The 119,044-nt window shown below is 43.6% G+C and overlaps 1 protein-coding gene across 3 annotated transcripts; it reads right to left on the bottom strand.

Moving 5' to 3' along the window:
• Positions 1-23,110: 23,110 nt before the first annotated feature.
• LOC113960809 (secretory carrier-associated membrane protein 1-like) lies at positions 23,111-99,883 on the bottom strand. Of its 3 annotated transcripts, XM_027670562.1 has the most exons (10): positions 99,824-99,883; positions 95,091-95,168; positions 94,092-94,094; positions 54,233-54,331; positions 53,856-53,967; positions 48,910-49,038; positions 36,844-37,003; positions 33,310-33,411; positions 30,726-30,843; positions 23,111-23,593 (listed from the first exon to the last, which is right to left on the bottom strand). In XM_027670562.1, the coding sequence occupies exons 1-10, from the start codon at positions 99,878-99,880 to the stop codon at positions 23,435-23,437; spliced, it is 1,017 nt and encodes a 338-aa protein (XP_027526363.1). In that variant the 5' UTR covers positions 99,881-99,883; the 3' UTR covers positions 23,111-23,434. The 3 variants fall into 3 exon arrangements, with proteins under 3 accessions (XP_027526363.1, XP_027526365.1, XP_027526366.1); XM_027670564.1 differs by lacking the exon at positions 94,092-94,094 and having other exon boundaries at positions 23,435-23,593; positions 99,824-99,880; XM_027670565.1 differs by lacking the exons at positions 94,092-94,094; positions 95,091-95,168 and having other exon boundaries at positions 23,435-23,593; positions 99,824-99,880.
• Between the last annotated feature and the right edge of the window lie 19,161 nt (positions 99,884-119,044).

Raw genomic sequence — 119,044 nt, 5'->3', positions numbered from 1 at the left:
GCCCCGGGTCGCCCCCCCGCCCCGCATGGGAGCGTGGAGGCGTCCAGAGAGCCCGGGGTTACTCCCCTGTCTCAACCACCGCTGGAGAAGGGGAGAATGGGGGAGCCTTGCAGGCCGGAGCTGCACCCCCATGGAGGAGAGGACAGCTTCGGAGCACACTCAGGTTTGCCGTTCCAGGTTTGGGGGGGAGGGCTTTGATGGGGGGAGGGGGAGGCGAGGTGGGAGGATGGGGGTTCAGGGGAAGGGGGAGGAGGAGAGGGGAGGGGTATCGAGCAGGCCGTGGGGGTCCTCCGACTTGCAGGAGGTAGAGCGGGGCAGTCCTGTATCAAGTGTCACAGGTAAGCAGTGCACCTGATGATATGTGGTAACACAGTGAAGGAAGGATATGGTCAGGCTGGATAGTGGGGTTCCTTTACAGTGATGGGGGTCCCGGCCAGGCTGGGGCCTTGATAGGCACCCCAGCCTTGGATGAGTGGGGAGGTTGGTTGGTTGCTTTGTTTGTCTGTTTGGTTTTGGCTCACCTGTGGCTTCTGCACAGCTGCGGCATGTTCTAGATGTGTCTGCTTTGCTCTGTTGCGTCCTGAAGGGGTGGACAGGGTGGGGGTTGTTCCTGGGTGTCTCCTGGAGATTGTGTATAGTTAGGTGATAGTGGGGTGGGAAGTGAGGGACTTGCCCAGATCGCTCTGACAGGCACAGACCATGTGTGCCCCTATGTGGTTGCGAGCTATGCTGGCCATGGTACATGCCATCGGTAGGGTCACCCATGCCAGACAGGTCAAAACCGTAGGGTCAGATACATTACATTCTTGGGCAGGATGAGCTCGTTAGCCTTCTGGCAATCATCCTAGGAGAAGGACAACTCTAATCTCAAACCCGGGCAGATGGAGCTCGCTTAGCCCTGTAAGGCCATCCATCTAAGAGAAAGTCACTCTAATCAAACCTACGTCCTGAAGACCTCGCTGCCACCGTCCAAGCTCGCTTGGCCCTGGCAGATGAACCTCAGGATTAAAGGGTGGGTTCAGTTCCGCGCATACTGCATCTCACCTAAAAAATCCATTGCGCAGGCTTGAAGGCTTTACCCACATGCAAAAAGTCCTGCAGCGACGGGCGAGGGTCGAAACGGCAGGTGAAAGATGCACTGGGAGCCGCAGACTCAACCCTGCATGCAGGCGGTTCAGGATATTGGTCATTTGAGACTGACGGAGATGACAGTCTCTTGGGGCAGCACCCTGAACGACCAAGCAGCCTTTTCAAGGACAGCACTGCTTGCTCCACTCGGAGAGGGGCCTAGAAAAGGTGGCCTAAACAAAGCTCATCTCCACCTTCACCCGGTTGGTTAACCGCAGACCAACGGGCATCTTCTTCCAATGCGGTCGCACAAAGAGCAAAAGACAAAGGCACACACCTGCCTTCAAAGGTGTACCTAAACTAACTCCAGCATGTTGGAACATCAGAACCATGCTCGATTCTGTGAATAGCGGACGTCCTGAGCGACGTTCTGCCCTAATTGCCCATGAACTGGCTGGTCTCAACATCGACATTGCTGCTCTCAGTGAAGTTCACCTTCACGAGGAAGGCAGCCTCAGAGAACATGGTGCCGGTTACACACTCGTTTGGTCAGGTAAGCCCAGAACCGAAAAACATCTCTCAGGTGTCGGTTTCATGATCAAAAACTCTATTGTCCCTAAACTCGAAAATCTGCCGACAGGTCACTCTGACCGCATTATCTCCCTACGCCTTCCACTAAACAACAAGCATCACGTTGTCATCTTTAGTATATATGCCCCAACTCTCCAAGCTGACCCTGCTGAAAAAGATAAATTCTACACTGACCTGCGTTGCCTTACCCAAAAGGTGCCTGCAGATGATAAGATCATTATCCTTGGTGATTTCAACGCCAGAGTAGGTAAGAATTTTGAAGCCTGGAAAGGAGTATTAGGCAAGCATGGTGTTGGAAACTGCAATGATAATGGTCGACTTCTGCTAGAATTCTGTGCAGAGCAACAGTTTACCATAACTAATACTATCTTTCAGCAGAAAAATAGTCTGAAGACAACCTGGATGCACCCCAGGTCTAAGCATTGGCACCTCATTGATTATGTCTTGGTGCGTCGGAGAGATGTCCGCGATGTCCTCCACACCCGCATGATGCCCAGCGCAGAATGCCAAACAGACCATCGGCTTGTGCGCTGTAAACTCAACTTCATTCTCAAATTCAAGCCCAAAAGGGGCAGTATCCCAAGGAGAAGACTTCAAGTTAACGATCTCCAATCAGCCACAGTAAGAGAAAGATTCCAGACAAATCTTCAAACCAGGCTCGAAAACCATCCCACAAATCCTGCAGATTCCTCTCCTGAAACAATTTGGCATCATATTAAAAGCTGCATCCTGCAATCCTCTGAAGAATCCTTAGGGTCCTCCCTCGAGAAGAACAAGGACTGGTTTGATGAAAACAATCAAGAAATCCAGGACTTGTTGAGGAAGAAGAGAACTGCCCACCAAGCACACCTTGCACTGCCATCCTGTCACACAAGAAAAATAGCCTTTCGTCTTGCATGCAGCAAGCTTCAGCAGAAACTCCGTGACATCCAGAACAAGTGGTGGACCGATCTAGCTGCAAAAACTCAACTATGTGCAGATACAGGGGATCACAAAGGTTTCTATGAGGCCCTGAAAACAGCATATGGGCCTACGTACCAAGTCCAAAGCCCACTACTCAACGCTGATGGTCAAACGCTTCTGACAGATAAAACCTCCATTCTGAATCGATGGTCTGAACACTTTCAGACTCTTTTCAGCACCAACCGTGTAGTACAAGACTCAGCAATTCAGTCCATCACACAACAACCGGTGAAATTCGAATTGGATACTGCCCCCACTTTAGGAGAAACCCTCAAGGCCATAGAGCAGGTGAAAATCGGTAAGGCAGCTGGGGTTGATGGAATTCCACCCGAAGTCTGGAAACATGGGGGCCTTGCACTCCATGCTAAATTTCATGAGCTTGTGGTGCGCTGTTGGGAACTAGGCAAACTACCTTCAGACCTTCGTGATGCAGTCATCATCACCTTGTATAAGAAGAAAGGTACTAAATCTGACTGCTCAAATTACCGTGGCATTACTCTGCTCTCCATTGCTGGCAAAATCTTGGCAAGAATACTCCTGAACAGACTAATACCCGCTATAGCAGAAGAAATTCTACCTGAAAGTCAGTGTGGCTTCAGAGCCAACAGGAGCACCACAGACATGATATTTGTTCTCAGACAACTGCAAGAGAAGTGTAGGGAACAGAACAAAGGTCTCTATGTAACCTTTGTCGACCTCACCAAGGCTTTCGATACTGTGAGCAGAAAAGGTCTTTGGCAGATTTTGGAACGTTTAGGTTGTCCCCCCAAGTTCCTTAAAATGATCATCTCACTTCATGAGGATCAGCATGGCCAAGTCAGATATGGCAACACACTTTCTGAGCCCTTTCTAATATAGAATGGTGTGAAACAAGGCTGCGTTCTCGCTCCTACCCTATTCACAATCTTTTTCAGCATGGTGCTCCAAAGGGCCACGGCAGACCTCGATGATCAGGACGGTATCTACATTCGATATCGTACTGATGGAAGCCTATTCAACCCAAGGCGACTGAAGGCCCACACCAAGACCCTAAACCATCTTGTCCGGGAGCTGCTTTACGCTGATGACGCTGCCCTTGTTGCCCACACAGAAGCAGCTCTGCAGCGTTTAACATCCTGCTTTGCAGATGCTGCTGAGCTCTTTGGGCTGGAAGTCAGCTTAAAGAAGACTGAAGTTCTCCATCAACCTGCACCTCAGGAAGTCCTCCATCATCCCCACATCACCATCGGCCAGTCAGAACTCAAATCAGTCCAACAGTTTAATTACTTAGGCAGCCTCATCTCCTCAGATGGTAAGATCGACGGGGAGATAGATAATAGGTTAGCGAAGGCATATAGTGCCTTTGGAAAACTCCATAAAAGAGTATGGCGTAATAAACACTTGAAGAAAAGTACCAAGATCAGTGTTTACAGAGCCATAGTGCTGTCTACTCTCTTATACGGATCTGAATCATGGGTCATCTACTGCCACCACCTGTGTCTCCTAGAACGCTTCCATCAACGCTGCCTACGTACAATCCTGAACATCCACTGGTCAGATTATGTGACCAATACATCTGTTCTTGAACAGGCAGCAATCACAAGTATTGAGGCCATGTTACTGAGAACACAGCTGTGACGGGCAGGGCACGTCTCCAGGATGAAGGACCACCGCCTCCCTAAGATCCTGCTTTATGGTGAACTTGCCTCCGGCTGCCGCAAGAGAGGAGCTCCGAAGAAAAGATACAAGGACTCCCTGAAGCAACAACTCAGCCTCGGGCATATTGATCACCATAACTGGTCTACTCTGGCCTCCAATCGGGAGGCCTGGAGACAGACCATTTATAACGCTGCTGATGCTTTTGAGAAGGCACGCAGGATCACTCTTGAGGAGAAAAGGCAACGCAGAAAGAATCGAGCCTTGCAGAATATACCATCTAAGGAGTCTTTCTGCTGTGTCTTTTGCAACCGGACGTGTCTATCTCGTATTGGCCTTTTTAGCCACCAACGCGCTTGCATGAAAAATGGGTAGAGCCCTTCCCAAATCTTCGTTCGCGAAGCCTAGCCATGAGTGTGAAGAGATGATATCAGACCTATAATAGTCTGCAAAACCAGTTATTTCCATTTTGAGCCAATCTGAACTGACAAAGTAAGTTTAAGTACTTTGTGCTTTATAGTTATGTCACCTGCTATTAGATGCCCTGATGTTTAATATTTCACAATATATTATATACTAAGATACCACAATCTATTCAGTCATGACTCATGTTGCTTCTGTGTGTCAAAAGTGAGGATTATTTTAAAGTGCAGTTTAAAAAAGCTAGAACTGTGAAGGAAAACTGCTGTTAAATCCTAGAAGTTACTTTAAAAAGAAAAAAAATCTGTTGCTTGTAGTACATTTAAATATATCTATATATTATGTCAACATGTATCTATTGTAATGTAATCAACAGTTAAAAAGCAGCAACTGGAGTTGCTTGTACATTCAAGATTGTTTTTTCCGTCTGCACTCCTGTTCGCTGCATATTAAACTTCTGAAGCAGTCTCTGTCTGTAAAAGATTCCTTGGCAGGCAGAGGAAGCAGGGACTCATCCAGTGATTCCTTGGGTGCCTTTCTCTTGCCTCATTTGAGGCATTCTGTTGCAATTGCAAATTAGTTAATTGCAAGCACAATCTTTACAAAGCCTCATGACATTTACACTTAAAACAGAATTGCCCTAATAGACAGGCATGACTTGTAGACTCATTGAAAATTACTGAGTTTTGGAGGTTGAGTATTGTAGACTGAGTTTTGCCCTGGTTCTGCTGAAATAAAGATAAAAGCTTATGCTCTTTCATAAAGTTGTAAAGTTAATCAGGTCAATATTTTGGCAAGTCCACAATTGTGCAATTGAATGTGATACAGACATCTGCAAGCCAACACTTGGCCAAGCTCATATATCTGCACAGCAGCACTATGCAAAGAAGTCCCATCACCTTGCTGCCATGTCGGTGCCAAAGCCAAAGATGCCGACCCTCTCATCCAGACTTTTTAGCCTCCTAGTAGCCTTACACTGCTATGCTTAGTACTGGAACTGGCATAGTTGGCACAGTCCTCTGTTGGAAAGGCATACTCTCATCCTACTTAAAGGGCAGTGCTGAAACGTCATAAATGTTTGTCTTTCCTGGATTGAATTAATTAAGGAGAAATTATCAAGAAAGATAATCCACTAAAGGTTGGAGGCTAATTGTTAAAAAACCCCTTCCTCTCAACACAAAAATTACTCTCAATTCTGTGTCGATAAGGGGTTTTTTTCCCTACTGTCCTTAATTTCATCTACTGAAACACTAGTATGCCATCAGGAAAAGAAAACTATGTACAGCCATTTCAGTCTTACCTTTGATTTTTTTAATCTTTTTTTCCTGTACCCACTACCTTTGTTAATGTAATGGGTCAGCATTTATTCACTTTTTAAAGTCAAATAGAACTATGGTTGCAATCTACTGGCAGAATTTAGTGCTATTTAGTATATTAGCAAGATACTTTAAAAAAAATTTGAACAATCTTATGAGGCAATGAAAGTAATAAAAATATATATTAGGTGCAATCAATATATTTTGTACTCATGTTTTTCATTTTACAAAAAAAAATAATTATCACTTTCCTTGTGTTAGCATGGAGTTCAAGGCAGAAGCAAGGTTAATCACAGGGTGCTGTAAGGTTTGTAATTTGGCATCTTACAACATTTCTGGGCTGTGCAAAACAAGTAGGATTTTCTTTAATTTTGTAAATCTAGGTAAGGAAACCCAGGCCAGTGAAAAGTCTGTCAGAAAATGGAGCCCACAAAACTGAAGAACTGTAAATATTAACCTTTTTTCCTGCTTTGTTCAGGGTATTCTAGAGTGCTTAGATGTTGAAGAAATTGTGGTTGGAGATGGAGGATTTGTCTTTGCTCTTGAAAAGAGGGGATATGTAAAATCTGGGCCTGAAGCAACAGTAGAACACCCCAAAGCAGGTCAGTTTTACCAGGAAATGGTAATTCTGTAGTGAAGGTAAACATGGTTGGATAAATAATATATAGGAACTTCTAGTGCATTGCTCAATGATGTCAAATTGCACACTGTTAATAACCTAAGAATCCACAGACCAAATGCTTATCTTACCCCTTATTCTTGCTCTAACACCAGTCAAAAGCAGTTGGCTGGGGAAGAAAATGAGTAGCGCAAACATAGTGATACGTCTCCAGAATGCTCTTCCAGTCTTTGATAATTTGTAAAACAGGGACTTTTTGACCCAGATATGGTATCTTTGTATTTAATAACATTCAGAGATTTCTCTCTCATGGACTTATCCAGTCTGTCCTTGAATTGATATAAAGTTTATCATTCACAACAACTTGTGAGAAAGAATTCTGCAATGAACTATCTGTTTTGTTGTGTTCTGACCATTATAAATGAATATAGTTTGTTTATTAATTTTTTCAGGGCAACAGCTGGTTTTCATAAACAATGGAAGAGGGGTATTTAATGTATCTGGCTCCACTGTGAAATGTGGAATGATAAACCCCATAAAAACCTAAGAATTGCAATAAAACTGCATCAGTTGCAGTGCCAAGGGTATTACCTCAGCTTCTGCCTATCACATTTAATGGAGTGACTCTCTACAGCAGTGGGACAAAATGAGAATTCATTCTATGCCTTACAGCATAAAGATTATAGTGTTTAGCATAAATAGTGCAAAAGCAGGTGCTATTATCTATTTATATATGCTTTATTACAATAAAAAAGAAAAAAAAAGTGTGAGTTGAAGGCTATTATCTCTGTTACAAGAGAGGAGAAGTTTTACCAGACCGATAAGTTTAGAAATGAGGTCTAAATATTTCTTCTGAGCCAGATCAGGTGTCTGAACTACTGCTCTGTACTGAGCAATATGATTATGCACGTACTGCTCCCATCTCCTGTTAGCTTAAGTCTGTGTCTTTTTTGAAATGTCCATCTCATGGTGGATTGAAATGAAAACTAAGTTTTTTATGTCTGACTCCTAAAGTGCATCAAATTGTTAATAATCGTTTAGCCTCATATGTGGCCATTATCCTCATTTCTCAAATAGTGGAGGAAAACAGAGCTTCAGTAATATGCTAGATGTCACACAAGATGTGTGTGACATCCTTATGGGGGACTTCAACTTGCCAGATGTATACTGACTATGCCACACAGCTGGTACAAACAGGTTCAGAAGATTCCTAAAACACCTGGATGACAACTTCATGGTACAGGTATGAAGAAAGCCGACTTAGGAAAGATGCCCTCCTTGATTTATTGCTTGTTGTATGAATCTGTATTAGGGAGGGGTTCGAACATACTGAAGCTTGAAAACCATGACACCGTTGCAAGTTCAACAAAACTGATATTTATTACCAAGAGGTGGCCAACAAAACGAACAAACCCAAAAGGGAGGAAGGAGAGAAATAAGCCCCCAGCATGACCTCCCCAGTTCCCCAGCTGTTGCCCATAAAGTTATCTTACCGACCTAGCATACCTATAATTACCCATAGCAGAAGCTGCATCCTTGGAGAGTCAGTAAGTTCACAAAACTGGCAGGCGTCCCTGCCAAAGGCAACGTTGTCCTTGGTGTGAAGCTAGCTCCCCGGTGTGAGGTTAGCTCTCCCCAGTGTGAATTTCTCTGCCCATGAAGTTCCCCCCAGTGTGAAGTTCCTAATTCCCCTCCAAGGAAGCACTATCTGCTTTTATACAATTAACTGAGTGACCACAACCTCCCAGGTGTGGCCAGCACCGCCCAGCCAGAGGTCCTCAGTCCCACCCCCTGGTTATGTAAGTGCATCTCTTCTGCGCATGCGTGAGAACTTCGGAAATCCCCTCATGCACGTGCAGTATGTTTTTTGGGGGTCTTTCTTAATTGAGTCTGGGGGTGAGCCTTCCTCCCCTCCTCATCAAATTCTCCTTCAAATGCCCTTGGCAGACATTTAGCCAATCACAGAACACCAATTAAAACAGTTTATACAAGAAGCTCTCTTCAAGGACAACTTTCCCGTTTATCAGTGCTTGTTTTCCCATAACTTGGCAGGGAAAGAGTAAAACTTTCACAGGTGGCAGGGCCAAACACAGACCAAAAGTATCAGCATAAATTCACCCTGGTACAGAGTTGACACAGGTAGGCAGCCAGAACAACCACAAGACCACGGATGAAATGCAAAGAGTAAATTTATTTCATTACCTTGTTAACCACAGGATCCCAAAGCAACACCCGGGCGGAGACACACAAGTGGGAACACAGGCATCGTTAGGCTCAGGTCATGCTAGTGGGTGGCGGGCCTGCTGTTTGCACCGATTTATCAAGGGCCTGCACACATGTAGTTTGCGACCATGCTGTGATCTCCCCTGTGTTTTTTATGATCTCTGAGCTTTGATCTTCTCTCTCCCAAAACAGGGAGCTCAAGCTAGTCTGTGAGAATGCCTCCAAGTCTCTCCAAACCCCTACATTATCTCTACAAAGAAATTCTACTTCTCTAAACAGACAGAGGATAAACAGCAATAGGCATAATGTATGGGGTTTCCCACACTGTTATTCTCCAGGCCTTGGCATTCCCAGCTGCAAGGTCACCTGAGCAAATCCACCATCCTCCTTGCCATTCTTCTGCTTTCAACCCTTTCCTCCCAACATTCCACCCCCTCGCTCAAGAGACCACTGCCGCTGGGGTCAGAAGTGTAGGACAGGGTAATTTGCAGAGGCACTTAATGGAGCATATAGGAAAAAAGGAATAAACATATAATGCTCCAAGGTAAATGTCTCAGTCCTCCTGTCAGGGAATTAAACCACTCAGGTAGTAAGGCATCACCGATAGGTTGCCTTAGTTGATGTATGAAGTCCTGTTGATGTCAAATGTTCTTCTCAATGCAGCTAATTCAGCAGTCGTGTTGAAGCAGCACATGCGGTCAAACTCCGAACAGCCAATGTGGTGTTGAGACAGGAGGTAGCTCATCAGCAATGGATCTGGTAAGGTTCCCAGGTGTAGTGCAGTTACTTCCACATTCAGGGCAACAATTTCCTTTGACGTTCAATTTAAACCTTAGGTGAAGTCATACCCCAGGTGCTCTATATCTGTGTGGAGAAGAAAAAGGAAAAAAGTTACCACACGCAAGTATTTACATAGTAATCCTGCAGTTGCCCCTATACAGAAGAAAAAATCCAAGACCAAATCAGTTCACATAGTGAGGGATGAAGAGGAAGCAGGGCCCTCAGAACAGGAGGAAGAGGCAGGGCCAGAGATAATCACCCAATCCCTATCTGTGGGTGAGCTGCAAGATATGCAAAAAGATTTCATCTGCCAGTTGGGTGAGCCCCTGGTGACCTGGCTGCTCCGATGCTGGGATATCGTGGCCCACGATATAAAACTAGATCGTGGTGAAGCCAAGCAACTGGGATCCCTGTCCTGGGATGTGGGCATTGCCAAGGGGATTGGGAAGAGGACAGAAACTCTCAGCCTCTGGAGGCGACTCCTGTCCAGTGTGAGGGAAAGGTATTCTCTCATGGATGATCTAATAGTGCTCCCAAGCAGGTGGAACACCATGGAGAAAGGTATCCAGTACCTGAGAGAATTAGCTGTGCTGGAGGTAATCTATAGGGGTTCAAATAACGAGCAATCCCCTGTAGATCCAGATGAGGTCCAGTGTACACAATCCATGTGGCAGAAGTTTGTACGGAGCGCGTCATCGTCATATGCCAACTCATTGGCATTGGTGTCAATGAAAGAAGGAGAACAGTGCTGTGGAAAGACTGTCTAAGAAAGCAGACAGACTCAAAAGATTCAAGCAAGTTAGAGAGGAAATGTCCCATGCCCCACCAGTATGGACCAGAGTCTCTGCTATTAGGAGCAAGTGCCCCCCTGCTTGAGAAAGAGGGTACACACCACAAGGTAATCTGTGGTTTTACCTGCATGACCTTGGAAAAGACATGAGGAAGTGGAATGGAAAACCCATCCCTGCCCTAGCAGCACGGGTACGTGAGTTGAAAAGAACAATCATTGCAGGAAATTCTTCAAGGATAAATGACGCTAAAGTTTCCAGTGCACAAGTCCTCAGAGAGAATGGAAGATGTTACTTCTGATCCTCTCGAAGGGACCTCCAGTTCATATTTACAAGAAGTGAGCAACGAGTACAATGACCAGGACTAAAGGGGCCCTGCCTCCAGCCAGGTGGAGGAAAGGGACAATCATATCTATTGGACTGTGTGGATCCGATGACCTGGCACATCAGACCCACAAGAGGCTTTAGCTGACATCGACACACAATGTACCCCGATGCCATGAAGATATGTAGGGGCAGAATCCATCTCTATTTCCGGGGTGACAGGGGGATCCCAACAGCTGACTGTACTGGAAGCTGAAGTGGGCCTGTCCAGGAATAAATGGCAAAAATACCCCATTGTGACTGGCCCAGAGGCCCTGTGTTACAGTCATAAATCCATTGCTACACCTGTGCATCCTTGGCATAGATTACCTCAGGAGAGGGTATTTCAAGGACCCAAAAGGGCATCGCTGGGCTTTTGGGATAGCTGCTGTGGAGACAGAGGAAATTAGACAGCTGAATACCCTGCTGTGGGACTCCTGAGGGTTGAAGAACAACAGGTACTGATTGCTACCACAACACTGCACTGTCGATGATACCGCACCAACCAGGACTCCAAGATTCCCATCTGTGAGATGATTCGTGAACTGGAGAGCCAGGGAGTGGTCAGCAAAGCTCGTTCATCCTATATGGCCAGTGCGTAAGTCCAATGGAGAGTGGAGACTGGCAGTAGACTATTGTAGCCTGAATCAAGTCATACCACCACTGAGTGCTGATGTGCCGGACATGCTGGAACTTCAGTACAAACTGGAGTCCAAGGCAGCAAAGTGGTGCCACCATCGACACTATTAATGCTTTTTTCTCCATTTCTTTAGCAGCAGAGTGCAGACCACAGTTTGCTTTCACCTGGAGGGGTGTCCAGTAGACCTGGAACTGACTGCCCCAGGGCTGGAAACACAGCCCCACTATTTGCCATGGACTTATCCAGACTGCACTGGAAAAGGGTAAAGCTCACGAACACTTGCAATACACTGATGACATCATCATGTGGGGCAACACAGCAGAGGAAGTTTTTGAGAAATGGGAGAAGATAATCCAAATCCTCCTGAAGGCTGGTTTTGCCATAAAGCAAAGGAAGGTCAAGGGACCTGCCCAGGAAATTCAGGTTTTAGGAGTAAATTGGCAAGATGGATGTCATCAGGTTCCAATGGATGTGGTCAACAAAATAGCAGCTATGTCCCCACCGACCAGCATGAAGGAAATACAGGCCTTCCTAGGCACTGTGGGTTTTTGGAGGATGCATATTTCAGATTACAGTCAGATTGTAAACCCTCTCTATCATGTGTAAGGGTAAACATCGTTTTTGCAGGAAGAATTCACTTCAAGGAGACAGGTGTCACTTAGGAAGCCTTCCGTGCCTGGAAAGTGCCTTTCTCAAAGGAGTTAGATGATTATTTCCCTTTCCCTTCTGCATTCCAGAGAAAGTTGAAAAGCTCTCTTTCTCTGGTATGCAGAGAGATAAGCAGATGCCTCAGGCCTCTGCAGCCAGTGGGGAGAGCTGGGGGGGGGGGGGCAGCGATAATAAAGCCCGAAGAGGGAACAGGAGGCGTGTCTTTCTCAGGCCCAGCGCTGCTTTGCAGCCTGGTGTGGTTTTTCCTTTGTAAGTTTTTAGCGTTATTGTCTTCAGAATAAACCTTTCTGGATTCTTTCCACTACCTTGGCATTTTGGGGGGTTCCTGTGTGGATCTTACTTCACATTCTGGCGTAGCTTGGCAGTCCCCCAGAATAACTATGCAGTGGTTGAGGAGAAGATCAAGGACTGGGGAGGCCGTGTCGGTGACTCCCCATGTCCTCACATGGCCTGACGATGATTGTTGGGCCCCTGTGGCTGCCTTTTTCTCGACAATGACTCCTCTGGAAGCCTGGTTCAAAGTGAGGTCTGTGACAGAAGCTGGCCTTCAAACTATCAAAGCAGTTCTGCGTACACTGCCATAGGGATCAGCATGTAACTCTGCTCGCATGCTGGCAGGCAGGGTGGGCTGGTTTCTGTTGACTGGACTTAGAGTTCTTGACCAGGAGATTGTGGCTTTGCGGGGCCAACTGGCAGCCCTGGAAGAGCAGATTGGTGATCTGAAATGTGCACGAAGCTTAGAGCAGGCTGTGTTGGTTGCTCACAAACAGCATGGCCATGAGCTGCAATGAGTCATGGAGTGCTTGGTGTCCTGCCTCTCTGGCGTGTGGCCGATGGAACAGGGTCCAGGTACTCTTTCCGCTTCTTCAATTTTTATCCCTGTCCCAGATTTCTTTGGAAGTCCTGAGAAGTGTGATGGATATTGTTTGACAAAGTCTTTGGTCTCCAAAGTCGAATGTGAGCTCAGGCCAGTAGACGCTGGCCTGGTGCAGGCCCTGCCCTGGCTGCGGTGCGTTTTGCCTGGCGGGGAGGTTTAGTTTGCTGGGTCGTATTCCCCAGGGACATTGAAACAGTTCTTAGACGCTTGTTGATGGGGACCTGGAGACTGCGTGCTGGCTGGGTTTTGGCGAGCAAGTCATGGAGTTGCTGTGTTTAAAAGTTTTGCTGCTTGCAGCGGCCTGCAGGAGAGGCATAACTCCCCCTTGCCTCCCCCCCTCCTTCCCCCGCAGCTGTTTGGAGCTGCATCTCCTGGCGGAGGCCTCCGGCGGCTGAGGCCCCATGCCACGGGGGGAGGGGGGTGGCCCTGCGGTTTTGTCTGTATTCATGGTCTGTATCACCCCCCTCGAAGGTTTTGTTTCAAGTGCTAATGCAATGAAGATGGTTATCTTAGGGTTTCTCGGTGGGGGGAGTGAACAGCAGCCCTCGGCTGGTAGATAACAATACCTTGGTCGTTTCTACTGATTCTGTTAAGCCTGCTTGAAACTCATATAGTGTTTGGAGAGCAGCTGTTACTTATGACCGTGTGGGCAGAGTCCACCATTAGCTCCCAGCTATGATATCAGATGTGTTTACCCCACCGAGAGACAGGAAGGGGGTATTTGATTCAGGGAGGATGCAGGGCCCTGCTAAATTGTACATCTTTCTGGGGTACTGGTGAACCTTTGTTCCACCCCTGGCAGCCTTACTGAGTTACCTGCAAGAATCGACCAGGACGAGAACTGTTTGGCTGTGGACCGAACAGCAACAAAAAGCCTTGAGCACGTTAAAGAAGGCCTTAATTAAGTATGCCCGATTGTACTTAATTGTATTTGAAGAGATTACATAAACCTTGGAGGATGTTAAAAGGGGGTCAGTAGGTTTGCTGCCTGGCAGGTACCTGCATTGACCCCTCTGCCCCTGTCAAGAGGGTGATGACACATGTTCATGAGCCATGGGTACTTGTGCTGCATTCTCTGCTAATGTCAGCTTCTCAAGTTCCTGTGTTTCAGGTGTTTTTTACAACCCCCAAGGCCTTCTCCTAAAGGGAAAGCACTGAACCCGTGTTTTTGAATTTTGGGCTCGCACTTTGATTGACATCCTACTTGGCTAGAGTCATTTGTGCCTCATTGGTCTGGGTGGGCAGTTACCCCATCCTGAGCTATTAGATTTGGATGTATCCTTGTAGGATTACCGTGTGTATACTTTAGTGTAATATTTCCTCTAGGTTATTTCTGCTTTCCACATAGTAGATACAGAGCACCTGTGATGTGTTTGCAGGTGAGAACTTTCCCAGTCCAGTTGCTGCTATGTTACCTTATGTCTCAGTGCTGCACATGTTGTTTGAGCCTGATGGCCTGTGCTGCTTATACATAACTGCTGACCCAGATGCATTGAGAGAGGCCTTGACAACAGCAAGACTCCAAAGTGACGACTGTGGCACCTTGGTGATGCCTGGCTGGCTGAATGGTTTAATCTCACAACAGAAGGACTGGGACATTTACCTCATAGCGTTACGTGTTTATCCCTTTCATGTATGCTGTGCCATGTGCCTTTGCACACTGTCACGTCCTGTATTTCTGGTCATGAGCGAGGGGGGTGGATCAAGTCAGGTTGCAGAGCTGAAAGCCTTCCAGCTGGCTTTAGATATCACTGAACAAGAGAAATGACCAGTGTTCTACCTCTATGCTGACTCATGGATGGTAGCAAATGCTCTGTGGGGGTGGCTGGACTGATGGAAAAAGACCAATTGGCAGCACAGAGGGAAACCCCATCTGGGCTGCTGAATTGTGGCAAGACATCACTGCCTGGGTAGAGAAGTTGGCTGTAAAAGTATGTCATAGATGCACACGTACCCAAGAGTTGGGCTACGGAAGACAATTGGAACAGTGGACAGGTGGATAAAGCTGCCAAGATTCAAGTGTCTCAGGTGGATCTGGACTGGCAACATAAGGGCACAGTTGGGCCCATGATGCCTCAGGTCATCAGTGAAGAGATGCAGCATACAGATGGGCTCATGATCAAGGGGTGGACTTAACCATGGACACTATCTCCCAGGTTATCCAGAACTGTGAAACATGCACTGCTATCAAGCAGGCCAAGCAGGTAAAGCCTCTGTGGTATGGGGGGCAATGGTCGAAATATAAATATGGGGAGGCCTGGCAGATTGATTACATCACACTGCCGCAGTCCTGCCAACGGAAGCACTATGTGCTTACAATGGTGGAAACAACCACTGGATGGCTGGAGACATACCCTGTGCCTCACGCCACTGCCCGGAACACCATCTTGGGCCTTGAAAAGCAAGTCCTGTGGTGACATGACACCCCAGAAAGAATTGAGTCGGACAATGGGACTCATTTCAAAAATAGCCTGATAAACACCTGGGCCAGAGAACACAGTATTGAGTGGGTATATCATATTCCCTATCATGCACCAGCCTCTGGGGAAGTTGAATGGTAAAATGGACTGTTAAAAACCACGTTGAAAGCAATGAGTGGTGGGACCTTCAAATACTGGGAGCTACATTTAGCGAAGGCCACCTGGTTAGTTAACACTAGGGGCTCTACCAATCAAGCTGGCCCTGCCCAATCAAAACCTCCATGTACTGTAGAAGGTGATAAAGTCCCCGTGGTAAATATGAGGAATATGTTAGGGAAGACAGTTTGGATTAGTCCTGCCTCAAGCAAAGGCAAACCCATCTGTTTTTGCTCAAGGACCTGGATGCACTTGGTGGGTAATGCAGAGGAACAGGGAAACATGATGTGTACCTCAAGGGGATTCGATTTTTGGGTGAGAACAGCCTGTAATGTTGAAGTGTATAATACTGGTTGCTGAATGACGCTGCCACTGTGTGTCATAACTACCATGGTCAATGAGGATGGACTGCTCCAGATACACCAGTCATGAGCTCCTGATGCAGATTGCAACCAGTCGACAGCACACCAGCCCTCCTGCCCTGGAAGACATCTCAGATGGATAGTAAGTGGGTAGCATTAATTACACAATGAGCCCAAATGGGAAAACCCAATTTCCCAGGAATCCTGGAAGAGATTATGGACTGGACAGAAGGCAGAGATTTTGGAGCATTGCCTGAGAAGGTGACTCATGCCTAAGAAGCACGACCATGTAACAAATTACCAGAAAATGAAAGAGAATGCTCTGTTTACTGATGGATCTTGCCATGTGGTAGGAAACCATCAGAGTTGGACAGCTGCTGTGTGGAGTCCCACATGACAAGTCGTTGAGGCTGCTGAAGGAGAAGGCGAGTCAAGCCAGTTTGCCGAAGTGAAAGCCATCCAACTAGCCCTAAAGATTGCCGAATGAGAAAAGTGGCCTGTGCTATATCTCTATACTGACTCCTGGATGGTGGCTAATGCCCTGTAGGGGTGGCTACAGCAATGGAAGAAGTCCAATTGGCAACACAGTGGTAAACCCATCTGGGCTGCTGCATTGTGCCAGGACATCGCTGCACAGGTAGAAAACATGACTCTGAAGGTGCGTCATGTAGATGCTCACATGCCCAAAAGTCATGCCACTGAAGAACATCAGAGCAATGAACAGGTACATAAGGCTGCCAAGATTGGAATAGCTCAGGTAGACTTAGACTGGGAGCAAAAGGGTGAGCTATTTATAGCCTGATGGGCCCATGAAACATCAGGGCATCTAGGGAGAGATGCAACACACAGATGGGCTCGTGATCAAGGGGTGGACCTGACCATGGAGGCCATCACATCACTCATGAATGTGAAATGTGTGCTGCAATCAAGCAAGCCACGTGAGTAAAGTCTCCCTGGAATAGAGGGCGGTGGCTGGATTTCCAATATGGTGAGGCCTGGCAAATTGACTACATTGGACCACTGCCATGAACACGCCAGGGCAAGAGCTACATACTTATTATGGTGGAGGCAACAACTGGCTGGCTAGAAACATACCCTGTAAATCAGGCCACTGCCAGAAACACCATCTTAGGCCTTGAGAGGCGCATTCTGTGGTGACATGGGACCCCAGAGAGAATTGAATCGGACAATGGGACTCATTTTCAAAATAACCTTATAAACTCTTGGCCAAAGAAACATGTAATTGAGTGGATATATCACCCACAAGCCTCTGGAAAGATTGAGAGGTATAATGAACTGCTAAAGACTATGTTAAGAATGTTACATAACGGGACATGGAAGCACTGGGATGCAAATTTAGCAGAAGCCACATGGGTGGTGAACACCAGAGGATCTGCTAACCACCCTGGTCCTGCCCAAACAAAACCCCTACATACCGTGGGAGGAGATAAGGTCCCCATACTACACATGGGGAAGTGGCTGGGGAAGGCAGTGTGGATTTCTCCTCCCATGAGAAAAGGCAAACCCGTTCTTGGGATTGTCTCTGCTCAAGGACCAAGGTGCATTTGGTGGGTAATGAGGGAAGATGGGGAGACCCGGTGTGTGCCTCAAGGAGATTTAACCTTGGGGGAAAGATAATCTGTGTTCTAAGTTGTATATTGCAGGAAGTAGACCAATGAAAAACAAATTTTGCGAGGAACAAGGAGAGTGTGGCGATGACCTGAGCCAGGCTGGTGTCGGTGTCCAACGATCGACTGTGTTGCTTCTCCTGCCCTGAATACCCATCCCGATGGAATGGAGCCCAGGATCTGGAGAGGTGGAAGAAGGCCATAAAATGGGATCTGTGAAAGCATGGAGATAGTCAGATATGGGATCTGAGTATGATGCAAATGGTATGGAATAAGGGGTGGAGATTGTATTGGGTCTGGCTGAGAGGGAGTTCATTTCCCCATAGCAGCTCTCACAGTGCTGTGCTTTGCATTGGTAGCTAGAAAGGTGTGATAACACACCAGTGTTTTGGCTACTGCTGATCACAGCATCAGCACTGTAACATTCCTCCCCCAATCGAGGGCAGGATCCTAGGAGGGGACACAAGTAGGCCAGCGGACCCAAACTACCAGAGGGATGTTCCATACCATGTGACATCAGCTCAGATAATAAAGCTAAGAAAAGGAGGAGGAAGAGGGGGTATTCCTTGTTTTCAATGGCTGCCTGCTGAGAAACCACTATGCATGCTGAAGCCCTGCTTCCCGGGATGTGGCTGAACATTGCTCGCTAATGGGAAGTAGAGAATAAACATTGTTATTTTCCGCTTTGCTTGTGCGTGCGCAAGCTTCCCCTTTTGCTTTAGTAAACTGCCTTATCTCAATCTATGAGTCATTTTCCATTGTATTCTCTGTCCCCTGTCCGGCAGGGAAGGGGAGTGATAGAACGGCTTGGTGGGCAGCTGGTATCCAGCCAGGGTCAACCCACTGCAGTGGCATACAAAACTGAATCTACTGATGAGCTAAATAGAAATCCTCAGTCATTCTTAGCATAGAATAACTAAGGAGAAAATTTTCTACCTAATGTTCTAAGAGTGGCAAGAAAGGAATTCTACATAGACTGGGGTACTGCTTCTACTCTTTCATAATCACTCTTTTAGTAAACACAGTATCACTTCTTTTACAGTAACATTAATTCAATAAACATTTAGTTTTGGGATAACAATAGTAATAATCGTACCAAACATCTCTTAATCTCTTTAAATTCTTTGCAGTTTGCCAGCTTCACTGGGAATTCCTCAGAGCTGGATAGTGTTCTGCAGACATTCATCTTTTATGCCAGTGAGGACAAACTAGAGAACAGGGACAATTATGTAGCTGAGAAAATAAGTGTGAGTAAAATACTATTTTGATGGAGATCTGAACTAAGTGGATTAATTTCAAAATGTCTAGTAGAAAGAATTATTTAGTATTTTCAAAGTTTGTCATAACAGTTTTGGTTATATTTGAGGACCAAAGAATGAGATGATGTAATTTCAGAATTTGGAATAGTAGGAAAGACAAGGTTAAAGGAGAAAAAATACCATAATAGGACAAGGATGAAGAGAGGAAAAAGGATCTTATTTTTCCCACCAGAGAAGATGGTTTACTGGAGCTTTGATACAATTTATAGGGAGGACTAAATGCACAGAGAGCGAAATCAATTGAAAAAAAAGAAAAGCTTTAACATCCAGAGAAACAAATCAACTGCAAAAATACTGAAGAACCCTAGAGAATAATGACTGTCTAATAAGAACTCAGTGGTTTTTAGAACCATGTCTTCAATAAAGTAACAACTAAAAAATCCAAGTTATACACTATGGACAGTATTTTCCTTCTCATGTGTAAGGATAATCTGGTACAGTAACAGAAGTACCATGTTGGTGTTTTTTTATACCCTACACAGAGGAGCTGAAGAATGTTGGGTGCCTTCATTAGATGCAGGCCCCATCTCTACTGGGACTTCTGGCACAAACATTTCTAGATAGTTCCTTTGAGACTAGAAGGCAAATACAAAGGCAAGTGCTAGATTCTGCACCTGGAACAGGGCAATCCTGGATACACGTATAGACTAGGGAACAAGACGCTGGAGAGCTGCCCCGTGGAAAGGGATCTGGGGGTTCTGATTGATGGCAAGTTGAATATGAGTCAACAGTGTGCCCTGGCAGCCAAAAGGGCCAACCATGTCCTGGGGCGCATCAGGCACAGCATTGCCAGCTGGTCAAGGGAGGTGATTGTCCTGCTCTACTCTGCACTGGTGCGGCCCCACTTCAAGTACTGTGTGCAGTTTTGGGCACCACAATATAAGAAAGATATTAAGCTATTAGAGAGCGTCCAAAGGAGGGCAATGAAGATGGTGAAGGGCTTAGAGGGGAAGCCTTATGAGGAGTGGCTGAGGTCACTTGTTCTGTTCAGCCTAGAGGAGACTGAGGGGAGACCTTGTAGTGGTCTACATCTTCCTCATGAGAGGAAGCCAAGGGGCAGATACCAATCTCTGCTCTCTGGTGACCAGTGACAGGACCCAAGGGAACAGCGTGAAGCTGTGTCAGGGAAGATTTGGGTTGGATATTAGGAAAAGGTTCTTTACCCAGAGGGTGGTTGGGCACTGAAACAGGCTCCCCAGGGAAGTGGTCACAGTACCAAGGTTGCCAGAGTTTAAAAAGTGTTTGAACAACGGTCTCAGGCACATATCCAACTCAGGATATTCTCTGATTCTATGAATTATAAGAACCAAGTGAGACATAGAATCACAGAATATGCTGAATTGGAAGGGACCCATCAGGATCATCGAGTCCAACTCCTGGCCCCATGCAGGATTCCCCAAGAATCACACCATGTGCCTGAGAGCACTTGTACATAGATCAACCACCCTGCATGTTATCCTGACCTTTAAAAGAAAAATCCCTATATTGTTCAAAACTATACAGAGCAAATATCCAGAAAAAGGAAATCTTTTTTTATTCTATGACACTGTGTTAATACAATAAATAGACAAAGCTTCTGAACTACTCAAACATGCAACAGAGGAACAGAAGTGCATTTGTAGAGAACTATGACATTCACCAGGATGGCAGAGCATTGTTAGCAATTTACAAAATATACAAACATCCCCGAGATAAATAAAACCAACTCCTAAATTACAGATCAATGACTACAGACATTACAGTGTTTAAACTTTGTACTCAGTTTTCCACAATACTACAAAATGACAACTTAAGTGGGCACCATATTCTAATTAATTAATAAGAGGGTGTAAAATCTAGTTTTGTTAGGTACAAAATATTCTAACAAATATCAGCCTTCTGTTGTCAAAGCTAAACTCAAACTTCTCCCTCACTTTTGGGCTGCAAAGCATCAGAGATTTCTGGTTTAAATAATTCATGTGTAACTGAACCTTGAATTTCACTTAGGAGGTTAAAATCTGTACATTCAACCCATGACATTACAAATCAACAATCTCTATATATAGAACATTAAATATGTTTTCCCAAAGAGCAGTTAAACATTTGTGTGTGTGGGAGGAATCTACCTGTCAAATTCAGGTTTTATTCCTAATGTTTCTTCCATAATATATTCTGGTAATGTATGTTATTATGCAATCTTAAATTAAATTGCAAGGATGATGTCCCTAGGATTCATAGCCAAGAGATATCCAAGAGAATTGCTTAAATTTAAAAGTAATCCATAGTAGAGTTCCTAGATACAACCTTCAAGTTAATTTAAAAAGATTATGAAAAGAACAATTTTGATATACAGCTGTTAGAGGTGTGATGCCTGATCTTGAGAAAATTGTGGCTTCTGTCTGGAAAGTATTTAATAACATTCCACACAAATTTAAGTTCAATGATAGCATGTCCACTAGCATAGAATTTTAGAGCTCCTATTACATAGAATATTTAAATTACTTTTAACTTCATGATGAAGAGAATATTTAGAAGCAAGTATATTCATTAATATGAACTTCAGCATAGGTGAAACTACTACATTTATACAAATTCAAGATGAATTTAAAGAAACTGGTAAAAGAAAGGATACTAATAGGGACTTCATGGTAACAGTACAGTCCTGACTGGGGGATTAAGCTAAAGGTTTTCTTTTTTGTAATACTCTTATGCTATTATAAATATACTGCAGTGAAAAAGAATTTATCTATGAAAGTCTGTTCACATTCAGAATATGAATTTTATGCTCAGTCTTACTAAAGGTAATTCACCCTAAGAGCTGAATTCCTTTCAGCTACAGTGTGTACTTATACAGGTTGTGGGATGTGGTCCCTTCCTGTTTTAATTTTCTAAAACAGAGTTAAAAAAAAAAGCCCAACTATTGTGCATAAGACTCATGAGGCAATCCAAGAATATCAAATAGCCTTCAAAGGAGAGAAATGTTGCTTTATAGTAAGACATGATTCAATTCTAGAATATTTTGATAGTATGCACCATTATGGACTGTTTAGTTCCATAATGGCCCATCTTTGCGAACGAAGATTTGGGGAAAGGTCTTTTTACCTTTCCAGCCTGCGCAATGGATTTTTTAGGTGAGACACAGCCTGCGCTGAACTGAGCCCACCCTTTAATCCTAAGGTTCATCTGCCGGGGCCAAGCAAGCTTGGACAATGGCAGTGAGGTCCTCAGGACGTAGGTTTGTTTAGAGTGTCCTTCTCATAGATGGATGGCCACACAGGGCTAACGACCTCCATCAGGCCAGGAGACCGGGGAATCGAACCCGTGGTCGCAGCAGTGAAAGTCCTGCACGCTAACCACTAGGCCACCAGGGGTCTCTTGTTTAGCACCAATTTAACCTCTTAGGCCTCCAGTTCAACAAGCTAAAATTAACTTTGTGAAAGATGAAGATTTCTCACTTTTCAAACTCAAAATAGTTTAAAAGTTTTTTCCCCCCCAGCTTAAATCAAATCACAGAAATGGCTGAGTTATGTTAAAATGAATGTATGTATCTGTTAAATGCCATTGCTTAAAAAGTTTTATTTTAGAAAATTAAATACTGTATATTTAGATTTTTGGACAAACAGTAAACATTGTGACTGATAAGGCTAGAGATTTAGTACCACTGTTAAACACAAATCTACACATCCCAAACACAACAAAAATACCACTGCTTGTAAGAGGGAAGGGTGGCATGAAACTAGGGTTCTAAAGGTCAATGTTTTTTTCTTTTCCAACAAAATGACTACCCCAAGACACGAATACTGAAATTAAAACTAGTAAATATATAATCATTTAGCTCTGTGATTGAAACCATCAGTTAACTTCCTTAAACTATAGACTGCAGTACACATTCTATTACAGACAACATTTCTGCACCATAGCAATTTCTCACAGAGAATACTCCATGAAAATAGATACAAACAAACACTATAATGCAGCACAGGCAAATTTTGGACCAAAACACTATTTAAACAAGATCAGATAACAGTATTCTTGCAAACTTAGATGTTTATATCAAAAGACTTATCCTAAAAATAAAACCAACATAATTTATATCTATCGTACTTGTATTTGTCCTCCAGCAGCTGCTGAAATTGCATAAGCAGTAGCCAAACCTAAACTTCTACATTTCTCAGTCTCCCCCACTTATAGCAGAAATAGGGAAAACAGTTCTTACAAAGAAAAAAAAATGGATCCAAAGTCCTTTCCTGAAATTAAAAAAAAATACCAGAGTGAACCACTAAAAACCCCTCCAAATTCTTAATATATTTATTTGATCGTTATATACCACAATTCATTCTCAGACCAATTGTTGAAATTATTTATCTTCCCTAAATAAGGAAAGCTTTATATTCCAAAATGCAACATTTTAAAGAAGCACAGAGAATGGTTATCTTTTTAAAAGAAATAAATTTATTATAAAATAAACCAAACATTTCCCATTTTACCTATGCACTGCTGCAGAAGAAACAAACATGCTGTGTGCATTTTGATATATGTTTTTAGAGAATATAATAAGTGACTGGAAAATAAAGTACAATGGAAGAGAACCGTCATGACTTTTTATATTTCTCTACATTCAGTTACCCTTGAACACATTCTGAGCTCCACTGGTTGCTGCTGTTGATGCGGCGTTGGCTGCAGCAGTTTGTACAGTTTTGTTGGACATCACTCCTGTTGCAAACTCCTGCTGTGCTTTCTTAAAACTAGCACCAGTTGTGCGGTAGAGACCATGCACCTAGGGAGGTGGAAAAGCAGTGAAAAAAGTGTGCTGAGCCTTCCATTTCTTGGTAGAGTAATAGCAAAGTCTCAAACACGAAGCAGAGCTGTGTAGTGGAAAAATATGATTTGCTCATATGTTTAGAAGGGTCCGAAAACGAGCAGATTTCCCCCCCCCCCACAAACTCTACAACTTCTGACTGCCCTGCTGTCCATGGAGTTTGACTGTAGGGATGTCTGTAACTTTTTGCAAGTTTATGTGTGTGCTATCTACTATCTGAAACAACACATTTAAATACACAAATCGGTTGTATCCTTAGCATAAGCCGTGCTAAGTGTGCATGTTTAAAGCAACAGCAGGAAATAAAAAGAAAAAAGTATTTTTGAATTTACAATGTAACATTCTGTTGAACTTTTTTCTACATTAAATTTTTAGAAACATATTAATTGCACTGATTGACAGTTGCAAGAACCTATTAAGCTAAGCTATGACTGAACATTTGTCCTGGTTTCAGCTGGGATAGAGTTAATTTTCTTCTCAGTAGCTGGTACAGTGCTGTGTTTTAGATTTAGTAAAGAATAATGTTGAGAACACACTGATGTTTTGGTTGTTGCTGAGCAGTGCTTACCCTGAGTCAAGGACTTTTCAGTTTCCCATGCTCTGCAAGTGAGGAGGTGCACAAAAAGCTGTGAGAGCGTAGCCAGGACAGCTGACCCAAACTGGCCAAAGGGATCTTGCATACCATGGAACATCATGGCAAATATATAAACTGGGGGAGTTGGCCAGGAGGGGATGATTGCTGCTCAGAGACAGGCTGGACATTGATCAGTGGGTGGTGAGCAATTGTACTGTGCATGACTTATTTCTCTTGAGTTTTATTCCTCTCTCTCCTTTTCATTACAATTATTATTATCATCATTATTATTGTATTTTATTTTGTTTCAATTATTAAACTGTTCTGATTCTCCTTCCCACAGAGGGTATGGGGAGAAGTGAGTGAGCAACTGCATGGTACTCAGTTGCTGGCTGGGGTTAAACCAGGACAACATTAAAAAGTATAAAATATCCCAATAACGCAGATAAATATCCACTATACTAATGTGATGAGCAATTGTTCAGTATAACAAACAAAAGTATTAAACAATGTCTTATAATCTCTAGTACAAAAAACCCCCAACCAAATCCTGAGTAACTTCCAAGTATCAAGTATTAAAATTCAAATACTATTTCTGATTCATATTTAATCAGGTTGCAGGGAGTGCCAGAGCCTGGCACTGGTATTAGATGGCAATCGAGACAACAGCTCTCTGAGGTGCAATGAGGTGGATGATCTGCTCAGCCTGGTGGCAGAGGTGAGAGCAGAAGTAGAAAGGCTAAGAAGTATTAGGGACTCTGAGGAGGAGACTGACTGGTGGAGCTGTACTCTATCATCCCTTAGACAAAAGCACATGCTGTGCACATCACAAGAAGCAATGGATCCCCTGCTCTCTCACCATCAGGCAGGAGAAGACCTTAGGGATGGAGGGTAATGGAAACAGATTTCTGCTTGAGGCAGCAGGTGAATCCCCTCCTGACCTACCTCATCTTCCCAGGTGCCCTTATACAATAGGTATGAGACTCTGGAACTTGAGGGCCAGGGAAATGAGAATGTGGATGAAGGTCCATCCAGGCTGGAGGGGTAGCCTAAGGCAGGGCAGCCTACACCTGCATGGCAATCACTTCAGTTAAGAAAAAAAGAAGGGTAGTTGTCATTGGTGACTCCCTTATGAGAGGAACAGAGGGCCCAATATGTTAACCAGACCCAATCCATAGGGGCCCAGGTAAGGGACATAACCAAGAAATTTCCCAGCCTGGTACGGCCCACTACTGGTTTTCCAGGTAGGCAGCAACGAAGTCCCAACAAGAAGTCTGCGGACAATCAAGAGGGACCTCAAGGCCTTGGGATGATTGGTTGAGGGATCTGAAACACAAGTAGTGTTCTCTTCTGTCCTGTCAGTTGCAAGGAATGATGGGGAAAGAAACAGGAAGATCATACAGATGAATACCTGGCTTTGAGACTGGTGTTACCAGCAGAATTTTGGGGGTTTTAATTATGGGTTGGTTTACATGACACAGAGCCTGCTGGCAACACATGGGGTCTCAAAGGAGAAAAAGGATCTTGTCTCAGGAGTTAGGAGGGTTCCTAGACAGCTTTAAACTAGGTTGGAAAGGGGACAGGGATAAAGCCAGGCTTCACAGAGATGAGCCTGGGGGTGGCACACCACTGCTTGAAGGATGGTGTGCTAGCAAGGTCTTTCGGTCTGCCATATCAATGGAGGTAGGGGATGAAGATCCATACAGCAGCAAGGATGCAGGGGTTATTGATGTTAGAAATCCCATAAGTACCTGAGAATGGTCACACAGGAATTAGGCCTTTTCCCTGCAAAATAGTAGCAGGGTCATTAGCCCAACTGAAGTCCATCTACACCAATGCACACAGCATGGGCAACAAACAGGAGGTAATGGAAGTCATTGTGCAGATGGAAAACTATGACATTGTTGCTATCATGGAAACATGGTGGGATGACTTGCACAACTGAAATGCTACAATGAGTGGTTAAAAACTCTCCAGAAGGGATATGCAAGGAAGGAGAGACAGTGGGGTAGCCCTGTATGTTAGGGAGTGTTTTGACTGTCTAGAGCTTAATGACAGAGATGAAAGGGTTGAGCGTTTATGGGTAATAATCAGGCAGAAGGCCAACAAGGCAGATCTCCTGATGGGAGTTTGTTATAGATGACCCAACCAGGATGAAGAGGCAGATTGAATATTCTATAAACAGCTGGGAGATGTCTCACCATCATTAGCCTTTGTTCTCATGAGGGACCTCAACTTACCAGATGTCTGATGGAAATACAGCACAGCAGAGAGAAAACAGTCCAGGAGGTTCCTGAAGTGGGTGGAAGAGACCTTCCTGACACAGCTGGTGAGCAAGCCAACCAGGGGAGGTGCCCAGCTGGACCTGCTGTTTGTGAACAGAGAAGGACTGGTGGGTGATGTGATGGTGGAGTCCATCTTGGGCACAGAGATCACAAAATGACAGTTTTTGATTCTCAGAGAAGTAAGGAGGGGGGTCAGCAAAACTGCCACCTTGGACTTCAGAAGGCAGACTTTGGCCTGTTTAGGAAACTGGTTGAGAGAGACCCTTGGAATGCAGTCCTGAAAGGCAAAGGAGTCCAGGAAGGCTGGGACATGCTTTAAGAAGGAAATATTAAAGTTACAGGAACAGGCCGCCCCCATGTGCCAAAAGACGAGCCAGCAGGGAAGAAGACCAGCCTGGCTGAACAGCTTTGACTGGAAATCAGGAAAAAAGAGAGCTTACCACCTCTGGATAAAGAGGCAGGCAACTCAGGAGGACTATAAGGATGTCATGAGGTCATGCAGGGAGAAAATTAGAAGGGTCAAAGCCCAGCTAGAACTTAACATGGCCACTGCTGTAAAAGACAACAAAAAGTGTTTCTACAAATACATCAGCAACAAAAGGAGGGCCAAGGAGAATCTCCATTCTTTATTGGATGTGGGGGGAAACAGTGACAAAGGATGAGGAAAAGGATGAGAAAAGGCTGAGGTACTTAATGTCTTCTTTGCCTCAGTCTTCAATAATAAGACCAGTAGTTCTCAGGGTACCCTAGCCCTCTTAGCTGGAAGACAGAGACAGGGAGCAGAATGAAGTCCCCATAATTCAGGAGGGAATGGTCAGCAACCTTCTATGCCACTTAGACCTGCACAAGCCCATGGGGCCTGATGGGATTCACCCAAGAGTACTGAGGGAGCTGGCAGAAGAACTCACCAAGTCCCTTTCAATCACTTTCCAGCAGTCCTGGGTTACTGGGGAGGTCCCAGTTGACTAGAGGTTAGAAAATGTGATGCCCATCTACAAGAAAGGTTGGAAGGAGGATCCGAGGAACTACAGGCCTGTCAGCCTGACCTCAGTGCCAGGGAAGGTCATGAACAGATCGAGTGCCATCAGGCAGCACATATCAGGCCCAGTCAGCATGGGTTTATGAAAGGCAGGTCCTGCTTGACCAACTTGATCTCCTTCTATGGCAAAGTGACCTGCTTAGTGGATGAGGGAAAGGCTGTGGATGTTGTCTACCCAGACTTTAGTAAAGCCTTTAACATTTTTTCCCACAGCATTCTCCTGGAGAAACTGATTTTCCATGGTGTGGATGGGTATACTCTTCACTGAGTAAAAAACTGGCTGGATGGCTGGGCCCAGAGAGTGGTGGTGAAGGGAGTTACATCCAGCTGGTGGCCGGTCATGAGTGGTGTCCCCCAGGGCTCAGTATTGGGGCCAGACCTGTTTAATTTCTTTATTAATGATCTGGAAAAGGAGATCGAGTTCACCCTAAGCAAGTTTACAGAATCATAGAATATGCTGAGTTGGAAGGGACCCACAAGGATAATCGAGTCCAACTCCTAGCCCTGCACAGGAACATCCCCAAGAGTCACACCATGCACCAGAGAGTATTGTCCAAATGCTTCTTGAACTCTGTCAGGTTTGGTGCTGTGACCACTTCTCTGGGGAGCCTGTTCAGTCAGTGCCCAACCACCCTCTGGGTGAAGAACCTCTTTCTAATATACAACCTAAACCTCCCCTGACACAACTTCAGGCCATTCCCTCAGATCCTGTCACTGGTCACCACAGAGAAGAGATCAATGCCTGTCTCTCCTCTTCCCCTCACGAGGAAGTTGTAGACTGCAATGAGGTCTCCCCTCAGTTTCCTCTTCTCCAGGCTGAATAGACCAAGTGACCTCAGCCACTCCTCATACAGTTTCCCCTCAAGGTCCTTCACCTTGATGGGTCTTGGCCAATTGTATGAGATTCAATAAGGCAAAGTGTCAGCTCCTGCACTTGGATCACAATAACACCATGCAACGCTACAGACTTGGAGAAGAGCGGCTGGAAAGCTGCTCAGTGGAAAAGGGTGCTCGTTGAAAACTGGCTGAACATGAGCCAGCAGTGTGCCCAGGTGGCCAAGAAAGCCAGTGGCATTCTGGCTTTTATCAGAAAGTGTGACCAGCAGGACTAGGGAAGTGATCATTCCCCTGTGCTCAGCACTGGTGAGGCCACATGATAAAAGCTTGTGTTTAGGTTCTGGGCCCCTCACTACAAGAAAGACATTGAAGTGCTGGAGTGAGTCCAGAGAAGGGCAACAAAGGTGGTGAAGGGGTTGGAGCATAAGTCTTATGAGGAGCAGTTGAAGGAACTGGGGTTGTTTAGCCTGGAGAAAAAGAAGTTCAAGGGGGTCCTTAGCTCTCTCTACAACTACCTGAAAGGAGGTCATAGTGAGGTGGGTGTCAGTCTCTTCTCCCAGGTAACAAGTGACAAGATGAGAAGAAATGGCCTCAAGTTGCACCAGAGGATGTTTAGATTAGATATTTGGAAAAATTTCTTCACAGAAAGGGTTGTAAAGCATTGAAGCCAACTGCCCAGGGAAGTGGTAGAGTCACCATCCCTGAAAGTGTTCAGAAAACATGTGGATATGGCACTTGAGGCCATGGTTTATTGATGAACATGGTGGTGGTGCTGGGTTGACGGTTGGACTTGATCTTAAAGGTCTTTTCCAACCGTAATGATTCTATGATTCTATAAATGTAGCAGGAAAATTCATGTTGTAACTTTTTTTGTTGTTATAAATGTCACCAGATCATAGTTGAGTATACATGTTTTTTGAAAAGAATCCAGATGCATGTCTGGAGTGTAAAAAAATGCTCACCATACATATTTCTCATTTCTTTTGATGCCTTTGGATTTTTAGGATTTTTAGCTTTTTGTAGATTTTAAAGTAGCTGTGTAGTAAATGTAGATTTTTAGTGTAATTATATAGTCTGTCACACCTTAGAATTGTAGTTTACACTTTCCCAATCCTATTACTCTATTTCATATCAAATTTTCTAAATTCTTTAAGTTTGTTTAGACTCCTTTCAAGGCAGGCCTTCATTCTGTTTAAGAACATACACACCCCAGGCCTGAACAACAAGATACCATCATAGTCAAAGCAACCTTCGAGCCCGGAACCTTGGAGAAGCTCCAAAAGACAGTAGGTGCCATGAAGAAGAGGAAGATGAGGAAGGACAGGGGTCTTAGGACCTCCATCTCAATTTCTGGGGAGGCATGCCAGGGGGGCAGATCTGGGGACGGGTGGTTCTCGGATCGGACCATAAATTGTGGAACCCCTGGACACGGGTGGTGCGCGCGTCTTATATACTCCTTGCATGAGAAGGTCTTCAGTAAAGGACTGCTCCTTATCTCTATACTAAATTTGCCTGGAGTCTTTTTTGGCTCTCGATCTTAAGGCAACAGTTTCTTTCTCTTATACCTGAGTATTTATGCAAAAATCAAACAAGGAGAAGGGAAGTTTCTACCTTACTGTAAATAGGCCAGTAGAGTTTGGGTACATGAAAACCTTCAAGTGTAACTGTAACTGAGGTTGAATTATTAGAATTACCAGCACATCAGCAGCAGAATTCTCAGTTACATTTAATCAAAACAACATAAAATACTTACTAGAATATTATTATCTAAACTGAGGCCTTCTGGATGGAAATTCACAAAAAGAAACCAAAGGAGAAAAGTATCTTTGAGCTTTTATGCTATGCAATCATTAATTGACAGCAAAATGTTAAAATAATACAAGCAGAGAAATAAAAATCCTTTTCCGAGGTGCCAGGCATCTCACTCTTCTATTGATATTAATGGGAATGATTTTTATATGAGCTGAAACTTAGCAATCATTTGAATCATGCTTCACTCAGCCTGATGAATAACCACAGATTTGAAAATTGCAATCTTGCATCTACAGGTCCCTATCTTAGTATCCAGTGCATTCACCTACCCTTTCATTGGGGGCTCACCTCCCAACTTCTCTTATTCAAAGCTATCCTTCCCCATTTTAGTTTGCAGAAATAAGTGCACTGTTAAAACAGCATTTCATAATTCCATGACAGTATAAGCAAAAAAGTACTACTTAAGCACAGTTGTTAAAAGGTAAGGCACAGGCACATGCCCAAGAACATAATTTAATCCCCATTACTTTCTGAGCGAGTACCTCTCAAGCAGGAAAGCAAATTCCAGAACACAGAAAACAGAAGAGGGGAATAATAACTTACCTTTTTAAACATAACTAATGAAATAACAGCAGATGCTGTGAAAAGTGCAGCTATGATTATCATCATAATGCCAACAGGGATACTCTTATTAAGACCAGTAAGAGATGAAATCCACCCACTGAAGAAAAAAGAAAAGACAAACTTGACTAGCACAGCACATGAACCATTCAACCACAGGTATCCACATCAAGGGAAGCTTTACAATATCCTGGTTCTGATCAACTGAATATTTTTGAAGAAAAACTAATGAAAATTATACATGAGCATATTTCTGTTCTATAATAAGCTTTTATAGCTTAGCTGCAATTTCCCCAACACATGCAATGAAACTATAAGGAAAATTTTAGCAAAGATGATTATTCTTGAGGAGAGTTGTGAAGAAATTAAGAAAGACATTAGAGAGTTGTTCATCAACTTCTTGGGTTTTTTTTTGTCATACTGTCATTTCAGAATAATTTAAGGCTACATAACTTTGTGGAAGAGAAAATTTCCCTAAAAAGATAGTGTCTAACTTCTTCAAAAAGAAAAGAAAAAATATGGCACACGCACAGAGCTTCTGTGGGAAAATTATTTTCATTGTATCCACACAGTGATGCTTTCTCAATTGGGGTGAATATATTTTTTTAAAGTAGATAGCGTCAGATTAAGAGAACAGATTGCTATATCAGTATCTACTTCAAATATTTCCCCATTCTTCAAATTTGAAACATCAACATAAACTTGAATTCACAAAAATCAGGTTGCCTTAGGAAAAATAACACATTAAGACAGAAAAGATTCTTTCACCAAAAAGAGCAAAAAATTTCTGTAAACCAAAACAACCATAAAACTTTCTTCTACTTGTTTCAAATTGCTTTGATATCCCCTATGTTCAACTGGACTCTACCACAGAACTCCAAAATCAAAACTGCAATTAGCATCTGATGATGATCTGGCTACTTTTCATACCCCTTACCCAAGTATCCTTAAAAGCACACACCCCATACTTGGAGAGTTGGTCCTCTAAAATCACTTTTTTACTTTGTTCATGTCAATCGAGGTATCTATGAAAAATTAAAATAGTGGCTTTGAGAGCAAAAATAATAAAGCAGGATTTTTTCTTACACTCTAGTTCTAAAGCAATGATGTTTTTTCTGCCTTATGTACATTTGGAGGTCAGCAGAAAACCACTGATACACAGAAATGTCATTACCCAGGTACATTATTGCCAGTCATAGCTCTCCATGCTATCAGTTGACTACTACAGCCATGCTTTTTGTTAATTCAAGTTTGTTGTTTTGTTTTTCTTCCAAGAAGGGTGAGCGATTCCCAATAGCTTTTCCTTGTAAAATCTTAATATTAGACCTTGAAGCTTCAAATAAAGCTATACCTATATAAAAGCTTCAAGTAAAAGCTTAAATATTTATAACCATCAAAATGAAAAATCAACTATTACAGAATAAGAAGCTGACTCAGACAAATGAGTTTTTCAAATAATATCAAAGATATAACACTACATTCACTCAAATACATTATTGCTTCATTCTTCAAATTTTAGCAATAAATTTCATCAGTATATTAATATAATTAGAAATAACAAACAATACAAAATCATATTCAAAGAGTAAAATATTACAGCCTAAATTATTCTCATTTTCTCCAAGTTTTGCTTATTTATTTATCCTAAATATAGAGCAAATAACTTCTCCATACACCACTAAAAGAGGAGAGGTAATATATAAAAGAGTAGTTCAAAGTGGCTGTGCTGGTTTTGGCTGGGGTAGAGTTAACTTTCATCACAGCGGCTGGTATGGGGCTGTGTTTTGGATTTGTGCTGAACATAGAGTTGATAATACAGAGCTGTTTTTGCTATTGCTGAGCAGGGCTTACACACAGTCAAGGCCTTTTCTGCTTCTCATAACTGCCATGCTGGCAAGGAAGCTGGGGGTGTGTGGGAGGTTGGAAGGAGACACAGCCAGGACAGGTGATCCCAACTGACCAAAGGGATATTCCAGACCATGTGACATCATGCTCAGTATATAAAGTGAGGGGAAGAAGGAGGAAAGGAGGAACGTTTGGAGTGATGGCATTTGTCTTCCCAAGTAACTGTCACACGTGATGGGGCCCTACTCTCCTGGAGATGGCTGAACACATGCCTGCCCATGGGAAGCAGTGAATACATTCCTTGTTTTGCTTTGCTTGTGTCTTTTGCTTTCTCTATTAAACTGTCTTTATCTCAACCCATGAATTTTCCAGCTTTTACCCTTCTGATTCTCTCTCCCATCCCCCTGGTGGGGGAGTGAGCAAGCGGCTGTGTGGAGCTTGGTGGTGGCTGGCTGGGGTGAAACCACGACAGTGGCTTACACTGAAAGAAAATTTTGACCAGCCTAATAACAGAAGTATCTCACACTCTTGGGATATGTTTCACATACTTTTTCTCGTTAAGAGCACTCCAAAAATGCTTTTTTGAGTGCTTAATGTAAGAATTCCAGTGAACACAAGATTATTTTTTCTTTTGAAAACACAGACTGGTTTGTAGTTTCTATATCAAATATGAGTGTTTGTCTTACAGACAGTACAATGCTATAGAAAGCAGAATACTCACCAGTTTCCCCATCTTTGAAATCCTGCAGCTTGAAGTATATGTACAGCAAACTGACAGATATATACAAAGAAGAACACAAAGAACCTGAATGAACTGTCACTCCTGAAAGAGGGGGGGGAAATTAATGCAGCCAGGAAATTTATTACTTTTTACATATATTGTAGTACCAACCTAAATTTTTTTTCTGCATTAACTAGAGGAAAAGTGTTTTTATATTTTATTGATGGTGACTTGAAATACCAGTAATTCTGTGGGTTTGTAGAGTGTTTATTTATAAGAACTGCTGCTACTTCTTTAATATAGTACTTTTGCCACTTGCACCTCTAACAGAGGCAAGACTAACAAACAGCCAGATACTATTTCTTAGTGTTCAGTTCAGCACACAGCAGGGCCTCTTAGACTAAACATACTACTTTTGCTACAATGCATTAAGAACAAAAGTCCGGTCCACTTTCAGACTGAAGTTCACAGTGCTGGCATGATGAGAAGAAAATATTTTACTTGTAAGAGACGATAAAATCTAATATGGAATTACTGAAACACAATGCAGATCAGAATACTGAAGCAGCTGTTGTTTTAAAATAAAATATACAAAATGTTTGCTGTTTAAATTACTAAAATGCTACCCTGACAAAGATGGAAAGCATTAAAAGCCTGTAAAAAAACCCCAAATATAAACATACAGGCAGAATCTCAAAGACCTCAATGTATTACTATGAAAACTAATGACTGCATGATATGCTTTCTACCAAATTTCTAAAGGAATTAAAAATCACTTGTCAGTGAACCAGAATTTGCCAGTAATAGCTCTTTCTGCAGAAGGGAATTTGTTAATTTCTATTTATTCAACAAATTCAGTTCAATGACTATTTCAGTTGAACAAATGATTGAAAGTTGAATATGCAAGTAGTAGTTTTCCTTTTCCAAACAATAAATATTCACTAAGAAATGCTAAGGAAATCTAAAACCCTGAAAGATAATGACACTGAACTCCACCAAATCACGAATAATTATTTCATATAAAAGAACACTACTAAGAGAGAATATGTAGGATTTATGATGAAAATGAAATGCTATCAATTAAAAATACTGGTGACTCTCTGCTAAATACAGCAGGATAATCACCTCTCTCGACTGGCTGGTTCTACTCTGATGCCCACTGCTGACTCCTACTGAGCCTGGTGCCGACCAGCATCCCCACATCCCTTTCTGCAGGGCTGCTCTCCAGCCACTCCTCTCACAATTTATACTTGTGCCCAGCATTACTCTGTCCCAGGTGCAGGATCTGGCACTTGGACTTGTTAAATTTTATGCCACCGACGGTTGCCCGGTGCTCCAACCTATCTAGATCCCTCTGCAAGGTCTATTGTCCCTTGAGAGAGTCAACAGCACATCCCAGTTTAGTATCATCAGCAAACTTGCTAATGGTGCATTCAACTCCTGCATCCAGATCATTGATAAAAATATTGAACAGGACTGGCCCTAGAATTGAACCCTGAGGAATACCGCTAGTGAATAGTCACCTACCAGATGCAGCCCCATTCACTACAACCCTTTGAGCTCTGCCCTTCAGTCAGCTCTTCACCCAGTACACCATGAATCTGCTCATCTTGCAGTTGGACAACTTGTCCAGAAGGATGCTGTTTGGGACAGTATCAAAAGTCTCACTAAAATCCAGAAAAACTACATCCACTGCCTTCCCTTCATCCACTAGGTGGTTGACTTTATCACAGAAAGATATCGAATTAGTTAAACAGGACTTTCCCTTTGTGAACCCATCTTGACTGTGCCTGATGATTGCATTATTCTTTAAATGTCTTTCAATAGTACCCAGTATGACCTCGTCCATAATTTTTCCAGGAACTGAGGTTGAACTAAGAGGTCTGTAGTTCCCTGGGTCTTCCCTCATGCCCTTTTGTAGATTGGAATAACACTGGCTATCTTCCAGTCAGCAGGGACCTCCCCAGACTCCCAAGACCTTTGGTAGATGATCGAGAGGGGTCCTGCCATAAGATGCGGTAGGTCCTTCAGAACTCTGGGACAAATCTTGTCAGGCCCCATGGACTGATGAACATTCAGCTGATACAGCTGGTCCCTTACAATTTCAGCGTCTACAAATGGAAAGTCACTGTTCCCACACTCATGGTCCTCTGACTCAGTATTTTTAAAGACTGAGACAATAAAAGCATCTTATGCCTCTGTTTTTTCTTTATCCCTGTTATTCAAATGACCATCATCAAGTATTGGTCCAATGTTTTCTTTAGCCCTCCTCTTGCTATTGACATACTTAAAGCCCTTCTTGTCTGACAAAACACTGGCCAGTTTGAATTCTAGCTCAGCTTTGGCATTTCATGCCTTCTCCCTGCATATGTGAACCATGGCTCTGTAATCTTCCTGCTAAGCCTGACCTTTCTTCCAGAGATCATACAATTTCTTTTTCCTCTTGAGTTCCACAAGGAGCTCCCTGTTCAGCCAAGTTGGTCTTCTGCCCCACTTGCTTGGCTTTTGACACACTGGAATTGCCTGCTCCTGCACTTTTAAAATGTGGTTCTTAAAAACTGACCAGCACTTGTGGACTCCTAAGCCCTCAAAATCAGGGTACTCTGCTAGGTAGCTCCCTGAATAGCTTAGAACTCTGCTGACCTTTTTTCTCATTACACTGAAAATTTTAAATTCAACCATGGTCACTGTGGCCAAGACAACCACCTACCTTCACATCTCCCATGAATCCTTCTCTATTCACAAACAAGTCTAGGAGGGCATCTTTCCTAGTGGGCTCCCTGAGTCCTTGTGTTAAAAAGTAAACTTTCACAAACTTCAGGAATTTCCCACACTTGTCTGTCACAGCAATATGGTATTCCCAGTTGATGCCTGGGAAGTTGAAATCGCCCATGAGGACAAGGGCCACTGATCCAGAGATTTCTATTGCCTATAGAATAACTCATCAGTGCTATCATCCTGTCTGGGCAATTGGTAGACATCCACTAAGACATTTCCTTTATTTTGTATCCCTCTAATCCTCACCCGCATCATCACTAACTGTAAGGGCTGTAAAATCAAACCTCTCCCTTACATACAGTGCAACTCCTCCTCTGCCTCGCCTGCCCTGCCTATCCCTCCTGAACAGCCTGTAGCCCTCCATCCCAGCGCTCCAGTCGTGGGACTCATTCCACTAAGTCCCACTAATACCAATGATATCACAGCTCTGGGAACTGATGCTTCCAGTTAATCTTGCTTGTTTCTCATACTGCATGCATTGGTATACAAACATTTCAGATGCACTCCTGGACCTTCAGTGCTCTCAGGAGTAAATAGTTTTAAAATATTTTAAAGGATATTCTATGATAATCCTAACCACTGCCATCGACATTTCAGATACAGCAATCAAATTAATGGCAAATGTTCTATTTGTTTCTAATGAAATTATATTGAAGGATTATCTTAATGATAAACAAGCAAATTCTGGAATGTTCATGCATTTCAGCAAAGTGAAGTATTTTTAAAAAATATTTTAAGTCAAGTTGAAGTTCTTACCTGAAAGCTCCATAAAGTGGTCTGTACCAGCAGACAAAAGAACAAGGGGTAAAAAGCAAGAACCAGAGGATACTCAATCCAAAATCAACCCCTCGTGTAGCATCAATGTAAAACCAGGCCAAACATCCAAAGATATTAAGAAACAGTGTCACTGTATGGACTGCAGAAGCATAAGCAAAAGAAAGTCTTAATTATGTTCATATAATAAATTATTACAATTGTTAAGGTAATACCCAAAACGTGCATTTTTAAACAAAACATAAGCATGCTGATAATAAATCAACATCCTTTCTCAGCAATACGCTTATTTTTATAGTTTTCTAAGTTTCAGGTTAAAGCAAACGTTTGCAACTGAAAGTAGTGAACATGAAAATTCAAGTAATATCAGGTGTATAGCAAGGAAAAAATCTGTCATAAAATATTTTCAAACCTAAAATGAAAAAGAGGCTTCTACAGCTGCAATAACTGATACTTATTCTACAGTAATTACTAGATAGATATTTGTACTTTTTTGAACATGCTAGTTATTTGCAATCTTACAATCTCTTACAATCAGGCAAGTAAATTAGTGCAGGACTGTCAGCCTTAATATTACGATACAAAAGGAAAATTAAAAAAAACCCCACCCTTTTAATGAAAGGTCTTTGTCTTACATGTAATAGAGTAAAAAAAATCAGCTAAGTAAAAATGCTTCTCAGTAAAACAAGATCTGCAAGAAGCTGTTCTAGAATCTTTAACACATATTGAATACTCAAATATTTCTTATAATATTGGTCTTAAAAATCTGCTTTTTTGGTGCTCAGCTTAGCTCAATACTGACATTTTCTCATTGGCAGACCTTGTTGATGGTTAACTACTGAATTTCTACTAAAGAAAATGCATTGGCATTACAACTTCACAGTTTACTTGAAATATATTTACCTCTTGGAACAAAAAAAAGATACAACAGTAGTAAGAAACATTACAACTACTATTTTCATGCAATCTGGCACAAAAGCTAGTTCTGTCAGACTTAAAATATTAACATGAATTTCTGTCTTTGTTCACCAACAACCAGGGATTCAGAAGTGATTTCATTATATCAGAGGACAGTTTCTATCCTTGTGGACCAGGACAAAATAGAGTATTTATGAGTAAGAGTGCATAAGCAGCTCCTAGTGGTTAGGATGCAGCACTCTCACCGCTGTGACTCAGGTTTGATTCCAGGTCCCCTGGGCAGATGGAGCTCGTTAGCCCTGTGAGGCCATCCATCTATGAGAAGGTCACTCTAAACAAACCTACGTCCTGAGGACCTCACTGCCATTGTCCAAGCTTGCTTGGCCCTGGCAGATGAACCTTAGGATTAAAGGGTGGGCTCAGTTCAGCGCAAGCTGTGTCTCACCTAAAAAATCCATTGCGCAGGCTTGAAAGGTAAAAGACCTTTCCCAAAATCTTCGTTCGCGAAGACTGGCCATTATATACAGGAATGATTTATTATTTAACTCCACAGAAACATTCTAGTTATTCTACTGGAAGTTAAAGTTAACAGAAGAATCATAGAATAATTTGGATTGGAATGGACCTTTAAAGGTCATCTAGTCCAACCCCCCTGCAATGAGCAGGTGTTCCATCCCTCTGATCATTTTCATGGCCCTTCTCTGGACCTGCTCCAACAGGTCCATGTCTTTCCTGAACTGAGGACTCCAGAGCTGGATTCAGTACTCCAGGTGAGAAGAGAGAATAGAAGAACAGAATCACCTCCCTTGACCAGTTGGCCATGTTTCCTTTGATGCAGCCCAGGATAGGTTTGGCTTTCTGGGCTGCGAGTGCATGTTGCTGGTTCATGTCCAGCTTTTCATCTGCCAATACCCCCAAGTCCTTCTCTGCAGGGCTGCTCTCAATCCCTTTATCCCCCAGTCTGTACGGATATCTGAGATTGCACCAACCTAGGTGCAGGACCTCGCACTTGTGTTGTGGTTTAACGCCAGCTGGCGATCAAGCCCCACACAACCGCTCGCTCACTCCTCCACAGTGGGATGGGGAAGAGAATCAGAAGGGTAAAAGCTAGAAAACTCATGGGTTGAGATAAATGCAGTTTAATAGGGAAAGCAAAAGCCATGTGCACAAACAAAGTAAAACAAGGAATTCATTCACCACTTCCCATCGGCAGGCAGGTGTTTCTCATCTCCAGGAAAGCAGGGTTCCATCATGCGTAATGTTTACTTGGGAAGACAAATGCCATAATTCTGAACATTCCCCTTCCTCCTTCTTCCCCCAGCTTTATATGCCAAGCATGATGCCATACGATATGGAATATCCCTTTGGTCAGTTAGGATCAGCTGTCCCAGTTGTGTCTCCTCCTAACTTCTTGTGCACCTCCACTCTACTCTACTGGTGGGGTTGTACAAGGAATAGAAAAGGCCTTGACACCGTGTGAGCACTGCTCAGCAGTAACAGAAACATCTCTTTATAATCAACCCTGTTTTCAGTGCAAATCTAAAACATACCCTCATACCAGCCACTGTGAAGAAAATTACCTCAGCCAAAACCAGCACAACTTTGCCTTGCTGAATGTTGAGGAATACATCTAGCGCAGGCAGCTCCATGTGCAAGCTGTAGTGCAAGCTGCAAATTGCATGCTAGGTGGGGGGAAATGGCTGGAGTCCCAGGCAACAAGCCATGAACTAGTACTGACCCTTTGCAAGCAGGGAAAACAGACCTGCTATGACCAGCCAGGTGGCTGGACCCAGAGACTCTGCAGGAGCCAATGAACAATGAGAAGACCCCAGCCTACATATCACCACTGGATTGGGTGCACAGACTGTAAGACTATAAAAGCCCAGGGATTCCTCCCTGGAGGTACTAGTTCAAGTTGTTATATTGCAGCAGCACAATTAAAACACTTAAAGGAATCAGATGTCTGAGACTGCTATGGGAAATGTAGGGTCAAGCTAGTAAGGGAAACGTGTCTGACTGAGTGTGGTGTGTGTAGGGAGTCAAGCAGGGCATGTGTTGGCTCACTGGAACCACCCGCTGTGAAGGGGCTTCGGTCCTAGTAGTTACAAGTCTGAGGTGGTGCAAGTGTAACTCCCAGAGTGGCTCCTGAATGGTCAGATGGGAAAGTTTCCTTAACACTGAACCTCATGAGGTTCCCATGGACCCACTTCTCGAGCTTGTCCAGGTCCCTTTGCAACATCCTGTCCCTAAGGCATGTCAACCACACCACTCAGCTTGATGTCATCTACAAATGTGCTGAAGGTGCACTTGATTCCACTATGTCATTGATGAAGACATTAAACAGGACTGGTCCCAATACAGACCCCTGAGGGACACCACTGGTCACTGATGTCCATCAGGACTCTGAGCCGTTGACCCCTACTCTCTGGATGCAACCATCCAATCAGCTCCTTATCCACTAAATAGTCTACCCTTGAAATCCATCTCTGTACAATTTAGAGAGTAGGATGTTGTGGGGAACTGTGTCAAAGGCTTTACAGAAGTCCACATAAATAACATCTGTAGCCCTTCCCTTGTCCACTGATGGAGTCACTCAATCATAGAAGGCCACTACGTTTGTCAGGCAGAACTTGCCCTTGGGGAAGCCATCCTGGCTGTCTCGGATCACCTCCCTGTCCTCCATGTGTCTTAGCATAGCTTCTAGGAGGATCTGTTCCATGATCTTCCCAGGCACAGAGGTGAGGCTGACAGGTTGGTAGTTCCCAGGGTCCTCCTTTCAACCCTTTTTAAATATGGGTACAATGTTCCCCTTTTTCCAGTTGCCGGGGACCTCACCTGACTGCCGTGACTTTTCAAATATCACAGATTGGCTTGGCAACTACATCAGCCAATTCCCTCAGGACTCTGGGATGCATCTCATTGGGTTCCATAAACTTATGTACATTCAGGTTCTTCAGGTGGTCATGAACCTGATCTTTACTTACAGTGGGAGGGACTTTGCTCACCCAGTCCCCATCCTGGTGCCCACTCATTCGAGAGGTATAGGAGAGGTTGCCATTGAAGACTGGGTCAAAAGAGTTGTTCAGTAGCTCAGCCTTCTCCTTGTCCATTGTTACCAGTTTGCCAGCCTTGTTCATTGCATGGTACACTTTCTTTGACCTTCCTTTTCTGGTTGACATAGCTGTAGAAGCCCTTCTCATTATTCTTTGCATCCCTTGCTAAGATCAGCTCCAGCTGTGCCTTTGCCTTCCTGATCCCATTCCTACACAACCAGACTGTGTCCCTATACTCTTCACAGGATATCTGTCCTTGCTTTCACTGTCTATGCATTTCCTTCCCATCCTTTAGTTTGATCAGTAGATCTTGACTCACCCTTGCTAGTCTCTTGCCTTCCTTGCCCAATTTCTTACACTTGGAGATTGAGAGATCTTTTGCTTTACTGAAAGAACGCCTTAAGATCTGCCAGCTCTGTTCTGCTCCCTTGTCCCTGAGGGTAGTTTACTAGGGGGTTCTGTTGACTAACTCCTTGAAGAGCTGGAAGTTTGCTTTCCTAAAATTATGGATCCTAACTTTACTCTTCGTCAGACCCGTATCCCTCATGACTGCGAACTCCACCAATGCATGCATGATCACTGCAGCCCAGGCTGCCTTCCAGCTTGACGTCCCTGATTAGCTCACTTGTGTTGGTGACCAACAGGTCCAGTAACGCATCCCCTCTGGTAGGGCTGTCTATTACCTGGTTCAAGAAGTTATCCTCCATGCATTCCAGGAGTCTCCTGTATTACCTACAGCTCGCCATGCTACTTTGCTAGCAAATGTCAGGGTAGTTGATGTCCCCCAGCAGGACGAGAGCCTGTGAGTGCAATGCCTCCTGTAGCTAGAGCAAGAAGGTTTCATCAATAGGTTCCCTTTGATGGGACAACCTGTAGTAGACACCAACCACAAGGTTCCCTTTGTTGCCTTGGTCTCTGATTCTTACCCATAAGCTTTTGACCTGCTTGTGGCTATTCTTCAGAGACAGCTCTTCACGATCTATGAATTTCTTGACAAAGAGGGCAACCCCTCCACCCCTCCTTCCCCTTCTGAACAGACTGTAGCCACTCCGGTCATGGGATTTGTCCCACCAAGTTTCAGTAATGACAACTAGGTTGTAGCTTTCTAGAAGCACAATGGCTTCCAACTCCTCCTGTTTGTTGCCCATGCTGCATGCACTGGTGTAGAGGCACTTCAGCTGGGCTGTCAGCCATGTCACCTTCCTTGAGAAACACCCCTTAATTCCTTTGAGATATTTCATGGGTGTTTCCCTGTTGGCTCTTATTACCTCAGGAGACCCTGGCTCATCTCCATAATGCTTCAAGTGTGCTCCAGTGTACCCAGTACATCTTAGAGCAACAGGCTGAGGTTCCTTGCTAGCACCCCATCCCTCAAACCTTGGTGCATTGTCCCATGGCTTGCCATGGGTGAGCCTGATATTATCCCCCTCCCCTTTCATGTCTAGTTTAAAGCTCTATCAATGAACCCCACTAGCTTGTGAGCAAAGACCATCTTCCCTATTTGAGAAAGGTGAATGACATTTGACACCAGCAGGCCTGGTGCCATGTAGGCCATCCCATTATCAAAAAAACCCAAAATTCTGGTGTTGACACCAGCCACGAAGCCATATATCAATAGCCTGGGCCCATGTTTCTTCCAGTATTGCTGCCTGCAACTGGAAGGATAGAGGAAAAAATAACCTGTGCCCCAGATTTCCTTACCAACCGTCCCAAGGCCCTGAAGTCTCTTGATTGCCCTTGAGCTATGTGTTGCAGATTCATCAGCACCCATGTGGAAGAGAAATAATTGTTAATAGTCTGAGGACCATACCAGGCTAGGAAGTTTCCTAATGATGTCTTTAACCCAAACTCCAGGGAGGCAGCAGGCCTCCCTAAAAGAAGGGTCTGTCCGGCATATTGGACCCTCTGTTCCCCCCAGAAGGGAGTTACCTACAACTTTTCTCCCTCACCGAGGTGGTTGTGATACAGGGGGTATGCATTTCTGACCTTGGTGTAGATGGACCATCATCCACATCAACTGACTAACCTTCTCCAGATCCAGAGCCTCATCATACCTGTTATATAGAGGCACTTGGGAAGGCAAGGTAGGCAGTTCGCCTGCCACCCCAAGCGTAGACTTGCCTTTAAATTACTGCCTTCTGCCTGGTGGGGGGAGGATATAGGATCCCCCAGTCTTGTGTTTTTTCAGGTGGATGTTCCTGTTTCTGTCTCAGGGAGGGCAGAGCATGGTTTTAACAGTCTATCTCTTTCTCACACTCCCTGATGCTCCTTAACTTTTCTACTTCCTCTCATAGCTCTGCCATCAGGCTGAGCAGATCATCTATTTGGTCACACCTCACACAGGTGTTCTCACTACTGTCATCAGGTACTAGTGAAAGTCTCTGGCATGTCCTCCAGCCTGAGATGTGGGTGGCTACGTGTTTTTGTGGGAGCTGTCTAGACTGCCACATCAGTTCTGGTGAGTGCAGAGGACATAGCTTTCTGCTGTGTGGATACCACAGATAAGTTCCTTCTGGGAGGGTGACGACCACCAAGTGAATGGGCTTTTTGAGCTCTTCCTGTGCACCCTTCCACGCAAACTGTCACACAAATTGCTGTGCCACACCCTGGTCACTAGCACTCCTTAGGCTGTTTTTTTATAGGTGTGGGGGTGGCTGCAGTTGCTTTGGCAATACCCAGGCCTCACAAGAACTGCAGGCTCCTGGTGGGTCTCTGCTGTCCTGGCATTTCCCTGCCTCAGGAAACCCCCCTGTTCACCAAGATCTGCCTTGGCTCCAGAGCAGCTCACCTCAGCTTTGACTGTAAAGAACTGGCAAGATAATAAATATTCTGAAAAATACTCTTTAAAGATGTTTGCTTCCCCCTTATTTAGTACTTAAATAAGCCCTAAATCAACTTAGTGGAAAAAATCTTAAAGCAAAATGCCCACATCAATGCATAAAGGGCTAAAGGAACTCAAAATACATTTCCCTCAGACAATTCATATTTTCCTTCAACAGTTGCCAGAAACAGAAAGCTTCATACTTTTAAACAAAGAGCATTTAATGTATCTACATCTTAGCACTGCTCCAAGAGGTTAGCAAAGCAACTAATTTTAGAATTTGTATGTGTATGCCTCATAAAGCACAGTAAAGGATATAAATCCAAATTCCTACCTTCTTTTGATGAATATGAAAAAGCTTAATAAGGGGCAGTCTTACTTTTTCTAGGCAATACTGGAAAACAGGGAGACCCTCTAGATTACTAGAAAAGTCCACATTCTGAAGGAGTTTGAACTTTCCAAAATTATTACTTTTTTTTTGTAATTGCAATTACAATAACAGGACAAGTTTTAAAAGAATACCATCACTGCAGAAGAGTGTTGAAGCAATGTATCACCCACTACTGATACTTACTAGCACAATAAAACTGGCAACATAGGGGTCTACTTCACTACTGTCACAGAGAATCCCACTCACAAAAACTGAGTATTAACAAGCTAGAGATGAAGACAGGAATTCACTGACAATTCTTCCCTCGCTCTACTCACCCTTCTCTCTGCCTGCTGCAAGCCAAGCCTTTGCTAAGTGACATAGATAAGCTTTACTGCTGTATGAATACACACGTGTTTTCATGTTCAGGGTAATGGTTTAAATACCTTCCACCTGGACAAACTCAAGAAGGGGGTCCATGGGACTCTCATGAGGTTCAACAAGGTCAAGTGCAAGGTGCTGCACCTGGCTCAGAGCAATTCCCGTTTATCAACACAGGCTGGGGGATGAAGGGATTGAGAGCAGCCCTGTGGAGAAGGACCTGGGGATGAGAGACTGGATATGAGCTGGCAATGTGTGTTTGCAACCCAGAAAGCCAACCGTATCCTGGGCTGCATCAAAAGCAGTGTGGCCAGCAGGTTGAGGGAGGTGATTCTACCCCTCTGCTCTGTTCTGGAGAGACCCCACCTGGAGTACTGCATCCAGTTCTGGGGCCCCCAGCACAGGAAGGACATTAACCTGTTGCATCAAGTCCAGAGGAGGGCCATGAAGATGATGAGAGGGATAGAACACCTCTTCTATGAGGAAAGGCTGAGAGAATTGGGATTGTTCAGCCTGGAGAAAAAAAAAGGCTCCAAGGAGACCTTATAGCAGCCTTCCACTATGTAAAGGGGCCTACAAGAACACTGGAGAGGGACTTTTTACAAGGGCATATAGTGACAGGACAGGTAATGGCTTTAAACTGAAGGAGGGTAGGTTTAGATTAGATATTAAAAAGAAATTCTTTGCTGTGAGGGTGGTGAGGCACTGGAACAGGCTGCCCAGAGAAGTTGTGGATGCCTCATCCCTGGAAGTGTTTAAGGCCAGGTTGGATGGGGCACCTGGTCTAGTGGAAGGTGTCCCTCCCTCTGGCAGGAGGTTGGAACTAGATATCTTTAAGGTCCCTTCTAACTCAAACCATTCTAGGATTCCATGATTCTATGAACTTCACTTTTATTAGTGTCATCTTCCTTGTATAGAAGAACCCTACTTACATATACGTTCCCTATCTTAATTAACTATATTTTATCATCCATTAACATTTGGAAGTGAATTGTAGATAAAGATCACAAGTTGCACTGATGCTATTAGGCATCTACATTATCAAGATTATTATTTTGCAGTCCCATTTGGGACCGTATGAAAATGGATTTTTGTAATAAGTTTCATTTCAGTAATGTTTTATTGATGGTATTCTTGGGAAACCAAAGTCCTCACTAGGATATGTGACAAAAGAATGTGCTTCTTTCAGGAACCAGCTGGGCTGTCACCCTGTAATGGAGTGCCTCAAGGGAAATGGGATACCTGCAAAATGGAGGGCTTTGAAGACACATGGCAACTGGCAAGTGAGGACAAGGCTGGTGAAGTTTGATCATACACAACCTTGGAGCACATCAGAGTGGTTTCAAATGTAGTTTAGCCTTTTATTCCTTGTCTGCTATGCCCTTTGTGGAGAGGGCAAGACATTTGCAAACACACCTTACAAGTGACACAAGTATTTTTCATCAGAAAAAATATATTCTGAAACGAGCTTAGATCAGCACAGAACACAAGCACATACTACCAAAAAAGTGAAAGTATTTTTTTTAACTCTACACAGTACATTAGGACTTGAGCTAAAATATTGGACGCAGTCCACACTGTCCAATTCTCGATGCTACACATTAAAAATCCCATAATATTATGGAGTAGACCAAGTGGTAAATCTGTAAGAGATCAACAAAAAATTAGATGTCTAGAAAACATGATGTACAAAGAAAGGCTGAGGGGACTATTCTAATTTAGTCAAAAAATGATGGCTAATGGTCATAAATGTATCTCCATAAAAACGGTGGACAGAACAGGGGAGATCAATCACAGGAAGGGAAAATTAAATTACATAATGTAAACACTTACTAAGGATAAAGATGACAACACACTAGAACAGGCTTGGGGGAATTTATGAAGTGTCCATCCTTTTGGAGGTTCTTAGGAACAGGCAAAACAAACATCAACACAGACTGTTATATGTACTATTGATTGTATCCTCAGATAGAAGAAAGGATGGATGAGACAAAACTCTCCTAAATGGAAAAAAACCCATGGAAGTTGTCACCTCAGGGTATATTTCCACCAGAATCTATAGTTTGTTTGTCTTTGGAAAACCTTTAAAAGTCTTGTTCATAGAAAAAGGAAACATTCACAGCCTATATAAAGTAACAAACACAAATGCTACAAAAGCTTTCTATGAGATTCAGGAGCTCTTCAGTTTGCAACTTCAAGTAAGAAATATTCTTTGAAAATCACTATTCGTCATTTTACACATGCTGTCAGCCTGCGGGAAAAATGGCTGGAAAACAGGCTTTTCGACAAAAAAAATATTTGGTGTCAGATAACAGTCAAGAGACATGGGACGTTTCCCTAGTAACAGCATACAAAGATCTAAAAAGTAGTGCCTGATGCTACAGAGCCAGGATAACTGCCAATCTATCTGCAAGCAACTAGAACAGCAATGGTTGCAAAAACAAGATAGTATAGAAAAGCTCCACTGGCAGCTGACAGAAGCCATTGCTAATTGATTCCTGTAGTTCACAAAAACATGGGAGCAGTCAGTCAGTTAAAAAAAGAAAAGCTCTCCCCAGGGGAAAAAAAACCAAAAAAATTTGTGGAAAGAGAAAACCACATCAAGGAATCCGAAAACTCCAACTTGAGATAAAAATAGAGAAAAGTTAAATTCACAGAATAGGGATACAAGCAGACATAAAGAGCATTTAGATCTGAAGCAGGTAAAAATTTCCTCAGATACATAAAAACCATGAATAAAGATATAAAAATTGCTACCAACCAAAGCAAAACCCAGAAAAATGAAATAGAAAGGTGTGTTCTTAGGGCTGCTAAAAAGGAAGAGGGAAACTAACCTACTTTACGAAGTGCTGAGCAGGCAGTACTAGATTTATTCAAACGTGATCATGTTCACAGACCCCCTAGACCTTACAAGGTCTAGGAAGTTCTGGAAGAGGAAATAAAATGTAGGGTAGACTAACAAGGAGAAACAGGTTGTTTTGCTATAGTAATGAGTGCCTCCACTGAGGAAGCAAAGCCAAACCCCATAGAAAGAAGAATCACAAGGATTGATTCAACAGCCAGCCCTAAGGCACGAAGTTCTATACCCAATCTTTTTATTTTTTTAGCCTGAAATAGATTTTGTCTTTCTTTTCCTTTATTATGCCCTTTTCCTTCTTTCCTTCCTGAGTAATCCCTAAGTCAGAGAGCACAAGAGCTAAAGAAGGAAAAGAACAAGAGGACAGTTAAATATCTGTCTACCTAGAAGATAATCTGTCATGTTAGTTAGTATAAGAGCATACCTTGTAAACATTTTGAAATACTATAATGTCATTGCTTCCTTTATTTATTGCCATAAGAAGGAAAAAGAAAAACAGTATTAATATTCCAATTCTCACTGCCCAACTTCACCTTGTGTTTGAAACATACAGCACTTTTAGAACTCAATCCTGCAAATGGCCAGAATTAGTAACTATCCTAGAATTTTGGAGTACTTGATCTTAGATTTCATATAAAATTTAAATATCTGCCAGATTTATGAGAGTGACTAGTCCCACCTTCTACAGTGGATCTAGTTGCTTAAACATTAATAACCCAATGATGAATATAAAAAGCTGTGGATTACGATGAAATGGAATTTATTTGATTCAATGCTGACTGCTCATTTTATGTTTTTCAATGGCATGGTTCAATCACAGTAATAAGATTACCAGATTAACAGGCAAAATTATGCAGATTTGAAAAATAAATACAGAAGAGTTCTGAAATTCACATCCCCTTAAGTATGCTAAAAATATATTAATGGCATCAAAGCACCTAAATCTTTGGAATTTCATCAGTCTCAGAGTATTTATTAGGCTCTCATCACACTGGACAAGGCAGAAAAAACAAATGTCATGGCATTTGTACATTTGGTTCATTCAGCATTTTTCCAGCCAAAACATGGCACCTGAATGAAAGCAAAATTAACCCCACAAAGACTGTGTAGAGCATTCTTGGTGTACAAAGGACAGTTGTAACATGGACTGATTCTTCAGCTAACTTAATTTACACTATTTTTTAAAATAGACTAAAATTATATTGTCTCCACTATAGACTGAAACTACGTTAAACTATATAAAACTATGTTATTATAAAGCAAATGGATATTACACTTCTTAAACTCAAAAGTCTATTAACACTGATGGTGAATTATATTTCTTAATATGTAAGCTGATTTTAAAAATAGTAAAAATATTTCTAAAGTAATAAAAGGTCAAAGCTCATTTTACAACAACACGGATATTTAAAACAGAAAACTGCAATATACTATAACCAAATTGCCTTAGGGTAATTCTCCTTTTTTCATGGAAATTTTTATTAAATAATTCAATACCTTTAAAACTGAAGCTAACAAAAAGATTTCAACATTCGACTTCTGAATTTAAAAAAATTTCTCATTACAGATATTGCAAAAGCCAAAGTAGCAGGTATGTATCATCAAGTTAAAATAGGCACTTTGTTTTTTCTTTAAAAAAAATACTTACACATCCACAAATAGTACATAATCTTTACTGTCTTCTGAAATTCTACAGGAATGTCTACAGAAAAGTCCTGGTAGAAACATGGACCCACTGGAAAATTCTGAGGAAGAGGTGGCCAGTTATTTTTTCTACCTGCAAATCAGAAAGAAAAAAAAAGGAAAGAAGGTGCTCTATAAGACAGTTTTAATCTCTGTATACTAGAAAGAGAGATGCATTTGGAGTTGTTCAAATTGTTTTATGCATGTTTCACAAGTGTATAGATAATTTGGGCTACCAAAACCCCAAGGTTTTATTAGCAATCCTCACACAACACTAAAAATAAACTTCAGAAATAAAATACAATGAAGTGCAGACAGATCAAGGAAAGTACAATATTTTATCTATGTAAAAGACTAAGTAGGCATCTGACATTTCCTATGAAGTAATGAGAAAAGAGAATTCTTCACAAAACAATTTCACAGAGTTACTTGACTTTTAAATGCACATTTCGCTAAGTCCCACCATACTCTCATACTTCGTAGAACACAAAGACTGGGAATTGAAAAACATTCTCCATTCTCAGAATCCTGATATTTGTAATACCTGGATATCTCTAACACTTGGAACCAGTTCCTAATTCAGTTTATAGTCAAAGCTTTACCTAAAAGCTCATAAGCCTGAAGAAAGGCAGCTATTTAAATGTTGTAAACTACTTTTTTTGTTACAGAAGATGCCCTACAGCATCAATATATTTTGATTGTGTGACAGAATGAGGATACCACAAAGGACAACACAGTATCAGTTGCTTGGATTTCCTGTATGCTCACAGACTAGAGTATACATTCTATGGGACACAAGTCAATACAAGCATAGACTCAAAGATTCAACTGAGATGACAAAAAACCTTTACCATAGCATTTCAAATTCTGGATGCAAGAGATACATTAATCACCATATTCAAAAAGTGGAGCTGAATTAGAGACTAACCTAAAGGAAACTTTATTTGAGATTCTGACAAGGTTTTGCTTGCAATTGCTATCTTCAACCATATCTTTACTAGCAGTTCATCTGTATTGGGTCTGGCTGAGATGGAGTTTATTTCCCATAGCAGCCCTCACAGTGCTGTGCTTTGCATTGATAGCTAGAAAGGTGTTGATAACACACCAGTGTTTTGGCTACTGCTGAGCAGTGCTGGCACAGCATCAGCACTGTCTCTCCAACATTCCCCCCATCAAGCGGCTGGGGGTGGGCAAGATCCTGGGAGGGGACACAAGTAGGCCAGCTGACCCAAATTAACCAAAGGGATATTCCATACCATATGATGTCATCTCAGATACAAAAGCTAAGAAAAGGAGGAGGAAGAGGGGGGGCATTCATTATTTGCAATGTTTGCCTTCCAGAGCAACCGCTACACGTGCTGAAGCCCTGCTTCCCGGGAAGTGGCTGAATATTGCTTGCTGATGGGAAGTAGAGAATAAACCTTTTTGTTTTGTCTTTGCTTGTGCACGTGTAAGTGCATGCGCAAACGTTCACTTTTGCTTTAGTAAACTGCCTTATCTCAACCTATGAGTAGTTTTCAATCATATTATCTCTCCCTTGTCCAACTGGGAAGGAGAGCAATGGAGCGGCTTGGTGGCCACCTGGCATCCAGCCAAGGTCAACCCACCACATAAGAACAGAAAACTTGCAAAGATTACACACTTGCATTATTTCTTATTTCTTTTGCCATTCAGACAAGATGAAGCTGACAGTTCTGTCCAAACAGGTCCAAGGCACTAATTATCTGTTAAATTTTCTGCCTCTTCCACTGAACATTTTTTATCAAGTCTTTTAGAACAGGGGATTTACAGAGGGAGCATACAGAAGGCAACCAAGCAATATTCCCATCCATATTAAAAACTTCTTTGGGATTTCTTATATGAAACATCTGATAATAAGGCAGATCTCCATTCTGCAGTATATGGTTACTTCTTTCAGGACTGATAGTTTCAAGACAGTCACAGAAAAAATAATAGTTCAAGTTCTTAGTTAAGAACGTTATCTGATGTGTTTTCCCACCCCTGTGGCATAAGTTTCAAAATTTTCAACTAAGACTGAAAGACAGATTGATGAGTTGGTCTGAGATCAAAAACCAAGTGGCATTTTTCTAAATACACTTTGGATATTCATATTCCAAGACTATCTTGATAAGCAAAAATCTACCTCAGAGTTATTTCATTCCACACAAGTTACCATCTCAAGGCCAATTAACATAACTTCAATGGTATACCTACACTATGAATGCAGTTACCCCCAAACTAGCTTCATGCAAGCCCAGAAAGGGATTTTCAGGCGTGCCCAAATGAGCTTGCTGAAATAGGAAGCAGCACACATTAATAAGCTCAAGTGCAATACTGCACAGAACCTGAAAAGAGAAGAGTGAAGACATCATAGAATGGTTTGGGTTGGAAGGGACCTTAAGTGTCATCTAGTTCCAATGCCCCTGCCATGGATAGGGACACCTTCCACTAGACCAGGTTGATCAAAGCCCCTTCCAACCTGGCCTTGAATGTTTCCAGGGATGGGGCATCTACAACTTCTCTGGGCAACCTGTTCCAGTGCCTCACCACCCTTATAGTAAAGAACTCCAATCTAAACCTACTCTGCTTCAGTTTAAAACCATTCCCCCTTGTCCTATCACTAAATGTCCTTGTAAAAAGTCCCTCTCCAGCTTTCTTGTAGTTCTCCCTTTAGGTACTGGAAGGCTGCTATAAGATCTCCATGGACCTTTCTCTTCCCCAGGTTGAACACCCCCAGCTCTCTCAACCTGTCTTCATAGGAGAGGTGCTCCAGCCCTCAGCATTTTGGTGGCCCTCCTCTGGAGTTGCTCTAAGAGGTTCCTTTCCTTCTTATGTTTGGGGGCCCCAGAGCAGGATGCAATACTCCAGGTGGGGTCTCACAAGAGTGGAGTAGAGGGGAAGAATAATCTCCCTTGACTTGCTGCTGAGCAGACATACCAACTTGAAAATCTTTGCATTTTAGTCAATTGCATATGACAACAGTGTCCTAAATGTGCAGCCAGCATCTTAAATTGAATGCAAATAGCTAAAGTACTGTTGCAAAAGACATTGTCCTCCAATCAAAACATCTCTAAAAGGTTTCTGAAGGAGTTCAAATGACTGTGCCAAAGAAAAAAATCAGAAGGAAAGGAATATTGTTCTCTTCATTCATAACATACAATTTCTGAAGCGCAGCATCTTTTATGCAATCATTTGGCTCAATATCCTCTTTCAAGCTTTAAGAGCTCTCACTTCTCTATTCAGCCTATCCAAAGAATCCTTTAGATTCTTCACGGACTCTTCAAACACTTGGATGTGAACAACTTGCCATGGTTTAGGAATGGTATTCCCCAATTTAGTGCTCCCTCCGAAACCACACTGGCATGCACTTCCCCTCCCCCTCCAGTTGGAAGCACAAAAAGCAAAGATAACGGGTTGAGATAAGAACAATTTACTGGAAACAGCAATGAGATAAGAAAATGAACAATAACAACAATATTAATAACAAAAGATAAAAGACAAAGAAACTATTTACATGGAAAGTCCGCAACAATACCGACCATTTCATCCGCCATGCTTTCTCCCCCCAGAAGGAACACCCTTCTTCTCGGAAGCAAGAGAGAGACCCTTTCCCCCACCCCTGGCAAATGATGTAAGGTGGTATTGAATAACCTCCTAGACATGCCCACAGCCACGCCACCTCAGCTACTACAAAAAAAAATTAACTCTCTCCTGGCTGAAACTAGGACACAACTGCAAATTAATAACACAGTAAATACCCATTTTTAAATATCCTGAAACATGCATGCAGTATCAGAGTTATGTTCTGTATGATATAGATGAACAAAACTGTACCTGAAGCCTGAAAGAGACAAGTAATCAATCCAGAACATCAATATAAGTTAGTAAAATTAGATGAGGAGCAATATATAGAGAAGAAAATTAAAAAAAAATCCAAACCCACAAAAAATAATTATCTAGGAGAAGAGGTACAGAGATTAAATAAAGACATTGAAAAGAATAAATACTGAGAAAATAAAAATGGTTTAATGTAGGGACACTATCATCATGATTCTTTTCCTTAGAAGAATTCCTTATTCCCAGATCCTAGCATATGACTGGCATAAAGTTCCTAAGAATTTGAATTATTAAGTGATCGTGCAATCTGGAATTGTACCGCTGTACATTCTAATAACCACAGGAGCAAAAAAACCCCAGCACATGTGGAAATACAACAGTCAGAAAAGATCACACAAAGTCAGTGTTGCATAGTGTTTTGTTTTGTTGGGGTTTTTTAACTCCAGTCTAAAGTTTTTCCCATAGATCTACTTCTAGCAAAGTATCTTCAGTTAAGAGGATGTAAATCTCATATGTGAAATTGCAGTATGAAAACTGATGGTTACTTACAGTTTGTGGCAAAATGAGCTACAGATCTTGACTATGGGTTCCAAAGCAACATATGAATAATTAATAAAATATTAATAATAAAGTAAATATTTCTGCTATTTGCATAGAATATTGTGTCTGTAACATAGCAAAAAGATCAGAAAATGTTTCAAAATGGTAAAGTTCTCCTACAGCTATAAATACTGACAGAAGAGAAATCAAAGGTGTTACTTATTAAGTTACTTTTACTTCTCAAACTGCTCCATTTCTATTCAATACTATTACTTGGATATTAACCTAGAAAAAAAATAGCTGATAGCAGACAGTAACCTGTAACATAGGCCTCATTTAAAATTTCTACTGTGAAAATCTGGACAGGCCAGTTTTTATTCACTATATGCATTTCTCCAAAGGAGATAATTTTTTTTTCCTGAAGAGGTTATAAAAAGTCCTTTGATCTGTTTCACAGTAACACTGTAAAACTAAAACAGTTTCTAAGAAAAAAGTGAAATTTCTGTAATTTAATAAAGCATTTTTTAAGCATACCCCCCTGCTGATTGACACTCTGCATTTCCCTTTCTTTGCGATCTAGTTCAGCTGCTTTTCTTTCCAGTTCTTCTTGACGCTTTAGCAGTTCTGCCTGGGCCAAGGCACGCTCCTGAATAAAATAAGCATCATTAGATATTGATTAAAAAAATACAAACAGAAAATAAATATTCCAAGTCTATTTTCCAAAATTAAGCATCTCCAGTTATGAAGACTGAGCTAATATTACACAAATTCGTGCAGTAACTGATTACTTAAAGGCAGTATTCATTTTGATAAATCATCAGGAAAACAATGTTTATTTATGAAATACACTACTCCAGAAGTGTATTTATTATAGTTGAAAGGCACCTAGTGCCTGAAAGTTATAGACAAACCTTTGAAATTTGTGTGTAAGTAGGTGGTTCTTCTGTTGGTTTCATTATTGCTGGCTGGGTACTGGGTACATTAGGCATTTTCACATTTCCTAAGGGAGGCTAAGAAAACAAGAGACATTTATGGGGAAACAATCTCCTATTCTAATAAACATCTTTTCATTAACTCTATAAGAACTAATCCAGTTGTTTTAAAGGAACTATTACTGATAAACTGAACATCTGATATGCTGCACGCAATATTTATAACTTTTAGGTTATAATATATATTCTGTGGTGCAGCATTCCACTTGTTTGTTTTTACTTTGCATTATTTGCCATAAACACACATGGAATTTTATGGATCAATAAAAAGTAAAAAGAATTTTAATTTTTTTCAGACATGAATATGAATAAGGACAGTTATTATTTAAGACAATGGCAGGATTTAACAGAGATCTGTTCCTATTCTCAATCATGATGTCATTTATAAGTAATGTCTTCCAGAGCTTTCTACTTAACAAAGGTTAACCAGAGAAGCAATGTACTGTATTCAAAAAGGGCAAGAAGGAGGACCCAGATGTAACACTCTGGCCCTGGAGCCGCAAGCTCAAGAGCTTGGCCAGGAGCTTTACTTTAAAATATATATATATAAGGTTCTTTAATACCTTGAGATAGCGTTGTGATGGACTGAAATGTTGGTAATGTCTTAAACATTGTCAAAATCATAGAAAGACTTTTTGTCAAACTACACGGAAGCAACTGCCTGTCTGCAACCACTAAAACCTGACTAGAATTTGGACTGCAAAGGGGGACTTGAGATAAGTCTATTGTCTAATCATCTCAAGTCTGAGGAGAAGTAAACAAGGCTCAGGAAAGAAGAATGTATCTGTGTTAAGAATCTACCCTAGCTGAGCTCAGTGGGTGGTGGAGGAGAAGGGTTTTGGGTGTGTGATGGTGAAATCTCCCCACACCAAACCAAAGGAGTAACCCTTCCCCCTCCCCCGGTGTATTGGGTCTGGCTGAGCTGAAGTACGTTTTCCCACAGTAGCCCGCACAGTGCTGTGCTTTGCATTAGTAGCTAGAAGGATGTTGATAACACACCAGTGTTTTGGCTACTGCTGAGCACAGCATCAGCACTGTAACATTCCTTCCTCAGTTGAGGGCAAGATCCTGGGAGGGGACCCAAGTAGGCCAGCTGACCCAAACTGACCAAAGGGATCTTCCAGACCATATGACATCAACTCAGATATAAAAGCTAAGGCAAGGACCAGGGGGGCGGGCATTCATTGTCTCCAATGGTTGCCTGCTGAGAAACCATCATGCGTACTGAAGCCTTGCTTCTTGGAAATGGCCGACCATTGCTGCTCATAGGAAGTAGAGAATAAATCATGTTATCTTTTGCTTCGTTTTGCTTTTGTGCATGCAAGATTCTCCTTTGCTGTTTGCTTTAAATAAACTGCCTTATCCCAATCCACGAGTTGTTTTTTTCCACCTTACTCTCTCCCCTGTCTGGCTGGGAAGAGGAGTGATAGAGCAGCTGGGTAGGCAACTGGCATCCAGCCAGGGTCAACCCACCACACCCGGGAAGGCCACAAGGGACATTCATGTGAGAGACAGCTGAGAAGGGGTCATAAACCATCAAAGACCCCCAAAGCGCCCCCACCCCTCCATTCCTGAGGCCTTCTACCACCAGAGGACTGCACATGATCCAAGTGAGGCAACAAATCCAGAGCCTGTCACAAGAGACTGCAAAGCTTCCCTCCCGCCCCCAGGGGAGGTGCCTGGCATCTCCTGAATGTATATTAATGCATTGGACTCTTGCGGGACCCTCACCACCAAGGAGACCAGAAGAACTGGACAGATGGGACGCCACCAGGTTACACGAAGTGGTGATAGATTTCCTATTTCAATCTCTCTCTGTCACTTACTTTCCCCCCCCCTTTTCCTATTTCTTTCTATCTCTCTCTCTGCCTCACATTTACCATTAAATCAAACCCATACTATTGACTTTGGCATCTGGTCTTGTTTGCACCTTAATTCGGGCAGAGGTATTTCTAATAATTTTAATGACCAGATCATAACAAGCATCAAGAGAGTAAGCCACAGACTTGTTCCCAAGAGGTACTTTTATTGATAATTTAGGGGAGAAAACAGAGGGACTTATCAAAAGTTCAAAAGGGCACCACGCAAGCTAGACAAACCATTCCACCACAGTATAGACGCGGCACATACTAATCCACAACATTTAAGTCAAAATCCAATCCCTCCAACTTTAAGCTACCCAAAGCATCAAGAAAGGAGCAAAGAAAGAGGAGGGAGCAAGAAGAGAGAAGGAGAAAGAGGGAGACAGATTATATAGCTACCATTGGAACCTTGTGGAAGACCAGCTCTCATACGTCCAGATGGCAGGGCTGTGACCACGTGGCGAGCATATGCCTTTGGTTTTATCTGCTCTGGTCCTTGTGGCCACCCCTCTGCAGGCAGGGCTTCTGACCCACTGGCCGCTCGGGGGCCCCAGGTCAGGGTGAGGGGCAGCGGTCTCACTGACCCTGCCCATCTGAGGCTGGTTTAGGGGCTCCAGGAGGTGTGGTGTGTTGAAGTTTTCCCGGGCTGCTTTTGACTGACAGTTGCTCCGGGGCTTCCCCATGTGGGTTTTGGGGCCTGCCATGAGGGATATGACACCACCTCACCTCCATGAGGTTCAACCTATCCCCTTCCCCTCCACACACACACATATACACACCCTTACCCCCCCCAGGTGATTCTGACCCAATAATTACTGATCTGGTGTCTAACACCAGGGAACTACCATCCACTCAGCCTCATCTCAATCCTTGGAAAGGTGATGGAGTGCCTTATCCTGGAGGCCATCTCTACCCCCATGGATGACAAGAAGGTGATCAGGAGTAGTCAGCAGGCATTCACTAAAGGGAAATCATGCTTGACCAACCTGATTGCCTTCTACGACGAGACAACTACCTGGATGGATGATGGGAGAGCAGTGGATATTGTCTACCTCGACATCAGCAAGGCTTTTGACACTGTCTCTCACAACATCCTCATAGGCAAACTCAGGAAGCGTGGGCTGGATGAGTGGACAGTGAGGTAGATTGAGAACTAGCTGAAAGGCAGATCCCAGAAGGTTGTGATCAGTGGCATGGGGTCTAGTTGGAGGCCTGTAACTAGCAGGGTCCCCCAAGGTTCAATACTGGGTCCAGTATTGTTCAACTTGTTCATCAATGACTTGGACAGAGGGAGAGAGTGACTCCTCAGCAAGTTCGCTGGCAACACAAAGCTAAGAGTAGTGGCCAATATCCCTGAGTGCTGTGCAGCCCTTCAAAAGGATCTTGGCAGGTTGGAGACATGGGTAGAGAGGAACCTTCTGAAATTCAATAAAGGTAAGTGCAGGGTCCCGCACCTGGGGAAGAACAACCCCATGCACCAGTACAGGCTGGGGGCTGACCTGCTGGAAAACAGCCCCGTGGAGAAGAACCTGGGGGTCCTGGTGGACAAGAAGTTGTCCATGAGTCAGAAATGTGCCCTTGTGGCCAAGAAGGCCAACAGAATCCTGGGATGCATTAGGAAGAGCATTGCCAGCAGGTCAAGGGAGGTTATCCTGCCCCTCTATACTCAGCCCTGGTAAGGTGGCATGTGTAAGTACTATGTCCAGTTCTGGGCTCTGCAGTATGAGACAGACATGGAGCTCCTGGAGCAAGTACAGTGGAGGGCTACTAAGATGATTAAGGGACTGGAGCACGACTTTTAAGAGGATAGGCTGAGGGAGCTGGACCTGATTAGCCTCAAGAAGAGAAGACTGAGAGGGGATCTTATCAAACTTAATTTTCTTTTATGACAAGGTAACCCACCTAATTGACAAGTGGAAGTCAGTTGGTGCAATATTTTTGCATTTCAGTAAAGCTTTTGATACTGTCTCTCACACTACAAATGGGCAAAATGTCCAGCACACAGCTGGATAAACACATCATGCGATGGGTGAACAACTGACTGATGGGTTGGGCACAAAGAGTTATAGTAAATGTGGTTACATCAGCGGGGAGCACGTGGTGGGTGCCCGGCATGGCCAGGGGCGTCCCCCCCGCTGCTCGGCGAGCACGTGGTGGGTGCCCGGCATGGCCAGGGGCATCCCTCTCGTGCCGTGCGTGCGGAGCGCGCACGGTTTGGTCAACAGGCACGACCGCAGCGTGAGAGGGGAGAGAGATGGGCACCCCTGCCAGCTGTTACTGCGTGCCCGTGGAGGAGGAGAGGGCAGCTTCAGAGCACACTGAGGTTTGCCGTTCCAGGTTTGGGGGGGAAGGGGGAGGGAGGGTTCAGGGGAAGAGGGGGGGAAGAGAGGGGAGGGGTATCGAGCGGGCCGCAGGGGTCCTCTGACTGGTGGGAGGGTGAGCGGGGCAATCCTGTACGAAGTGTCACAGGTAAGCAGTGCGCCTGAAGATACGTGGTAACACAATGGAGGTAGGATATGGTCAGGACGGGTAGTGGGGTTCCTTTACAGTGAGATGGGTCCCAGCCAGGCTGGGGTCCTGAAAGGCACCCAAGCCTTGGATGGGCACAGGGGCTAGAACGGTCAGTCGGTTTGTTTGTCTTTTATTTTTGGTTCACCTATGGCTACTGCCCAGACTTGGCATGTTCTGGATATTTTTGCTTTGCTCTATTGCATTTTGAAAGGGTGGGCAGGACAAAGGGCTGGTCCTGGTTATCTCCTTATGATTGTATATAAATAGGTGATAGTAAAGTAGGAAATGAAAGACTTGCCAAAATTGTTCTAACAGGAACGTAGCCTGTGTGCCCCTATGTGGTTGCGAGCTATGCTGGCGATGGTATATGCCTTCGATAGGGTCGCCCATGCCAGACAGGTCAAAACCATAGGACCAGATACACTACATTCTTGGGCAGGATGAGCTCGTTAGCCCTCTGGCAGTCATCCTAGGAGAAGGACAACTCTAATCCCAAACCTGGGCAGATGGAGCTCGCTTAGCCCTGTAAGGTCATCCAAGAGAAGGTCACTCTAATCAAACCTACGTCCTGAGGACCTCGCTGCCTCCGTCCAAGCTTGCTCGGCCCTGGCAGATGAACCTTAGGATTAAAGGGTGGGTTCAGTTCCACGCATACTGCATCTCACCTAAAAAATCCATTGCGCAGGCTTGAAGGCTTTACCCACATGCAAAAAGTCCTGCAGCGACAGGCGAGGGTCAAAACGGCAGGTGAAAGCTGCACTGGGAGCCGCAGACTCAACCCTGCATGCGGGTGGTTCAGGATATTGGTCATTTGAGACTGACCAGACATGACAGTCTCTTGGGGCAGCACCCTGAACAACCAAGCAGCCTTTTCAAGGACGGCGCTGCTTGCTCCACTCGGAGAGGGGCCTAGAAAAGGTGGCCTAAACAAAGCTCATCTCCACCTTCACCTGGTTGGTTAACCGCAGGCCAACAGGCATCTTCTTCCAATGCGGTCGCACAAAGAGCAAAAGACAAAGGCATGCACCTGCCTCCAAAGGTGTACCTAAACTAACTCTAGCATGTTGGAACATCAGAACCATGCTCGATTCTGCGAATAGCGGACGTCCTGAGCAACGTTCTGCCCTAATTGCCCATTAACTGGCTCGTCTCAACATCGACATTGCTGCTCTCAGTGAAATTCGCCTTCACGAGGAAGGCAGCCTCAGAGAACAAGGTGCCGGTTATACACTCTTTTGGTCAGGTAAGTCCAGAACCGAAAAACATCTCTCAGGTGTCGGCTTCATGATCAAAAACTCTATTGTCCCTAAACTCGAAAATCTGCCGACAGGTCACTCTGACCGCATTATCTCCCTATGTCTTCCACTAAACAACAAACAACACGTTGTCATCTTTAGTATATATGCCCCAACTCTCCAAGCTGACCCTGTTGAAAAAGATAAATTTTACACTGACCTGCGCCGCCTTACCCAAAAGGTACCAGCAGATGATAAGATCATTATCCTTGGTGATTTCAACGCCAGAGTAGGTAAGAATTTTGAAGCATGGAAAGGAATATTAGGCAAGCGTGGTGTTGGAAACTGCAACGATAATGGTCCCCTTCTGCTAGAATTCTGTGCAGAGCACCAGCTCACTGTCACTAATACTATCTTTCAACTGAAAAATAGTCTGAAGACAACCTGGATGCACCCCAGGTCTAAGCATTGGCACCTCATTGATTATGTCTTGGTGCGTCGGAGAGATGTCCGCGATGTCCTCCATACTCGCGTGATGCCCAGCGCAGAATGCCAAACAGACCATTGGCTTGTGCGCTGTAAACTCAACTTCAATCTCAAATTCAAACCCAAAAGGGGCAGTATCCCAAGGAGAAGACTCCAAGTTAACGATCTCCAATCAGCCACAGAAAGAGAAAGATTCCAGGCAAACCTTCAAACTAGGCTCGAAAACCATCCCAGATTCTGCAGATTCCTCTCCTGAAACAATTTGGCATCATATTAAAAGTAGCATCCTGCAATCCTCTGAAGAATCCTTAGGGTTCTCCCTCAAGAAGAACAAGGACTGGTTTGATGAAAACAATCAAGAAATCCAGGAATTGTTGAAGAAGAGAACTGCCCACCAAGCACACCTTGCACTGCCATCCTGTCACACAAGAAAAATAGCCTTTTGTCTTGCATGCAGCAAGCTCCAACAGAAACTCCGTGACATCCAGAACAAGTGGTGGACCGATCTAGCGGCAAAAACTCAACTATGTGCAGACACAGGGGATCACAAAGGATTCTATGAGGCCCTGAAAACAGCATACGGGCCTACATACCAAGTCCAAAGCCCACTACTCAGTGCAGATGGTCAAATGCTTCTAACAGATAAAACCTCCATTCTGAATAGATGGTCTGAATATTTTCAGACTCTTTTCAGCACCACCAATTAAGTCCAAGACTCAGCAATTCAGTCCATCACACAACAACCAGTGAAATACGAATTGGATACTGCCCCCACTTTAGGAGAAACCCTCAAGGCCATACAGCAGGTGAAAATCGGCAAGGCAGCTGGGGTTGATGGAATTCCACCCGAAGTCTGGAAACATGGGGGCCTTGCACTCCATGCTAAATTTCATGAGCTCGTGGTGCGCTGCTGGGAACTAGGCGAACTACCATCAGACCTTCGTGATGCAGTCATCATCACTTTGTATAAGAAGAAAGGTACTAAATCAGATTGCTCAAATTACCGTGGTATTACTCTGCTCTCCATTGCTGGCAAAATCCTGGCAAGAATACTTTTGAACAGACTAATACCCGCTATAGCAGAAGGAATTCTACCTGAAAGTCAGTGTGTTTTCAGAGCCAACAGGAGCACCACAGACATGGGATTTGTTCTCAGACAACTGCAAGAGAAGTGTAGGGAACAGAACAAAGGTCTCTATGTAACATTTGTCGATCTCACCAAGGCTTTCGATACTGTGAGCAGAAAAGGTCTTTGGCAGATTTTGGAACGTTTAGGTTGTCCCCCCAAGTTCCTTAAAATGATCATCTCACTTCATGAGGATCAGCACGGCCAAGTCAGATATGGCAACACACTTTCTGAGCCCTTTCTAATAAAGAATGGTGTGAAACAAGGCTGCTTTCTCACTCCTACCTTATTCACAGTCTTCTTCAGCATGATGCTCCAAAGGGCCATGGCAGACCTCGATGATCAGGACGGTATCTACATTCGATATCGTACTGATGGAAGCCTATTCAACCTAAGGCGACTGAAGGCCCACACCAAGACCTTAAACCATCTTGTCCGGGAGCTGCTTTATGCTGATGACGCCGCACTTGTTGCCCACACAGAAGCAGTTCTGCAGCGTTTAACATCCTGCTTTGCAGATGCTACTGAGCTCTTTGGGCTGGAAGTCAGTTTAAAGAAGACTGAAGTTCTCCATCAACCTGCACCTCAGGAAGTCCTCCATCATCCCCACATCACCATCGGCCAATCAGTGCTCAAATCAGTCCAACATTTTAACTACCTAGGCAGCCTCATCTCCTCGGATGGTAAGATTGACAGAGAGATAGACAACAGGTTAGCAAAGGCATATAGTGCTTTTGGAAAATTCCATAAAAGAGTATGGTGTAATAAACACCTGAAGAAAAGTACCAAGATCAGTGTTTACAGAGCCATAGTGCTGTCTACTCCCTTATATGGATCTGAATCATGGGTCATCTACCGCCACCACCTGCGTCTCCTAGAACGCTTCCATCAACGCTGCCTCCGTACAATCCTAGACATCCACTGGTCAGATTATGTGACCAATACATCTGTTCTTGAACAGGCAGCAATCACAAGTATTGAGGCCATGCTACTGAGAACGCAGCTGCGCTGGGCAGGACACGTCTCCAGGATGAAGGACCACTGCCTCCCTAAGATCCTGCTTTATGGTGAACTTGCCAGTGGCTGCCGCATGAGAGGAGCCCCGAAGAAAAGATACAAGGACTCCCTGAAGCAACAACTCAACCTTGGGCATATTGATCACCATAACTGGTCTACTCTGGCCTCCAATCAGGAGGCCTGGAGACAGACCATCTATAACGCTCCTGATGCTTTTGAGAAAGCACGCAGGATCACCCTTGAGGAGAAAAGACAACGCAGAAAGAATCGCACCTTGCAGAATATACCATCTAAGGAGTCTTTCTGCTGTGCCTTTTGCAACCGGACATGCCTTTCTTGTATTGGCCTTTTTAGCCACCAACGCGCTTGCAAGAAACGTGGGTAGAGCCCTTCACAAATCTTCATTCGCGAAGCCTAGCCATGATGATGGTTACATCAGGCTGGCGATCTGTCACTAGTGGGATACTGCAGGGCTCCATCTTAGGGCCACTTCTCTTCAACATCTTGATAAAAAACTTGGATGCAGGACTCAAAGGTATACTAAGTAAATTTGTCAATGATACTAAATTGGGAGGAACTGTTGACTCCTTCGAAGGCAGAGAGGCCCTGCAGAGAGACCTGGACAAATTAGAGGGCTGGGAATCACCAACCACATGAAGTTCAACAAAGCCAAGTGCCGGATTCTGCACCTGGGATGGGGCAACCCTGGATGTTACAGGACATACTGGGGAATGAAGTGCTGGAGAGCAGTGTGTCTCAGTTTGAAGAGACTGGAACGTTTGCTAAAGAGGATGAGTCATGAGATAGACCAAACTTCTCTCTCTCAGCAATTGTAAGCTCAAAATTAAGGGGCTTTAATCGAAGAGGTGTGGAAAAAAAAAACCAGAAGAAATAACAACCCTTTATTAAAAGATATATGTATGTTGGCAAGAACAGTGACAGAACACAAAAAAAACTAGACAATAGTCCTGTACCCAAAAGTCCCCTTCAAACAAAAGAAAAACGTCTGAATACTTCTCTTTTAGCATGGTCCTAATCAAGGCCTGCAGGGGGTGCTGTTAGGTCTCTGGAGGTGCAGAGTCTGCAGTACTCTGTCGTGGCCTGCAGGCAGCGCTGTTGGGGTCTGGCGGTCACCACACGGGGAGAGGGGTCTGGGGGGGGTGGTCTCAGGTCGCGGGAGAAACCGAAAAGAAGATGGGGGGCCCTTCCCCCAATGGAAGGAAGGGGAAAGGAAAGCAGTTCACCCCAAACAGGACTCACTGTTGTTCTCAGATGACGGCGCCCCAAAGCTCCTCCTTTTCTCCCAGCGAGCACAGAGACTCTCCGATGAAAACGCAGCAGGTCTGGGTTGGCGACAAAAGACAGCTCGCAGGCAAGTTGAGGCCAGCAGTCAGGGCTGACCAGGACGAGAAGCCAGAAAGACAGACTTCCAGGTCTTCTCTCCAAATGCCGGCACGTCGACCCCTGTCTCCGTTCCAGAGAGAGAACTCAGCCGTCTCCCTCTCTCCTCCCCCCCCCCCCAGCAGAGCCAGCAACCCCCTCCCAAAACTCCTCCCCTCTCCCCTCAGCCTCTGATGGGCCATTAGCTAGGAATGTGGCCTGGCCAGCCAGTTCTTTGTAAGGTTAATTGACTCCCTTCCCCCCTTCCATTCAAACTCTGTCTCTCCTAAAGTGGGGAGCAGGGGGAAGAAAAAAATTCCCCTTCTCGGATTTACAACCTATAACATTATCCACCCCTAATTTTTTCTTTCCCATGCTGCCGCACTTTATCAGATTAAGTCTTTGAACTTCATACGTACATGCATTATTCTAACTACGTACACATCCAGCCTCCGTGACAACAGAGGTGGTGTGCGACCCCCTACCGCAAGCACCGCAGGGACGAACAGGAGCTCCTTTGGTCCTTGACAGCTCCAAAGGGCACCCAGGCAGTGGGCAGAGCAGGACGTGAGGAATCAGAGGCGAACCGGGACCTCCCTCGGGGCTCGAAGAAGCCAGTGACCCAGCCAAAAAATGAACCTGGAGACCTGCCTCTCCATCTCACTCCCTGAGTCAGGGCAAAAGGTAAAGTCCTGCCCCCAGAGGAAAAACAAACTTACCTCCCCCTACAGTCTCCCGAAGCCATTAGTTTGGAATGTGGAACTATCAGCTAATCCTTCTGTGTGTGGGTCCTCATTGGCCATCCCTTCAGGCCAGGGGGGATCCAGTCAGCTAGCTCCCTCCCCCCTTCCATTGCTCAACACCTTTCTTTCACAGGGGTAAAGGGAAAAAATTCAAAGCAGGATTTTTTTTCTTTAAAAAAGAAAAACCTATGACAGATGGTAATGAGAAATAAAATCAAATCTTAAAACAACTTTCCCCCACTCCTCCCCTATTCCCAGGATTAACTTCACTCACAAGTTTATCTACCTCAAGGACACAGAAGGACAGGGAATGGAGGTTGCAGTCACATGTTGTCTCTGCTGCTCCTTCCTCCTCAGGGGGAGCACTTCTCACTCTTCCCCTGCTTCAGTGTGGGGTCCTTCCCATGGGAGACAGTTCTCCACAAACTGCTCCAACATGAGTCCTTCCCACGGGCTGCAGTTCTTCACTAACTGCTCCAGCATAGGTGTCCTATGGGGTCACAGGTCCTACTAGGAGCCTGCTCCAGCATGGTCTTCCCACAGGGTCATAAGCTCCTTCAGGCACATCCACCTGCTCCGGTATGGGGTCTTCCACAGGCTGCAGGTGGATATCTACTCCACCGTTAATCTCCATGGGCTGCAGGGGGACAACCTGTCACACCATGGTCTTCTCCGCAGGCTGCAGGGGAATCTCTGCTCTGGCACCTGGAGCACCTCCCCCTCCTCTGGCACCTGGAGCACCTCCCCCTCCTCCTTCACTGACCTTGGTGTCTGCAGAGTTGTTTCTCTCACATATTTTCACTCCTCTCCTGGCAGTTTCTCCCCCCACCCTTCCTCTTCTTAAATATGTTATCCCAGAGGCACTACCACCTGTAGAAGCCTGGAAGATAAGGGGGCTAATGTGCATGCCTCAAATATCAATAGCCAGTAGCTGTGAAGCCAACCAAGGATTGTTGTGGCTGGAGAAGGGGCCATATGGAGGTAGGGCAGCACTTTTCTGGGACAAACGTCCTTGTTCTGGCTCCTGGAGGTAAGCACAACACAGTACAGTGCAAGTGCAGGAATGAGGTTGTAATGGTTTGAGAGACCCAAAAATCCAATCCTCGAGTCCAAGCCCCCCTCCCACATCTCAACCCAGTGTGAGATGGGTTTTCCAGACACCACACAAGACTCAAAATGGGGGGAAGAGATTATATTACAATCACTGTACAAATAAATAATACATCATATACAATCATAACTATCTTTTCTATGATAAATCAGTATTTACAATGGATCAAATCTCTTCTCCCTCCAAATGAAAGTCCAGGAGGGAAGAAGGAAGAGATCCTTTCCACTCTCAGAGCAGCAGTCTCTCTAGGGCAGCAGTCTCTCTCCTTCCATGCAGCAGCTGTAGCTGGATCTCTGCCAGTACACACGAGGGGGATCTCCAAGCCCCTCTCAGCCCTTCGACTCCAAGCGAGGGTCTTTCTCTTCCGTGGGCTGTGTTCACTGGGACAAAGGTCACTTCACCACATCATATCATGAAGTGCAGGAGTCTTCGTGATGGTCCCTATCCTCAGGGGATTCAAGCTCCCTTGCAGAGCTCCCATGCTCTGATCTTAGACTGCTAACTTAGCAGCAACAGCGGGGGGGCGAAACCCTCCTCCGCATTCCTTTCTGGCCATCCCAGTCCAGCTCCAGGATGCCTGAGCTTCTCAGCTCTCTCTCTCTCTGCAGTGCATGCTGCATTTTAGGACTTCCATCCAGTAGGAGTCCACACCCTCCACTTAGGAGGGATCTCAAAAGGAGTTTGGGGGTTTTGGTTTTCAGTTCTTACCCCACAACTCTGTCCATAGAGATTAGTTCTGCTCTGTGCCGGCTCTCTTTCTCTTTCAGACAACTCTGTGTCTTCCTGCTTGGCTGCATGTTTGTTTTGCTGCTCCTTCAATTCTTATCTTCTTCTGACTCTGCCACTGTTCTCGGGTCAGTGCTGTTTTGCCGCTGCTCTGTCTGCTGCTCATGGTGGAGAAAAAACTCCCAGCTTCTCAACTACAGATACTTAGCCCAGTCTAACACTGTTCCAAGTCCCTGTAGCCCCCCAGCCGGGGGTTGGGGGGGACCCAGCCCCCAGTGGGGCTCCGGGCCCCTCTCCTCGTGGCTTCAGAACATGGCCACTTCTCTCCAACAACAACTACAACTACCTTCTTTTCCGGTCTGGGCGATATGTTTATATTTTGCAGGAGCACTCATTGGCTTAACCCCAAAGGTCACCACCCCCTGGGGGGTTACCATTTTATAACTTCAGGGGGAAAACTTTTTTTTCCCCCACCACAGAGGTCAAGAAGTATGTATGGACTGTAGGGGGGTATCAAGACCATCAAAAACCCCTGAAGCCCTCCGACCCATTTCCAGAAAGGTCAAGAAGAACAGACTGTGCATGATAACTAATTTTCATAGAAATCAAGAAACTTATCTCCAGGGCAGGGGAAACTTATCTATAAAAAGGTACCCCCAAATGAAGCCCATGCACGCATGTTCCCCCAGGACCCTGTACATCTCATCAGCTGGATTGATGCTGGAGCCAGGACTGGTGATCTCTCTCCTTTTCTTTCTCTCTCCCCCTCTTTATCTCTCTCTTTCTCCCTTCCCCACCCCTTTATCCAAAGCCCACTGCTGTGTCCTTATATAGTAGGTCAGGGACTAACATACCAATTTCTATGCCAAGTGTGTAATTTATTAATAAAACTTTGTGAGTTTCTGCAGACCCTCTGGTTTTTGTCATTCCTTTCAACCATGAGCATCTATGAATCTTCGGTGCTCCCTTCCCCTTAAGGGTGGGATGCCGCGTCACCATTGCTGATTGACCTGGCCTTGGCCAGTGATGGGTCTGTCTTAGAGACAGCTGACATTGGCTCTATTGGACATAGGGGAAGCTTCTAGCAGCCTCTCACAGAAACCACTCCTGTACCCCCCTGCTACCAAAACCTTGTCATGGAAAGCCAATACACCAACCATCTTTTGAAATGCACAAAGACAATACACTGAGGAGAAAACATCACACCTGAGTAAACTCCACCTCTGTGTATAATATTGCAGCATTTTAAAATCATTTTTCCACCTTATATATCAGCTCCTAACAGAATACTGAAATATCAGAGAGGACTCATTCCTCAGAAATACTTAGTGATTTAAGCTTTTCATCATAAGAAAAGATTACTCAGTGTTCTAGGATGAAGACAGACAAAGTTGGTTAAAGACAGTATTCTTTATGTTGAAGTTTTCTGTGATAAGGGCAAAGGTGCCTTGTATGACGACAACTACAAAAACTAGACAACCATCAAGAGTCTTATCATCTGCTTCAAATGTAAAATACAAACCAATAACTACTGAACAAAAATGTGTTACGCATTGTAGGCCAGAGCAATGCTACAAAAGCCCCCAAAAGTCTGATTATTGTAGCTCCATGGCTAAAGTAGCAGTAGTTTTGAAAGCATAATTGCTAAGCATCTTGCTAGACTAACGAGCAAGACTGTCCACAGTCTCCAGTAAGGACTCCAATAGCCCTTCACAGACACCTGTAATAGTGTTTAAAGGTGGATTGGCAGACTAGAAAATAGTTGAACAATGTATTCAAAGGTACTTATCCTTGAATGACACTTTGTCCAAACAGCCTGCAGTGCTGCTAAAGACTGGAACATGTATATATGCTTATGAATAAAGGAACCAATCAGAAATCTCATTAGAGATACATAATGAAAGATGCTAGCCAACAGCATATATGATAGATGACATTAATATAAGGAATTAATTATGTACAAAATTCTTTGGATTCGCATTTCTGCTTAAGTTCTACTATATGCTAGGTGGCAACCTATACAGTGTTAGAATTGCTGTCCATTATGCACATGCTTAGGTAAGAGCCTGTTGTCATGGCTTAAGCCCAGCTGGCAACTAAGTACCACAGAGCCACTTACTCAATTCCCCCCCCACTCCTCCCCCTACGGGGAGGAGAATCAGAAAAAAACCTTAAACCTTGTGGGCAAAATAAGAACAGTGTAATAACTGAAATAAATAAATACATAAATAATAGTAATAATAATAACAAAAATAATGAAAAGGAGAGGAAGAGGGAAATAAAAGCCAAGAAAAACAAGCGATGAGCAATACAGTTGCTCACCACCTGCTAATCAATGCCCAGCCTCTCTCTGAGCAACAATTGGTGGCTCCCACCCAACTCTCCCAGTTTATATACTGAGCATGATGTTCTATGGAATGAAATATCCATTTGGGTCAGCTGTCCTGGCCATGTTCCCTCACAGCTTCTTGTGCACCTGCTCACTAGCAGAGCATGGGAAACTGCAAAGTTTAGTGTAAGCACTATTTAGCAACAACCAAAACATCAGTGTGTTCAACATTATTCTCATACTAAATCCAAAACACAGCACTGTACCAGCTACTAAGAAGAAAATTAACTCTATCCCAGCTGAAATCAGGACAAATGTTCAGTCATAGCTTAATAGGTTCTTGCAATCATGTCAGTCAGTGAAATTAGGATGTCTTTAAAAATTTGATGTAGAAAAAAGTTCACCAGAATGTTACCGACACAGTAAATTCAAAACTACCTTTTTCTTTTTGTTTCCTGCTGTTACTTTTAACATGCACACTTAGTACATGTTATGCTAAGGATGCAGCCTATTTGTGTATTTAAGTGTGTTGTTTCAGACAGCAAGTTTGATGATGATACAAAACTGGGAGGGGTGGCTGATACCCCAGAATGCTGTGCAGCCCTTCAGAAGGACCTTGACAGGTTGGAGAGATTGGGAAAAAAGAACCTTCTGAAATTGAACAAGGGCAAATGCAGGGTCCTGCACCTGAGGAGGAATAACTCCATGCACCACAATACAGGCTCTGGGCCAACCTGCTGGAAAGTAGCTCTATGGAGAAGGACCTGGGGGTCCTGGTGGACAACAAACTGTCCATGAGCCAGCAGTGTGCCCTTGTGGCCAAGAAGGCCAATGGAATCCTGGGATGCATTAGGAAGAGCATTGCCAGCAGGTCAAGGGAGGTGATCCTGCCCCTCTACTCAGTCCTGTTGAGGTCACATCTGGAGTACTGTGTGCAGTTCTGCGTTCCTCACTACAAGAGAGACATGGAGCTCCTGAAGCAGGTCCAGCGGAGGGCTACAAAGTTGATTAAGGGACTGGAGCATCTCTCTTACAAGGAAAGGTTGAGGGAACTGGACCTGTTCAGACTTAAGAAGAGACGACTGAGAGGAGATCTCCTGAATGCCTATAAGTATCTCTGAAGGGAGGGTGCCAAGAAGATGGAGCCAGGCTCTTCTTGGTGCCAAGCAATAGGACAACAGGCAGAAACTGATGCACATGAAGTTCCACCTGAATATGAAGAAGAACTTCTTTACTGTGCGAGTGACCACACACTGGAACAGATTGCCCAGAGAGGTTATGGAGTCTCCCTCACTGGAAATATTCAAGAACCATCTGGACGCAATCCTGTGTAATGTGCTCTAGGATGACCCTGCTTGAACAGAGAGGTCAGACCAGATGACCCACTGTGGTTCCTTCCAAACTGACCCATTCTGTGATTCTGTGCCTGGGACTGCCCCGACCCAGGTGTAGGACCTTGCACTTTGCTTTGTTGAACTTCATGAGGTTTGCAGAGGCCCACCTCTCAAGCATGTCAAGGTCCCTCTGGATGGCATCCCTTCCCTCCAGCGTGTCGACCACACCACACAGCTTGGTGTCATCAGCAAATTTGCTGAGGGTGAACTCAATCCCACTGCCCATGTCACTGACAAAGATGTTGAACAGTATCAGCCCCAACATCAACCCTTGAGGGCCACCACTCATCACTGGTCTCCACATGGACAATGAGCCCTCAACCGCAACTCTTTGCATGCAGCCATCCAGCCATCCAGCCAATTCTTTATCCACCAAGTGGTCCAACCATCAGATCCATGCCTCTCCAATTGAGAGACAAGAATGTCATGTGGGACAGTGTTGAATGCTTTGCACAAGTCCAGGAAGACGATGTCAGTTGCTCTGCCCCTAACCACCAATGCTGTAGCCCTGTCACAGAAGGCCACCAAATTTGTCAGGCATGATTTGCCTTTAGTGAAGCCATGTTGGTTGTCACCAATCACCTTTTTGTTTTCTATGTGCCTTAGCATAGTCTCCAGGAGAATGTGCTCCATGATCTTGTCTGGCACAGAGGTGAGACTGACTGGTCTGTAGTTCCCCAGGTCTTTCGCTTTTCCCTTTTTAAAAATGGGGGTTATAGTTCCCTTTTTCCAGTCATTGGGAACTTCACCTAACAGCCATGACTTCTCAAATATGATGGATAGTGGCTTAGCAACTTCATCTGCCAGTTCCCTCAGGACTTGTGAAATCTCATCAGGTTCCATGGACTTGTACACATTCAGGTTCCTTAGATGGTCTTGAACCTGATCCTCCAGTTGCCTTATGGCCTTCTTTCTCTCCGTCCCTGTATTTGCCTTTCCCAACTTGGGCGGCGTGGCCAGAGCACTTGCCAATGAAGACTGAGGCATAGAAGTTGTTGAGAACCTCAGCCTTCTCTTTGTCCAGGGTAGCCAGGTCTCCCGTTTCCTTCCGGAGAGAGCCCACATTATCTCTAGTCTTTCTTTTGTTTGCAACATACCTATAGAACCCCTTCATGTTATCCTTGATATCCCTGGCCAGACTCAATTCTAACTGGGCCTTGGCATATATACATATATACACATGGTGCTCAGAGGAGTTTAACATGCATTAGCAATACTTGTAGAAGTTGGAAGAGTTTAAAAGCTTTCTTTTACAATAGTTTCATTAAATGATGAAGCAAAAATACTAAATGTCTAATCTCATCTGGTCCTCATTGTTTTCAGAAACATGAAAGACACAAAGTCCTCTCCATGGCAACTGTTAGAGTTGGAGACAAAACCACTGAAGATGCAGGCAGATATTTAGTCTGACATTTATACCATTTACTGAAAACTTCTTTTGGTCTAACAATCAAAAATAAGACAAGCTTTGAAATTTGTTAAGAATCCAAAAAAGAAAGACTCCTGATTCTCATGTTAGATATCAAGGTGGTGACACTTGAAACCTGAAGCCTCCTAAGTTCATTCATTTTCCTCATTATGTCTTGCATGTTAATTTCCTACCAAATTCCTCACTGCAGATGTGAAGAATGTAAGTTGACAGAGAAAAAATTAATGCACTGAAATACTAAAATAAATTAAATAATTAGAAATACAGGGGGGTGAGTGGTATAAAATAAATTTTAACTTTCTTTTTCTGTCCTATCCTGATAACCAAGAAAGAATTGACAGGCAGCATCTCCCTTGGCAAAAGGAGAACACAACTGAGCTAATCCATGTCAGTATTGAAAGTTTGAAGTCACTTTCTCATAGAAGAAACATATCCCTGCCTGTATTTGCAATGGAGAAATATTTGTGCAGTCCAGAATGTTTTATTAAATTGAATTCAGAGGGAAGGGGGGGGAAGTTTAATGCTCTAGACTGCAAGATACCATCTGAGCTAATGCTAAGATGTATAAACAGAAAAAATTTGGATTTCTAATTGAAGCATACCATTCTCAGCTTCCTTAAAAGCTACAACTACACACAACTTGAAGTGAAGCACAAACATCATTTTAAGTCTTACAGGCCAGTGATTCTCACACTGAAGAGCACAAATCTCCAGGACATATTTTGCTACCACCAGCAGTAGTGGTGCATCTCCCCCCATCCTCAGGCCTGTTCTATGCTCTCAGAAGCTCCTGATAAGCCTTGACCAAACCAGCTGAGCTGTGAAGGGACTCTTGACCATACCAGTCAAGCTGTGAGGCACTCCCTGATCGTACCAGCTCTTGCATGGTAGAGGTAGGAACAACCAGAAACATCAGTTGCCCAACCAAGGTGGAAAACAAAGGATAAGCAATTATCCTTTGTAGTCTTGGTAAACCATTTACCTGAATTGTAGCCCAAGTGGAGTAGCACCATTGTGAATTGTAGCCCGAGTGCAACGGTACCATTGTTACTGCACTTTGAGAAAAAAGTCCAGTAGTTACTGACCTGGGTTATGGCCAGGATGGAAACTTACTGATGACCAAAATCAATTATCTTGTGACCCTATAAACAGCAGTCCTAAGTGAGGCCCTTTGAACTCTCCTGGACTGCAGCAGGCTGCAACCAGCAACCTCCCTCTGAGTGGAACACCTCTAAGAGCTTGCAAACCCTCAAGCTTGCAAAACTCAAAGAATCATCACTGATTATGAGGCCTAGGTTGATACCCACACACACATCTCCACACTCCTAGAGGCACAACCCTTGCCTGTTGGGAAACACATAGGGATTTAATGTATTTCACTGAACTCGAGGGTGAAATGAGAGAGGGTCTCCTTTTTAAATGACTTAGGAAATCAGAAGTTTTAGCTTAGATAAAAATTATATCCTAATCAACTAAGGGATTTGCTTTCTTGGCATAGTAGTTGTCTTTTCTTTTTGTCATGGGTTGACCCTGATCAGATTCTAGGAACCCACGAAAATCGCTAAGAGCTGGGAGAGGTCACACAGGCAAGACAGACTCAACATGGGGATAATACTAAAATTTATTACTAACCCTAAAGAGTAAGAAATAAAACAGTCTTAAACACACTTTCCAACCACCCCTCCTTCCTTCCATGGGCTGCAGGGGGACAACCTGCTCCACCATGGTCTTCACCACAGGCTACAGGGGGGCTATAGCTCTGAGTTCTTCCCCTGTTCCATGGGGTCCCTCCCACGGGAAACAGTCCTTGATGGACCTCTCCAACATGGGTCCACACGCCCCCCCAGGCCGCAGGTCTTCCATATCTGCCGTCCCGAAGGTCATTCCTCCATGGGGTGCAGGGGGGGCCTATACCCCAATGGTTTTTCATAGGATGCAGTCCTTGATGGATGAGTTGCACCGATGTGGGTCCCCCACAGGGCCATTAGTCAAGTCCTACCCGGGAATAACCTGCTCCGGCGTGGGCTCCTCTCTTCACGGGCTGCAGATCTCGTGCGGGACTCTGTTCCATCCTGGGCCTCCCACGGGTAGCAGCCTTCTTCATGCATCCACCCACTCCAGCATGGGCACAGCTGCACTGCAGCAGGGTCGCCCCGGCCCGTCTTGGCTCAGTTGGGACGGGAGGGGTGGAAATGTCCGCCAGCGGGGCCACTCTGCTGCCTTGGCCTAGCCCATGGTGGGCCCGGGGGGGCTGCGGGGCTGCTCTCCGCGCTGCCGCACTCCCCGGTCCCAGCCCCGGCCACCCCTTTGCAGGGGCTGCTATTTGGCTCGGCCGGCACTGCCGAGAGCAGCACGGGCAGCTCGGCCGGGATGGGCCCGGGGGGTGCTGCGGGGCTGCATGCCCTGGCCCTGGCCGCCCCTTCGCAGGGGTTGCCACTGCTCCGGGCTAGGTGCTGATAGGCCCGGGATGGTCAGCCACTGCCCCCCCCGCCATGGTGGGGGGAGGCAGTGGGGCCACCCAGGAGCTTTGGTCAGCTCTTCTCTGGCTGGAATTTCTTCTTCGCAACAAGTTCTTTCTTAAATATGTTATCACAGAAGCATTACTAAAACTTCTAATTGGGTCTCCTCCTGGGCAGCACCAGGAAGCCTGCCCTGGAGCCAACCATCTTTGGCTCCATGGGGGGAAACTTTTAGCAGCTTCTACAGAAGTTATCTCTGTAGCCCCCCCCACTACCAAAAAAACCCAAATCACATCAACCCACGACACTTTTAGGACTACAGTAAGTTTCAGGATGTAGAATGCAGATGAAACATGGGAACTAATAGAGAGCGCACCGTATGCCCACCTGCAAGAAATTAGCTTACATGCCTCAGAAAACTTGACCAATAAGAGATTGTTCTGTTAGGAAGTAAATTCAGTTGAAGATTGTTTAAGCTAATGGGAAATTCTAGTTATCTTTAACCAATGATGAATATATGTGTCTTAGTTGGTCCTAGAACAATTAGTTTAGAGGTTAGAGGTCAACTGGATCAATCATAGATGCTAGGAGACCTGCCAAGCAAGAAGACTACTCTGCAAAAACAACTGCCCCCCCCCAAAAGAAAAGGATGCTAGATGGCAATCTTCCTCCACAAATGAACTCCAAGATGATATTTGACCCCAAAATCATGACATAATCAGGGATTGGGTGTGAAGGGGGGGTCTTTCAAGTATCACTGTATTTATATTCAGAAATCTGTGCTGATTCTTTGGGTCATGTATGGCGAATCAATTCCCCATGAACACCCAGCTGGCATATTAAAGAGATGTTCGATCCAATGATTTCTGGTCGTTGGTTTTAGTTCTTTTGTTTCAAGGGGAACTTTTGATAGGTACCTTTACACATATAGAAATAGGTGTACACATTGTTTTACCTGTGTGCATGTGAATTGATTACTGTATGAATATTACTATCTCAAATTTATAGTCAAGTCATTGTTATAATTGTAGTGAACCCTATCGAATCACTTTGTAAATGTTAAAGTACTCAATAATTAAGTGCAGTTAAAACCCTTTGCACCCTTATCTATGCATCCATATCCTTTGCACCCTTACCCCCTTTTGCATTTCCAGATTCCATGTAAATAATTCCAAATTGCTTCTTATTTGATCTTCCTTTGTATGCTTTAATCTGTGTACTAAGTAATAGAGTGAACCTTGCCATCAAACTCAGTATAGTTGTACTTTCACAAATTCATATTAAACCTTGCTTTTGCCAATACTTTTGACGGTGTTTCTTTAAGCGGCCAAACCACTCATTCATGACAGTTTGGTGTAGCTGGCAGGATGGCAAGTGATATCACTGATTACTTACAAAAGCATGGAATAAGTTCAGTTCCTAGATTCCCAGAAGAATGGGTCCATGATAATTGGCATGACTGGAAAGCCATAGAGGATCAGTTAAAGGTGGCCAGAGTCTGTGTAAAAGATGGAAAGGACAAAGGAACTATTTTAAAAATATTAGGTGCCTGCTTAGAAGCTGCCTGTCAGTTTAAGAAGTATAATGATAAAAGGAAACAGGACCTAAAGGAAGAAATAGAATGCAGGAAAGCAGTTATTACTGTCTTTGAAAACTGAGCAGCTGGAGAAACAGTTACAGGAAGAAAAGGAGAAAAAACAAAAATTGGAAGAAAAGGTAGAGATGATGCTTATGCGGGCTCCCAATCCCCCTGACATTGTACAGATTAGAAAACTAATTGTGTCCCCAGATGAACGGGATGGAAATATTTAGGGCGACCTCTGTGATAAAGCATTGGGAAAATAATTCTTTATTTCTTCCAAATCCCCCTGAATATGAAGCCAGACCCATTATAAAAACAGAAGCAGCAACTGGACCATGAGGTGGAATGGGAAATCATACCTGTAAAATGATCCTATTCAACCCTATTTGGATGGCTAATTTGCAAGTATGCTATGGCCATAAACCAGGCAAGACTGGAACTGAATATTTATGGCAGGTGTGTTTAATCAGAGGAGATAGAATTTTACTAAATGGTGATGAAGTCAATAGATTTTGGGGTCCTTGTGTCTTTATAAATTCTGGACCTGAAACCCTAGATGGCCCCCACTTGATAACACGTGGCATACTAGACTGGAGGAGTGGATGTGTTGGAGAGAGGAGAGCCTCTGTTAATACTCCAGATCCTTGAATGAGCTATTACATAGCTATTACAAACGCTGCCTATATCCAGGCCATGCACAAGAGTAACCCTATTCAATGTTCCTATTTCAGCTACTGTGAATTATGACATGTTAAAACTATTAATTAAGGGAGTCCTTGCCATCCTCAAACCTTATTACAAAATGAGATGAAATTGAGAGGCAGACTTCAATGCCCTATTGGTTGTAACAGAGATTGTTAGAGATCAAGAAGAAGCCCTACTTCGCAGAGATATCCCTACCTGGGCAACATTATTGTATGGTATCATAAATCTTGGGTGGGAGATGGAATAATACATCTAGCAAAGCCAAAAATACAGGTCACAAGGTCAGACAAATCAATTCCCTGGAACCAGAACCCCCTGATCGTCCACCCAAGACTCAGAGATGGAGACCTATACAATTAAGCATTAGCATTAGGCATTCCAAGAGCTGCAATTCAGAGACAGCCTGACAGCATTACCCAGGCTCTAATTCATGCGGTTCAGAGGACCCTCAGTTCAGAGAAATGATGGCAGCAATTGGAGAGAAAATACTTCAAACACTCAGACACCAGTGCAAACTCCAAGAGGAGGTATTAACCCTTCTCCTCTCCAAAATCTGGTATCAAGAAACAAATAGTTCCTGGACAGCAATTGTACCTGCCAGTCCAGTGAGTGGCACCCTATCAATGGATAGATAATAATGGGCCATACATTCTGATTCCAGTTGGTCCTCATCAACAATTACTGAAATTTCTAATAAATACAGGAGTACAACATTCAATAATAACACAACAGGATGCTGACAAGCTGGGTGTATGACCCTGACAGCAAAGAGTTAAAATCACTGGAGTGAATGGAGCAAGTGTTATGTGCCAAACTGCAAAAATTAACTTATGGCTCTTGGGCAAGAAGTGCATGACATATACTTGCTTTGCAATTAAAGATCAATTAGAGTTACAAACTGGGGAGGAAACTTTAGCAATGAATATTCATACAATTACATCAACTGCAGGAGGGGGCTGTGCCACCCCCCCCCACCTCAGCCGGTGCAGGTAAACAGGAGAGGAAAAAAAAAACATCCGCCAGAAACTGGAAGTGGGGGGACTCTGGTTTTCCTTCCTCTGTTTGCTGAGATCCCCAGTTGTTGCCATGCCGCCCTGTGCTGCCACCGCCACCCCACCAGCCACATGGGAAACCGCAGCTGCAAGAGCCACACCCTGCAGCAGGAATTGCTGCTGCACCAGCCACACAGGGCAACCACTGCCGCCAGAGCTGCACTGGCCACACAGGAATCGCTGCTCGCCACCACTGGATGGCTGCACCCCTGCCGCTTTGCTCGTCACTTGAAATCGCTGCCTGTGTCAGAACCCCCACAAGCACCGGGACCACCAAAATCAGAGATAGCGAAAGCGAAACAAAATTGCTACCGTCCGCAGTCCAGCCAAGTCAAATGTGACAACACATGGCAGAGAACAAAAAGACTGTGAATTGGTATCACCACTGCAGTTAAGACCTGAATCTAACTGGGAGGTGTGGAGTGGCCAGTTTCTTAGTGTGGCTCCCTTGTGAGCAGTGCAGTTTTCCTGGGTTTTTACTTTTGCCCCTGTTCTTGCATTGTTTTCTTTTGTTTGGTTGGGTGGACAGGGGGTGGTTTGGCAGGAAAGACCCTCCAACATCTTTGTTTTCCCCTTTTTGTCCCCGGGGGGTGGGGGTGCAACCTGTTTTTGGTGGATCTTTGCTTTTGTGGTGTGAAGTAAGATAACATGCAGGTATCCCCAAAATCCCAGGCAGTGGAAGGACTGTAGGAAAACGTATTTCCAAAGTCGAGAACACTAGACTTAAAAGAACATTAATCCTAATGGCGCCTCAAACACTGGGCCTGAGAAATACAGGCCCCTGCTCTTCTCAGGGCTTTTATCATCGCTGGGCCCCCCGCCGCAGAGGCCCTCGAACCTATCTGTGAGTACTTATCTCTTCCTCATACCAGAGAGAGTTTCTCTGGAATGAAGGAGGAGAAAACATCTAAAACTGTCTTTGGGAAAGATGCTTCTTCTAGGCAGGAAAGCTTTCTTAAGCGAAAAACTCTGATCTCCTCACCATAAATCTTCCGGAAGGGTATTCTATCCTTACATGTAGGTAAATCATTTTCCCCCTGTATTTCTTTTTTTTTGTAGTTATTGCTATTTTCTTTTAGTAAATAGTTATTTTTTCACTTACACCTCCTCACATTTTTGTCTCTTCTATATTAGAAGGAGGAAAATAAAAGGGGAGGGGTTTCATCTCATTGGAGTTCCCGCCTCCCAAATAGATATTGTCTTTAAACCAAGACAAGATCACGATGAAAACTTTTTCGGTTTCGATGTTCTAAGTGGCTGAACCTGGCATTTACCAGATGGCAGTGTGTGGTCCTTCGGTTCAAATATCAACCCCAAACCTAAATGAAATTGGTAGACTACAGTGCTTTTACTGTGTAAAACACCTCCACTCCCTGATTCAAAAGTTATTAATATACCTCAACACCCAATTCCTGCTGCAGTGCGAAAAGGAACTTCTGAAATTATAGCTGATTTGGCAAGGTGACAAATCATCTCCAGAAGCCACTCCCCATATAACTCACCAGTTTGGCCAGTTCAAAAACTGGACAGGAGATGGCGATGAACAGTTGATTACCAGTGCTTAAATGCCAACACAGCCCAACTAACAGCTGCAGTATCCAATACTGCAGACCTAACAGCCACAATACAAGCAGTCACACTCATGGATGGCAGCACCAGATAGAAAAGATATGTTCTTTATGATTCCCTTACAGGAAAAGGATAAAAAGAAATTTGCTTTTACTTGAGAAGGTATACAATATACCTTTAACAGACTCCCTCAGGGGTATAAACATTCACCCATGATTGCACATGCTGCACTTGTTGAACTTGTACAGGCAGTCTCGCTCCTGCCAAATGTAAAATTATATCAATATATACATTCTAATTAGAGGAGACTCCCCTGAAAATGTAGGGGAAGTGGCAATAGCAGTACAGCAAGTACTTCAGGAAATAAGAGTTGAGATTCCACCTAAGAAATATCAAGGACAAAGTAAAGTAGTATAAAGTTTTTGGGTATTTGGTGGATAGAAGGCACTTACAAAAACTAGAACAGCTGCAGATGCCCTTATCTAGGAAAGAATTACAACAGTTAATGGGAACATTAGGATATTGGAGAAAGCACGTACCTGGATTTTCTATCGTTGCTTGCCCCCTGTATTCACTTTTATGAAAGGGAAAACCATGGACATGGAATCCAGAACATAAGGAGGCAGTCAAAACCCTAATACAGGAATTAAGAACATATCAATCACTGGGACCAGTACATCCTCGTGAGAATGGAATGAAGATTACGGACTCCTGACTTGACGGACAGAAATAACTTTATTCTCTCATGACTTTTATAGCATTCACTTTTAGCAGGGAGTGGTTAAGCAAATTAAGACAGAACACAGCTGCAAGTCACACATCCATCACTCACTCAGGCCGGCCCATTCACACAGACACCACACACGCAAGTCCTGGCGTTTCAAGTTACCCATCATACACCCCCATGTAGTAAAAATGCAAACAGAGTAGCTGAGCTCGTTTCTGGGCAGTAAATCACAGCCTAGAGAAAACAACACAAGGTCATCTTAGACATTCCTCAGGCCTTTCTCTTCTTGTTTTCACGCTGGCTGCTACATCTCCCCCCTTTCTGTATTCAGCACGATGGAAGAAGACAGCTATCACTCCGTGCTCGATGATTCCGCTCAATGGGAAATTCGATGTAGTCACCGCAAAACTTAACAAAGATTACTATAGTTCACATCACAACTTACTTCTAGTTTGCAAGGCATGTGGTCTATCATCTAACCACATGATAGAAGATTCCAAGGCATCTAAACAAACCATAAGGGTTTAATTAACTTGCTTAAATTCATAGCTCTTGCAAGATGTTATCAGAGGCAGCGTAATCTACACAGATTTGTGTTAATAAGGTGACTGCGACAGAGGCAGTAACTAAAATGACTACTGCTAATACAATACAGAATAACTAAGCAATACAGACCTTAGATGCAGAAAAGATTAAGGCCAAATAAGCTACACGGAAGTTGCCAGGGGTTTACACCGCATCCACTGTTGTCATGATACATTATACTTGCTCATCTAGAAATCTGAGTTGACCCCAGGTAATGCTGGTGTCACTGGTCATCTGTTCTCTCTTCCTGGCTCTGTTGTTCCAAGGTATCACCTGCAGGCCCTGGATTTCTGGAAGTGGATTCTGCAGTTCGTCGTTCCAGCTCGTGATAAGGCCGAATATATTTAGCTGGCAACCACCTAGGTCCTGCAGGAAGAAGGACACATGCGTACCCTCTTCCCCAAGTAATTAGCTCAACAGGTCCTTCCCGCTGATGTGCCTCAGGATCTTTATACCAGACCTTTGGTTTAGATGCTGAAGAGGGTTTTGCTGAAAAATGTCGTTGTACTGCAGTAGTTGGAGAGATATCGTCCTGCATATTCAAAAAATTTAAAACATACAGGGCTTTTTGTACCCGATCATGCATTCAGGTTAAGGTATTCCCCCTTTTTTGTTTTTCCAGCATCTCTTTCAGAGTGTGATGAGCACGTTCCACAATAGTTTGGTCTGTGGGAACATGAGGGATACCAGTAACATGCGTAACTCCCCAGTCCTGCAAGAAACGCAGTGTTGAAGCAGCAGTGTAGGCAGAGTCATTGTCTGTTTTGATAGATTTTGACACACCCATGACTGCAAAAGCAGCGAGCCAGTGGCTTCGAGCGTCTTCAGCTTTTTCACCTGTTCTAGCAGATGCATAAATGTAACCAGAAAAAGTGTCAACCGTAACATGTAAGTATTTAAGGGTCCCAAAAGAGGGCACATGTGTAACATCAGTTTGTCACAGTTCGTTGCTTGAAAGGCCTCGAGGATTGACTCCTCCCACCGTGAGTAATGAGGCAAATATCTGATGATCAGGACACGCACAAATGATGTCCCGTGCCTGTGTTCTTGTTAAACGAAAAAATTTCTGTAAGGACAAGGCGTTTTGATGATAAAAGGAATGAGACAGACATGCCTGTTCAAAAAAATTCGGTAACATGGTTAACTTATCTGCCACTGAATTACCTTCTACGATCGGTCCTGGCAAGGTGGTATGAGAACGAATATGACAAACAAAATTAGCATGGTGACGAGAATGTACCAAGTGGGAAAGATGCATAAAGCATTCAAACAGTAGCTTATAGAGGATTCTCTGATGAAAGAGTCTCCAATCCGAGCTATGATACCTATGATATATTGAGAGTCACAAACAATATTTAAAGCTTGGTCACTGAATAACTCAAATGCTTTTATAGCCTCAGAAAGCTCGACAATCTGTGTCGATGCAGAAACCGCAATTACTGCTGACTGCCAGGGAGAGTGATTATCAGGCTTCCATACAACAGCACCCTTTCCCATCTTACCCGAACCGTCAATAAAAGCAGTGATGGCATTAGCTATGGGGGTCCTGGAACAGAGATCTTGTGGCTGAATGGGTAATTTGGATAATGACTGTAGAAACCTGTGTCTCGGCAGTTGAAAGACGATTTCTCCTAAAAAGTCAGCAAAGGCAGTCTGCAAAGATAAAGATTGCAAAAGTAAACCATGACAAACATCTTTCTTGAAAGGCAGATAAATTACAGCTGGGTCCAAGCCAACCAGAACCTGGCATCATTGACGTGCTTTGTGTACCAGAGAAGTTAGCATATCCACAGTTGTAGTTAATGTTTTAGGAAACACGTGGGACAGAAAAACGTACTCTAAAATTATGACTTGTTTTTCCTCTGTAACCCATTGTTCTATTAGAGCATAAGGTTGAAAAGAACTATAAATTACAAATAAAGCAATCGGGGCATTCAGACATCGACAGCCTGCAAAAGCTGTGTGAATTTTTCGAATGACCAGTTGCAGAGCTTGCTGACTTGTTTAAATGAATTGACATGGAGATGATAAATCAGGGTCACCCTTCAGCAGATCAAAAAGAGGGGATAATTCTTCTGTAGTAATACCAAGCATTGGCCAAATCCAGTTAATGGTCCCTAGCAATTTCTGTAAATCACTGAGTGTTTTGACATTAGTGTGCAATTTTATAGAAGAGGGAAATACTGTAGTTTCAAAAACTTTCCAGTCTAAATACTTCCATGGAGCTTCTCTTTGTACCTTTTCCGGCGCTATCTGTAAGCCATAAATTCACAGGGATTGTTGTACCACCATGAAAATTTGCTCAACCATCATTGAATTAGCTGCTGCTATTAAGATATCATCCATATAGTGATATATGTGGGCTTTCGGGAACTGCTGTCTCACTGGCTGTAACGCAGAATCAACGACTAACTGGCAGATCGTAGGGCTGCCCCTGAGGCAATACAACCCATTGGTATTGTCGCATAGGAGCGCTGTAATTAATACTGGGAACAGAAAAAGCAAATCTTTCACTATCTTTCTCATGTAACAGGATGGTAAAAAAACAATCCTTCAAATCCAGAACAACCATGTCCCAAAAGTCAGGGATAAACGCTGGATTAGGAAATCCAGGTTGCAACGCTCCCATAGGCTGAAGGACAGCATTAACTGCTCTTAAATCTTGCAATAATCTCCATTTTCCTGACTTTTTCGGGATTACAAATATAGGTGTGTTCCAGGGACTGGTAGATGGAACAATATGTCCTGCTTCTAATTGCTCTTGTACTAATTTCTCTGCCCATTCTAGCCACTTTGATTTCAAAGGCCACTGATACACCCAAACCGGAGTGTCTGTTTTCCAGGCTAATTTGAGCCGCGGATGTTGCACAGTGGCCTCTGAGAAAAATCCTGCTTTGAATCCACTTATGTGATTAGCTGTAAATTCTACTGTCTGAGTATGTCTCTCCCCCATAAAGTACAAGGAAGGGACAAAACATAGGGGCAGAGAGTTCCCCGTTGCCCGCCTGGCCCTATAACAGGTAACAATGCCTTGCTCTGCTGCGGAACCTGCATGCCACTGACTCCAATCAGGAGGCCAACCTTTAACATTAATGATGGAAACATCTGCCCCAGTGTCGACTAAACCAGTAAAGTTCCTGTCTTCTATTTGCAATTTTAACAATGGCTGGCTGTCTGAGATTAAAGTCGACCAATAGATCTGCGGTGTATTAGTACTTCCAAAACCTCCCCTTCTCTCTCTGACGATCTTTGTGCTGCTTCACATAAGGGAATAGCAATAGCTGTGCTATTTTTTCCCCTTGCGGTATGTAACATGGGGGACATGGAGTCCACAGCATTATTTTAATTTCACCTTTGCAGTCAGAATCAGTGAGTCCAGAAATAACAAAAAGACCACTTTTGCTGGCAGATGAGCAACCTAAAATAAGGCCGCACGTACGGTCGGGCAACGGGCCATAAACACCCACGCCTACTACAACAACAGCATCATCCGGTATGTTTATTCCTGTGGTGAGGGCCAAATCCAGCCCAGCGCTTCCTGAGGTGGCAGGTTGGAGGCTGCGTATGCCCTGTTTGTCTGAGGGCTGTGAAACATAAAGTTCCGTGCTCTGTTGTGATTCTCGACAGGTGGGACCTTGTTTTGCTTCCGGGCACCAGGCTGCGCGCCCCCTTTGGAGTTTCCCAAAAGGGGTTTGCCGTCATTAGTAAATTTGGATCGGCACTGATTTGCCCAATGAAATCCTTTGCCCCATTTTGGACACAGGTGGGGGGGGGAATATTGCCCTTTTGATTCCCCAAGGGGCAGTCTCTTTTAATATGTCCTTCTTGATTACACTGATAACAGCAAATAGCAGCGCAGGCTACAACCGTCTGTTCAGCTAATGCAGTTGCTAGCAAGGAAGCTTTGAAGGATTCCGTGCCGATATGCTGACAAGCTGTAATAAGTTCGGCAACCAACTTAGTCTGATTTCTTAAAGGCACCAGAATTCTTTGACAGTCTGTATTTGCATTGTCAATTGCTAACTGAAAAAGCAAAACCTCTGTTGCTGCATCATTATCTATCTGCCGTGAAATTGAAGTCTGCAATCGATTGACATATGACACGTAAGGTTCCTGTGGGCCCTGTTTAACAGCTGTGAAAGACGGCTCTGTTTTTGGCGTCTGGAACTTTTCTAAGGGCTTTCATGATCAGATCAGTAGCTTGAATAAAAACAAGCCGTGGCAATATGACCTGTGTCATTGAGGTAAGATATTGCCCCTCGCCCATTAGCTCATCACAGCCGATAGCTGTCCCGCTTGCTACATTGTCCCTAACTAGAGCATTGACCAGTTCACGATATTCAGCAACCCACACCGTAAACTGCGCAGCGGACAAGATTAAATGTAAAAAGCCTTTCCAGTGAGACGGGGTCCTAATGCAAGAATCTCCGATAGCTGCAACCAATCCTAGTGTATACGATGACTGCAATCCATACTCTTTGATGGATTTACGTACCTCTTTTACAACTTCATAAGGGAGACGCTCAAACTGAGGAGGACGGTGTGGTCTATAAAGTACTGGCATAACGTTTAAGAGTTCAACATCCCCGCATTTTAAAGCAGCCAATTTACAGTCCTCCAAAATAAAGGAATCCACATTAGCCTCCGGGCGATGCGCGTAGCGGCACAGATAACAGAGGTTCAGGTTGATTATACTGCCCTGTAAAATTTCCTCTGCTGTCGAAGCAGAAGCCGATAACAGTTTTGCCTGTTCTAGGGGATATAGAGCTGTCTCTTTTTCAGGGGTTGCAGGATCCAGATCAAAGGGCTCACTAAGCTCATCAGTCACTGTCAACTGGTTGCTAAGCATTTTATTGCCCTTGGAGGATTCGTCCACATATGGCAGGGGACCGGTGGCCTCTGAAATGGTGTCTGTTTGTTCCACAGTTCTTAAAGCTGTATACACAGTTTTCCAAGCAACTACAACTTCGGTCGGGATATTTGAAGCTAAGTCAGTCTTTGTTCGAAGCTCCTCACTGACCCTAGCCCATAACGCAGTCTCATAAGAACCATGTTTAGGAAACCAGGGACAAGAATCTCTAACCCATACGAGCAATTTGACCATGTCAGCTGTTTTAACAGCAGATCCCTGTTCTTTTAAAATGCAATGCAAAATTTCTGCATATAACTTATGTTCCTTTGACACTGATTGACCCATAGTTCTGCAGCCGCTCACCTCTGTCATGACGATGGGTGATGATCCCGAAACAGGATGATGCACGCAAAATGACCAACCCCGTTCGGCTGCAGCTTCCGTCACAGAGCACTCTCGTCCAATGATTCAGCCTCGTTTAGGTGCCATTTGAGAACGGAATGAAGATTACGGACTCCTGACTTGATGGACAGAAATAAGTTTATTCTCTCATGACTTTTATAGCATTCACTTTTAGCGGGGAGTGGTTAAGCAAATTAAGACAGAACACAGCTGCAAGTCACACATCCATCACTCACTCAGGCCGGCCTATTCACACAGACACCACACACGCAAGTCCTGGCGTTTCAAGTTACCCATCATACACCCCCATGTAGTAAAAATGCAAACAGAGTAGCTGAGCTCGTTTCTGGGCAGTAAATCACAGCCTAGAGAAAACAACACAAGGTCATCTTAGACATTCCCTTCTCACTCAGGCCTTTCTCTTCTTGTTCTCACGCTGGCTGCTACATCCTCACGACCCTATTAGTGCAGAATGAGGTTTTACTGAGCATGGTACTTACTGTAACCTATTCCAAACTGGCCCGGATGGACCAAAGATACCTTTAATGTTCAGTTTGACTGCTTTTAAAGAGACAGAAGAGAGGTATTCTGAGTGGGAAAAAGGGCTTTTATCTTTAGTCTGAGCAGTAAAAAAAGATGAAAAAATACATCAGGATCAGCCTGTGCAAACCAGAGGACCCTTTAACTTGCTGGAAGCAATACTAAAGGGGACTGCTCCCCCAGAAGAAGTTGTGGAGTTGCACAAAAATCTACAGTCAGGAAATGGTATGCCTACTTGACAGGGATTGCAGAGGGAATGGAATTAACTGAAGGACATACTAAAATATCCCAATTTCAAATGCCTATAAATGCAGACCCATTAGCATTACACCAACCTTTTAAACCCTCACCAATTTTAAATGCACCTCCCTTTACCAAAGAAACACCGACAGAAGATATCTGTTTCACCGATGCCTCAGCAAGGAGGATAAATGGTAAATGGCAATACAAGGCTGTTGCATTAAACATTAACATGGGCAAACAAGTAATAGAAGGTGAAGGTAGTGCACAAGTAGGAGAAATAAGAGCAGTTGTTCTAGCAGCTCAGAATGGAGCAAAAGTGATGTATGTAGACTCCTATGCTGTTTGGGCTGGCACCACACAGTGACTCTGTCAATGGGAATGGCTGAACTGGGAAGTAAACAGATCTCCAGTTTGGAGAAGTCAAGATTGCCAATTATTGCTATATATAGCCAGAAAAACACCATTTAAGATGGGATGGGTGAAAGCTCATGCCAAGGATGATAAACCAGCCACATACTGGAATCAAAAGGTAGATAAACTGACTAAAATCAGGAAAATAAAAACAGAGGACCCCTTAAATTTTGAGTGGTATTGATTGGGAGAATGGCTGCATCAGAAATTAGGTCACACTGGTAGAGAAGCCCTTTGCTGCACAGAGAAAAGGGTGGCCCCTAAACAGGAAAACTTGTAAAACTATTCTTACAGAATGCCCTCAATACAGATGAAAATTACAATCAGATCACCCTGCTAAAGCACCACCTCTACACATTAATTAAGGAAAAACTTTGTGGTCTACCTGGCAAATTGATTGGGCCATTCAAACCATCTGCAGGATATTGACATATCCTCACAGCAGTGGAAGTGGTCTCTGGCCTACTTATGCCAACTAAGTGCCATAAGGCTGATAAAAAGGCACTTGGGTGAAATACAATGTGGAGGCTGCTATCTTGGTTCTCAAGCTTGCCTACCCTGGATACCATCCAAAATGATAATGGCTTGCATTTCTCATGCAAGGAGGTACAAGAATGGGCTAAAAAGGAAGAAATTCAATGGGTATTCCACACTTCATATTAGCCCCAATCAAATGGAATGGCAGAAAGGGCTAATGCCTTATTGAAAGGAAGCCTTAAACCACGAGGCCCAGTGGGATGCTCAACTTTCCAAAGTACTTCATCAATTAAATAATAGATATAGGTCCACCAGGAGTCTTGTGAGCCAAGCATTCTTTGCAAAAGCAGGACTTCATGTTCCACCAGCCAACGAGATAAAACCCCCAACACCACTACAACTAGGACAATCTCTTACGGTGAGTTTACCACAGATTGGAACTGTGACTATGACTGACTAAACCCTGTGGACCACTTGTTTGGGAAGCTACTGACAGCAGTGGTACAACACACACAATTAGTACATGATGGATTTTTCCTTCTCTTTAATGGGGTAATCTGTCTGAGCAAACCCCAACAAGACTTGTATTGTTTTACCTTTCAGGAACAATACCGGGAATTATGTCAGCATGCATCCACTAAACCATTGAAGGACTGCTTATCCTTCTTGTAGGAATAATCAGCACCAGCATGAACCGAATTTGGCATATACATCAACAAGCTCAACCCACCAGATGGAGACTCTCAATTCTTTTATCTGTAATGGTCAGTATGGTAACAGTTGTAACTGCATTTAAGTCCAAATGCATTTCAGTGACAATCGCTAATAAAGCAAGCTATAATTGTACAAATTTAGAAGCTCCACCTAATAACATGAATTTGGCAGAGGGAAATACAACCAAAATATGTGAAACACAACCTCCAACCAACAAAGGAGAAATTTACTTACTCAGTTTTCAGTATATCTCCTTCGAAAAACAGAATAGGTGTTACAAGGCCAGTAGCTGTTTAATGAGCATTACATTGAAAGAAAATATGTAAAGGGAAGTAGTATGCATGTGGAGGTATAATGTATGCATAACTGTAACTGGGTTTATGTATATTGGCACAACAAAAACTAATTTAAACCCCACAATGCATTCCACTACCTCCAAGGCTCCCAATAACTGTTAAAACCTTGTCTCCACAGATTTCTAAAATTGCACCCTATGCCATCAAATATACAGGCCAGCAACAAGTGCTATTTAATCCTTCACGGTCCCTCAAATGAGTGGAATTATCAATGCAGATTAATATCTCTGCAATTAAACCTGCGTTCTCACCATTCCTGTCTACATCCTATGCAGGGTGGTTAGCACAGATGAATGGATGGACCCTCATCTCTCTGAAATGATCAAGGAGAGATGGGACTGGTATCCTGGGGACTGGATTAGGAGTATTAAATAGCACGGACGCTGAAGTCCTAGCAAACAAATTCAGTAACAAGTGATTTATACTAATTGGAACATCCATTATGATCTTCCTTATCGGTATTAGGAACTAACCAATGGTTCTTATCAGATATACTACCTCAATGGAGAGGACTTATGCAATCTATGGTACTGTTGCCGTGGAGTTTTTGATTTTTTAATTTTTATAGGCTTTAGAAGTAGTTATGTAGTGAATGTAGATTTTAAAGTAGCTATATTATCCCTCACCCTTTAGCACAGTAGTTTATACATTTTTGCAACACTGTTCCCCTTCCCATATCAAAATTCCGTTAATTCCGTTAGCTTGTTTAGACTTCCCTCAATGTAGGCCTTCATCCTGTTTAAGAACACCTGCACCCTGGCCTGGACCACAAGATACCACACAGGCACAGCGACCTTCAAACCCATAACTTTGGAGGAGTTCCAAGGACTGGACATGCTGTGACGAGGAGGAGGATGAGGAAGAGGGGGCCCCAAACTCCCCCAGACTCAATTCCCAAAGGGGTGTGCCGGAGGGCGGAACAGGGCAGAACCGGGGGGCGGATAGACCTGGGATTGGATGGGTTAACACCTTAAATTGTGGAACCCCCTGGACACGAGGGGCACACGACGGTTGTATTCCCCGGAGCCTGGTGGCTCATTAAAGCTTTCGACTTTATCTTATACCCTAATTTGGCTAGGAGTCTCTTTTTCAGAGATCTCTTAAGGCAACAGTACCAACAATTATAAGAAAAGGTAAAGAGGGCACCTTTCCCCTGAAATTTGAAAGGTATTCTGGGATAATGCAGCTAAATTTGAAAGGGAATTCCAATTCTGGTAGTATTTAGTCAATTTCACTTATGATCCCATCAACAATAAGGCCACGGCTTTTGTCTTAACCATACGCAGTGTTTTAGTATATACCATATACCTAATCATTGCACTAGTATTAAATCACCATGGAGCTATTTTAGCCATTAAAACATAGAGCGTGGGCCCAACAAAACAGAAACAAATGGCAAAGTATTGATGTTAGCGCATGCATTGTACAAGGACAACAAGGATTTATTTGTGAGAGCAACACCAAAGCCCATGACATTTGTCTTGATGCTGAACAAAATGTTTGTCATTTTGAAACCCCTGAAACTGTACTTGTAGATGTTGGAAAAGGATGTGTTTGTCTGAGAACCCTTTGTGATTTCATATTCGTACATTCTACATTACTGTAGATACAAGCAATCACTCAAATACTTGTGTTTGTAACTTTACTAAAGTTGTGGGATGTGACTTAAATTAGTCAGCTCCCGTTAAGTTTTATCAATTGTTACAATCTAATTATACACTGAGTGAAGATTTATTGCCTACTCCCATTGGAATGAATCTTACATTGGTGAAGAAACTACAACAACACAATGACTCGTGTCAACTGCTAGAACGTGTCTGAAACAATGGACACAAAACTCTACTCATAGTTCATCATGATACTGAAGGGATACACCATGTTTTGGAAAGAGTGAAGGATGAAAAACACCATTGTTGGGAAACTCTTCTTGGATGGTCACCAACAGCAACAGGAGTATGTAATCTTATGCTTCACCCAGTTGTGATTTTGCTGATTCTAACTTCGATATGTATATTGCTTATAATTATGTTGTATATAAAAGTTTGGTACATGATAAAACAAATAACACAACTTCAACCACCCAAAACATACAAATTAATGAATAACAAATAGCAGGGCTTCACCATCTACTTACCATGGATCTATCATTATTTATGGCAGAGAGGCAAGAGGTGACCATACCACCACTCTGTGAAGGCAAGATGAATCAACTATAGTCATGGGGTAGAGCGTGATTGTTGGGAGGAAAGGGTTACTATTTGTACACAGCTGCATTTAAGGCCCTGGGGGAAAATAAAGTGGAGTCAGTGGGCTTTGACTACCTGGCAAGCCCCTTGCCCCCATCAAAGGAAGTGGTGATATGTATTCTCTGCTGTGGATACAGTGTCAGGATTGCTCTTTGCTAAACCAGCATGATTGAAGCATTAAAACTCCTTTATCAATACGAACCTCCTCATCAAATAGAGTGACCAAGGAACACACTTTAGTGAATGCAATATCCAAGACTGGGCTTAAAGCCTGGGAATAGATTGGCTATTCCACATTGCCCACCATCCCCAAGCTAATGGACTGATTGAAAGAATGAATGGGATGTTGAAGGAACAATTGAAAAAGTTGACTAGTACTAAAACTTTACAACAGTGGAGTTCACACCTTACTAAAGCAAGTTTTTTTGTTAAACAACCGGAATATTCATAATCAAACACCTTATGATCGTATCATGTCACCTCCAGTACAAAACATGGTGAGGATTGAGATTCTTCCAGATGGGGTCTCTCACAAAATATTAACTACAGGAGAAATGGAATTGTTTGTGCCAATGGATTGTGTGGTGGGACCACAGCCTGTTAGTCTAAATATGAAAATTCATAACCCCTGAAAATGCAGTATAGTTTCATACTCCAACTTCTCCCCTTATGCTACATTTTCTGTTAATATCAGATTCTTGAGTTCTTGTATTTCAGGTGTCTTCAATAAATACCTGGGCCTTATCTAGGGGGTGACAGGATTGGAATTCTGTTATTGGTGCCACGAACCCACCATCAAATTGAAGTTCAGTCTGAAAAAGCACAAATCTGTGTGGGCAATCAGCCCATCTCAAGATACCAAGCCTGGAGTAATTTCAGCTGAAGGAGCTGGGGCAACAGCATATGTATTACTGGAAGGAGATGACACTCCTATTTTCCTTCCTTATCACAGGTTGGTTCGTCATGCTTTGTAGACTTGTACTACATGCACATACTCTGGATACATTTTTGCAGGATTACTATGTAAATACTTGCATGTGGTAACTTTTTTTCTTTTTCTTCTCCACATAGCAGATATAGAGCACCTCGGGTATGCCTCCGCCTAAGGTTTAAATTGGACATCAAAGGAAATTGCTGCCCTGAATGTGGAAGTAACTGCACTACACCTGGGAACCTTACCAGATCTGTTGCTGACGAGATACCTCCTGTCTCAACACCACATTGGCTGTTCGGAGTTTGACCGCATGTGCTGCTTCAACATGACTGCTGAATCAGCTGCATTGAGAAGAACATTTGACATCGACAGGACTTCATACATCAACTAAGGCAATGTATTCGTGCTTAATCAGACACTGCTACTTTTGGTCTTTGTTTGGCCCAGCCACCTGTGAGAGTCTGTTCTTTGCCTGTTTATGAGAAAACAAGCACTGATAAATGAGAACTTTGTCCTTGAAGGAAGTTTCTTGTATAAACTGAAATTAATTGGTGACTGGCTATTGGCCGACGGCCCTCCAAGGGCATTTGAAAGAGAAAGTGAAGAGGAGGATGATGAAGTAAGCCCCCAGACTCATTTAGAAAAGACCTCCCGAGGTGTAGCACGCAGGCGTGGGGAAATTCCAATGTACACACGCATGCGCAGAAGGGGTACCACTTACATCTTACATAACGGGGGGAGGGACCGAAGGCCTTTAGCTGGGCGGTGCTGGCCACACCTGCCCAGGTAGACATCACAGGCTAATTGTATAAAAAGCAAATAGCTTGTGCTGGGAGCTAACTCAAGCTTCACATGGAGGACAATGTTGCCTTTTGCGGCGATGTCCGCTATCTTGTGAGCCTGCCGATGCTCCAGGGATGCAGCTTCTGCTATGGGGAATTCTAAGCATTCTGGGGTCAGTAAGACAACCTCATGAGTAACACCTGAGTGAGTAGGGGGTTGTACTGAAGGCTTATTTCCCTCCTCTTTCCTGTCTCGGTTTCTCGTCTTGTTGGCCACTTCTTTGTAATAAATATTGTTTTGTTGAGTTTTCAACAGTGCACTGGTTTCAGTTTCGGCATTCTCCCTGCTACAGGTGACCTATCAGTGATGCCTTACAACCTGAGTGGTTTAATTCCCTGACAGGAGGACTGAGACATTTACCTTAGAGCATTATATGTTTATTCCTTTTTTCCTATATGCTCCATTAAGTGCCTCTGCAAATTACCCTGTCCTACACTTCTGACCCCAGCGGCAGTGGTCTCTTGAGCGAGGGGGTGGAATGTTGGGAGGAAAGGGTTGAAAGCAGAAGAATGGCAAGGAGGATGGTAGATTTGCTCAAGTGACTTTGCAGCTGGGAATGCCAAGGCCCAGAGAATAACAGTGTGGGAAACCCCATATATTACGCCTACTGCTGTTTATCCTCTGTCTGTTTTGAGAAGTAGAATTTCTTTGTAGAGACAACGTAGGTGTTTAGAGAGACTTGGAGGCATTCTCACAGACATGCTTGAGCTCCCTGTTTTGGGAGAGAGAAGATCGGTTGTTCCGTCTGCCTGCCTGTGTTGATTCACACAGTGACAATGTGCTTTCATATGACTATAAGTCAATCATCCTACTTTATAAATAGTGGACAGCCCATGGCCCATTGACCTCTCCTGCACAGCAGTGGGCTGCACACCAGGATGTCCCCTTGAGTAGGGATGCCTCTCAATGTTACTCCTCAAGGTTCAAAGCTTCCTTACCACAATGGATGCTTGGTAAGTGATTAAGAGCATGCTAACCTCTGAAATCTTAGCTAAGTGATATAGAAGATTGATTGTGCACCTATCCTTTAGACATAAACCACTGATCTAGTCTGGGACTGGATCCAGCTGAACATAGACTCCTCTCTGAGAAGGAGTTTAGAAAGCAAAGGGGTACTTTCTGAACCTCGTGACTCAATGGAAGAATCTTCCCGACAGCTTTACCTGACCGTGTCCTCTATGCAGTAAATAATCAAGTGTACCTTGCTGTCGAATCTTGTCAAACCGCTGCCACATTTACCACTAAGTTTCGTTAACTCACTGATTTATATCAATAAAGTATATTGTTGCTTCTTTCTTATGAGTGAAGTGCATCATTCCATTCATGACAAGGAAAAACTCAGTTCTGTCTCGGGTCCCCTTTCAGCGAGTCACCTTTCCTTAAAGGGTCAAAGCTCATTTATGTCAACCTACCCACTGAATCCTCCAAATACTTTATGGGACTATCTATCCTTACACATCTTCCATTACCTCTAACTAGCCTGTTGGGAGGAAAGGGTTAAAAGCAGATTTGGCAAGGAGGCAGTAGATTTCGCTCAAGAGACTTCTGCAGCTGGGAATGCTAGACCTGGAAAAGATCAGTGTGGGAAAATCCCATTTATTACACCTACTGATGTTTATCCTCTGCCTGGTTTGAGAAGTAGGATTCCTGTGTAGAGATAACACTTTCTCACAGACATGCTTGAGGCCCCTGCTGGAAGAGAGAGAGACCATAAAAGCACAGGGGAGAACACAGCCTTGAAGTAATGTGCATGCACCAGGTCTGTTGTTATGTAGAGGCCGGGAACGGCCCCCATGGCATTTTTCTGCCTGCTGCTACCTAGCAGTGTAATGTCCTTGTCTGCTGGCAAATAATGAAATAAACCTTTTCTTTACACTGTAGCTGTGGTTTGTGGCTGTCTTGGTTAACCTGCATCTATTAACTCTTACATAGCCCTTGACATAGAATATCTTAAATTGGAAGGGACCCATAAGGATCATTGAGTCCAACTCTCTGCTCCTCGCAGGACTACCTAAAACTAAGCTATATGACTTGAGGGCGTTGTCCAGACACTCCTTGAACTCTGACAGGCTTGGTGTTGTGACCACTTCCCTGGGGAGCCTGTTCCAGTGACCAACCACCCTCTCAGTGAAGAACCTTTTCCTAATGCCCAATTTGAACTTCCCCTGACACAGGGGAAGTTTCCATGTGTCCTATCACTGATCACCAAAGGGATGAGATCATCATCTCTTCTTTGCTGCCCAACCTTGAGGAAGTTGTAGAATGCAATGAGGTCATCCCTTTTCCTTCTCTTCTCCAAGTTGAACAAACCAAGTGACCTCAGCTGCTCCTCGTAAGTCTTGTCCTCAAGATCTCTTACCGTCTTAGTTGCCCTTCCCTGGATGTGCTCTAATAGTTTGATGTCCTTCTTAATATTGAGGTGCCCCAAACTGCACCCAGTACTCGAGGTGAGGCCACACCAGTGTGGTGTAGAGGGGGAAAATCACCTCCCTCGACCAGCAAGTAATGCAGTGCTCGATGCACCCCAGTACCCGGTTGTCCCTTTTGGTTGACAGGGCACATGGTTGACTCATATTCAACTTGCCATCAACCCAAACCCACAGATCTCTTTCCACGGGGCCTCTCTTCCCCTAGTTTGGATGTTTTACATCAGTCCCAAACTCTGAAAACAATACTCTACAAATCTTTTTAGAAAAGATAAACAGCATTATTAATAAATAAATGTGCTTACTGTTCTTGAATCAGAGAAAGGATTATACTCATCTAGTCCTGGTGGAACATTTCTTGTCACTTGTGCAACAGAAGGATCCTAGAAGGGAAAACAGTTCTGTAAATGTATGCATATGTATACAAGCAATGAGTCAACATACATCATCATATCATATAAAACTCTAAAAAAGTTTGTTTTCTCTAAAAAAAAAAATCCATCTTTCTCTGTCCCTGAAATGACACAATTCTATCCTGAGCTTGTTAAATATCTTTATCAATAATCTGAATGAGGGGATTCAGTGCACCCCAAGTAAGTTTGCAGACAACATCAAGTTGGGTGCTGATATGCTTGAGGGTAGTAAGGCTCTGGCTGAGGGATCTGGACAGGCTAGACTGAGGGGCCCAGGCCAATTGTATGAGGTTCAACAAGGCCAAGTGCTGGGTCCTGCACTTGGGTCACAACAACCCCATGCAGCACTATAGGCCTGGAGAAGAGAAGCTGGAAAGTTGCCTGGTGGAGAAGGACCTGGAGGTACTGGGCAACAGCTGGTTGAACATGAGCCAGCAGTGTGCCCAGGTGGCCAAGAAGGCAAATGGCATCCTGGCTTGTATCAGAAATAGTGTGGCCAGCAGAGGTAGGGAAGTGATCGTTCTCCTGTACTCGATACTAGCAAGGCCACACCTTTAATCCTGTGTCCAGTTTTGGGTCCCTCACTACAAGGAGGGCATTGAGGTGCTGAAGCGTGTCCAGAGAAGGGCAACAAAACTGGTGAATGGTCTGGAACATAAGTCCTAGGAGGAGCAACTGGGGTTGTTTAGTCTGGAGAAAAGGAGGCTGAGGGGAGACCTTATTCTCTTCTACAACTACCTGAAAGGAGGTTGTAGCAAGGTGGGCATTGGCCTCTTCTCCCAGGCAACTAGCAATAGGACAAGGGGAAATGGCACAAAGTTGCACCAGGGGAGGTTCAGGTTGGATATTAGGAATAATTTCTTTACTGAAAGAGTGGTTAAGCATTGGAACAGGATCCCCAGGGAAGTGGTCGAGTCACCATCTGTTAAAGAAGAGTTCAGACCCTAGGTTCTGAGGCAGAGATGCTTCTGGAGAGGGACCCCAAAGAAATCTCTGGGCCTTTACGCCCTCACAGTCTGTGCATCCGATCTTCACATGCCCTGCATGCGCCTCTTAGTCCGATGACAATTTATAGTCCAGGGTCTTCTAACACCTCATTGGATTCTTTCTCCATGTCTACATGGCCAGGCCATTAACCGCTCTTATCTTCCAGCTTGGTCCAGCCTTGGGGACCTCCATGGTCTCAACCCTTATCTGAAGATATCCAGTCTTTCTCTGTTTCCTCCCCTGCTTAGCCATTCATGCTGACAGAGTTCATTTAGAGTTCACCTACACTAAGTTTTGAGCAAGGCCCACTCATGCTAAGCTGTAAGCAAGTTACAATTCAACTTAGACCTACACAATGAATTTCTAATATTCTATAAGTAAACTTATTTTAATCCCCAACACCATTCCTGGAAGTATTCAAAAAATGAGTAGATGTGGCATTTCATGATATGGTTTCATGGACATAATGGTATTCAGTCGAAGGTTGGACTTGATGATCTTGGAGGCATTTTCCAACCTTAATGATTCTATGATTCTTATAAAACTAGATTAATACAGTCTAAAAGAAACACCATCTGTCATATATTTGATGTATAAGGGAAGAAAACTGTATCTTTCCATGTTGACCACTGGATTCCACAACTATACACCCAAAGAGCACAACAAAAGAAAAGAGTTTTCTGTAAACTCGTGGTTTTCCCTACCCAGAAATACCTCCAACACCTTCAGCAATAGGAAAAGCATTTCAGAAAAATGAAGCTGAGGAAACAGTGTCCCATAATGCCAAAAACACCTCTGGTTCAGCTTCTACATGAACTGGTAATATTAACAAAAAGATGTAATTTTTTCCTCCAATCAACTCTACAGTAAAAGAAACTACTTAAGGTTTAGCTTGAGAAAACTTCAGGAATTAAACACTTTTCTGTGCTAGAGACAGGCTGGCTTGATTCTGCAGAAGAGCAGAATTGTCCACTATCATAGACCACTCTAACTTCATAAGAAAAATTGTACATATTTCATGTGATGCCTTGTTTCACTACACTGTTTCTGTGGCTTAATTTAATGTTTTTGCATCTTCAGAACATAAGAATGGATGGACTACCTGGATGTCCAGGTGCAGGTTGCTGGACTTGGAATTGTTCTGAATACATACAGTGCAGTGAACAACTGATGCCCACAAGAACTGCACTTCATAATTCAAAACTACATACAATATTTCTAAAAACATTAGACTTGACATCCCAAGGAATAGACAAAATTACTGTGAATCATTCACCTTACACTCATTACAGCTCACTTTAAAAATGGAGTCAACGCCAACTCATCTAGATGCAGCAAGAATAACTACAAAGCACTAGTACTTATTGCTGCAGAATAATGAAACGCTGAATTTAGAAGTTAATCAGCATGTGAATAATGAGCATGTAAAACAAATGCTGTGCAGGACCACATGCTCAAAGAAAAAGTGGCATTTAAATGAGTACTATCAAATTTGTATGTGTCATGACATGTATCTTAGTGGTTAAAAAAGTGAAAACTATAATATTCTATAGAAATAAGTAAGTCTAGGTTGGCATAACTTATTTTTCCATATTTGATATTTCAGCTAGATAATAAAGTTAAAATGCATTATTTTTTAGTTATTTTTGTTAATATTAAGAAACAGAAAAAAGCCACAAATACAAGTTCCAATAGATGATAATATACAGACACCAACACAAAGTTGCAGCGTGGCTGGAACCACCAAATATCCAGAGACCTCGACCTGCTCCATGATTTAAGTGATTAAAAATTTGGTTACCCTCTGCAAATACAGAAAATAGATAATTTCTGAGACAGATTTTAAATATCTGATGTCAGCTGCTGAATGCAGCAACTGTAAAATGCCTGATCCTATCTCAGACTGAGAAGGCTATGTCCTAGTGGGCCAGTATTTCTACCCGAAATGGACCTGCCCTTGCACTAACTCCTTGCCACAACCTGATTGTCTTCAGCCACCCAGCCAGTCCCAGTCCCTGCTCCTTAGAGTGCTGATCCCAGTAATTATCATCTTGCTCACCTAACTCCTTGTTCCCTCCTTCCAGTTCACACGTCCTTCTCCAGCCTTATCTCACCCAAGCTCCTGCCAGTTCAGCACCTTGAGTTTCTAGTCTTTTTATTTAACTATTAGTCATACCGACCAGAGCAGAATTTAAGTATAGGACATTTTTCATACCCAGATATTGCAGCTATTGGTGAGCCGAAGTCGCACAGTCATTTCAGATGACATTTTAAAGATCTGAATTAGTTCAGGAGACTGGAGTTTTAACAAATCAGCACAACCTAATTAATCATTTTCCATCTAATCTTTCATTTTACCTGCTCCCTGTAGTCTCTCCCCCACAATATCAATCTCAAAAGCAAAGATTAGAATCGCACTCTTGGAATCATGAGGAGTCATGTACAAGCATCACCCCAGTATTTACATCAAAAAAGGAAAAGTCAGTTGGGAAAAAAAACCCAACCCAACCAAAACCAGAAAACCACAACACATCTATATCATACATATAGAACTATTAAAAACGTCTCCTGTGATAGTGTATTGGGTTTACATGGCAAGGTTTTGGTAGCCAGAGAGGGGGCGGGGGAAGCTACAGGGGTAGCTTCTGTGAGAAGCTGCTAGAAGCTTCCCCTATGTCAAATAGAGCCAATCAATGCCAGCTGGCTCCAACATGGACCCGCTGCTGGCCAAGGCTGACCCAATCAGCAATGGTGGTAGCACCTCTGGGATAACATATTTAAGAAGGGGGACCGGGAGGCAAACTGCTGCCCAAGAGCAGCCTTAAGTGAGAATATGTGAGAGAAACAACTCTGCAGACACCAAGGTCAGTGAAGAAGGAGGGAGAGGAGATGCTCCAGGAACCGGAGCAGAGATTACCCTGCTGCCCGTGGTGAAGCGTACCGCAAAAAAAATAAAATAGCCACTGTCTCAAAACCAACATTTTGTGATCAATCCAAGGAAGCAAATACTTAACCCCCACCACCACCTATTCTATCAACTAAATTTCTTTACTTCCAGGAGATAGTAAAACAGAAAAATAATTTTATTTTAGACTTCCAAAAGAATTAACTATGCAAAATACTGAGCAAACTAGATGTTTCTTCTTAACCTTTATCTTCCCAGAGAACATATTTTTGATTCAACATCAAGTAAGAATATCTGCTGTAATCTTTTTATAAAAAGGCATAAGAATAGTCACAGGGAATCTCACAAATAGATCACAAAAAATTAGTAAAACCAAAATATTAAAGAAAAATTGGCATCTATCTTCAGGCCTTGGCAAACTCTTCCACATGATGGCCCCCTCTCCTTTCTCTGCCATACTAGTCTGTGCTTTTACACAAGCACAAGAAGCGGCTTCAAAGGTAAGGAAAATAAATAATCTCATCATATATAAAATTGTTCCCCCCTCCCAAGGCCAGTACTACCTCGCAGCGCTGGCCCTTCCCGACCTGCCGCGGCTGAGAACGGCCCCCCAGCACGCAGCAGAGCCGATACCACTCCCTCCCTAGGACGTCCGATAGCTTCGCGCAGCGTGCTCTGCTCTCGCCGCGGCACCGAGGAAGGCTCGCGGCACCCCTGTCACCCGCCGCCTCACCTCGAAGGGGTTATTGAGGTCCGGGTCAGCAAAGGGATTGCTATCGAAGTCCGACATGGCAGGCGCAGGAGGGTCGCTACAATCACTGGGTGGCCACTATCACCAACCGCTGCGACCCAAGTCCAACCCCCACCAGCCACAGAGCAAAATGGCTGTCCTGGAAGAGAGATTGCGGAACGGAAGCGCCCCGGAAGAGAGAAAGAGCGCCCACTCCCAGGATGAGCAGGAGGGAGTAGAGCCCAACACCGGAGGAGGAGCTTCAGAATTAGAAAAGATACATGATTAGCCAAGGATGTCCCCCCTCAACAAGTCCTCTCTACACCTTGCTTTCCAAATAGTAGAATTTATTTTTTTGTGCTAGGTAAGAATTACCTACTTGCAATTAACTGTTTCTAATTTTGGTACAAGATACAGCTCATAAATATATCAATTTGATTTTTAATATGCTAATAAGTAAGTTCAACTATTGAATGAGTGACTTTAGATAAAAATTCACCAGCCTCACAGAATTGGCTGTTTAAACTTCAACAAACAGTAGATTTCAACTGCCTGTGTGAGTACCGTACTTGTATGCTTGTGTTTAAGAAATCTTGTGTAAGGAAACTGAAATTCCTTCAAATCCTGGTTCTCTCCATTTTCTATCACTTACGGAATTTGCAATGTTTATGCCAACCTCAGATGGTGGTGAGGAGTGCTCAGATCAACTAAGAGGAAAATCCATCAGGTTTTTCTCAATCCAAAATGCTTGAATGCTGAGGAGGCAACCAAGTGATGTGTCTTGATCAGATCTCTGTCCCAATAAAGTAGATCACAGTTTTACAAAGGATGGGCCTTCAAAAAATAAAACCAAGCTGTAACAAACACTTCTAAAAAAATATTTCCTTTCATTACAATGGAGAAGTCTATGCAGCATCAAATGCAAGCATAATTGTTAGGAAAAAAACAGAGATGGAGAATGTCAATGTGCTATGTGAGCACTTAGCTAAGGCTCTGCTATAGAAGTTTGGAAAAATGAATGGCATGGAAGATTGACCAATCACTAGAAACTCATGTAGAAGAAAGAAGCACAAGAACTCTATGGTAGTGTAAGTGCAAGGTACAGCTTTAAATTAAATCATATGCAGATACTGGTTTTAAAGTCTTGCTGAAAGTTTAGGGAGAAGACACCTAATCTGTTAGGTAAAACTACCTGAAGAGTTATTTGATAACAGATCTTGGAAGAATTTAAAATAGTGAGAATGTTTTTCTAGGTTTTACAGCAGACAGATTTACTTGAAAAATGTTGAAAAGATTTTAACAAGGAGAGAGAAAAGAGACGTGTGATAAGCAGGCATTTCAATATAATACTTGAACTGTAATATTCCCCAAAATTTTTTTGCCTCAATTTAAAAGAAGAAAGTGTGGAGAAGAAAGGAGAAATGGCAGAAATAACAGCAGCATTCAGAACTCTCAAAATCTGCTACATGCAGGCTCCTATTTAACCTTTCTTTCTCTTTCTTACAATCAATGAAGCCCTGGTTTTGCAAGATAATAAATCCCATTTCAGTGTGCTGATTGCTGAATCAAAATCTCTGTTTCCAACATTGTTGTGATTTAACTCCAGCTGACAACTAAGTACCATGGAGATGTTTGCTTCCCCCACCCACATGGGGAGGAGAATCAGAAAAAAAGTAAAATTCATGGGTTAAGAACACTTTAATAATTGAAACAAAGTAATATACAAAAATAATACTAATAGCACTAATTATAATAACAACAATAATAATAATTGTAATGAAAAAGAGAGAGGAATAAAACCCAAGAGAACAAGTGATGCACAATACAATTACTCGCTGTTGCCTAAAGACTGGGAGCCAAAAAAACTCACCAGGCAAATTTAGTGTAGAGATAAGTTATAGAGCGGGTCTTTAATGACAGCCTCCTGGCCACGGGAGTACAGACAAGACACACACCCCGTCCCTGTGGTTCTACAATTTCATAGTATTGTTCATCCAATCCCAGAACCATCCACCCCCCAGATCCTCCCCCAGAAATTGAGTCAGGGGTCCTAAGACCCCTTTCTTCCTCATCCTCCTCTTCTTCATGGCACATACTGTCTTTGGAGCTCCTCCAAGGTTCCAGGTTTGAAGGTTACTTTGACTATGATGGTATCTTGTTGTTCAGGCCAAGGGTGCAAATGTTCTTAAACAGAATATGTTTATTACAATTCTACCTTGAAAAGAAGTTTAAACAAGTCTAAGGAATTTAGAAAATTCGATATGAAATGGGGAAATTGGGTTTAGTGAATGTAAACAACTATTCTAAAGTGTGAAAGACTATACAATTATATTAAAAATCTATATTTACTACACAGCTACTTCTAAAATCTACAAAAAGCTAAAAATCAAAAAAATTCAAAGGCATTATCACCATCTGCTAACCGATACCCAGCCCATCCCTGAGCAGTGATTGGCAGCTCCCAGCCAACTCCCCCCAGTTTATATACTGAGCATGATGTTCTATGGTACGGAATATCCCTTTGGCCAGTTTGGGTCAGCTGTCCTGACCGTGTTCCCTTCCAGCTTTTTGTGCACCTCCTCACTGGCAGAGCATGAGACACTGAAAAGGCCTTGATTTAGAGTAAGCACTACTTAGCAACAAGTAAAACATCACTGTGTTATTTTTTGCCTTTCTAATTTTCTGTCTACATGACCTAATAACATCCTTGTACTATTCCTGAGTTGCCTGCCCCTTCTTCCAAAGGTCATAAACCCTCTTTTTTTCCCTGAGTTCCAGCGAAAGCTCCCTATTCAGCCAGGCCAGTCTTCTTCCCTGCTGGCTCATCTTTCAGCACATAGGGATGGCCTGCTCCTGTGCATTTAAGATTCCCTTCTTAAAGTATGTCCAGCCTTCCTGGACCCCTTTGTTAAAAACTGTTTCCCAGGGGACTCTCTGAATCAGTGTTCTGAATAGCCAAAGTCTGCCCTCTGAAAGTCCAAGCTAGAGGTTTGGTTGACCCACTTCCTTATTTCACCAAGAATCAAAAAGTAAAATATTCACAGGTATTTTTCCCCAAAAATGCCAAGGCAGTGGAAAGGATTCAAAAGGTTTATTTTGGAGGCAAAGACACTAAAAAAACTTACAAAGGAAACCTGCGCCAGGCTGCGAAGCAGTGCTGGGCCTGAGAGAGAGAGAGCGAGAGAGACGTCTCCTCCTTCTTCAGTTTTATTATCTCTGCCCCCCCACCCCGCTGCGGGGGGGCCTTCAGACATGTCTGCAAGGACTTATCTTCTCTGGAATGCAGGAAGAGAAACATCTAAAACTGTCTCTGGGAAAGATGCCTCATTCCAGGCAGGAAAGCTTCCTTAAGTGAAAAACAAGTTCTACCTCCTCGTTACAAATTCTTCTGAAAGGGTATTTACTGCTTCATCGAGCCCCTCAAGATTTGAATCAAACTTCGGAATTTTTTTTAGTTGTTAATCAGTAGCTATAGCTGGACAGTTATGATTAAGCAATTGCATTGTGAATGTTGTATGCTTGTCTAATCTTTTGTTTTAAGGAAAAGAGAAGACAATCCCAATATGAATGGGCTGTCTGGACAAGAGCCACCAGGAGTGAAGTCAGCAGGACTGAGCAGTACCTGAGGGAAAGGTAAATCCGGCGGTGGGCGATCACAACTACCGACTCATTGACCACCTACTCAAAATGGACCTCAGACTCAAATGGAGGGAAGAACTGCATCTATGGACTGGTCAGCATGAGAAGAGAGAGATATAACTAGCAAATAGGGAGTTGAGTACTAATTAATAGAAGAGTTATGTAATTTGTAACCAATGAATGCTGGTGCCTTTGTTTGCTAAAATGTATAAATAGTGTAAAGTTTTGATGATCGGGGATCCAGTCTTTTGTGAGTTACCACCTAGCTCCCTACTTTGCGCAAACTAGAATAAAATACAGAAACACCTCACCTTGGTGTGTGAATTGGCACTGCACACCAGGTAACGAGCCTGCATTCGGGGCAACAGCTGTGCCCAAGATGGCCTCCAACCACCACATCTCCCACCAACCCCTCTCTGTTCATAAACAGCAGGTCTATCGGGGCACCACCCCTGGTAGGCTCACCTACCAGCTGTGTCAGGAATTTCTCTTCCACATACTCCAGGAACCTCCTAGACTGCATCCTCTCCGCTGTGTTGAGTTTCCAGCAGACATCCATCAGGTTAAAGTCTCCCACAAGAACAAGGGCTGGTGATTGTGAAATGGCAGCCAGCTGCTTATAGAATACTTCATCTGCCTCTTCATCCTGGTTGGGTGGTCTATAACAGACTCCCACCAGAAGATCTGCCTTATTAGCCTTCCCACTGCTTCTCACCCATAGGCACTCAACCTTATCATCACTATCCTCAAGCTCTGTACAGTCAAAACACTCCCTAATGTACAGAGCCACCCCACCACCTCTCCTTCCTCACCTGTCCCTTCTGAAGACCTTGTAGCCATCCATTACAGCACTGTAATTACATTATGGTGCTCACAGAATAGCATGAGAATGCAGTTACAAGTGTTGTATTTAAGGCACACTAGCCATGCACCTTCTAGAGATGTATTATCACAGAATGCTTGAGATTGGAAGGGACCTCTGGAGGTCACCTGATCCAACCCCCATGCTCAAACAAGGTCACCTAGAGCCAGTTGCCCAGGACCATGTCCACATGGCTTTTGAATATCTCCAAGAAGGAAGACTCCACAAGCATTCTGGGCAACCTGTTCCAGTATTTGACCACCCCCAGGGTCAAAAAAGGAAAAAAAAGGAAAAAAACCCTACAAAAGTCTTCCCTCATGTTCAGATGGAACTTTCTGTGTTTCAGTTTGTGCCCACTGCCTCTTGTCCAGTCACTGGGCACCATTAAAAAGAGCCAAAGAGCCTGGTTCTATCCTCTTTGCGCTCTCCCTTCAGGTATTTGTATTCATTAATGAGATCTCCCTGAGCCTTCACTTCTCTGTCCCATCTCTCTCAGCTTTTCCTCATAGGAGAGATGCTCCAGTCCCTTCATCTTAAGTGCCCTTTCTCTGAACTCTCTCCAGTAGTGCCATCAGTCTCTTGTACTGGGGAGCCCAATATGGGACGCAGCACTCTAGGTGTAGCCTCACCAGCACTGAATAAAGGGAAAGAATCACCTCCCTCAACCTCCCGGTGATATGCCTCCTAATGTATTCCAGAATACCATTAGCTGCCTGTGGAACAAGGGCACAGTGCTAGCTCATGTTCAATTTTATGACTCTCGGGACCCTCAGGACCTTTTCTTCAAAGCTGCTTTCCTCCCCAGTTGCAGAACTTGGCACTTCCCCTTGTTGAACTTTATGAGGTTCTTGTTGGTCCATTTCCCCAGGCTGTTGAGGTCCCTCTAGATGGCAGCGCCACCCCTGGTCTCTTAGCAGCTCCTCCTAATTTGGTATCATCTGCAAACTTGCTGAGTGTATGCTCTGCCCCATCATCCAGATCATTAATGAAGATGTTGAATAGGATTGGACCCAGTATCAACCTCTGGGGTATACTGCCAGTTACTGGCTTCCAACTAGACTTGCACTGCTGATCACCACACTCTGGGTTCAGCTGTTCACTCAGTTTTCAACCCACCTCAGTGTCTGCTCATCCGGCCCATACATCAAGAGCTTGTCTATGAATATCTTATGAGAGTGTCAAAGGCCTTTCTGAAGTCAGGGTAGACAATATCCACTGCTCTCCCCTCATCTACCAGGCTAGTCATTTCATTATAGAAGTTTATCAAGTTTATCAAGCATGAGCAATTATTTTCTTATCCTTTATGTACCTGGAAATGATTCCCAAGATTAGCTGCCCCATCACCTTCTCGGGGGTCAAGGTGAGGCTGACTGGCCTGTAGTTCTTTGGGCCCTCCTTGCCCTTCTTGAAGATGGGGGTAACATTTGCTTCTATCCAGTCCTTGGGCACTTCTCTCAGTTGTCATGATCTTTCAAAAGTTATTAAGAGTGGCCTTGCAATGACATTTGCCAGTCCCCTCAGCACTCATGGGTGCATCCTATCTGGGCCCATGGACTTGTGTATGTTCAGTTTGCTGAAGTATTCCCTGACCTGATCCTCTTCTGTTGCCTAAAATCAAAGAAAAATTCTCTGGGCAGTTTAGTAAAGTAAGGTAGAGAGCAGGTCTTTAATTAAGACCTTAAGGTGCATAAAATACTTTTAGCACAAGCACACAGAATAGCTGTTACAACTTTATAATACTAACTAATTATCATATCTAATGGGATACACCCATCCTGAAAATTGTCCGTCCTCTGAACCTCCCTCAGGCCCTCCCCTAGGCACGCCTCCCCGAAACTGAGTCGAGGGTTGCAAAGACCCCTCCTTCCTCCACATCTTCCTCTTTGTCAACACCTCATGTCCTGCTTGGAACCATTTCAAGGATTCTGGGCCTTCTGGATAGTTTTGTCTAAAGTTATATCAAACAATGTGTATATTATATTCTTTTAGGTACATTTTCTACACACTAGTTGTTCTTGCTAAAAACTTCCTTAAAAGGAACATTAAACAGAATTTCAAGAATTTAGCACAAAGGGTGACAAAGGCTGATTAGTTACCACTATTAAAAAGTGTTCATCATGGCTAGGCTTCGCGAACGAAGATTTGGGAAGGCACTACACACGCTTGTTGCAAGCCAATACGAGATAGACATGTCCGGTTGCAAAAGGCACAGCAGAAAGACTCCTTAGGTGGTATATTCTGCAAGGCTCGATTCTTTCTGCGTTGCCTTTTCTCCTCAAGGGTGATCCTGCGTACTTTCTCAAAAGCATCAGCAGCGTTACAGATAGTGTGTCTCCAGACCTCCCGATTGGAGGCCAGAGTTGACCAGTTATGTTGGTCAATATGGTCAAGGCTGAGATGTTGTTTCAGGGAGTCCTTGTATCTTCTCTTTGGGGTTCCTCTCTTGCGGCAGCCAGTGGCAAGTTCACCATAAAGCAAGATCTTAGGGAGGCAGTGGTCCTTCATCCTTGAGACATGTCCTGCCCAACGCAGCTGTGTTCTCAGCAACATGACCTCAATACTTGTGATTGCTACTTGTTCTAGAACAGATGTATTGGTCACATAATCTGACTAGTGGATGTTTAGGATTCTGTGAAGACAGCGCTGATGGAAGCGTTCTAGGAGACGCAGGTGGTGGTAGTAGATGAACCATGATTCAGATCCGTATAAGAGAGTAAACAGCACTATGGCTCTGTAAACACTGATCTTGGTACTTTTCTTCAGGTGTTTATTTCACCAAACTCTTTTATGAAGCTTTCCGAAAGCACTATATGCTTTTGCTAGCCTATTGTCTATCTCTCCGTCAATCTTACCATCCGAGGAGACGAGGCTACCTAGGTAATTAAACTGCTGAACTGATTTGAGCTCTGATTCGCCAATGGTGATATGGGGATGAAGGAAGACTTCCTGAGGTGCAGACTGATAGACAACTTCTGTCTTCTTCAAGCTGACTTCCAGCCCAAAGAGCTCAGCAGCGTCTACAAAGCAGGATGTTAAATGCTGCAGAGTTGCTTCTGTGTGGGCAACAAGTGCGGCGTCATCAGCATAAAGCAGCTCCCGGACAAGATGGTTTAAGGTCTTCGTGTGGGCCTTCAGTCGCCTTAGGTTGAATAGGCTTCCATCAGTACGGTATCCAATGTAGATACCGTCCTGATCATCGAGGTCTGCCATGGCCCTTTGGAGCATCATGCTGAAAAAGACTGTGAATAGGGTTGGTGCAAGAACGCAGCCTTGTTTCATACCATTCGTTATTAGAAAGGGCTTAGATAGTGCATTGCCATATCTGACTTGGCCGTGCTGATCCTCATGAAGTGACATGATCATTTTAAGGACCTTGGGGGGACAACCTAAACGTTCCAAAATCTGCCATAGACCTTTTCTGCTCACAGTATTGAAAGCCTTGGTGAGGTCGACAAAGGTTACATAGAGACCTTTGTTCTGTTCCCTACACTTCTCTTGCAGTTGTCTGAGAACAAATCCCATGTCTGTGGTGCTCCTGTTGGCTCTGAAAACACACTGACTTTCAGGTAGAATTCCTTCTGCTATAGCGGGTATTAGTCTGTTCAAAAGTATTCTTGCCAGGATTTTGCCAGCAATGGAGAGCAGAGTAATACCACGGTAATTTGAGCAGTCTGATTTAATACCTTTCTTCTTATACAAAGTGATGATGACTGCATCACGAAGGTCTGATGGTAGTTTGCCTAGTTCCCAACAGCGCACCACAAACTCCTGAAATTTAGCATGGAGTGCAAGGCCCCCATGTTTCCAGACTTCAGGTGGAATTCCATCAACCCCAGCTGCCTTGCCGATTTTCACCTGCTGTATGGCCTTGAGGGTTTCTCCTAAAGTGGGGGCAGTATCCAATTCGTATTTCACCAGTTGTTGTGTGATGGACTGAATTGCTGAGTCTTGGACTACATGGTTGGTACTGAAAAGAGTCTGAAAGTGTTCAGACCATTGATTCAGAATGGAGGTTTTATCTGTTAGAAGCGTTTGACCATCTGCACTGAGTAGTGGGCTTTGGACTTGGTATGTAGGCCCGTATGCTGTTTTCAAGGCCTCATAATAATAATAATGACCAGTCTTCGCGAACGAAGATCTGGGGAAAGGTCTTTTACCTTTCCAGCCTGCGCAATGGATTTTTTAGGTGAGACACAGCCTGCGCTGAACTGAGCCCACCCTTTAATCCTAAGGTTCATTAGCCGGGGCCAAGCAAGCTTGGACAATGGCAGTGAGGTCCTCAGGACGTAGGTTTGTTTAGAGTGACCTTCTCATAGAAGGATGGCCTCACAGGGCTAACGGGTTCCATCTGCCCGGGAGACCGAGGAATCGAACCCGGGTCGCAGCAGTGAGAGTCCTGCATGCTAACCACTAGGCCACCAGGGGTCTCCAAGGCCTCATAGAATCCTTTGTAATCACCCGTGTCTGCACATAATTGAGTTTTTTTCCGCTAGATCGATCCACCACTTGTTCTGGATGTCACGGAGTTTCTGTTGGAGCTTGCTGCATGCAAGACGAAAGGCTATTTTTCTTGTGTGACAGGATGGCAGTGCAAGGTGTGCTTGGTGAGCGGTTCTCTTCTTCCTCAGCAATTCCTGGATCTCTTGATTGTTTTCATCAAACCAGTCCTTGTTCTTCTTGAGGGAGAACCCTAAGGATTCTTCAGAGGATTGCAGGATGCTGTTTTTAATATGGTGCCAAATTGTTTCAGGAGAGGAATCTGCAGAATCTGTGGTATGGTTTTCGAGCCTAGTTTGAAGGTTTGCCTGGAATCTTTCTCTTACTGTGGCTGATTGGAGATTGTTAACTTGGAGTCTTCTCCTTGGGATACTGCCCCTTTTAGGTTTGAATTTGAGATTGAAGTTGAGTTTACAGAGCACAAGCCGATGGTCTGTTTGGCATTCTGCACTGGGCATCACGTGGGTATGGTGGACATCGCGGACATCTTTCCGTCACACCAAGACATAATCGATGAGGTGACAATGCTTAGACCTGGGGTGCATCCAGGTTGTCTTCAGACTATTTTTCTGCTGAAAGTTAGTATTAGCGATGGTAAACTGTTGCTCCGCACAGAATTCTAGCAGAAGTCGACCATTATTGTTGCAGTTTCCAACACCACGCTTGCCTAATATTCCTTTCCATGCTTCAAAATTCTTACCTACTCTGGCGTTGAAATCACCAAGGATAATGATCTTGTTATTACAGGCACTTCTTATCACAGGATCTTATTACTGCAGGCACCTTTTGGGTAAGGCGGCGCAGGTCAGTGTAAAATTTGTCTTTTTCAGCAGGGTCATCTTGGAGAGTTGGGTCATATATACTAAAGAGGACAACGTGTTGCAGCACGCACTGCGGGCCCACCATGGCAGTGAAGGGGTCGGTGCGGGCCCGGGCGCTGCTGCAGCAGAGCCTGTCCGCCCGGCTGCAGGTGCGGCCACCTGAGCGCGGCGCCGAGGCCCAGTATAAAGTGTTAAAAACTACATTAAAATCCCATATACTTATAAACCTTAAGGCAACACTTCCACCAAGGGTACATGTTCCTTTCTTCAGATTTTGTCCCCTAGTCTCTGAGACCTGGGATTCCTGAAGGCCAGTCTTGCTAGTAAAAACTGAAGCAAAGAAGGCATTCAGTGCTTCAACCTTTTCCATGTCCTGTATCACCATGTCTGCTGTCTTATTGAGCAATGGGCCCACATTTTCCCTAGTCTTCCTTTTGTCTTTGATGTATTTGTAGAAGCCCTTCTTTTCATCTTTGACATTCATGTACAGATTCAATTTCATGTGGGCTTTAGCTTTCCTAACCTGAGCCCTGCATACTTGGACAATGTCTCTCTCTTCCTCCCAGGTTATCCCTTCTTGTTTCCACCCTCTGTATGCTTCCTTTTTGTGTTTGAGTTTTGAAAAGGTCTCCTTGTTCACCCATGCAGACCCAGCATTTTTACCTGACTTCCTGCTTTTTGTGATGGAACTCTCTTAAAATTAGAGGAGGTAATCCTCGGATATTAACCAGATTTCTTGTGCCCCCTTCCCTTCAGGGCCTTATTCCATGAGACTCTTCCAAGCAGATCCCCGAAGAGGCCAGAGTCTGCTCTCCTGAAGTCTAGGGTTGTGAGCTTGCTTTTTACCGTATTTCCCCTCAGGATCCTGAACTCCACCATCTCATGGTCACTGCAGCCAAGACTGACTTTGATCTTCACATCCCCAATGAACCCCTCCTTGGTTAGTAGGAGGTCCAGCAGAGCACCTCTCTTCATTGGCTTCTCAACCATTTGGGTGAGGAAGTTGTCATTGACGCTCTCCAGTAACCTCCTCTAGGTGGTTATACTCTTCTGTGTTGTCCCTCCAGCAGATTTCAGGGTGGTTGAATTCCCTTGTGAGGACCAGGGCTTGTAAACATGAGGCTGTTCCCATCTGTCTATGGAGGGCTTCATCCACTTTTTCTTCCTGGTTGGGTGGCCTGTAAGCAGACACACCCTAGAATGTCACCTTTGTTTGTCCTCTCTTTAATCCTAACCCATAAGGTCTTGGTTGGCTCCTCATCCATCTCCAGGCAGGGTTCCATGCATTCCAGCTGCTCTCTCACATGAAGGACAACTCCCACTCCTCATCTTCCCTTCTTGTCTTTCATAAAGAGCCTTTATCCCTTCATTGCAACACTAAAGTTACGGGAGCCATCATACCACATCTCTGTCATCCCAACAAGAATCATAGCCCTACAACTGCATGTGGATCTCTTAACTCATCATATTCATTCCCTATGCTACAGGCACTTCAGAGAGGTACTTCAGCATGTTGAGTTCCTGGAGAGGTTTTGGGGAATTTCTCTATAATGGTGCCTTGTAGGCACTTCCTTTCTTACTTGCAGGTCACCTCCAGCACCAGAGGTAACTGTTTTTGTTGAATTTGTGATCCCTTCCTGTCACACCACCCCATGCCCTTTGCTCAGCACTCCTGTCCACCACTCCCTCACAGGACTGCTGGTTACTGTCTCCCTCCACAGTCTTCTAGAAACTTGACTTGGGCAGCTTCAGAAGTTATGTGTTCAGTAACTATCGCAGCACGAGACCGACACAGCAAACTAGATGCTGAATCAGTTTAATAGATAAAGAAATCATTCTTATATGTTCTCAATACACTTTGATCCTATACACTGACAGATTTATAGTTTTGTTTTCCAACATAACTAAAAATAACTAAAGTCCATCTGAAGACCCTAATCTATTGTTTTGTCTCTGGTCGTCTATGTCGTTCCTACACAGCATTCCATCCTCTGGGTCAGAACACGGTCAAAAACATCTTGTCCAAATCCTCCAGCATGTTCGCATCATGCATTTAGGCCTGGCAATGTCCACAATTCCCCCTTTCTGTTTTCAACAATAAGTTCATCATAACTTGGTTATGAGTTCTCCGCATACCTTTAACAACTTGAATCACAAAAGTAATTACAATCACGCAGATAATAAACATCAAGTTTGCAATTCCAATAAAGGCCCAAGTTCACAAATTCAATCCAGTAAACCAGTTTTTTGGGTTTATCCATGATACACTATCCTTAAAAGTTTGTAACACTGCCTGAGTTTGTAGCTGTTGCAGTTGGTGTAATTGATCCTTTAATTGGAACTTCAAAGTTTCTACATGTCCCTGTCATCATCATGGCTAGGCTTCGCGAATGAAGATTTGGAAGGACTCTACCCACATTTGCTACAAGCACGCTGGTGGCTAAAGAGGTCAATGCGAGATAGACAAGTCCGGTTGCAAAAGGCACAGCAGAAAGACTCCTTGGATGGTATCGGCAAGACATGATTCTTTCTGCGTTGTCTTTTCTCCTTGAGAGTGATCCTGCGTGTGTTCTCAAAAGAAGCAGCAGCATTATAGATAGTGTGTCTCCAGATCTCCTGATTGGAGGCCAGAGTAGACCAGTTATGTTGATCAATATGGCCAAGGCTGAGATGTTGTTTCAGGGAGTCCTTGTATCTTTTCTTGGGGGGTCCTCTCTTGCGGCAGCCAGTGGCAAGTTCACAATAAAGCACAATCTTAGGGAGGTGGCAGTCCTCCATCCTGGAGACGTGCCCTGCCCAACGCAGCTGTGTTCTCAGCAACATGGCCTCAATACTCGTAACTGCTGCCTGTTCTAGAACAGACGTGTTAGTTACATGATCTGATCAGTGGATGTTTAGGATTGTACGGAGGCAGCGTTGATGGAAGCGTTCTAGGAGTCGCAGGTGGTGGCGGTAAATGACCCATGATTTGGATCCATATAAGAGAGTAGACAGCACAATGGCTTTGTAAGCACTGATCTTTGCACTTTTCTTCAGGTGTTTATTTCGCCAGACTCTTTTATGGAGTCTTCTGAAAGCTCTATATGCCTTTGCTAACCTGTTGTCTATCTCTCCGTCAATCTTACCATCCAAGGAGATTAGGCTACCAAGGTAATTAAACTGCTGAACTGATTTGAGCTCTGATTCGCCAATGGTGATATGGGGATGATGGAAGACTTCCTGAGGTGCAGGCTGATAGAAAACTTGTCTTCTTCAAGCTGACTTCCAGCCCAAAAAGCTCAGCAGCATCTGCAAAGCAGGATGTTAAACGCTGCTGAGCTACTTCTGTGTGAGCGACAAGGGCAGCAGCGTCAGCGTAAAGCAGCTCCCGGACAAGATGGTTTAAGGTCTTAGTATGGGCCTTCAGTCGCCTTAGGTTGAATAGGTTTCCGTCGGTACGATATCGAATGTAGATGCCATCTTCTTCATCTAGGTCTGCCGTGGCCCTTTGGATCATTATGCTGAAGAAGATTGTGAATAGGGTTGGTGCAAGAACACAACCTTGTTTCACACCGCTGGATATTAGAAAGGGCTCAGAAAGTGCATTGCCATATCTGACTTGGCCATGCTGATCCTCATGAAGTAGGATGATCATTTTAAGGAACTTGGGGGGACATCCTAAACGTTCCAAAATCTGCCACAGACCTTTTCTGCTTACAGTATCGAAAGCCTTGGTAAGATCAACAAATGTTACATAGAGACCTTTGTTCTGTTCCCTACACTTCTCTTGCAGTTGTCTGAGAACAAATCCCATGGCTGTGGTACTCCTGTTGGCTCTGAAACCACATTGGCTTTCAGGAAGAAGTTCTTCTGCTATAGCGGGTATTAGTCTGTTCAAAAGTATTCTTGCCAGGATTTTGCCAGCAATGGAGAGCAGAATAATACCCCGGTAGTTAGAGCAGTCTGATTTATCTCCATTCTTCTTATACAAAGTGATGATGACTGCATCACGAAGGTCTGATGGTAGTTTGCCTAGTTCCCAACAGCGCACCTCAAACTTGTGGAATTCATCATGGAGTGCAAGGTCCCCATGCTTCCAGACTTCAGGTGGAATTCCATCAACCCCAGCTGCCTTGCCAATTTTCACCTGCTGTATGGCCTTAAGAGTTTCTTCCATAGTTGGGGCAGTATCCAATTCATTCTTCACTGATTGTTATGTAATGTTCTGAATTGCTGAGTCTTGAACTACACGATTGGTACTGAAAAGAGTCCTAAAGTGTTCAGACCATCGATTCAGAATGGTGGTTTTATCTGTTAGAAGCATTTGATCATCTGCACTGAGTAGAGGGCTTTGGACCTGGTATGTAGGTCTGTATGCTGTTTTCAAGGCCTCATAGAATCCTCTGTGATCACCCGTATCTGTGCATAATTGAATTTTTCCACGCAGGGCGGAGGCTGGCCCCCAGCCCCAATGGGCAGCCACGCTGGGCAGAGGCAGACTCCCAGCCCCGGCAGGCAACCACGCCGGGCGGAGGCTGGCCCCTGGCCCCGGCGGCTGCCACGCTGGGCAGGCTGGCTCCCGGCAACCGCCCCGGAGGAGGGGAGAGGAGAGGAGGAACTTCAGAACATGTCCCTGTAAGGATGTGTCAAAAGCACCCTGAACGTGTTGCTTGACTAGGTCCCAATTGTGTACACTTTCATTCCAGGGCAATGATGTAACACACAAACCTTGCTTTTGGAAGTCCTAGTCACATTGTTAACTAATGTGAGTGTGCAAAGCATCCTGTCTGTCTCCCAACCACATTACTGCTGCCTCTAAGGCTTCTAGTCTTACCATAATTTCTTCATCTATTGTTTCTTGTGTTCCAAATTCCTTTGTAACATTCACGAGAGCCTCACTAACTGTTTTTGCAGTTTGTATGGATGCGGTTAATGAATCAACAACTACAGACGCAGTCACTAGTATAATTATTGCAGAAACCAGTGCAAACAGAAACCAGTCCAAAAAACGTTTAGATCTTTTTCCTTTTGTTTCTTCCTCTATGATTCTAACTATCTGTTCCAGACCCCCTTCTCCTTCCCACTTATGTGTCAAATTCACAGGAATCCATACATCAGCCCTCCTTTTAAAAGGCAATAAAGCTGTGTGAGGAGTAATGTCCTGAGACTGAACACGTTTTAAAAACTGTTTGCGCAGAAGTTGTCTGAAACAAAGAATCATTTCATATAAGAGTAACATTTTCCAGTAAACCAAATATATATGGATGTGAGGCACAAATAATAGAACGATTATGATTAATAGGAGAAAACACTAAAGACTGATTATCACATTCAATCCATTGATTAGTATGATTTACAAAAGGAAGGCGTAAGCACCAAAGGTTATATTTAACTGTAGATTGATTGAAAGAATCGTTTAACAATAACTGAAGCATTGGACCTGAAGAACCCCCATTCCTCCATGTGAATTTACTAATATATGTTCCATTAGGTCCTCAATCAATAACCCATCCATATGACATGTTAAACAAACAAGGTTGCTTGCCTAGACAAGGTTTCCATTGGAATTGCTGTAAAGATGTATATTTTGGGGGAAAACAGTTTGGAAGAGGGGGATGTCCAGTAATATTTACATAATCTCCCACTACCCCAGGCAAATCTATCTGACTATAATTTGTCTTATCTCTAGAAATTTGATGTCCGACTATATGCGGATATGCCGTAAAAGACAGGCAATGATTTGATTGATTTTTTGTTACACAAATAGGTGGCATGTCAGTATAAAAAGTCGTATTAGACATTGTCAGATTCTCATGCAGATCCCTCCATGTGGGCTCAATCCAAAATCCTCCAACCCATCTAGTGTCGGAATTGCTCAGGGGCATGTCTGCATCCCAGCATGTAAGAGGTTGAAACAGCAGTGGGTCAAGTACATGCGCCCAATAAATATCCGTCTGTATCATTGGTAATTGTACCAAGAGTATGGTGACGATGATTTCCATAACTGTTCCATCTGCCTCTTTAGCCATCCTTGTTGACATCCACTGGGCGAATTCTTTTCACAGGTAACCAATACAGTCCTGTTGAAAGAGAAACACAATTGTAACCTCGACCCCATGTTAACAAAGGTACTGGTCCAATCCACTGATCAGATTGAAGATCCTTATACATAACATATGGTTTTTGTGTATGTGGTTCCAATGAGAATCGTCGTTCATGAGATGTAAGAGAATCAAAAGCAAAGACTTTCAAAAAATTCAAAACATGCTGTGCTTTAAGCAGTCTTTCATGTGGGGACATCACAACTCCCCCTTTCTGTTTTTCTAACATGCATTTCAGGCTGCCATGGGCTCGTTCAACAATGGCTTGCCTGGTAGGTGAGTGTGGAATACCTGTAATATGTTTGATACCCTAGTCATTAAAAAATCTATGTAGTGCTCCCAAGGTATATGCAGGTCCATTGTCAGTTTTGACCATATTTGGCAATCCCAAAACCGCGATAGCTCGAAGAAGGTGAAGGTGAACATCTTTGGCCTTTTCACCTGCATGTGCAGTTGCAACTAGAAAAGAGGAAAACGTATCAACAGTAACATGAACATATTTTAGTTTACCAAATTCAGGGATACGAGTAACATCTGTTTGCCATATTTCATTCACATGGAGCCCTCAAGTATTTGCTCCAGTCTGAGAAGGCAAAGGTGTTACCTTTTGGCAGTCTGGGCACATATTTGCAATTTCACGAGCTTGCAAAGTAGTGATCTGAAAAGTCTTCTGAAGCACCTGAGCATTTTGATGATAAAAACCATGCAAAAGCCAAGCTTGTTCAAGAATGTGAGGAACTTGTGCCACAGTTGCTGTAAGTTCATCTGCAAGTCGATTTCCTTCTACAATAGTTCCCGGTAAAGTAGTGCGTGATCTAATGTGAAAAACATAAAACCTGCACTTCCTTTGAGAGATTAAGAGAAACAAAGCTTTAAGAAGGTCAAATAATATTCTGTTGTGTACTTCTTTTACAAAGCTAAATTCTAAACGTTGTAAAATACCACATACATAAAAAGAATCTGAAACAATATTTACAGCCTCATTGTCAAAGAGTCGAAACACCTCAAGTGCTGCTCTGAGTTCTACCATTTGTGTAGAACCCTCTTGTTTTACAATGTGTGACTTCCAATCATCATCACTTTCTCTCTTCCACACAACTACTGCTTTATGTGATTTACATGAACCATCAATAAAGACAGTAACAGCGTCGGTAATGGGTGAATCAGAACAGATAGGAGAATCTGATAATTGTAAATTAGAAAGAGATTGTAACAATTTATGTGAAGGTAAAGAATAAATAATTTGCCCTAAGAAATCCGCAAATGCAGTCTGAATTGGCATTGACGTTTGCAATAAAACCTCCAAATATTGTTTTGGAACAGGAATGTAGATAACATCTACATCTCTGCCTACCAACTCACGCGTTCTGATTCTGCTTTTCATCAGCAGTTCTGCCCACATCTTGACTCTTGACCAGACTGTTTTCGGAGAAGTGTGTGCTAAAAATGACCATTCAATGCAGATGAATTCATTTCCTTTCAATTGGCCTATTAAAACAAAAGGCTGAAATTTAGCATTAATTAAAAAACAACATAGCTGCAAAGTAGGAACAAACTGTCCAGCAAATGTATTCTGAATTTTTTCTGATACCAATTGTAAACATTTCCTGCCTTCAGGTGCCATTTCTCTAGGAGAATTTAAATCTGTGTTGCCTTTTAATGGTGAAAACAGAGGAGACAAATCCTCCGTAGTTATTCCCAACATAGGTCTGACCCAATTAATTGTGCCTAAAAGTTTTTGCAAATCATTTAAAGTTAAAACAGTAAACTGAATGTTTAATTTTTGAGGTCTTACCATGCGTTGCAGCAAAAGCCACCCCAAATATTTCCAAGGGGGTTCCATTTGAATTTTTTCTGCAGCCAATTTTAACCCACACTTTTCTAATTCGAATTTTAAATGTGCAAAACCCAGCTGTGTATCTGATTCAGTTTGTGTTGCTATTAAGATATAGTGATAGATGATCGCATCAGGGTACATGGTTAGAGTGGGCTGTATGGCAGAACCGTGATGCCAAAATGGTCCAAAATAACTGCTCAGAGACGAATTTTTGTCTTTAAGCAGCAAAGGTATTTATTTCATGCAACGCTGGGGAGACTAGCCGGTTTGCATCGGACAAACTAGCTCCCAAGTTCTCAGTGAAAAGTCGGGCAATTTATACAGTTTTCATGAGAGATTACAACATTTTTACATGCATATTCATTAGATTTTGACATCTAATCATCATATTCATAATGGGAGGGGTTTAGGTGGAGCTTGAGGCGGAGTCTTCTAGAATCGTCTTTTTGGGGGACTTTTGGGGCTCGCTCTCTCCTCTTCATCGTTTGAACTTTTCAACTCTCTTTGTTCACTGACCTAGTTTCTTGTGCTTGCAAAACCCCCCCGACTCATGGCCTTCTTATCTCCTTCAGATGTCCACCTTATGTTTATCTATGATTGTTAAGTTACTTAGAGTACATTCCTAACATCTCTTACATCAGTAGAATAGAACAAGTTGTCTCTGTTATGTTTCAACATAAGCAGAGCATCTTCTCTGAGCATGGTACCAACCCTATCTTAGCTAATCTTTTAAGACCTTGTTCATCTTTGTTATATGTCAAACGTAAGCAATGCATCTCTCAGAGCAAGGTATCAACCTATCCTAGTTAATCCTTCAAGACCTTGCTCTGTTTCATTGCCCCTTTTTCTTAAAACTTACAAATTCTTTTGTCAAGTTCCAAAGACAAAGGGTTTTGGTAGGCATGCATCATTGTCCACATTATTTGCGTCCTTCTGACTATGATACTTAGTTTGTACCACAGACAGAGGTTCAAAAGGATCATTCCTCCCAACATGATTAACATGGGGTGTATCAAATAGTGAAATATTTGTGTTGCTTTAGGGGAATGCCCTACAAAGATGTCCCACCAATGATGTTTTCCAAGCTGTTCTGCATCAGCTAGGATAGATTTTATATTTTCAGAGTCATGTTTCACCTGCCAAAGCATGCATCGGGTTGTTCTGTTTCCTTCCTGAACCAGTCTTTCTATGTCAGGGTGCCTAAGCATTGCTTTAAAGAGACTAATATTCATGCCTATTTGTAATTTAGGTACATCATGATACAGGGTATAATCAGCTTCAATTAACTGTCTAGTAGTTACAGGAACAACATACTCAAAATCACAGCCTACAATTCTGGTAAAGTTACATACACAAAAATTAGTACCATTTGCTATTTCATGACAATTATCAATAGTAATGTTAATACAAGAAGTTCTAATACATGCACGTCCATTTCCTATGATGCCAGCTCAGCTGGTGCTGCGAAAAAAAACTCAGGAGCCGTAA

The sequence above is a fragment of the Neopelma chrysocephalum genome, unplaced genomic scaffold, assembly GCF_003984885.1.
Source record: "Neopelma chrysocephalum unplaced genomic scaffold, ASM398488v2 Primary Assembly neopelma1_96914, whole genome shotgun sequence".
NCBI lineage: Eukaryota > Metazoa > Chordata > Aves > Passeriformes > Pipridae > Neopelma > Neopelma chrysocephalum.
Note: the sequence above shows the minus strand (reverse complement) of the source record. Positions and strands in the feature narration are given on the sequence as shown.

Bases quoted from the DNA above. Each gene is read 5' to 3' on its own strand.
- LOC113960809 (XM_027670562.1), bottom strand. From the start codon at position 99,880: ATGTCGGACTTCGATAGCAATCCCTTTGCTGACCCGGACCTCAATAAC. The intron at 49,039-53,855 runs GTATGCTTAAAA...TCTGATTTGCAG, and splicing joins GAGTGTCAATCAGCAGGGGG to GTAGAAAAAATAACTGGCCA. The intron at 30,844-33,309 runs GTGAGTATTCTG...TTTTTTCTTCAG, and splicing joins TTTCAAAGATGGGGAAACTG to TGGGTGGATTTCATCTCTTA.